The following is a 128,084-nucleotide window of genomic DNA, read 5'->3' as shown; positions in this document are numbered from 1 at the left end:
ATTTTTAACTTTGCAGGTCATACAGTCTCTGGTAGCAACTACTCAGCTTGGCTCTTTTAGCAGGGAAGAAGCTGTAGACAATATCTAATGGAAGGAGTGAGGCTGGGTTTGGTCTACAGATCATACTGTGCCCACCCCTGTTCTAGTGAGAAAGCAGAGGTTAGAAGACCAGCAAAAGCAGCTCCAGGTGCCTTTTAGGGACCCTGATACCACTTGTTTCCTTTCCTCTGTTTTATAATAGGGACTTCAAGTAACTCCAGTTTAGATGGGACAGCAGATGTTCAAAGATAAGTCCAAGGACAGAGAATGGAGATAATTTTCAAGCTCAGAAACTATCATTTCAGATCTCCAATCTTGACTGATGCCCCAGCTTACAAAATAATCCTTAGTGATAACAACTGACAGCAGCCTAGTTTACAGGAAGGTGTAACTGAGCCTGAGTTTTTACCTGCCTTGTATCTGCCTCACTTCATACAACAAGATGTCTTAAAGCACAACATCAGTTCCTACCTATAAACCAGTGGTATTTGAGGGCCCAGCTCCAAACATCCATGTTGGTTTCCTCAGCTGACTCAGAAGCTCTTAGAAACATAATAATATGGTCAATAGGGTTGATAAATTTTTAAATTTGGGCTTTTGGGCAAAGGTGTCAGGGAAGAACCAGGAAGTCCCCATTTATTTTTAGTCCCCCTTTTGGAGAAGCGCTCCCTTTTTTGGAGTACCCAGTGGTATTCACTATAAAGACATGAGCTTTGAGAACTACAGAATGCTAAGCAATTATACAACTTTACACTTTTTGTTATTTTAATTGTTGTTACTCTCTGAAATTCTGAACTAATTAGTTTCCTACTTCTATTACTACTTATGTATTTACTTATTTGAACACTCCCCCTAGAAGTAACTAATTTCCATCTCTGCCACCACTCTTGCTCCCATAAGGATCCCACCTCACAGTACTAGGGCTCTGATATCCACACTTTCCTCTCCCTGCTCAGGCTCTTACTCTCAACACCAGTCCACCTTCCTTCATGGATGCCCTCCTCACCCCTTCTAGGCTCTTCCACCCCACTCAGGGCCATCAGGTCTCCCCCTCAGCCCCACGTGGACATCTACCCTGCTCTACCCCTACAAATGATTTGCTCAGGAAAGGAAGGAAATAGAAAAGGAATAGGAAGAGTAACTAAAGACTTTTGAAAAGCCAAACCTGAAAATTTTAGGAAGAAAACGTTAGACATTGTCTTCATCACATTGGGATGAGAAAAGTTTTCTTGAACAATAATGTTTGTTGTTAACACTTAACTGAGCACCAACGGTGTGCCAAGCACTGTTTGACACACTTGACATGTTTAATCATGTAATCCTTACAACTACCTAATAAGCAAGAACTGTGATTATCTCCATTTTACAAATGAACAAACAGAGGCCCAGAGAGGTTAACTTCACCTAAATTGAACAGTAGTTGTGGGGCTGGGATTTAAAACCCACAGAGTCCTGCTCCACTGCCCATACTTTTTTTTTTAATTTTAATTGATCGTTATTGGAGTATAATTGCTTCACAATACTGTGTTAGTTTCTGTTGTACAACAAAGTGAATCAGCCATATGCATACATATACCCCATATCCCCTCCCTCTTTAGCCTCCCTCCCACCCTCTCTATCGCACCCCTCTAGGTCATCAAAAAGCACTGAGCACCAAGCTGATCTCCCTGTGCTATGCTGCTGCTTCTCACTAGCTATTTTACATTCAGTAGTGTATATATGTCGATGCTGCTCTCACTTTACCCCAGCTTCCCCCTTCCTCACCACGTCCTCAAGTCTATTCTCTATATCTGTGTCCACTGCCCATATCCTTAATCACTATTCCATACAGCCTCTCAGAAGACACACAACAACTGAGGAACAAAGATGGCGGAGTAGAAGGATGTGCTCTCACTCCCTCTCGTGAGAACACCAGAATCACAACTAGCTGCTAGACAGTCATCGACAGGAAGACACTGGAACTCACCAAAAAAGATACCCCACATCCAAAGACAAAGGAGAAGCCACAATGAGACGGTAGGAGGGGTGCAATCACAGTAAAATCAAATCCTGTAGCTGCTGGGTGTGTGACTCACAGACTGGAGAACACTTATACCACAGAAGTCCACCCACTGGAGTGAAGGTTCTCAGCCCCACGTCAGGCTTCCCAACCTGGGGGTACAGCAACGGGAGGAGGAATTCCTAGAGAATCAGACTTTGAAGGCTACTGAAGTTTGATTGCAGGACTTCCACAGGACTGGGGAAAACAGAGACTCCACTCTTGGAGGGCACACACAAAGTAGTGTGTGCATTGGGACCCAGGGGAAGGAGTAGTGACCCCAGGGGAGACTGAACCAGACCTACTTGCTAGTGTTGGAAGGTCTTCTGCAGAGGCAGGGGGTGGCTGTGGCTCACCGTGGGGACAAGGGCACTGGCAGCAGAAGTTCTGGGAAGTACTCCTTGGTGTGAGCCCTCCCAGAGTCTGCCATTAGTCCCACCGAAGAGCCCAGGTAGGCTCCAGTTTTGGGTTGCCTCAGGCCAAACAACCAACAGGGAGGGAACCCAGCCACCCATCAGCAGTCAAGAGGATTAAAGTTTTACTGAGCTCTGCCCACCAGAGCAACAGCCAGCTCTACCCACCACCAGTCCCTCCCATCAGGAAACTTGCACAAGCCTCTTAGATAGCCTTATCCACCAGAGGGCAGACAGCAGAAGCAAGAAGAACTACAATCCTGCAGCCTGTGGAACAAAAACCACATTCACAGAAAGATAGACAAGATGAAAAGACAGAGGGCTATGTACCAGATGAAGGAACAAGATAAAACCCCAGAAAAACAACTAAATGAAGTGGATATAGGCAATCTTCCAGAAAAAGCATTCAGAATAATGATAGTGAAAATGATTCAGGACCTTGGAAAAAGAATGGAGGCAAAGATCAAGAAGATACAAGAAATATTTAACAAAGACCTAGAAGAATTAACAAACAAACAGAGATGAACAAAAAAATAACTGAAATGAAAACTACACTAGAAGGAATCAATAGCAGAATAACTGAGGCAGAAGAACAGATAAGTGACCTGGAAGACAGAATGGTGGAATTCACTGCTGCGGAACAGAATAAAGAAAAAAGAATGAAAAGAAATGAAGACAGCCTAAGAGACCTCTGGGACAACATTAAACGCAACAACATTCACATTATAGGGGTCCCAGAAGGAGAAGAGAGAGAGAAAACACCTGAGAAAATATTTGAAGAGATTATAGTCGAAAACTTCCCTAACATGGGAAAGGAAATAGCCATCCAAGTCCAGGAAGTGCAGCAAGTCCCATACAGGATAAACCCAAGGAGAAACATGCCGAGACACATAGTAATCAAATTGGCAAAAATTAAAGACAAAGAAAAATTATTGAAAGCAGCAAGGGAAAAATGAAAAATAAGATACAAGGGAACTCCCATAAGGTTAACAGCTGATTTCTCAGCAGAAACTCTGCAAGCCAGAAGGGAGTGGCATGGTATACTTAAAGTGATGAAAGGGAAGAACCTACAACCAAGATTACTCTACCCGGCAAGGATCTCATTCAGATTCGATGGAGAAATCAAAAGCTTTACAGACAAGCAAAAGCTAAGAGAATTCAGCACCACCAAACCAGCTTTACAACAAATGCTAAAGGAACTTCTCTAAGTGGAAACACAAGAGAAGAAAAGGACCTACAAAAGCAAACCCAAAACAATTAAGAAAATGGTCATAGGAACATACATATCGATAATTACCTTAAACATAAATGGATTAAATGCTCCAACCAAAAGACACAGACTGGCTGAATGGATACAAAAACAAGACCCATTTATATGCTGTCTACAAGAGACCCACTTCAGACCTAGGGACACATACAGACTGAAAGTGAGGGGATGGAAAAAGATATTCCATGCAAATGGAAATCAAAAGAAAGCTGGAGTAGTAAAACTCATATCAGATAAAATACTTTAAAATAAAGAATGTTACAAGAGACAAGGAAGGACACTACATAATATTAAGGGATCAATCCAAGAAGAAGATATAACAATTATAAATATATATGCACCCAACATCAGAGCACCTCAATACATAAGGCAATTGCTAGCAGCTATAAAAGGGGAAATCGACAGTGACACAATAATAGTGAGAGACTTTTAACAACTCGCTTACACCAATGGACAGATCATCCAAAATGAAAATAAATAAGGAAACAGAAGCTTTAAATGACATGATAGACCAGATAGATTTAATTGATATTTATAGGACATTCCACCCCAAAACAGCAGATTACACTTTCTTCTCAAGTGCGCACAGAACATTCTCCAGGATAGATCACATCTTGGGTCACAAATAAAGGCTCAGTAAATTTAAGAAAATTGAAATCATATCAAGCATCTTTTCTGACCACAATGCTATGAGATTAGAAATGAATTACAGGGGAAAAAAATGTAAAAAACACAAACACATGGAGGCTAAACAATACATTACTAAATAACCAAGAGATCACTGAAGAAATCAAAGAGGAAATCAAAAAATCCCTAGAGACAAATGACAATGAAAACACGACGATCCAAAACCTATGGGATGCAGCAAAAGCAGTTCTAAGAGGGAAGTTTATAGCTATACCTCAAGAAACAAGAAGAATCTCAAATAAACAATCTAACCTTACACCTAAAGGAACAAGAGAAAGAAGAACAAACAAAACCCAAAGTTAGCAGAAGGAAAGAAATCATAAATATCAGAGCAGAAATAAATGAAATAGAAACAAAGAAAACAATAGCAAAGATCAATAAAACTAAATGCTGGTTCTTTGAGAAGATAAACAAAATTGATAAACCATTAGCCAGACTCATCAAGAAAAAGAGGGACAGGACTCAAATCAATAAAATTAGAAATGAAAAAGGAGAAGTTACAACAGACACCGCAGAAATACAAAGCATCCTAAGAGACTACTGCAAGCAACTCTATGCCAATAAAATGGACAACCTGGAAGAAATGGACAAATTCTTAGAAAAGCATAACCTTCCAAGACTGAACCAGGAAGAAATGAAAATATGAACAGACCAATCACAAGTAATGAAATTGAAACTGTGATGAAAAATCTTCCAACAAAGAAAAGTCCAGGACCAGATGGCTTCACAGGTGAATTCTATCAAACATTTAGAAAAGAGCTAACACCGATCCTTCTCAAACTCTTCCAAAAAATTGAGGAAGAAGGAACACTCCCAAACTCATTCTATGCGGCCACCATCACCCATCACAACCAGACAAAGATACTACAAAAAAAGAAAATTACAGACCAATATCACTGATGAATATAGATGCAACAATCCTCAACAAAATACTAGCAAACAGAATCCAACAACACATTAGAAGGATCATACACCATGATCAGGTGGGATTTATCCCAGGGATGCAAGGATTCTTCAATATATGCAAATCAATCAGTATGATACACCATATTAACAAATTGAAGAACAAAAACCATGTGATCATCTCAACAGAGGCAGAAAAAGCTTTTGACAAAATTCAACACCCATTTATGATAAAAACTCTCCAGAAAGTGGGCAGAGAGGGAACCTACCTCAACATAATAAAGGCCATGTACAACAAACCCACAGCAAACATCATTCTCAATGGTGAAAAACTGAAAGCATTTCCTCTAAGATCAGGAAGAAGACAAGGATGTCCACTCTCACCACTATTATTCAACATAGTTTTGGAAGTCCTAGCCACGGCAATCAGAGAAGAAAAAGAAATAAAAGGAATCCAAATAGGAAAAGAAGAAGTAAAACTGTCACTGTTTGCAGATGACATGATACTATACATAGAGAATCCTAAAGATGCCACCAGAAAACTACTAGAGCTAAGCAATGAATTTGGTAAAGTTGCAGGAACCTAGAAAAATGGTACAGGTGAACCGGTTTGCAGGGCAGAAGTTGAGACACAGATGTAGAGAACAAACGTATGGACACCAAGGGGGGGAAAGCGGCGGGGGGTGGGGGTGGTGATGTGATGAGTTGGGCGATTGGGATTGACATGTATACACTGATGTGTATAAAATTGATGACTAATAAGAACCTGCTGTATAAAAATATAAATTAAATTTAAAAAAGAAGAAGACACACAACAAGACAAACACATATGTGCACGTGCGCACACACACACATACCACAGGGGAAAGAATAATTAACTTGAATACATTAAAATGAAAAACTTCCATAAAACAAAACACACTCTAAAAAATAAAGACGGACCCTAAAGAGAAATTATTTTTCAATACACAGAAGGAACAGAAGGTTAGTATCCAGATATAAAGAACTCCTATGATGCAGTAAGATAAGACAAACACCCAAAAGAAAAGTGAGCAAAGAATATGATAGGCACATCACAGAAGAGGAACTCAGACAGTCACTAAACATACGAAAAGATGCTTAACCTCACTAATAGTCAAGGAAATGAAAATCCAAATAAAAAGTAATTTCACAGCAGCAAAAACACAGCAACACATGGGTGTTTCTGCCCCAGGAAGCCCATTAGTGACGCAACACCCAAGGTTTTTATTTTGTCACATAAGCACTTTCCAACTAGCAGGTTCCAAAATTCCAGACTCCCAGAGGGAAAGCAGGTGCTCTGCATAAACAACAGTGTTGCACAGTTGAGGCACAGGTAACCACCCTTATCTGTTAAAGAACAGTGAGAACACTCCAGAAATCTGAGTTCGCAGGCACCAGCCAAGGGCCAACCTAGCAGGCAGGCCCTTCTAGAATGCAGCAGCTTCAGGTCTGCTATGGCAGCCCTTTTCTGCAGAGTGTACATGGATATGATCATTTTGAACAGCAGTTTGGAAGCATCTAATGAAGTTGAAGACACGCATGTCCACTGGCCCAACAGTCTCCTCCTAGGCCTATTCTGTATTAGTGCATGTGGAGACACGGTCAGGTGTACTCTTTGTAGCCTTGTTTCTAAGAGCAGAATATCAAAAATCAATCTGGATATTAATCAACCAAAGAATTGATAAATGAATTATGTCCAATTCATGCTATTGATGTCCTGAAGCAGTGGAAAGGAACTAATTAAAAGTATGTATTTCAAAATTGATAAATCTCAAAACTTAATGGTTAGAAAAAATATCTAATGGCAGCAGGATAGAAAAAGCAAGGCCTTCCTGGCTACTCAGTCTAAAAGTTCAACTGCCCATCCCCATCCTGACATCATACCCCCTTCTCTGCTTTTTCTTATATCCTTAGCAATTATCACTATCAAACATTCTATATGTTTTTACTTTCTCTTCTTGCTTATTGTCTCTCTGCTCCTCTAGAATACAAACTCCATGAGGGCAGGAATTTTTGTTTAGTCTCTTACTTTTTCTGGTTGTTACTAACCAAACCGTTTTTTATTTTTAATTCTTGACATTACAGAACTAAACTGAATTTAACATTCTGCTCTTACCTTTCTTATCAACAAACATAAATAAAATCCATGATCCAAAAAACCAAAAAAAAAAACTAAAAACAGAGAAAAGCTGATAAAATAAGCTAAATATGAATCCCAGCATTAACAACTGAACAGAGAATGTGATTTTTAAATTCCTGGGGAAGATAAAGTTGTGTAGAAACTGAACACTTAGAAATAATTTAAAACCTGGAAATCACTGGCCAGAAATTACACAGCTGGATTGTGAGAATACAGCATAAAGGGGTTATGAGTGAACCTACACCATTCTAGCTGCACCTCATGCCTTCTCAGAGGATAGCCTGGCATTGATTAGATTCCAGGCCAGACTAATACTGGCAACAGAACCAGTGACAGTAATCTACCTTCCAGGAGAGCCTTCCACTGGGTTGGCAGTTCTGATCTAGGCCCTGGACATCTGGCAGATGTCATTAATGTTGGTGCCTTGGTGCCTGACTATGCAGCCAATTAAGCTATTTGGAATGGTGAGTTCATGGGTAGTTTGACTAAATGCATCCAAACTTGCCCAATAGCCTTGATCTCTGGAAGGCTGGAGTCAATTCTGGTAAATCCAGTCTCACCGTGCATCACGGCAAAGGGAGAATGTTGTCTTGCCACCGGGTTCAGCTTAGCCAGATGGAGTGGAGAAATGGTGTGTTGTCCTTGGATTGAGTAGGCATTTAGAGGTGGTCCCTTCAGGTCATAGATGGTGTGGGGTAGCCTGCAGCATCTCTGCACCAAACTTGGCCACCCTCACAGATGACTAGAGAGCTATCTGGCATGGGCTGGTACAAAATGGTCTTGACTCTCCATTCTGGGGACTGGGAGAGCATCTCCAGCATGCCTAGGCAGATCTGCTTGGTACACCCGGTGACAGACTGCAGCACACCAGCAATGGTGACGGCCTGCTCGGTGGACTTGGCCAGCATTTCCCCCACCCCCAGTGCCGAAAACAGTGTCTGGCCATAGTAGCTACTCAGTAAGTATTTGTTGAATTAATGAATGAATAGGGTATGCTGCTATTTTTATAAAATTTAAAACATGTGAAAGTACTAAAAATTATTTATAGATACATATATAAGCAGTGAAAAATGCTATGCTTGAGGAATATGAACACCAAGTTTAGGACATGATCGCTGCTAGGTGGGAGGGAGGGGAATGAGATTCAGGAAGAGACACAAAGGAGCCTCAACTATATGTGTAATTTTCAAATTTCTTAAAAATATCTGAAGCAAGCATGGTAACATATTAAGAGTTGACAAAACTAAGGGGTGGATACATAGATAGTTGTAAGATTACTCTCTCTATTTGTTGTAGGCTGGAAACAATTCATTTAAAAACTATCGTATCCAGAGCTAATATATGACACCAGCACCCGCTACCCCCTGACAACACCACCACCATCAGAGGCCACCCCAGGAATATTCACAGCAGCGTGTGGAGGACTCTTCTGAATGATAACTGCTCCACTTCTCTCACCCCTCTGCTGAATTGGAAGATGCCAGATATTGAACCTTACTCACCTTTGCATCCCATTTCTCCTGTGATCTTTCGTGATTGTCTTACTATAAAATGGATTTTCAGTTAATATTGAATAGGGTAGAATGAAAATGCTAATTTGGGAAATGGCAGGCAGAACTGGCTACATAATTTTGCGGGCCCAGTGAAAAATGAAAGCTTATTAAAAAATTATTTAGAATTTCAAATGGCAATAGCCGGGCATTAAACCAAGCACAAGCGCACAGGCCTCCCACCCATGAATCCAGCCCCGAGGGCAGGCTTTGAACACAGAACTCGTAAAGTATCTTAATGATTTAAAAGAATAGGCTATGGGGAGGCTGCTAGCTATGCACTACATCCATTCACTTCTTCTTCCACAATAACAGAGCGGTGACTTGGTGCCAAGTTGCCCAGGTAGAGACAGCATTACTCAAGCCTTGTGGCACATGTGGCCTGGTCACTATGCTCTCTTTAGCAGAATGGAGTGGAAGTGACAGGTGTGACATCGGACCAGGAGGGCCCCTCCATGCTCTTTCCCCAACTCTGCTGACTGGAACTTGCTTTTGTGGTAACCATGGAAACAAGCTTAAGGATTCAGGATGGCAGAGCCACAAGATGGAAAGACTCTGGGCCCTGAGTGTGTGTGTGGAGCAGAGCTGTCTAGCAGTGCAGCCCACTGCCCCCTACCATTAGGTGCCTCAAATTAGTCTGTATCTTGGTTACATTACAGCAGCCTAGCTTGGTTGACTTAGGTGGTGTGATACAAATATCATTTTGATTCACCCAACAGCTAAAAATAGGCTGTTCTAGACAAATCCAATGCTGTAGCGGTCCCCTAGGCCCTGCGCACTGGCAGCAACAGGCCTTGGCCCAGCCCCAAGGGAAGAGCCTGGCTTAGAGTGGAAGTAATACATACGTTCCCTCCAAAAAACTCAAGCAGCTGCTTAGAATGTTAAAGTTCCTTAACAGAGAAAGCCTGTAAATCCCTGCATAGAAGAATAGATGTCCTCAAAATTCCCCAAAACCCTTCCTGCAAACCTGGGACGGGCTGCCAAGAGCTCTGTGGCAGCTCCTCGCTGACCATTCAGAGCCTTTCTCTAGAGACACAGTAGGCGATTGCCGGCCCTGCAAACCAGCCGGGCTGTGTCAGATGGACCAGGGGAAGAGACTGTTTATCAAGCAGGATTGAAACGCCATAGTCATCTAGTTCCCAGCAAGGCTATGAACAGCTCCCAAGGCATGTTAGACCCCAGATCCAACCAGCTACTCACTGGATAACATCCAGGGGTCAAGGATCAGATATTACATAACATAGCGGGTAGCCCAGAGCGCGCGCGCGCACGCACACACACACACACACACACACACACACACACACACACACACCTTTCTTTGGCAACAGGCCTTGGCTTTCACAATCACATTCTACTTGAATTTGCTCAGGAGTTTGTTTTTTTTTTAATAGCTACAATTAGTGAATGCCCATGCCTGCTATTCCTATTTTGATGAAAAATGAGACAGCTATCTGACGGTGCTCAAGCAGAGGGAAGCTAGGGTATCTGACCCTGGACTTGCAAAAAGAAATTTGGCATTTGCCAGTGGATACAGCTGTGCCGTTGAGAAGATATTTTCAATAATTAGTGTTTTCAACAATATTTAGCATGTCCCCAAGACACTCCTGGACCCTTCATTAGAGTCTTCATTCAAAATTTAAGGAACTCACCCAAGGCCAGAGGGAAACTCAATGTCAGAGATAGATCAGGCTCAAGTCTTGATGACCCCAGTCCTGTCTTCAGCCCACGTTCATACCTCCCTCCCTTTTAATTAAAAAAAGTACCAGAGCAACAGACCAGTATCAAGCAAAGGCCCAAAATTGCATGTATATACTTGTCAGACCCTCTTCTCAAAAGCACAGTACATCTACAATGACCAACAAAGGGCACTGCAGAGCTTAAAACACTAGGAGAAACAAACTCTGGGATTGGAACAGCAAGGTTGGATGGAGAAGGGGTTGAAATGATGATGAAACAGAGTACAGGGGACTGGGGGGTGAGGGTGGCCACCTGGAGGCAGGCACACGCCCAAGGTCATGCACACAGCCAAGCTGGGAGGACCAAGGCCCAGGACAGAGGCTGGAGAACACAGAAACAATTTGCCTCTCTGATACTCCCCAGAAGCATGGTTCCATGGGAAATCTGGTGAACAAACATTGTTTCATTCAACCTTTTGATGAGGTGAAAAGAATGGCAGGTACTGGCCAAACTGGAAATAAAAAGACAAAAGGATTTAAGAAAGCTAAAGAAGGATGAGTGGTGAGACATTTGGAATAAACACTCCAGTGCTGACACTCCCCGGGGCTCTGGGAAGAGACTCAGTTAATCCAGGGAGGCCAAACAGGAGCTTCCTGTCAAGCCAAGGTTGAAAAAAAAAGTGTGCAGAGGTGAAACAGGCAGCAGTGTTTAGGGACCTGCATCTTGTATCAGAGACACCTGCTGTAAAGCGGCCCACAGCTTTCAGAGTGTTACTGAAGTTTCAAACATGCAGACTCAGAGGCTCACCATTGCATGAGATGACTTCACTGGGGGGACAGGGCAGTTGATGAAAATGTCACCATTTACGGTTGGCCAGAGCAGGAAGAGGGATGGTGGCCTTCTCCAAAACCACAAAAGCCGTGGTCAGTGCCAGAGGCAGAGACAGAACAAGGAGGCTTGCTTCCTTTCTCTGCTCTTGGCCACATGAAGATACAGTGAGAAGTCAGGAGTCTGTGACCCAGAAAAGCATCCTCACCAGAACTCTCCTGTGCTGACACCCTGACCTCAGAGTTCCAGACTCCAGAACTGTGAGAAATAAATTTCTGCTGTTTATTTTTAAAGGGAGAAAGAGGGGGGAGGCTGGTAAGAATTTTATCAGGGGTTCCTGGCCATCCTGTCCAGATGCCCATCCTCCCCTAGATGTCATGTTCCCATGAACATGTGCCCAGGGCCCACAGCTACCTTCAGCTGACTGCCCAAAACAAGGCCTTTGTTATAAAACCCCATCATGGAGGCCTGGCGTGCTATCCCAAGGGCTCCTGGAGAGAAGTGCTGGCCTGCCTTTTCCAAACTCTTCACCATTCTTGGCCCACTTTTTACCCAGCTCCTGACTCTCGATGATAGTGGTGTTTGTGCCTCTGCAAACTGCTATCTTCAGGATTTGGTAAGGTTACTTAATGCTGGAAGCAACCACCCTCAGGACACCTGCCAGTGCTGACCCAGACCTCTGACTCCTTTCTCCTTGGAGGTCCTGACCCCCTATCTTAGCTTCAGCCCTGGGTTCCTCAACTCCCAGCAGTGGCCCACCCGTCCAACACCCCCGCCATCTAACTCCGGCCCCCTGAGTGTGATTTTGTACAGTTAGGACAGGGCCACACCATGATTGTACCTCCATTTGAAATTTGTTGCACATATAATGCCTAACAGTCTCCAGTAAAGTGTACATAATTCGTCTCATAGCCTAAGTTTATTACTTCTTTATTATTCCCATCGTTGTCTTTGAGAGATTAGAATTTAAAAACAATCACCACCGCCAATATTTGAGTTTTGTTAAGAAGATGTACTCAACCCAAATAGACCCAAGGCTTTGGTGCCTCTAACTTGAAAACTTGATTTATTCCCAACTGTTTCTGAGCCTCTACTAAGGGCCAGGGAACATAACACACGCTTGGAAACCAGGACAAGACACGGCCCCATCTCATGGAGCTCATAGTCCAATGGGAAGAAAGACAAGTACCAAACGGTTATGAGTCAGTGTGGGCACCACTAAGAGGTACCTAGAGGAGGCATGTCTAATCCAGAGAAGACAATGGCTGAGCTAATTGTTAAGAATTAAGGAGTAACGAGGGGAAGGGAAGTGGGGCTGGGAAGGAGGGTGTTCTAAGTAGTAGGAACATCATGGGGGTGAGAGGGGGACCCTAATTCTATGAGGTGCACCACTGGGGGTGCAGGGTAGGTAAGTGCTTCCAGGAGGGGTGAGAAGATAGAGACAGGCATAGCAACATCCTGGTGGGCCTTGTCCTCCAGGCTAAGCAGTTTGGACTTTATCCTGTAATATACTTTGGTTCTCCGACTTTAGTGGGGAGCTTGTTTTAACTGTGCTTCCTGAAAGCTGCACACAGAAATTCAGATTCAACCAATGAGGGAGTAGACTCAGGAATCTGCATTTTAATAACTACTCCATCGGTTGGGTGAGTTTGATGCAGAGTATGGTTGGGCAACACTTTTCCAAATACAGCTGCAGGAGACACAGAGCCATAGAGGGGTGGCATGATCAGATCTGTTTCAGAAAAATCACTCTGGCAGAAAGTACCCATACATGCTCACTCAGCAAAGCCCCCTAATCCTTTGATAATCCTCCAGTAACCTTCTGTTGCCCAGAGCCTACAAAGCTCGGAGTTGGCTCTGAAAGAGACAGTCTCCTGAGAAGAGAGGCCACTGGGAAAGTTATGCCTGCGTGCTCCTGGACTGTTGTTTGGACCTTTGTAGCCCCAAACCCGGGGCAGCAAGGGGTGCTGATTTTGAAATCATGGAAGCCTTGGGGCCCCAAGTCCACTGATGGACTTCTGGGTGGAGGACACAGGCTCTGCTGGGGGCTGAAGCCTGGATCAGATCCATGTCTAGTCTAGTCAGGCCTCCAGGAGCTCCTGACGGGACAGAACTTGTGCTCCTTTGGTTAACAAAGACCCAGGGGGATTTGGGTGCAGGCCATGTCAGCTGTTTACCCCTGAGATACCTCTTATGGCATCTCAGAGAACCGAACCCATCCTGATTAGCGTGGCCTAGTTTCTTGCAGCCAATGGTGATAAATACACTGATAAATATTTTGTGATGGCTACAACAATGACATTCCAACCAAGAGCCTGCACACTCATTTTCTGGAACTGCCAAATCAACTGAGCTGCAGTTCTGCAGAAATTGCCTTCTTATAACCTGGTGATTCTGAGCATGATAAGAATCCAGGCTGGGACTTCCCTGGCGGTCCAGTGGTTAAGACTCCACGCTTCCAATTCAGGGGGTGCGGGTTCGATCTCTGGTCAGGGAACTAAGATTCCCCATGCCGCACGGTGTGACCAAAAAATTTAAAAAAAAAAGAAATGCAGGCTGACTGATGCTGACTGACAGCACAGAAGTCTGGGTGATATTCTCCCTGGTTCACCACCCATGCCCAACCCAAGATCCAAGCCCGATGCGCCTTCAGAGCCCAGCACCTGTTCAATCTTCCCATGCCTCCTCCACAGCAAAAGTCTCATCTCTCCCAAAGTTGGACAATGCTGTGGTCCATAACATTTTGTTTCATAGTCTACCATCTCAGAGGGCAAGAACCCTGTCTTGGGCTTCTTTTTCCTGGCTCCCTGCACCAAGCAGCTACTCAGATGAGCAGGTCTGAAATGACCAAGAGGCCTCCGTGGGGGTGGGCCAGCCCTCACTCTCAGCCCCCGCCAAAGTGCTAACAGCTCAGATCTGCTGTTGCCCAGGCACCAGACCCTAGACTGGGACCTTTGTCTCCTGAACTCTCCCCAGATAATTTTTTTGGCTTATGCTTAGCAGGATTGCCCCTTTGCCAGCTGAATCCTGACTGGAATTTGGTGGGATGGAGCCTCACGGACTACCTGGCAAGACACCATTGAGGATCTAGAGAAGAAACTGGAAAAATCGTCTTATTCAGGTGCTTTAAACAGCCATTAGGAGATGATTCCATTTAAATCAGCTACAGGGGGCCTACCTCAAACATTTGGGTTTTTCTTTTTTTTTAATTTTTTAAAATTTTAATTTATTTTTGGCTACATTGGGTCTTCATTGCTGAGTGCAGGCTTTCTCTAGTTGTGGTGAGCGGGGGCTACTTTTCGTTGCGGTGCGCGGGCTTCTCATTGCGGTGGCTTCTCTTGTTGCGGAGCATGGGCTCTAGGCGCGTGGGCTTCAGTAATTGCAGTGGGCAGGCTCAATAGTTGTGGCGCACGGGCTTAGTTGCTCTACAGCATGTGGGATCTTCCTGGACCAGGGCACGAACCCGTGTCCCCTGCACTAGCAGGAGGATTCTTAACCACTGCGCCACCAGGGAAGCCCCATTTTGGCTTTTCTATGTTAACTTGTTGGTCAGTTTCTAGGCCATAAACATTTAAACATCATTTGTGTGTGTGTGTGTGTGTGTGTAATCTAATGACATTTGTGAGTATGTAGTTGATACCTTAAAAAATCTAAGAAACATCAACCTGATATTATTAATTGAAAGGTAAGTTTTGACATAGGTGTCAAAAACATTTATAATTACTGAGTTTCTAGAGAGTTGATCTTTTGTAATTAACTTTGAATACCATGATTAAAACTTGAAGAGATAGCCAACAAGGATACTATTTACTCTAAAGAACTAAAGTCATTACAATTAATTAACATGAGGAATTGAGAGGTTGGCATTAGTGAGACCAAGCCAAGTACCCATATGTCTTGGTACAGAGGCCAAGAGGTCAGGACAATCCAATGATGATTGTCTCTCTACTGCCTGTGATGTCTGGGCACAGGGGTCTGGAACTGGCCCAGCTGGTTGGCCCTGTCACTATGCATTCTGACCTGGGATAAAGATAACTAAAATCTCAAGAGAACTTTAAGATCTAGGAATTGGTTTATTTTAATTAAAACAGACTTTTAAGTAGGCTTCAAAATGATATGTTTGTGTCATTTTATAGCTATTTTGTTAAAAGTAAGGACATATATGTCAGGCACTTCCACATACATGACATTCCTTTTATGTCATTGAATTCTAGATATTATTATCCCAACTTCAAGAGGCTTAACCTGAGGCTCAGAGATTCAAGATAATATAACTGGTAAGTAGTGGAGTTGGGATTCACCCAGATCTGTCTGCCACAGTCCCCATATTGTTTCCACCACACTTTCTTTCCACCACACCGTACTTATGATGCCTTGGTTTGCTGCCTTGCCCAGAAGACACAGCTGTTTCTCTGTCTTATAGTCAAGGATTTCCCTCTGATGTAAACAAAGATTACAACAGGGCTTCCCTGGTGGTTCAGTGGTTAAGAATCCACCTGCCAATGCGGGGGACACAGGTTCAATCCCTGGTCCGGGAAGATCCCACATGCCGCTGAGCAACTAAGCCCATGCGCCACAACTACTGAGCCTGCGTGCCACAAGTACTGAAGCCCGCATGCCTAGAGCCCATGCCCTGCAACAAGAGAAGCCACTGCAATGAGAAGCCTGCGCACCGCAGTGAAGAGTAGCCCCCGCTCACTGCAACTAGAGAAAGCCCGCACGCAGCAACGAAGACCCAACGCGGCCAAAAATAAATAAATAAAATAAATTATTAAAAAAAAAAAAAGATTACAACAAAAACTCTACCTATTGGTCTTGTGTGGCCTACTGGCCTAGGATGACCCCCAGCATATTTATACAGTGCCATTAAGGCAGGTATCAAAGTCAGGGACCCCACTGCCACGCTTCCACCCTTCCCAAGTGCCCTCAGCTCAGAGACACTACTCAGAAATGCACAGAGTTTTCAGACACCATATGACATAATGAGTTTCAGGAGACCAATATTTACACACACACACACACAAACACACACACACAGCTGGTCTGCCCTTCATCTTAACAGCCATACAAAAGGCTTTGTGTGCACCTGCCTGGTCCCTCTCAGAGACTGTACTTCACATGGGTTGGGCTGAGTCCTTCCCATTCTCAAATTGTCATCTTAGGTTACAACCTCCAACTACCCAAGCTGTAACAATCATCTGACAAAGCCTATGACTCTGTAACCCACCCATGGCAAACAGAGAAGCCTGAAAGGACATAATAGGTGTGGGAGGAACATTAACAATTGTCAAGTTCCCATTACAAGCAAAAAGCTTTCAAAATAATCCTGTGAAGTATTTATTCTTATCCCTGCTTTTTAGATGAGGCCACTCAAGCTCTGGGAGATTGAATGATCTGCCAAACTCATCCAGCTAGTGAGAGGCAGAGTAGGACCTGAACCAAAGTCTGCCGCTCTAAACACCCACGTTATTTTATTTCATTCAATAGAATTTACTCTTCTTCACATAGTGATGAAGGTATCATTATGGCTACTTTACAGATGAAGAAACTGAGATTGCTTTTGAAATGAGTTTGTCCTCTGGAACACTCAACTCAAGCATTTTTCCACACTGTCTCATATAAGTATTATTAATACACAAGTCAAGACTCTTGTGATCTTAACAGAACACAAAAGAAAATAAGTTTTTTGGAGGACAAGCCCCTCACAGTGATTGCTCAATCTCTTCATAGTTCCAAGTAGACTTAAGTCTTAATACACGCCCTCATAATTTAACATCATAACCGAAATGGTAATGTCGTAGTAACCTATATTAAAGAACCATGACTTCTAAATCTAAAACTCATATCTGGGGCTTCCCTGGTGGTGCAGTGGTTGAGAGTCCGCCTGCCGCTGCAGGGGACACGGGTTCGTGCCCCGGTCCGGGAAGATCCCACATGCCGCGGAGCGACTGGGCCCATGAGCCATGGCCGCTGAGCCTGCGCGTCCGGAGCCTGTGCTCCGCAACAGGAGAGGCCACAGCAGTGAAGTGCCCGCGTACTGCAAAAGAATAAACCAAGAAACAAAACTCTTATCTGAAAATAAATGATGTGCTTAGTCCTCAGCTTCTAAGATTCTTGGCGAAGACTTTTTTGGTTGCAAATAACAGAAACAAATCTGAGTTAGCATCAATAAAGCAAGGGTTTTATTGGAAGGATGAAATCCAAGAACTAGGGGAGGACAGCTTGTAGGGAATTTAAAGACCTTCCTTTGACAGCTGAGGCAGCTTTCATGACTCAGTTCCCAACTTTGGGACTCAGGCCAAATTCTCGGAAGGAGAAGTGAATGGTTCCAACTAATCCAGTTAGTTATGGAGCAGGGTTACCTGGTAGAAACATGGCTGCCAGACTCACCCCTATGAGGGGCAGGGTTCTTAGTCACTCTTAATATTTATTCATAAAAATTATGGTTAACTCCAAACTCTAAGCACAAAATTATAATATGGACAGACCAATATGGTGGGGAAAACACCATATAAGAAGTCAGGAGACCTGATACCCATTAATTCTCTGCAGCGTCTTTGGGCAATTCCTGCATCTATAAAATGAGGTGTTGAAGTAGATGACCAAACGTCTTCTAAACCTACCCTCAGTTCTAAGTCTCTCTTGCTGGTTCGTGTAACAGTCACTTCAGTAAGACTTTAACACAGCTCTCTGAGGAATGTGCATGTTTTGATGGACCCCAGGGTTTGTTTGAAGCTTCTTCCTACAGAAACAAATGAGTACAACATCTCAAGAATGTCAACATCCAGCTCTGTAACGAGGGAAGAAAAGATAAATCTGCCAATTCTAGGTTCAGTGCTGGCCTCACGGACCCCATTTCCAAGGGGGCTTCTTCCACACCTATCTAGTGCTCTATCCGTCCTTGGATCACCTAGCAGACCACATGATTACAATGTCACATTACTGTGCTGGGGTTGTGGTCAGTACTTTATTTTAAGCCTGCCTCAAATTAGCTGAGAACCTGATTCAGAGTTAGTGCTGACATTACCCTTGTCTGGTGCTGACCACACAAAATTGAACACAACTCATTATGAGAAGGAATAATGAATCAAGGCAATTCGTTTCAACCATATGCTTTATTTCTTATTGCGCCCTCCATGTCCCTTCTTTTAACGATTCTATTCTGCACCAACCGCAGTACTTGGGTTTCTGTCTAAAATTAAATGAGTTCTCACCTGAAACATTTTTAAAATTGTAACACATTTGCCAACCCTACCTACCTGCACTCCAAACCCTCCTTACTCTGCTCTGCCATTTTTCCCATAGTATTTATCACCTTCCAACATATCATATAAGTTATTGTGTATATTATCCCACCAGACTCTAAGCCCCACAAGGGCAGATATCTTATTGTGGTACATATATATCTGGACTTTGCCCCTGGTTCCTGGAACAGAGCTCCTAAACCCTTGGAATTTTCTAGTGATAGGAGTGTCTTTTGTATTCATAACAAACTTCTTTCTAACCACAGTTGAATAATGCTGACGAGGTGACTAGTGGTGAGGCCCTAGATAGCTTCAGGATGGAGGCCAGTGGCCAGAGAAACCAACCATGTGTTGAGAGTGTTGGAATTTTCAGCCCCACTCAGGAGGGGAGAAGGGCTGAAATTTGAATTCACTTACAATGGTCAATGATTTAATCAATTGTGCCTGTGTAATGAAACCCCACATAAAAACCCTAAACAGCAGGTTCAGGGAGCTTCCAGTTCATTGAACAAAACCACAGGCCTGGAGCATGGTGCACCCTGACTCCACCAGGACAGAAGCTCCTGCACTTGAAGCCCTTCTGGATCTCGTCTTATGTACCTCTTCATCTGGCTGTACATTTTTATCCTTAATCCATGGTCATCAGTGTAAATTCCTGAGTTACGTGTGTCACTCTAGCAAATTATCAGATCTGAGGGGAGGGAGGGTGTCACGGAAACCTCAGTTTTGTAGTCAGCCAGGCAGAAGTGCGGGTACCCTGGGGGCCCCATTTTTGGCTGGCGTCTGAAGTTGGGCAATCTTATGGAACTGAGCTCTTAACCTATGGAGTATACGATAACTGTAAGCAGTTAATGTCAGAATTGAAGTGAACTGTTGAATACCCAGTTGGTGTTGGAGAAGCAGAGAATTGGTTGTTGTTGGAAAAATAACACACTTATTCTCCCAGAAAAGTGCCTGGCGCATAGCAGGCACTCACCTAATATTTGCTGAATGAGTAAATGGATGGATGTCATCTGACACAGGACTGCCATTAAATTTCTCCTGTTTTGACCGTCATCTTCTTGGGAATCCCCATTCCTTCCTAATGGATTTCTAACAATTCAACAAATAAATATTCTGAGGTCCCAGCACATGCCAGGCACTGAGGCCCCATCATTAATGAAGTTAACCTAGGTAAGGTAACAAGGATGCCACTTGATGCCGTGGGTCTTAGAACAATTCAAGAACTCATGGTTTTTTGCCCACCCCACCAGCATGGAGCTAGGCCTTGTGGACAGGAGAGGTCTGGCCCTCTCTGAAACTCAGTCGTCATGGGCCACAGTGATTCTTCAGTTTGCCCTCAAATGCAACAAAAAGCAGCCCTGAACATATTCCTCTCAACCTCTGAAGCCTGGATTAAAATCACACGGGAAAGACTGGCTCTAAAGACACCAGGTTTGAGAGTCATTCTCAGCAGGAAGCAGATGGAACTCCAAGCTGGCCAAGAACACAATCCTCTGTGTTTTCAGCAAACAAGGTTCCCCCACACAGGGCATCCAAGAGCCAGCTGAGATGCTCCCTCCATCTCTTCTCTTAGCTTTTAGCCTCTACACCCAAATCTATGGGGAATTTTAAAGAAATTCCACTCAACACATGACATTCACAAAAACAAATTCCAGATAGTTGAACTTAAATATACAATTCCTACATTACCACAAAAGAATATTATTGTAATCTTGGGGCAGAACAGTCCTTAGTAAGCAGAACAGAAAACACAGAGGTTACAAAGGAAAAATTAGATGGATTTAATTAAATAAATTTGGAAACTTCTTAAGAACAAAGAACAAGACTAACAATGTTAAATATAAACTTACAGCCACTATGGAGAACAGTATGGAGGTTCCTTAAAAAACTACAGATAGAACTACCATATGACCCAGCAATCCCACTACTGGGCATATACCCTGAGAAAACCATAATTGAAAAAGAGTCATGTACCAAAATGTTCATTGCAGCTCTATTTACAATAGCCAGGAGATGGAAACAACCCAAGTGTCCATCATCGGATGAATGGATAAAGAAGATGTGGCACATATATACAATGGAATATTATTCAGCCATAAAAAGAAACGAAATTGAGTTATTTGTAGTGAGGTGGATGGACCTAGAGTCTGTCATACAGAGTGAAGTAAGTCAGAAAGAGAAAGACAAATACCGTATGCTAACACATATATATGGAATTTAAGAAAAAAAATGTCATGAAGAGCCTAGGGGTAAGACAGGAATAAAGATACAGACCTACTAGAGAGTGGACTTGAGGATATGGGGAGGGGGAAGGGTGAGCTGTGACAGGGCGAGAGAGTGGCATGGACATATATACACTACCAAACGTAAAATAGATAGCTAGTGGGAAGCAGCCGCATAGCACAGGGAGATCTGCTCGGTGCTTTGTGATCGCCTGGAGGAGTGGGATAGGGAGGGTGGGAGGAGGGAGACACAAGAGGGAAGAGATATGGGAACATATGTATATGTATAACTGATTCATTTTGTTGTAAAGCAGAAACTAACACACCATTGTAAAGCAATTGTACTCCAATAAAGACGTTAAAAAAAAAAAGCATGACACAAACTTTTGAGTCATAATGTAATCAAAATAGATATAAAATTCTATGAAAATTATTTTTTAAAAAGCTAGGTTAAGTTTCTAGTTTTCTTTTGTTATTTTAGTTTTACAGTTTCTAAAATAAACTCTGCCATTGATAATTTTCCTCAAAAAAATATATAAACTGATACAAATATTTTAATATAAATCAATAAGAAGGTTAATAGTGATAATGTATACAGAGCTTCTACACATTAATATAAACTCTTTGAAGATAAAGGACAGGAGGGAAGAGACTTTTGTTTGTGAGGGTGGGCAGAGGCAGAAAAAACAGAAAAGAGCAATGAGAGGGAAGAGCATCTCCCCTTCCACTTGACCCCCAGACTGAATTTGAGGCCCCTGCAAGAGGTTTTAGCAGAGAAGCTGATGGGACCATTCGGTAGAGATGTCTTGAGACTGAGGATATAAGCAGAGCAGCCTTGGGGCCCCCAGTGACAAAGGGTGGCTGGCACACAGTGAGCAGGTGGCCCTTTCCCCAGCTCTGCCTGAAACTCAACATCCCAACTCTGCCGAACAAGAATTGGTAACTTTGAGGTGCAGGCGCTGGAGGGATCGCCCTCCCCACTTGCCCCTGCTCCCGCAGGCTCCTCACGGTGTACCCCCGCACCAAGGCCTACTTCAAGGCCCTGGGCAGCCACCCTGACAAGGTGCAGCTGCTGAGCCACGGACCACGCATGCTGGAGGCGGTGGGCATGACCATGCAGCATGTGGACAACCTGCACACGGGCTACGCTTGGACCCCACCAACTTCCCACTGCTGTCCAGTGTCCGATCTTGTTGCAGGGCAAGTTCACAGCGGAGATACTGACGGAGTGGGATAAGTTCCTGATGGGCCTGGCGGTGGTGCTGAGGAGAAGTTCCAGGCCTCGCGGGTATAGGTCTGCACATGTCAATAAACAGGCCTCAAAAGGCTGGGCAAAGTTTAAAAAAAAAAAAAAAAAGAATTGGAGACAGCACCCATGGCATGGACTTTGGTGTTTGGCGTCTGTTAACTTTTCCAAGCTTCCGTGAGCAGCAGACACACAAGAAGCGGGAAAAAGGGAAACGGAGAGGTTGCCTTATGGAGACACAACCAACAGACAGGTTTACCGACACAGTTGAGGCACCCTTCTGGTGACTTCCAGAAAGAACTGGAGGACATTTTGAGGGGCCCGAGAGCCTTGTTTCACTTGGGATATTGCAGCAGAAAATGTCTGGGCGTACATATACATGCATTTCTTTTAAAGTCTGGCGGGATAATGGTTTTCTTGGGGAAATGGGATTATGAGAGGAGAGAGGAAATTCCACCTTCTATTGTATACATTTCCAGGATGTTTAGTGTTTTATAAGGAACATATATTACTTTCATGATAGTAACGTACAAAAAGATAGCCCCATTGAGAAAAACAAAAACAAAAAATACCCAGAATATGGCATTTGGCTTTCAAGGATGGAGCTCTGCTCTGCAGCGTGGCTGGTGACAGTTTGAGCCCACAATTAGTCACCTAGTGTATGTTGTGACCTGTGACAGGGAATAAAGCACAGGGCAGTGGGACGCACGAGAGCTACCCTGGCCTCAGTGTCTGGAACTAAACCACGTCCAAGGGCAAAAGCTGGTTTGGTGGCCAGCGTGGGGTGTCAGGGCTAGTGATTATCCCCGGCATAGAGGCCCTGACTTGTTCTGCCTTGAGATCTCTTAGAAGAACACATCCTTTTGTGGGCAGTCAACTCAGGGTTCAAAGAGTTTCTCTCTCACACGTGCTAGGTTGCAAGTGAGAGATGGAACTGAGGTCTCACCATCTGCTGCCCTCATGAAAATGTCCAACGTCTTCATTGTGATTCACAAGGCCTGGGCCCTGCCTTCCTCTCCAGCCTCATCTATCTCCTCTTCCAGCTTGTGTTCCTGGCACTGAACCAGGTATGGCCCCCACACGGTCTCCTCTTTCTCACCTGGAACCCCTCCCCTGCCCCTTCCCTCACTCTTCCATTCCCAGCTGCATTGTTATCCCCTGCAGAGAGTCCTCCCTGAGCCCTCACTGGGTGAGATACCATCAGTTCTACTCCGGACACCCTGGGTCATGCTCTGAAACATCACCACTCTGTAGAATGGTCGCCTGACTACATGTCCGCGGCCCCCAGCTAACTGGCAGCTTTTTGTCTGGCAAGGTGAGAGTATTATCACAATGGCCTCCAGTTCTGGGCTTGAGGCTCCATAAATATTTGCTGAACAGGAAACCTGCTGGCCTGGACTCACCCTTCAGGCATCCTCATGTGAGGCACCCCTGCATGTTGACTGACTCACCTGTATGCTCCTCACGGCTCATGAGGGAAGGATGGTGGCAAAAGTCCAGGAAATAACTGCACTTACTAAAGTGTCTCTTCTCCAGAAACTTCAACACAAAAAGAGAGTTAAATGCTCACAGACATAACTGGGGCTGCAGACCTCCCACACAAAGTTCTCAGTGTGTCAGTTTACCAGGAACAAGTAGGAGTCACAAAGCCTGGCAGGGCAGAGGAAAGCACAGGGGACTGGAATTCTAACTGGGACTCCACCCCGAACCTCTGTGATTGTGGGCAAATCCCCTCACCTCTCAGGCCTGTCTGCCCTGAGGCCTGTGGAGTAAAGGCTGGGTCAGATGCTCCCTAAGCCCTGTGGGGAGGTAGGAGAAGAGCCGACCAATCTGAAAAGCACATCCACTGGGCTCCACCCAACATTGACCTCAGCCCTGGATACAGCCCAGTTCAAATCCTCCTGCCTTATACAAGCTCTCCTCACAGCAGACATTCAGTCTGGGTCACAGGGCAAGAACCTCACCAAGGCCCTTGCAGTTGGTGCTTTTTACAAACAAGCAAATCTAGATTGGACTGGCACCTTTCCTTTGAGGGGAAGGATACAGGCCTCCTCCCACCCCATTTCCCAGGGTACAGGTTTTACTCGGACCTTATTTCTCCAAGACCAAGCAATCACTGGCCCCGTAGTGCTGGGCTCTGTCACCAGCCTGAGCCTCCCTCCCTGCGGCAACTCTGGAGGCAAATCCGCACCCCCTTTCCAAGCTGCTGGAGTTGGGAGGCTACTGACCATGTTACAAGGTAGAGGGGAACACGTCTATTGCCACGGACTTCACTGAGCTGGGGGGACAGGAGAGAGTCTGTTGATATTTTTCCTCTATTCTGCGAAATGCACAGGCTTGGGCATCAGTCAGACCTGGGCTCAGGTGTCCGTTCTGCCTCTTTCTAATGATTTGACATTGGGCCAGCTTGGTTTCGAATCTGCAGGGTGGGGACAGAATGCCCACCTCGAAGGCTTACCTTGCAGGGTTGTTACGAGGATTGAATGAAACGACATCTGTCAAACACACAGCACAGGACCTGTCTGGTTGCTTAGCGAATGTCAGCAACTGTTAACAGCCTGGAAGTGTCTGGCAAGAGCAGTGGGGCTTGTGTTTTTAAAAGAATTTCCCCATGAGTCATGATGGTTCAAATCCTGAACCCACAGCCCGGAAGTCAGGCCTTTTCATGCCACCCCACTCACTGCCCCATAGTTCCAGCTACTTTAGATTAAACAACCGAGAACTGTAAAAATGAAAATCCTCAGGCAAAGACTACCCTGTTCCTGACCCCAGCGGCAGACCCAAACCCCAGGAATCCCCACAGCTCAGATCTGCTGTCCCTTTCTGCCCGGGCAGCACAGCCCTGAGATCAGGATGCCCAGATTCAAGTTACTGACTTTGAGGCTGCAGTGCCTCTACCCCAGTGAGCTTTTGCTTACTTATAGTGAGACCTTCGGAATGGTTACTTTTTAATCTCCTAAAAGATCCCTGCGGCCTGCTTTGTAGAGGAATAAGTACCAGGAAGTTGGGAGCACTTTCAGGGTGCGTGATAACAGGTGGCACCTGGAACTGAGAGGCGGGTGTCCAGGTACCTCTGCCAGCCCTGGGGCAATAAACCGTTTTGTTCTGTTTGGGTTGGCTTCAGTTTCTTTTTTAACGAAACCAAACCAAAGGATCAAGATGAGACAGGCAATAGGGTTAATAAAGACTAATGCCCCAGATGTAAGTTAGCTTCCTCAGCCAGATTCTCCCCGAGTTGATTAATAAATAAGCCAGTGATTAAGCTGCTCTAGCACATTTGATTCTGTAGCCCAGAAGGGATCCTTCACAGTAGGAGGGACTTAGACACTAGATTAGTAGCTTCAGTCCCTGTTCAACTTCCCTGTGCCTGTGTCTGCTGTATGTGGTGGGTGAGAAGACCATCTCCACCCACAGGTCACTTCTGAGACACCACCAGGACCAGAGAGGACCCAGAGACAAAGGAAGGCTTCTCGGGTCCTACTGGACAGGATTGACCCATGAGGGGGTGGTATGTGCCTGGCACCATATCTCTTCAGTTAATCCTCATAATAACCCCGTACTACAGGAACTGTTATTAGTGTAAAGGCTCAGAGAGGTTAAGTGCCTCAAAAAACTGGCAGCAGCAGGTCTTAAGCCCCATTTCCTGATGTGGGAGGGTATCATATAATACTGGCTTTACCATTTTACTACCAACGACAAACGTAGGATTTCCAAAAATTGGCAGATTAGTGAGCCATGGAGTTACTTGGGAAACCTCAGTGGAAAGGGGGAAGGATCTGGAGGGGTTCCTGGGGAAGGGGAAGAGGCCAGGCACCCACATGCTCGGAAGGAGTCCGGCATCCTCGGGAAGCGGAGGCAAGACCAAACACAGACTTTGTTAAGGCCAAATTTTCTCACATCCCTGCTGTAATGTATCTAATCTCTAATTAAAACCTACCAGAACACGTACAAATGAGTGCTGTTAAAACCCCTGTTAATTTTAGCAGCTAGCACTCAGGATGAGAGAGCTGCGGGCAGGGAGGGATGCATCCTTCCACGCCTTCCCTAAGCCAGCCTCTGCTGACGTCCTGTTCCCTCCAAGTGCCTAGGGCTCTGCGAACAGTGAAGGGTCACAACAGCCCCCTCCACACAAGTTCTTTAGGCTCAGAATCCTTTTAAAAAGAAAATTGCTTTTTCTTTGTGCTTTGGAAATTGTGCTGTGCAGATGGTTCCTGCAAGTTTAATTTTTTTGCTGTTTAACATTGAGAGAAAATATTGTTTGTTTTTAATAGATTTCTACAAATCAAATACATAATATTTCTCTTAAAATTGAGGTCATCTGGGTGACTAGTTCAAGATTCAGAACAAAACACATTCCAGGTTGTTCTGACATAACCAGAAAGGGCAGTCACTGCCTGGTGGAGACCCGGCTCCCTGTGGGAGAATGTTGAGCCCACATGGTCAGTCCCCAACTCCCAGACAGCATGAGTCTCTGTCCTCATCAGGCCCTCAGCCCTGGGTCTATACCTTTCCTGAACTCTCTGCCCCGACCCCATGTTATAGCTCTCTGTGACCAGGCCACCATGCAGGAAGTGTCTGGAGGTGAGGGTCATGCTTCATCCACTCTTCCAACAAGTGCGCCTTAATACCTTCTACGTGCCAAGCAAATTGCTGGGCCCTGGGATACACCTGCAAGCAAGACTGTCCTGGCATCATGCTTAGGAGTATAGGCTCTGGAGCTGCACTGCCTGGATTGGAATCCCAGCTCTGCTGCATGCTAGCTATGTAGCCCTGGACAAGTCACTTAGCCCCTGTGTGTCTTAGTTTCCCGGTGTATACAATGGTGATGATAACAGTACCCACCTTATAGCAATGAGAGGATTAAGTGAATTCACATATCTTTAAGTGTGTTTATGGTTAGTACCCAGTAAGTCTTACATATAAGTTAGTATTACAGACTATAATGATAATGAAACAGACTGCTACAATAAAATACAAGTGCTCTCTATATCAAGGCTAAGTACAAGATGTCTTCGGAGGACACAAGAGGGATCCGTAAACCCAGACTCAGGAGGGCTTCCCGAAAGATACCACCCTTTGAACAGCGACTTAAAGCATCAGTTAATCATAGTAAGGGGATATGAGGACAGGGAGGAGAGTGTTCCAGATTGAGTGACAGCATGTGGAGAGGTGTGGAGGCAAAAGTCCATGCTTTCTGGGTGAGTTTGCTTCATTTTAAAAGATAAAACACACAGTAAGTCAGTCACTGAGTAACCGTTACTACAGAGTTTGTAACGTGCCTTCTATCCATTGAACCATTAATGTACCAACCGCAGGGAATTTGGGTTCAGATCTCAAAGAACAAGTCTGAACTCAAGGCATTTTTGAAGGTTATACCAACAAGGTCACAAGGGCTCACAAGTTCCCTTTTTATTTTCAATAGGAAACAAACATTTATGACTCTCAAAATTTTAGGTTAATTGAATACTTTCTTGAATGATTTCTGGTCCGTAGGCTCCCAAGAGAAGACATAGTACAGCCTTTGTTTTTACTCCTCACGTTACCTCCAACACACTTTCCACAAGGTAGGTATCCAGCAAATGCCTTTTTTTCTTTTATACTTTAATGTATTGAATTTTAGTTTGCATCTCAACTTGTTTTTAACAAGTGCTTTTTTAAACGGCGGATGTTAAAATGAATTCTGCCAATGCCCAACGGTTCTCTTTCCACCCAGCTCACAGGAAGGCAAGTTTGGGCCTGCCTCTGATCTCTTAGAGCAGAAAGCTAATCTCCAAGGTGACCTCACCGCAGAGTTGTGTCTTATAGTCAACTAGCAAATCTCAGCATGAACTGAGAACAAAGGTTGGAAAGACAATAAAAATATAAACAAGCCAGGGCTGTACAAGTCCAGTCAGTTCAGAGAACCAGCTGGACCTATGGTTAGTTTTCAACTTTAAGAAAACTAAAAGGAGAGAAATCTTCCTGGACAATAATAGTCCTTTTCAGAAGACCAGTACAGCCTTTTTCTTATTAGTAAATGAGGAAGTATGGTGCCTAAGATAATACAAGCAGGAAAGGGATTTTAAAATTCATCTAAGCCAGGGATTTTCAAACAGGTTTTGACTGAGGAACATCTTGTTCAAACTAAATATTACCAAAAGGTATGAACAAATAAAAACACACCAAGATGGAGCCGCTGTGCTTGAAGGTGGGATCCAGGCCCCAATTCCAGCTGTTGCCCCCTACCCCTGAGCACTTCTAAAACCACTCATTGTGGTCTAACTACACGGGCCCTACCATTGTGCAGAAGGAAGACCTGAGGCTGAGAGAAAACATACTTGTCCAAGGTCACACAGAAGCACCAGGATGAGTCCTTAGGTCTGCTTAATCCAAATTCAGTGACGCTTCCATTGCACCAAGCAGAGGGTAGGGAAAATATGCTTCCTAATGCAGAGGGTGGCTAATGGGAAGGAGATGGAGCACAGGAGGAGAAGTACTGCCCTGTCCAGTGCACACAGGGACAGAGCAGAGCAAAGTCATGTAGTGGCTACTAGCTGTTTGGGGGCCACAAGGTGCCTACTTAAATGAGAAGACAGCATATCCCATCTTCCTCCTGGATCACCAGCCTGCGATGATTTATTTGCATGGTCAAGTCAACAGACATTAAAGCATCTGCTGTCAGGTGCTGGGAAGCCCGCTGGCTACAGCAGTACAAAAACGAATAAGTCACTCTGTCATCCCAGGTGCTCATGGTCTGGTACAGAAAACAGACTGGAAACCCTAACGAGAGAGAGTATGAGACTGCAGTTGTGGACCTGTGGGGTAGCTACACAAGTAGAGGGAAAGGAAGAGAAGAGATCAATTCACTGGGAGAACCAAAGATGGCCCAGCAGAAAAGACACCCATGCCGGCTTTCGAAGGTTGAGTTTGTCTGCAGGTGGACAGGTGAGGAGAGGCATCTGGTTCAGAGAAAACAGAAACAGGTTGCAAACAGTGGCAAAGATGCTCATTTGCAGTTTAGAAAGATCATCGAGGTGGCACTGTGGAAATTCAAGCACGAAGAGGCTTCTGCATGGTTGAACTAGGGGACTAAGAGTAGGAATGGAAGACAACGGTGGTTTTCAGGAGGAAAGTCAGCGAAAGGAATGGGAGTGCTGAAAAGGACAGGAGGGTTCCCCTGGCTCGCCTGGTTCCCGAGAACTGCTGGAGGGTGGTGCCACCACAGGAGATAAAGATCTTCAGAAGGAAAATAAAGAGCTAGCTTCGGGCTTCCCTGGTGGTGCAGTGATTGAGAGTCCGCCTGCCGATGCAGGGGACACGGGTTCGTGCCCCGGTCCGGGAAGATCCCACATGCTGCAGAGCGGCTGGGCCCGTGAGCCATGGCCGCTGGGCCTGCGTGTCCGGAGCCTGTGCTCCACAACGGGAGAGGCCACAACAGTGAGAGGGCCGCGTACCACCAAAAAAAAAAAAAAAAAAAAGAGCCAGCTTCAGCTGTCAAGAGTTCAAGGTGCTGGTGGGTCCTCCAAGTGGAGATGTCCAGCGGGGAGATGGGTGTAGGGGTCTGATGGTGCACTACAGCACAGGCTGGGTTCATGCCTCAGCTTTAACTTCTAAAGGAAAAAGCATCACCTATTTCCCCTATGTGCAGCAGAGCTTGTTTTAGCCCTCTACTCTGAGGGCTTTTAATAAGTAGAATTTACTGAACTTTTGTGTTGGGTGTTTCCTAAGCTATCTAGTAGAATCCAAACCCTATCAGCTTTTACCACAAGTGAGCTGGGGAGTGCAGCCACACCCCAGAGAAACTGGCTTCCTCTGTTACATCTGAATTAGGAAGCAAATTTATTTTAAGTAATAATAAAAATACACAACACTGAAAAATAAAGCATATGTCCAATTTAGCTTTGTCCCATCCATTCTTTTATGGAATAAAACTATCACCATTTTGCAAGGAAGAAAAGAAAAATATGAAGAAGGTAAATGTACAGTTCCCAAGCCAGGGAACCCTGTAGTTACTCAGAATTGAATTAGGTACATGGTTAGCATTCAATCAATATGTCTTCACCAAGTAACTTACAATACTGAGACACAACACTCAAAACCATGGGAGATATTAAAAACAGAAAAAGCCTAAGAAATAGAACATCAGCTCCAGGAGCTGATAATTAATTGTCTGGATAAGCAAGTACCAAAATGAGAATGTAAGGACAGATGGAACAAATGTCAGTAAAAATGGAATGTCACAGAAGTTCAGAGGTAGGAAATAGAAGTTTAACCAGAGTAATGAAGAAACATTTCATGGAGGAGAAGTGCCATCTAAACTCAGTGTTAAAGGATGAGCCGGGTTTGGACAAGCAAATAAAGGAGAAGGCAGCTAGGATGGAGGGAGAGAATGGACTGAAGGTGTGACATGGGTACCACCAAGTGTTTCAAGACTAGAGAAGAGACAATTCTGATTGGCGCAGAGGGTCCACACGTGGGAGTGACCTAAGCAGGATTGGAGGGGGTCTGAGGGCCCTAACCCCAGTTGGACTTTATCATGGAGGTCATGGGCAATCCCGGAATGGACTCTGAACAGAAAAGGACATGGGGCATCGGAGAGGTGGGAGTAGGGGATAACCAGGCAGACAGCTAACCGATCACAACCCAGGGGAGGGCACCATGAGGGCACGAGAGGAGCAGAGCAGGACAGAGGTGAGGGTGGCTGTGTGAGGAAGAGAGTGTGTGAGGTAAGCCTTGAAGCAACCTTGGGATGTTGTGATGGAAGAACAAAGTCATGGAGGCTGGAAAATGTGGGCCATATGAGGAAAAGCACAATGTCCAGCTGCCTTCAGCCTAGGGCGTGACTAGGAAGTCAAAGGTGTGAGGGAAAAGGCAGACTGGAACCAGAGGCGCTGGTCTGTAGAGAATTGGACTTTGTCCTAAGAGCAGTGAGAGTCCCTGGAAGGGGTTGATAAGGGGACTTACTGGAACAGAAGCTGTGTGTGAGGAGCGCTGGGTGACGATAACTTCACTGCTTAACAGTCGGCAAGATGCACAGCATTTCGGTTGGTAGTCAGCATGGTCAGGACGGATCGGGGAGAGCTACTGAGGCTCGGCAGACAGGTGGAAGGAGCCGGGCACACAGCAGGGCCGACCTCAGCAGGAATGTGGGCCCTGGGAAGGATAGGAAAGAGGGACATCTGGAGGCCTGACCTGAAAGTCTGGACGTGTTATGGGAGAGGCGGCTTGGAACAAACATCCTCACAGCCCTTCTGCTGCTATGAACTGTGAACTGTGCCAAAATAACGTTTATCTCAATGATACATCTAAACTTTCCAAGTATAAAGATCCAACCCACCCCTGGCTACTTTTTTTTTTTTTTTTTGGCAGTACGCGGGCCTCTCACTGCTGTGGCCTCTCCCGTTGTGGAGCACAGGCTCCGGACGCGCAGGCTCAGTGGCCATGGCTCACGGGCCCAGCCGCTCCGCGGCATGTGGGATCTTCTCGGACCGGGGCACGAACCCGTGTGCCCTGCATCGGCAGGCGGACTCTCAACCACTGCGCCACCAGGGAAGCCCCCACCCCTGGCTATTTTTTAAATCCTCTCTACACACATGCTTGAAAGGTACTCTGAGTACAGTAAGAACTAAAAACGCTCATAAATTTTGAGACTTATCATCTTTATAGAAAAAGTAAGTAACACATGTTGATCCAGCTTAAAGAATTATTATAAGGTGAATCCCTGTGTAATCTCCTCCAGGTCAGGAGATAAATGTGGCAGCACCCCAGAAGCCAGCTGTGTGCACCTCCCAATTCACAACCCCACCATCACTCTCAGAAGTAACCCCTCTCCTAAACTTTGTGACTACCAGTTCCATCCTTTACTTTCAACTTTTCACATCTACGTATGCATCCTCAACTGGATGGGATAGCATAGTCTCATCAATGTAAATTGCATCATGAGATTAAAATAAATAAAATTTTAAAGCATGATGATGTGCTACTGGATAGACTACAAATCAATGGAAGAGGATTGAAAGACTAGAACCAGATCCAGTCTATAGTAATCAAGACACGATGGTAGTTGCATAAAACCAGACCCAGTCTATAGTAATCAAAACACTATGGTACTGGCATAAAACCAGACCCATAGACCAATGGCATAGAGCAGAGAGTCCAGAAATAAGCCCACACATAAATGATCAGTTAATTTACAACAAAGGAGCCAAGAATATATAAAGGGGAAAGGACAGTCTTCAATAAATGGTCTTGGGAAAACAGGACAGTCACCTGTAAAACAATGAAATGGGACCACTCTCTTACACACACACAAACATTAACTCAAAATGGTTTAAAGACTTGAAAGTAAGACCTGAAACCATAAAACTCCTAGAAGTAAACATAGGGAGTAAGTCTATTGATATCAGTCTTAGAGATGAGTTTTTGGATCTGAGTCCAATAACAAAGGCAACAAGAGAAAAAAATCAACAACTGGGACTACATCAAACTAAAAGTCTTCACAGCAAAGGAAAGCATCAATAAAATGAAGGCAGCCTACTGAATGGGAGAAAATATTTGCAAATCACATATTTAATAAGGGGTTGATATCCAAAATATATAAAGAACTCAACCAAAAATAGCAAAATTGCAAAAAATCCAATTTAAAATGGTCAGAAGTACAAGAGGGTTTCCTTTTCTCCACACCCTCTCCAGCATTTATTGTTTGTAGATTTTTTGATGATGGCCGTTCTGACCGGTGTATGTAAATTGATACAGCCACTATGGAGAACAGTATGGAGCTTCCGTAAAAAACTAAAAATAGAACTACCATATGACCCAGCAATCCTACTACTGGGCATATACCCTGAGAAAACCATAATTCAAAAAGAGTCATGTACCAAAATGTTCATTGCAGCTCTATTTACAATAGCCAGGACATGGAAGCAACCTAAGTGTCCATCGACAGATGAATGGATAAAGAAGATGTGGCACATATATACAGTGGAATATTACTCAGCCATAAAAAGAAACAAAATTATTTGTACTCTTATGTGTAGTGAGGTGGATGGACCTAGAGACGGCCATACAAAGTGAAGTAAGTCAAAAAGAGAAAAACAAATACCACATGCTAACACATATATACGGAATCTAAAAAAAAGAAAAAATGGTTCTGAAGGGGCAGGACAAGAATAAAGACACAGACGTCGAGAATGGACTTGGGGACACGGGGAGGGGGAAGGGTAAGCTGGGACGACGTGAGAGAGTGGCATGGACATATATACACTACCAAATGTAAAATAGATAGCTAGTGGGAAGCAGCCGCATAGCATAGGGAGATCAGCTCGGTGCTTTGTGACCACCTAGAGGGGTGGGATAGTGAGGGCGGGAGGGAGACGTAAGAGGGAGGAGATATGGGAACATATGTATATGTATAGCTGATTCACTTTGTTATACAGCAGAAACTAACACACCATTGTAAAGCAATTATACTCCAAAAAAGATGTTTAAAAAAATAAATAAATAAAGTGTTAATTCCTGCCTGGGAAAAAAACCCAAAAAACAATAAAATGGGCAGAAGTTCTGAATAGACATTTTTCCAGAGGAGACACACAGATGGCCAACAGGCACATGAAAAGATACTCAACATCACTAATCAGCAGGGAAATGTAAATCAAAACCATCATGAGATATCACCTCCCACCTGTTAGAATGACTATTATCAAAAAGACTAGAAATAACAAGTGTTGGCAAGGATGTGAAAAAAAGGGAATACTTGTGTACTGTTAGTGAGAATGTAATTGGTGCAGCCACTATGGAAGACAGTATGAAATTTCCTCAAAAAATTATAAACAGAACTACCGTATGATCTAGCATTTCCACTCCTGGGTATTTATCCAAAGAAAACAAAAACACTAACTCAAAAAGATATATGCACCCCTCTGCTCATTGCAACATTATTCACCATACCCAAGATATGAAAGCAACCTAAGTGTCCATCAATGGATGAATAGATAAAGAAAATGTGGTATATACAATGGAATATTTTTCAGTCATAAAAAAAAGAATGAAATTCTGGCACGGTAACAACATGAATGGACCTGAAGGGTATTATGTAAGTGAAATAAGATAGACAAAGAACGGCAAATACCATATAATCTAATTATATGTGGAATCTGGAAAGAACAAAACAAAACAAAACCCATTCTCACGGACAGAGCATGTTGCCAGAGGCAGGGGGTGAAGAGTGAGTGAAATGGGGGAAGGGGGTTAAAAGATACAAGCTTCCAGTTAAAGAATAAATAAGTCATGCAGATGTAATGTACAGCATGGTGACTATAGTTAATAATAATGTATTACATGTTTGAAAGTTGCTAAAAGAGTAGATCTTAAAAGTCCTCACTGAAAAATAATTATAACTACGTATGGTGACAGACGTTAACTAGACTTAGACTTGTAATGATCATTTCAAAATATATACAAATATTGAATCATTTTGTTGTACACCTGAAACTAATATAGTTTCAATTCTGTCTCAATTTTAGAAAACCAGACCCAAGTATGTGTATGAATTAGGTGATACCTATTTCATATCCTTTATCAAAATAAATTACAAACGGAATAAATATTTAGTGTAAAAACCAGAGCAATAAAAGTACTAGAAGAAAACAGAGGGAGATATTTATGTTACCTTGAAAGCCCTTTCTAAGCATAATACCAAAGGCTGAGGCCATAAAGGAAAAGAATGCCAGATTTGTCTATTAAAAAATAAATAAATAAAAAGTTTCAGTAAGTCAATAAACACAGTAACCAAAACTAAAAAGAAAACTCCAAAAGGGGAAATTATATGTGACATCATACTAACAAAGTAATTATGTCCATAGTTCTCACAAATCAGTAAGAAAATAAAGCAATGGAAAAGCGGCTAGTGTGATCTCTCAGTTAGCTATTGCCACAAGAAATAATAAATAATAAAGAGGCCCAGAATTCAATGGTGTAAAGTAATACTTATTCTCACTTATGACAGGCAGGTCAACTAAGGTCTTTTGAGCATTGGGCTCAGTACAGGCAGGGTCCAGGCTGTTCCATGTGTTTCTCATGCTCCCAGCAGCAGGCTGGCCAGGGCATGTTCTCCTTGCAGCGATGGCAAAAGACCAACAAACACTCCCCACCACCCAAGCACATTTTAGACCCTTAGTCACATATCTTCTGCCAACATTTTATTAGCAAGTCACATGGCAAAGCCTAATCTTAATCGGTCGTGTAAATGAACTCCACTGCTAGTGGGAGTGAGGGTAATCAATATTTGATGATGGAAAGTGCTATAGACTGAATGCTTGTGCCCCCCCCCCCCCGCAAATTCATATGACAAAATCTAATCCCCAGTGTGTTGGTCTTAGGAGGTGGGGCTTTGGGGCAGCGATTAGGTCATGAGGGCTCTGCCTTTATGAGAGACCCCAGAGAGCTCTCTTGCCCCTCTGCGATGTTAGAACACAGGGAGAAGAGAGTGTCTACAACTAGGAAGCAGCTCCTCACCAGACAATAAATCTGCTGGCACCTTGATCTTGGACTTCCCAGCTTCCAGAACTGTGAGAAATAAATGTATGCTGTTTGTAAGCCGCCTAGTCTGTGGTGACTAACTATAGCAGTCCACATGGTCTGAGACAGCAGGTATCAACAGGCTACTGGAAGAACATGGACAAATGACCAATTAGCATGTGAAAGAAAGTGCAGCGTTATAAATATGGAAAATGCAAGTTTTAAAAATATATATATCATTTGTGGCCTATCAGATTGGTAATTACAAATTGACAACATCTGGTGTTGGTGATAATGATTAGAAGCAGGCCCTTCAGTACTTTGTTCCGAAGACTGTAAATTGGTATCACCTTTTAGATGGTGATTTGACAACATTTATAATATGTATTCATATGACCTGCAATCTTAGAAAACTATTCTACAGACTTACCAGGGTGACAGCCTAACAATGAGTCACAAGAATATTCAATATAAAGTAACTTGTAATAGCAAAGAACTAGAAATAGTCCTAAGCCCAACAATAGGGATGTTAACAGGACATAGAATTACATGAGAAAAGCAGTATTTGAGACTATTTTTAAATTGGAGATAATAAAAGAAATGCTACTAACCAGTGTTGTGAGGAATTTATATAGTAACTTTTATGTTATGCATTATTTGTTAACATAAAAATATTTACAATATAGTAAATATAAATAGATTATAAAACAATTCAAACAGTATGATCATGTTTTGTTTTAAAAATAAATCTATATAAATATGGAAAAAAATCGAGACAGTGATACATCATAGTACAATGTGATTTTTGGATGGTAGGATTATGGATTTTATTCTCTTTTTTCTTTGTGTGTTTTAATCTTTCTATAATAAATAGGTATTAATTTTGTCATAAGATAAATGCAAGTTTAAAAATGTTAATCATGCTTTGAGATAGTTTTAATAACATGGAGGAATGTTTGCTATGATGTTCAGTTGGAAAATAAAGGAAGATACACAGTCGAGACAGTATAAGAGTCATGTAAAAAGTATGTATTTGAGAAAACAAAGTAGATGTGTTTGAGTAGTATACATGATTTTCCTTCTTTCTACTTTTCTGCATATTACAAATGTTCTGCAATAAAATTACATTCTTTTTATAATGAAAAGTATATATATTTTTTGATGAAAAAATATTTTTTAAAGAGAAATTCTGGGCAAAATAATTTTGGATTCCTTAACAAATTGAATTGTCTCTGTCAAAGAAAATACATATACAAGACCAATGGTTCTCAAATTGCAATGACTCTAGAGATCCCTGGAAGACTTGTTTAAAAGGGCAGATTTCCAGTCCCCATCCCCCAAACCAAGATAATCCGCCTGGCTGTACACAGCTGCCAGTCTTTGATTCCTACTATACAATTGTATCTGACAACCCCAAATAGTATAATATGAATATCTCAACTCAGTCTCTTCTAATATGGACAAATTTCTCATTATATCTCTAAGTATTATAATACAGTTCCTTATTTTATCTCTGAATTTCAACCCTTATGATAATAAGCATTTAAAACTTTGCTTTCCCAGTTGCCAGTTATTCAGAAAAGTTCTTTTTGGCCAATGGGCCAGTTGTTGGGCAACAGCATCGTCCAGTTCAATTCCTTCACTTCACAAATGAGGCTCTGGCCCCAGAGAAAGTTCACAGTTTACTCAAGTCCTCTCCGCTGCTGACAGCCTGAGCCCCTGCCCCTGCTCCCCTGCTCCCTGGGGTCCTGATTCCCCAGCAGCCCAGGGTTTTCTCCACCCCCTGCAGTTTCCCAATGGTAGTTTGTCATTTCATGGCAAACATGCTCATCGTGGGATGGAGGCATCATCAGGAACAGTTAAGGCAGAATCTAGGTTTCCACATTTCACTGCGCACTGATGCTTAGACTTGCTGTTAACGTCCACCAGTCCCCAAACCAACAAGCCACGATTTAATGAAAGCCCAAAATGGGCTCAACGCTAGTCAGATTTTAAATATAACTTGTACAGAATTAGCAAGTATTAACAAGTTTCAAAGACATTTAAAGGTAATTTCTTTCATCATCTAGTATTTCCTCAGGAATTTTGGATGACTCTTTGAAGAAGGGGGCCAACATACCATAGAGCATATGAAATAATAAATAGAAATAACTAAAACTAGAAACCAATAAGTACAGTTTCTTTGCCAGAAACTCTTAGACTCCTTGTCCTAATAGTCTTGTATTTTCTAAGAAAATCATGCAAAAAAAAGTAGTTTATTTCCACGATAGCTAACATTTACTGAGGCTAGACATTATGCTCAGAATTTTATATATATTTCTCTCATTAACATAGCAACTGTATGAGTTGGGTGCTAGGATTACCCCCATTTTATAGATGAGAAAACCGAGGCTTCAAGGAAATAAAAGACTTACCCAAACACATGCTTCTGGCAAGTATTGGAGCCAAGGTTTGAACTAAGGTTGTCTGACGCAATGTTCCTGCTCTCCCAGCCATTCTAGTACATGCTTCTCTGGCTAGTATCATCTGTCATTCATCTATCTATCCATGAATATAACCCTCAAAAATGCACATCAGAATTGAGTTTTTCCCTATTTTTAATCTTTCTAGAACTCTGCTATTATATTTTCATATAATAATTTTAAAATATGTGTATCATACTTATGGGTGTGGTTTTGTGGGTATAATTGCAAACTAAAGTTAGTGCTTTGCTCAAAATGGATTAAAGACCTAAATGTAAGGCCAGAAACTATCAAATTCTTAGAGGAAAACATAGGCAGAACACTCTATGACATAAACCACAGCAAGATCCTTTGTGACCCACCTCCTAGAGAAATGGAAATAAAAACAAAAATAAACAAATGGGACCTAATGAAACTTCAAAGCTTTTGCACAGCAAAGGAAACCATAAACAAGACCAAAAGACAACCCTCAGAATGGGAGAAAATATTTGCAAATGAAGCAACTGACAAAGGATTCATCTCCAAAATTTACAAGCAGCTCATGCAGCTCAATAACAAAAAAACAAACAACCCAATCCAAAAATGGGCAGAAGACCTAAATAGACATTTCTCCAAAGAAGATATACAGATTGCCAACAAACACATGAAAGAATGCTCAACATCATTAATCATTAGAGAAATGTAAATCAAAACTACAGTGAGGTAGCATCTCACATCGGTCAGAATGGCCATCATCAAACAATCTAGAAACAATAAATGCTGGAGAGGGTGTGGAGAAAATGGAACACTCTTGCACTGCTGGTGGGAATGTGAATTGGTACAGCCACTATGGAGAACAGTATGGAGGTTCCTTAAAAAACTACAAAGAGAACTACCATATGACCCAGCAATCCCACTACTGGGCATATACCCTGAGAAAACCATAATTCAAAAAGAGTCATGTACCAAAATGTTCATTGCAGCTCTATTTACAATAGCCAGGAGATGGAAACAACTTAAGTGTCCATCATCAGATGAATGGATAAAGAAGATGTGGCACATATATACAATGGAATATTACTCAGCCATAAAAAGAAACGAAATCGAGTTATTTGTAGTGAGGTGGATGGACCTAGAGTCTGTCATACAGAGTGAAGTAAGTCAGAAAGAGAAAGACAAATACCGTATGCTAACACATACATATGGAATCTAAGAAAAAAAAATGTCATGAGGAACCTAGGGGTAAGACGGGAATAAAGACACAGACCTACTAGGGAATGGACTTGAGGATATGGGGAGGGGGAAGGGTAAGCTGTGACAAAGTGAGAGAGTGGCATGGACATATATACACTACCAAATGTAAAACAGATAGCTAGTGGGAAGCAGCCGCATAGCACAGGGAGATCAGCTCGGTGCCTGGAGGGCTGGGATAGGGAGGGTGGGAGGGAGGGAGATGCAAGAGGGAGGAGATATGGGAACATATGTATATGTATAACTGATTCACTTTGTTATAAAGCAGAAACTAACACACCATTGTAAAGCAATTGTACTCCAATAAAGATGTAAAAAAAAAAAATTTTTAAAAAGGCCAGTGTTGAGACTCGCACTAATTACAAAAAAAAAATAAATAAATAAAGTTAGTGCTTTGCCCAAATGTGTAAACACTTGTAATCAATGTATACTTAAAAATTATAAAGTGATATTTGTTTGCCAGAGATGAGAAAAAAAATTTATATTACATTTTCAACGTAGTAGTACATTTTTTTCGTAGTAGTAACACATTTTAAATTTGATTATAAGAACAGAAATGGTATCAGTCAGCGTTCAATTGCAATAAACAGAAACCACTCTGTTTAAGCAGAAGATATTTAATTCAGGAAGTTAGGTGCTTACAAAATTGAAGGTTGGACAAACAAGCTCTGGACCGGGTCTCTAGGAATGACACAGTGACACTGCTCAGCTGTCTCTCCAGGAGAGCTAGCTGCTCCTGAGTCACAATAAGAAGGATGAGCAATCAGGAGGTTGCCATGGAATCGTCATCACTGTGATCCAGGGATCAGAAAGTGGCTCTAACTGCCTCCCTGACATCCTGACCCCAGCAAAGCTGGGTATAGGACATCAGACCATGGCTGCAGCAAAATTCAACAGCTGACAATGCAGGAAGATGCCCTCCGTCGCACTTCCACCTTTGAAATCCAAAACTAGTACATGGAATTTATGTAATATAATTTGTACCTAGAATAAGAGCTTGCAAGTGATTCTGAGAATTAATTACAGTGTTGTGCTTGCAGTCTATGTCATACAGGAAGGCACCCCAGGAGGAATTTGAGGATTACATGGCAATTTAAGATTTTCACCACAAAGCACATTATCAAATAACATAGCACTGAATTCCTTTAGCTGTGAGGCACTGTGGTCTGTGTCCCACTGGCAAACCACCAACTCAGTAATTGGATGGCAGCCTCCAGTGCTTTATGAAGAGGTATGCAATGTTATCTAATATACTCCATTGGAATTGCTACAGAAACAGGAACCAAGAGAGAAGAAACTTGGCTTGTGGATTTTTTTAACTGTCTACATCACCTCTTGCTAAAAGCTTGTTTGTCTCAAGAGGTTATATACTGTCAATAGATATGTGAGAGCTGCCTTGATTAAACATGTTGTAAGACCAAAAAAAAAATAACAAGAATCAGCAACATTCTTGTCTGAGTGTTAACAGAGACTAGAAAATAATTCAGTATAATAACACGGGGAACATGCTTATGATACAATATTAATTTTAAAAGGATGCAAAATTATATAGAGTATGATCACAATATATCATAAAACAACAAAAATCTTACTAGTAATCAAGGAATAATGAGATACCACTTATTACCCATCAGATTGGCAAATATTGAAAAGACTGATAATATCCAGTGTTAGAAATTATGGGAGGAAATGAGTAGTCTTATGCAATTTACATTTGAGTGTAAATTGATTCAGTGGTAGCTGTTAAAGTAGAAAATAAGCACACCCTTCAGGACAGCAATACAACACTTAGTTATCTATGCAAGAAAAATGTTCCCCCATGTATAAAGAGGCAAGTACTAAGGATGCTTATGGCCACCTTGTTTATTCTAGTAAAAACCTGAAAACAACCTACCTGGGCATCAATACTGAAAATAAATAAATTATAGTATATTCATTCATATAATAGAATACAAGGTTTTTAAAATATAGATGAAGTAGAAATCTATGTACTGACCTACATACATATATATGTGTATATATAATTATTCAATAAATTATATACATGTATATATAATTAAATTTAAAATAAATTGCATAAAATAATAGTGTATTCACATTTATGTTAAACACACAAAAAACACATATATAACTAACATTTATTGAACATGATTCAGGCACTATTCTAGAGCTTTATTGGCTTTGACTTATTTAATTCTCAAAACACAGCCATGAGCAATGTACTATAATTGTACCCATTTTACAGATGAAGAAACCAAGATACAGAATGTTAAGTTACTTGGCCAAGGTCAAATAGCTGCTAAGTGGTAGAACTGAGATTCCAACCCAGGCAGTCTGGCTCCAGAGTTCATGCCTTGAAAGAAAGAGATAGGAAACGAAACCAAACTTAGTTCTGAATGACTCCAAAGACCAGAATTTCATTTAGTCCTCATTTTTAGATAACATCATGTCTGGATTTTCCAGAAGATGGTTGGTCATTTTACCAGGGTGGTCTGTGGGTGCTGTGCCCTACTCACGGTGAAATACTGGAATTTCAGGAGCCTGCTGCCCATAATTCTTGCCAAGTTGTCTGGTATCAGGAGAATGGGTCCAACCTGCTTTGTGAAGGTGAGCGAGGCCTACCTGAAAACCAGAGAGACTCTCAGGAAAGTGTTGCCTTCTGACCTTCTGAAAAATAACTCTACACAACCTCATTAAAAATCTGCTCACTCTCCTTGGTAGAAGTAACTTGACCCTAGATCTCCTCTTCCCAGTAATGGAAAAACGTAACAGTTGAAGCTATAATGGTACAACTCAAGTGCACAATACCTGGGCATAGAAATGAACAGATTATAGGCATTGTTATAAAGATTGTCAATCTCCCATACACTCCATCACAATATCCTTTCATTTTCTTCATAGCCTTAAATATTATTTGAAATCATTTTAAAGTTTTATTTTATACATCTTATGTACTAAAACTAAGGAACATCTCTATCTTGAAGAGCCAGTCCAAATCCCTTAGAAAAGTTCGTAGATGACACATTAGATATTGAATAAGATTTCCTGAATGATTGAATAAATCAAGTTATGCCATTTATTTTCCAGGGATGTTGTGATCCTGTGCATGATAAGGCCTGTGAATGACTGATTCTACTTCCCTTTTTCTATCAGGCATAACCCATTTGAAATCACCCACCTGCCTGCTCTCTTAGAAAGGACCGTTTTCCCCTCCTTTGCCTAGACTCTCCAGCAGCGTTATGGGACAGGGGGTAGTGAGGCCAGGGTTGGAGAATGGGAAAGAGGGGATTGCTTTGGGCCCTTTCTTTCCCTTAGGTTCCAGCTGCTACAGTAATAGTTTAGCAGTGGCAGAATGAGGATGATTTATCCGGATGATTGTGACCTCAGAGAATAACCAATATGTGGACACTCATCCCAGCTCTGAAACAAATCATCAGAAATAACACTCATTCATTCATTTATTCATTCAACAAATATTTACTGAGCACATACCACGTGCCAGGCACTTGATCTGTACTATCAGGAATACTGTCTATATGAACGAATAGATCACTCCTTTGGATACATCCTATAATCCACAATCTGATAAGTAATAGATAATTATCATAAAGTGACTGCACACACACCTGAAAACTGGATGTGATAAATGAGGGGCAGAGAGTGTTAGGATTTCATCACTTTTTCCGTGCTCTTATTGATATGGAAAAATAACATTAAAGGCTAATTGCTACGTTTTGGCTCTCTGACTTTTCTCCATGCCTTATTTTCTACTTTGTTTGCTTTAAGCAAATCTCATCGGTTTTTCTAACCCCACCATGGTAACCTGATTTCTCTCCTTTCCACTAACTAGGGCAAAATGAAGGCACATCTATTCCGTTTCAATGCATCGTCACAGCCTCCATTCACTGTGGGCCAGGTTCCCACTAACCTATGTTTAGGTGACTACCAGAGTCTTCACACTGGTCTCTTGACATTGAATCACTCCCACTACCATTTTACATACCACTTGTAGACGTAATATTTGTGCCCCTTCTTCGTAGTAACAACCACAGCAGAATTTTACATCTACTTGTAAGTATATGACTAAAGTCGGCCTCCTCTACTGGACTGTAAATTACGTGGGGACAGGGATAGAGTCACACTTTGCTCACCCTAAATTTGTAGTGCCTAGTCCAGCACATGACAAATATTATAATAGACACGTAAGAAATATCTATTGAGTAAATTAATATTATTTTAAATATAGATTCTTTTTTTCTTATTTATTTCTTGGAGTCAAGACTCTGCTTTACTCAAGGTCAAAGTCTTCTTAAACTAAACCCAAAAGCCCCCGCTTGCTGCTAATGGTCTTCCATTAACCACACTCTCATTCCCTTCACCTTTAAGGGGTACTTCTGCTCAAGCTAGGCACCTCCCTTTCCTATCTTCAAAAAAATGCTGTGGGTGTTTCCACTCCTCTGCACTTGCTCATGTTCTTTCTATTCCAAACCACTGGTCTGTTCTTCCAAATTGTGTGACAAATAGTGACCGTTGTATTATTTCCAAACAATTTGGGTTTCAAAAATATCCTAGAGAAATGCTTTTAAAAACCTTCACCTCCAGAGTGGCCATGAGCCAGTTAGTGACTCCTGGATGTGGTAACACTAATTTTAAAAATTAAAACAAAATTTGAGAATTTAAATCAATTTTACCTGATTAAGCATAAAATGTACCTACCAAGTAGTCCCATAATAAGGTGAAATAAAATTTACTTTTCAAATTTTGTTTGTTCTTATATAGACTATGAATGAAAATGTGATCACTTCCTACAACAATTTATTTACGAGAGCATTTTTTGCTGTTTTAATCTAAACACAGCTCGTGAGCCTCTGTTGGGCTTCCAACAACACATTATAATTTTTAAAAGTGTTCTGTGATCAAACATGGTGAGGAAACTCTCGCATGTAGTGCAGTTTATTTCAAGCTAAGCAAGGAGAGTGGTTTTTAAAGGAGAGCGTGGACAGTAGTATCAGGTCCTGGAAAGGTCAAGGAGAATGAAAAAAGGGCAGCCAATGTTAGTGACTCTTCGTATTTACAGGCATTTGCAGAAGAATTTTTAAGTATCTAAAACCAAAATGCATACTGAACATTTTTTCCTCTTCCATAGACAGGGGTAAAAAAGACTCATTCAAAATAACTATATAGTAAAATTATTCTGATTTTGCAGTCCCTGTTTTTGTCACCGAATAAATTTAGACGATTAAGCTTTTTTCTCCCAAAGCTATGATGTCATGGCAAGGGTATCATTAAGTATAATATATTGTAAAATAAAGCTGTACAAGCACAAAAAGCATATTAAACCATGCACATACACACTCAAGAATTAAAATTACCTCAATAACTACACTTTATGTAGCATAAAGTAAATTGTAGCATGGAAAGGTAAGGAGTTTGAAGATGGAGGATCTAGGTTTTGATTGAGTCCCCAACACTCAGTACTACCTGAGATTTTCAACAAATTACCTATCTGAGTTGCTGTAAAGAGTAAAGGAGTTCACACATGTAAATTTTTTTTTTTTTTTTTTTTTTTTTTTTTGGCGGTGCCCTGCAGCTTTCGGGATCTCAGTTCCTCCACCAGGGATGGAAACTGGGCCCTCCCGCAGTGAAAGCAAGAGTCCTAACCAGTGGACCGCCAGGGAATTCCCCTAAAAATGTAAATTTTAAAAACATGACGTGATGCTGCTGTGAATTACATCATGAATTTGCCAGTGTTGTGAGAACTGGATTGTAAGCTGGAAAGATCAGAGGCGTTAGTTCTAAGCGCTCTCACCTACTGAACATTTACTACGAGCCAAGTACTGTACTAAGGGCTTTCATAAGTTCCCTCATTAGTTCTTCACACCTACCCAATGTAGTAGATATTGTATTAGGTGGAACCATGGGAACTAGATATTTCTGTAGATCAAAAATAGTTATCAGCAATGTCATGTAGTTTAAACTATCATCTGCTGAGACTGGGAGAAAGTGAAACACAGAGACTAAGTGACTTGTCTAAGTTAAAATAACCAGTACCTGGCAAAGTCTGATTTGCAAGCCATACGGGTTTATGTCAGTGACCAGTGTGCTATATAAATCGCCAGCAAGGAGGTAAGTTCACTAGATTAGGAGGCATAACCTCTAAGCTTTATTCAAGTATTATTTGCATGGTACTAGAGAATACGAAAAAAGTCAAGAAATGCTGCCACAGGAAATGCAGCCTAAGAATCAAATGTTTACATTAATTAAAATAGCCCATGTTTGTTCCTGCTTCTGGGATTACCCTTATTTTCAATGAATTCTTACCTTCATTCAGCCTACAAATATTTACTCAAGATCAGGCTCAATTTCTAACCTCTTACACCCCTCCTCTAATTCTTACTAACTGGAATTCATCTCTTTTTAATAGCATTTTGCGTTTTAGTATATCTGATTACTCTCAACAAAAGCAAATATTTGTTGAGGAATACTCAATAAATGTTAAATTTGAGGTTCATACCAAGTCTACTACATATGAAATTTAATAGGAGTAAAGAATCACAACCACCTGTAAGGGAATGGGTTATATCTTCCCTGATCTCACCGGTTTAAGTGTTCTCTTTAATCTGAACTCATCTGGAATCTACGATATTCTTATATTATTATTCATTGTTTCATACGCTTAGGCCTTGTATCTGTAACTGGAGTTTAAGCTTCTCAAGGGCAGAGATTGTCTTATTGTTTGATTTCACACACTGGCCAGCAAATAGTGTGAATCAACAGACCTTTAATTAACGGACTTGAAGAAAAATGAGCACTTTGGGGGAAAGCCCTTGAGAAAGGAAATGAACCAGTAAGTGGGCAGCAAAGCAAAGTTGAAGGAGAAGGGAGCCCTTGTACATTAAGGCTCGCTTCTGAGAACTGAAACCGGCTGGTATTTCAATGCCTCAGTAACTTCCCTTTTTTTAAATTAAATTTCTTTATTTTTGGCTGCGTTGGGTCTTCATTGCAGCGCGCGGGCTTTCTCTAGTTGCGGCGAGCGGGGGCTACTCTTCGTTGCGGAGCACGGGCTCTAGGCGCGCGGGCTTCAGTGGTTGTGGTTCGCAGGCTCTAGAGCACAGGCTCAGTGGCTGTGGCGCCCCGCTTGGTTGCTCCACGGCATGTGACATCTTCCCTGACCAGGGCTCGAACCTGTTTATTCCTGCTTGGTAAGCGGATTCTTAACCACTGCACCACCAAGGAAGCCCCTAATTTATCTTTTTAAAGAGATATCTAGGAGTATAACCAGCGTGACTGCCGGTCGGCTGGGAGGTGAGACCTCGAGCACAGTCTGAGGTATTAGGTGGAGGTGGCGCGCCGCCCTCTGACCGACAGGGGGAGCCCTGCCAAGCGTCGGGCCCCAGGCAGCCGGCCCCGCCCCGCCCCGCGCGCCCCCAGCTCTCTGCTCTCTCCGCACTGCGCCAGCCCTCCGCCTGGCGCCACGCCGGCCACAGGCCGAGGGCTAATCACCCGCGGGCCGACGCCCCCGCAGCCTCGTCGCTCCGCAGCCTCGTCGCTGCGCCCCCCCCGCCCTGCCGCGGGACGGGTAACTGTTACGAAGCACTTTCTCCGCCGCGATTTCTGCTTAGTCATTGTCTTCCAGGAAACGACTCTTCAGTTGGGAGTCAACTCTCCCGCGGCGGCCGCAGTAGCAGGAGCCGCAGCCACCAGCGCGTCCTTCCCGGGCCGCCGCTCCGCCGCCGCCCTGCCGCCTCCCGGCCTCCCTCGGGCCCGAGCGCAGGCCGGGGTCCCGCCGCGCGGGGCGAGCAGCCTCGCGCTCTGCTCTCCGGCCTCGGGCGCCGCGTCCTACGGGGGGCCTCCTTCCCCGCCTGCTGCCCCGTCGCCGCCGGGCCAGGTCCGTCAGCTGCTGCCATGGGCACCGACAGCCGCGCGGCCGGGGCGCTCCTGGCGCGGGCCAGCACCCTGCACCTGCAGACGGGGAACCTGCTGAACTGGGGCCGCCTGCGGAAGAAGTGCCCGTCCACGCACAGCGAGGAGGTGAGGGTGGCGTGCGTGCCGGCGGAGGCGCAGGGCTCCCGGGTAGGCCGCGCGGGCCGGACCGGGCGGCTCCGAGAGGCGGGGAGGCGCTGGGAGGTGAGGGCGGGTGGTCGGGCTCCTGGCGCGCAGTAGTCGCGGGAGAGGCGCGCACCTGGGCTCCGCCCGCCGGAGGAGGCTGGGTCGGCTGTCGGCGCGATGTCGCATCCGAACCTACTGTTGGGGGCACAGCGTCTTTAAAATTTCGGCAGGTGCATCTTCACACCCAGTGCCGCCTCTGTCAGTGCTCTTGATTGTAACTTTAGTAGGAATCAGAATCCTTACCATATTGTGTCCAGGATGCAGCTCAGTTTGTCTCTCTTGTTTTTTTTTAAACTACCCTCACTTGTGCTATTTCTCCCAAAGATAAATACTTCTGTGTTTTATACTACACCTTTAATTTCTCCAGGGCTGATGGTTCAATACAGCATTTTGCACGTAAATAATATAGGGTGAAATTTTCTCTCTCTTATCTCACTCAACACATGCTAAAGTAGTCGTTTTCAGTTTGTCTGCAAACCCAGTAAAAAAAAAATGCATTTTGTCTTGGCAGTCCAATTCATGTTTTACACACACACACACACACAAACACACGAGTTTCATGAAAAGATTTTAACTCTTACTATATACTGTGTATTCTGATTTTTTCTCTTTAATTTTTAAAAACTTGACTTCTTAATGCAGTAATGAGTCACACTCCACAGTTTAAGAAACATCGTTCAAAAGATGAATTGTGATTTGTGTATATTACTTTGGGTGCTGCGTAAGAGGGACTCAAAACTAAAGAAACTTGAAAACGTTTGAGAAAACTTGAAGATATGATAGCATATGTAGAGAAAACATGACAGCTTGATTAGAATAGAGAGGCATGTTTTGTTTCTATGTAAAGAAGAGCTTTGTAGCAACCAGAGCTCTAAATTGGGATACACTACTTGAAACAGTTTAACCTCATTGAATAAAGAAACTGAATAAATCACTCATTATTGAGAAAATTTGCACATTGGGTAGAGAGAGATCATTAAATTTCCTAAAAGGTCTTTTCTAGTCTAATGTTTGGTTGTTTTTTTTTTTAATTATTCTATGATCTCTGCCCAGATTTTTTGTTTCACTAGAATTTTATGAAATCAAATCTTGTTTTTAAAATGGGCCATTATAGGACTATTTTGACCAGTTATTTGTTATTAGGGTATTTGATCATGTAGCATTTTTTAAACTCTTATACAACCCCAGATCTAATGATACACTAAATTATCATGACACTCATCTTCCATGATACTATGTGATGTGTGTATAATAAGAATGAAGAGAGCAGAGAACAAAAAAGGACAAGGTTAATATTCAGTCATATAGATAACATGTAAAAGATTAAAAATCACTAGGTTTGTGATATAGTCAGTGAATTTATCATATTATTGTAACATTGGGCTGTTCCATGATTTGTCCTGACAGAAGGGGGCAAACACTCTGAAAATATAATGAATTGAGAAATTCATCAGAAAAGCCTTATGCAAATTAATCATCCTTCCAGAGGAGAATTTCTAAAAATTCTCCCATGATTTGAGCCATCGCACTCCTGATAGAATTCTTAACTTCTAGTTGGTCCTGCTGCCTTAATTTTTCAAAGAATATTGACTTGTAATTCTGTCTAGAATGATTATCAACTTATTTTTATCTACTGCTTAAATTTGATTACAAATATACCTTTCATAAAGATATAGACCCTGTAAATTGGATTCATGTGGGTTATTGTGGCTAGCACATGAATTGCTGTTGTAGACTATAAATCTTAAATAGGTGACTCTGAGCTCTTAAATTGATAAGCCAGTTGTCCATTGTAATTACCTGTACTGAGATATAAGCAATAAAGTGCTTGTGTCAGTTTTTATCATAAGCAATCATAGATCAGATAGTGAGTTCAGAAGTTTAATCTCTGTTGTTGGTATTAGGAAAGTGCTTTTGCAATTCAGGGCTGTACTTCTAGTTACTTATTTATTTTTTCATTGATTGTCCACAGAATGCAAAGCACTGTGCCCTTGGTATTTATAAGGCAGTGATTTCAAACTGCTAGTGTTGGCCCATTTGTGTTATCAGTTCAGTGAGTCATGGAGAAGCGTATTTTTTTTCTAACTCATAATAGAAGCCCTCAGAGTATCTGGCATGTAGTAAGCATAAAGATTGCTTTATGAATTTTTGTTGTTGCATGTATGTAGGTCCTTACTCACTGTGTTAGTGTATGTCTTATTATTTTGGACCACTATTAAATAAGTTGGAAATACACTGTCATAAGAGATAAAAGATAAGTAGACACTTTAATGAATTAACAAAATACTATAATGTTAGTGTAATAAAATTGTTTGTTTATATAAGAAAACATTGAAGACAGATCGAAGGTCTACCTAACTGTTAGGAAATGACTTAAGGACTGACTTTATGCAAGTTGACTTCTGCAAGATACGGATATAGTGGTTTCTAGACTTTAGAGTACATTTTGATTACTTGGATGCTTGTTATGATGAAAGCTCTGCTGCCCTTAGAAAGTGATTCAGGAGGTCTAGGCTGCAGCTCAGGAATTTGAACTTTTAATAAACACCACAGGTGAGTCTAATGTAGGAATTTCTTTGGCCACACTTAGAGAATCATTTGTTTGCCTTTGAGGAGTATAGCATAGTGGTTGGTTAATGTTAATTCTAGTCAGGTTACCTGGGCTTGAAGTTCCTCCATTTATAAACCTTATTCTTGAAAAATTTTTTATGTTTCTTTATGAATGCTTTTACATCTCAGAAGTTTACTTAAATTTTCATTGATACAAAAATACCTTTTAACTAATTAGATTACTGCTTTAGGTCAAGAACATTTGAGAATTAAGAGTAGGATAAAAAGCGGGTCTAAATCAATCTTTGTTAAAGGAAGTAAAAACCTTATAGAATTAAAATTTTTGTATGGTATTTCCTATTGATATGTTCCTTTTCCTAAACAGACTAATGCAGTCTTATTGTAGAAGTACAGAAAAGTGTACTTTTGTATACTTTTGTACTGTATGATTAACAGTTTCATACAGTGCAAAAGTACACTTTTGTACTGTATGATTAAAAGTACACTTTTGTACTGTATGATTAACAGTTTCAAAATGCTTTTCTTTTGCAGCTTCGAGATTGTATCCGGAAGACCTTGAATGAGTGGAGTTCCCAAATTAGCACAGATTTGGTCAGGGTGAGTGAACTGTGAATGAAGAAATCATGTAATAAGTAGGAAATTAACTTCCTCAGGTTTGATAGGGAAGTCAAACAGGCAATTAGCATGAAACTTATTGTGGTTGATTTGCTGAGGTGGGAGTCTGACCCAGTAGGCTTAAGCATGAAAGAGAAAATCTGACTCTAGTCAACTCTTCAACTAGACAAGCTACTAAGAGTCCCACCACAGTTTTCTCAAAATGCGTTTTGTTCCAGTTTATATTTGGTCTAGTAGAGGAATGACTATCAAACAATTTGGGTTACTAGATTGCTTTGATAGACTATAACCCAAAATATAGCCACTAAAAATAATTTTTTAAGTATCAGTTTCTTACGAAACAGTAAAGAACTGTGTTTCATTGAATGTCAGTATGTGGCCATTATCATAAATGTTAATATACAAAACACCTGTCTGTAAACCACTCTTTGGAATCCAACTTAGCCAAAGGCTTGTAACAGATTACATAGACTACTTAAAAAGTATGGAAGAGGACATATGCTGAAAATAATTGTTTCCTTGAGCATACTGCAAGTTTGTAACTCTGTGGCTGCTAGGCAGACATTAATTAATGTCTTCTATCTGTCTCTGTTTTTCTGAAGTGACCATTCATCTGTGCATGACTTGTAAATAGTTAATATGTGCCAGGCATTGTAATATGATCAAGAATCATGGGAAAATCCTCACCGTTTACTTTGTTTTAATCTTGTAAATGTGAGTTAGTATGTTTCTGATTTATGTGTACTAATATTTTATCATTAACTACTCATTTTTATGCATTGGAATCGCCTTTACTTTTTTCCATTGCATTCAGAAAAATATATATTTTGGCTTAAAATGTTTGTGATTGATATACAGGAAGTGTTTTAACATGTCAGTATCCAGAAGGAAAATATTATTTACTTTTCATTTTCATTGGTTTCTTTTCTGAGTAAAAGTGTTTACTGTGTTAGTGGTTCTAACTCCTCACATACTGCCCAATCTGCTTGTTTGTTTATTCGTTTGTTTTTGATCAGACATCCCTCTGAGTATCTCATCAAAATGAGACACTTTTTCTCAGAAAATGGACACACACACACACACACACACACAGCACTTTACCTTTATTTCAGGGCTTTACAAACGTTATGAAGCCCATCTAGGCCTCAGGTAAAGAACTCTATTGTTTTATGGGTTCTCTGCTTCTAAAGAGTGTTATGGACAATAGAAAATATATAGCTAATCAGAAACACTAATTTTATATTTATTGTAAATATCATGTGTTTATTATAGGAGTTTCCAGATGTCTTGGAATGTACTGTATCTCATGCAGTAGAAAAGATAAATCCCGATGAAAGAGAAGAAATGAAAGTTTCTGGTAAAGTCCAGCCTTTACAGTTCATTTTGTTATACAGTGGATGATAGTGAGGTTTTGTCAAGCATGGGACTAAACCTTTCCTTACTTCTGGTAATGAGTAACTCAATCACTAAGTGTGGGAAATACAGAGATTTTTTATAACATAATTTTAAAGTCAGCTTTAAAAAGGGAGTTATAGGAAGTCACTCTTGGCTACTTCAATGGAGTCAGAATAGAACTTCACCTCTTCATGATGTTCTCATTAATTTATTTGTAGGACATCAGAGCAGTAGGAAGAGTAAGGTGTAGGAAATGGAAAGAATAAAGGGAAGACTTAAGAGCATTGCCCACCTAAAGCCAGCATAAGCCCTCCCTTCCTGGTGTGATACTGCTAAGCAATGGCTGAGGTTGCCTGGGAGCAGAGAAAGAAGTCTTGGCAACAAGTTGCATGAAGAGAAATCAAATACATACTCTACCCATTCAACAAAGGTGAAGTGACTCCTACTTTCCAGAGATAATGCTAAGGTCAAGGAATTAAGATGTTCTTGTCCTCAGCCTACAGTCAGCATAACATAGTCATTAAATGCTTGAGCTTAACTAAATTGAAATTCCTGGATGTGCAGATTACTGACTGATATAATCTGGGGCTAACAAATGATTTAACCTCTCTGAGCTCAGTTTCCTCATCTATAAAATGGGGATACACCTGTTTCACAGGCTTCTTTGTAAGTTAGATGAAATAACAAAAGAAGCACTTAGCATGGTGCTTGGCACAGGTAAGTGCCAGGTAGCTGTTATTTATTACCATTTGTGGTTGTGTTGTGGTGGTTGTTATTTTATTATTACTCTTATTAGGATGAACATGTAAGATGAGATAGGGCATTGTTTTTTGACTCTAATAATAATAACTACCATTTATTGAATCTTGCTTTATACCAGGCACTGTACTTGACACTTTATGCTTATATTTCTTCATATAATTTTCAAAACAATTCTGCAGGGTAGGTTTATTATCCCCATTGCACAAGTGACATTAAATAACTTGAAAGTTGGGCTTCCCTGGTGGCGCAGTGGTTCAGAGTCCGCCTGCCGATGCAGGGGACACGGGTTCGTGCCCTGATCCGGGAAGATCCCACATGCCGCGGAGGGGCTGGGCCTGTGAGCCATGGCCGCTGGGCCTGCGCGTCTGGAGCCTGTGCTCCGCAACGGGAGAGGCCACAACAGTGGGAGGCCCGCGTACCACAAAAAAATAAATAAATAAATAATAACTTGAAAGTTGTTATACAGCAAGTAAGTGGTTGAACCAGGAATCCATCCAGGTATGCCTGACTACAAAACCCATTTCTTTCTGTTAATTTCACATTATTATTTGTGTTGGAAAGGACATCAGAGCAACATTTCTCTGTGGTTGATTGCAGTTCATCATGGTGTAGATCCATCTTGGAGCTCTTACAAGTTGTCCTCAGTTCCTGGAAGGCTTGAGGTTTTTGATAAGTATCAAGAGCTTTCCTCTCTTCACCTACCTAAAAATGCCTCATCTTTCAGAGAGAGACCATTTCAAATGGCACAAATTCATGGCCAGAGGGATAGTGATGGGGAGGGTGTTCACAGAGTATAATTACAGGAGCTAAGGCTGGAGCAAAGTGGTGAAGATTGACTCTCACCTGGTGAGGAAGTTGTGATGGCTTTTAAATAGAGAAGTAACATGAGGAAAGCAATGTTTTAGGAAGATTATCTAGCAGTAGAAAGGAAATGACAAATGTAAGAAATGTTGTACAAGGAAAATTTGTTGTATATGTTGAATGCCAGGCACTTTACATAAGGGTGTTTCATTAACCCTGTTTTCTCTCCATTCCCCTTTCTGATTTTCCTCTTTATTTTCCTATTACTCCACCTATTTGTTGAGTAAATTTAGATTTTTGAACAGTGAGTTTACATAAAGTAAATATATACATATAAAGCTGAGTTGAAATCAAGCCAAAGCCTCAATTTCATAAATATGAAAAACTACTCAACTTTCCTGGTAAGCAAAGAAATGCCAGTTAATGTGGTTCTGGGCAGGTATATTTTGTACCTATCAAATTAGCAAATATATATATATATTTGTTTTGTTTTGTTTTGTTTAATAGCATGCTATATTGTTAGGAGAGCAACTCCTAACTTTTAGTGCTCTGGTAACTGGTACAAATCTTTTATAAAATAGTAGGTAAATAAAATAGAACAGGACTCACAAAAAACAGATCATATTCTTTGACTCATAATCACATTTCTGATGGTTTGTCCTTGGGAAATGCTTCAGGCATAAAGTTGAAAAAAAAGTTAGCATAGATGTTTATTTCAGTAACAAAAAACTGGAACTAATCTAAAAGTCCAAAAAGTAGGAAATCATTCAGTAAATTATACCCTATCAAAATTACATAATAATGTTCACCATTAAAAATGAGTGTGTAAAATTATTCATTAAAAATACAAAGTACAGGGAATTCCCTGGCGACTCTGCTTTTACTGCTGAGGGTCCAATCCGTGGTTGGCAAACTAAGATCCGACAAGCCATGAGGCCAAAAAAAAAAGAAAGAAAAGAAAAATCCAGAGTACATAAAACTCTAAACAGTAATTGCTTTTGGTGATGAGACTATTGGTAGAGTTTTTTTTGTTTGTTTGTTTGGGTTTTTTTCCCCCCTACTCCTATAGGTTTTCCTCATTTCTAGAGTGAATACATTACTGTTATGATTTTTTAAAAAATTAAGATAATACTGCATAGAGATGTAAAAATATTTGTTACATAAGGGTAAACCAAGTATGTGGAAGTAGGAAATATATACTCTGCTTTATATGACCAAGAACTTGAAGGTAATGTCGTCTAAAAATGAAAATGATTGTATTCAATATTAGGAGGGTAGGATTGTGGAGTGTTTGTTTGTTTTTGGTTTTTGGGGTGTTTTTTTCAGTTTTCTTCTCATTATAAGCAATTCTAATTTAGGCTTTATATAGACTTTAGTTTATTGGAGAAAATAATATGCTCCATTAATGTTTAATTCATAAAAATATACATTTTTAATAAGTTTCTATATTTATCTGCCCTGCCTTCTAATAAAGGGGAAATTAATATTTGCTTTTTTGTTTTGACAATCAGATTATTGTTGGCAACTAGCATATAATTTTAAAATTACAGTGGAAATATACTTTTAGGTCTTAAAATGAAAACTATAAAACAATGCAACTAGGAAAGGAAAAAATTCATTCAGGATTATCTGTCATCGTAGTATTTTAGCAGTATTACTACTATGTAGTAGAATGTTACTCAAATATAGTAATCTGTTTTGTTTTCTTTGTCACCCAGCAAAACTGTTCATTGTAGGATCAAACTCTTCATCATCAACTAGAAATGCAGTTGACATGGGTAAGCAAAATTTCAACTTTATTTTCATGTGGACTTTAAATTAGTGTAGGTGTATAAGTTATATCTTGTGTTCAGGTCCAGGTAAAAAAGAAAATGAGCTCATTGCAATTTTATCTTTTAAAGTTCCAGCCTAATATGTTAAGGCTTCTGTAGAATCACATCAACTTACGTAAGGTCATATTTTGATATATAAAAGGAATGTAAAAGATGTAACATAATTAAATGCTAACTATATGTTTAGAGATAGAAATTCTCCTTAATCATATTCTTAGCTCTTTTAGTACTACAGGTGAAATATCAAAAGAATAACCACAACAGAAACAAGCATTTTTGTCTATTTTCAGCACTTGGTTAGGTAACTATGGCATTATAGTTACTCAGTGTTTTTTATTTTAAAATATTCTTCCAGTATTTATATACATTGAACAGTTAACTAAATAACTCTTTAATATAACCATGGAGTGAACAATAATCATTAAAAATAAACTCTTAAAATTATTTTTATAAAAATCAAGAGATTATCTACATCTATAAACATAGATTAATATATAGGTTAAGACCATAAATTCAGTCTTTCACTCAGAGTCTCAAGCTTATTCTTTGCTCTGACTACCAGTTGTAGACTATTAGGTCAGAAGCTACCAAAAAGTCCTGGGGCCTAGGAAACAAGGAGGCCTGTTCCTCAGAAAGAGGAACCTGTAGTAGTTGTGAGTTTCCCCAGGAATGAGGCAGGTCAAAGAAACCCACATATCTGCCACATAGACCAAGTAGATGAATGGGCACTTTATACTTTTTAAAAAGATGGAAATGTTCTAAATGACAGGTGAATTATGAAACCTAATGAAATAATCTGTTATGTAGAATACTAGTGAACTATATGGACAGAATTCAGTGGGGTACTTAAAGGACATTAGAAGCAACTTGTTTTTATTATGTAACAAACATTTATCCTCTTTGTGTTTTCCTTCACATCAGCCTGTTCAGTCCTTGGAGTTGCACAGCTGGATTCTGTGATCATTGCTTCACCTCCTATTGAAGATGGAGTTAATCTTTCCTTGGAGCATTTGCAGCCTTACTGGGAAGAATTACAAAACTTAGTCCACAGCAAAAAGATCGTTGCTATAGGTACCTCTGATCTGGACAAAACCCAGTTGGAACAGCTGTATCAGTGGGCACAGGTAAAAGACGTCTAGATCACGAGCACTCCAGGAGGAGCCTGTCTTTTACAGTCTTTGCTGCATCCCATTAAACATCATGCACATAGTGGACACCACTGTGGGGTGACTGTTCCAGATATGGCAGTTTTGAAGCAGGCTTTGACAATAACACTAGAAATTGTGTGTTGGAGCATTCATAGCCAAATGAATTAAGGCTCTTTCCTTCAGTTTTAATTATGTGATAAAAATATTATGTTTTCCTTTAGGTTTTATTAGTCCATGGTTCTTATTTCCTAAGTGAGAGAATATCATATATAACAAATATTTTGCTCTGTTATTTAAAGATATATAAGACCTTCTGTTCACAGAACTTGATGTGGAAATGGAGTCATAAATCAATCACTGCCACTCTCTAGCCTAATAACCTATAAAATGATTAGGGAACTTGCTTACAAGTAGTTTACTCTCTGTATTTTTCTTTATTCCTTTGCATTTATAATCCCCAGCCTTTTCATTTTCTTATGGGCAGGAAGACCCTAGAGAAAAGTTGCCCTTTGTCCCTTTGGCTTGGTGATAGCCAGAATGTGGCTAAGATCCTGTTGGAGAGACTTAGATGATCTGAAATGTATCTATAAATTAACTAGAGCATCTATTAGAAATTACCTGATTCTTCTCTTTTTCAAATGTCTGACTAATAACCATATTGTATACTTCAACATTAAACATACTTATCATTTGTATTTGATCCTCTATCTTTAAGACGTATTTCCTTTGTAGGTGGAACCATACCACTTAGAATCGTGTTAGTTTCCAAGGCAGATGTATTAGATGGCAGGTTCGAGCATGAGACTTTTTTAATAGTGTAGTAATATATTGGCTTTTTCCCCCTTGTAGAGCTATTTTTCCTTCCTCTGTTACCACTGAGTCAGAACAGCATACATTAATAAATATATACATGTAAAAGTATTTTATAAACTTTAAGTACTGTAGAATGTGATATTTCATATGTTCTAAAATTGAATCCTTTTATTGCTTTCTACTTTTTGTAGTACTTAATTTAGTGGAGATGTCATTTTTTTTTTTTCTCCACTTCTAGGTAAAACCAAATAGTAACCAAGTTAATCTTGCCTCCTGCTGTGTGATGCCACCCGATTTGACTGCATTTGCTAAACAATTTGACATACAGCTCTTGACTCATAATGATCCAAAAGGTAAGACTGAGATTTTCATTTATAGAGATTGATCATGAGCTTTTATCTTATAAGAAGCTACTTGTTAAAATTTAATTTTTAATTGTGTACAGTGATAAAGGTACAATGCTGTCACCTAGAGCTATTCTTAATAGTTAGTTCAAAACATATATGCCTTTATTTTAGTTTCAGAAAGCTTTAATTTTGTCTTTGTACCAATGGGAAAAGAAGTGAAGGGGTCATTTCCTGAACATCCAGTCTGCTGAGGTTTATAAATATTAAACCACAGAAAAGATCTTGTAAGATATTCTAAATAGTGTCACATATAATATTGTCTAGTATAGCAAAGATTGCACCAAAGGGCCACTTAATTAAAAAGGATAAATATCTGGAAAAAGAAGCAGATAAAATTCAGTTTGAAACTTAAGCATCTTAGGATAGTTATTTGACTAGATATTTTATTAATCATTAATATCAAGACATATGCTTGATGTTAATCAGAAACATTTGATTAATGAGAATGACTTGTCTGCCTTTTGTAGAATAATTTTTATCAACATTTTACAAGATAACTTGGAAAGCTGGGAAGATAATATTTTACACTTTATTAGCAGTCTGCTCCATTTTTGTTTTTTCACACTTTCTTAGGGAGCAAAGGTAAATATACTAAGCATATTTTACTTACTAAATATACAGGCTCTATGAAACAGTATTTTTGGTATAGTTAAGTGAGAGATATCTTGTGAAAGTTTTAAATTTCCATGACATTTTTGTAGAAGTTCTAGTTTAATAAAAAATTGGAGGCAATTATATTTTATAGGTGATTCCTGGAGAAAAACATTCAGTTTTTACTTTCATTTCTAAAAAGACGGCATTATATAGGTGGTTTGATTCAGTTTATTTTTAGGATGCTTATGGATAACCTCTTAAGACTTTATACCTTATTAGCAGTCTGCCTCAGCCTCTTTTTTTTTTTTTACTGTTTTGTAGGAAGTGGAGGAGGAGTTTTGATATTCTTTCTCAAATGCTAGGCATCATGCTAAATGTCTCAGAGAGATTATCTGTAATCCTTACAGCAACTGAAACTAGACACTTTATGGATGAAGAAATAGAGCCTTAGAGTTTAAGAAACTACCCAAGGTCACCCAGCTGGCATAGGGCAAAGTTTGAACTTAGATCTAGGTCCTGGCTGAATTTGGAGCCTTTTCCCCACCATACTGTACTGTCTCTCTGACTTGAAACATTAGTATTGTAGTATTTCAGACTGAAACTGTACTTTCTTATCGGTTTCCATTTAAGTCGTACCAGAATAGGACATAGGGACTTTTCCCCTCCAGCAGAGCTTTCACACATGAGTAATTAGATTCACTTTTTTAAAAAAGGTCATTTTAGTGAAAATCAAAGAATTGCTCTGCTGATTTGTTCTAAAATATAAACCATTGAAATTTTAATTTTCTATACGTTGGCAAATAATATACCATTTTTCTGTTTACTCGTGGGGACTCTTCCAACTGTAATTGTTACCAACAGCTGATGGGTGGTCCTGTACCCCCTTCCACCTCCACCTGAAAAACATTCTATCCTTTTTCCAGTAGGAAAGGAAATAGGAAAAGACTAAGGTGTCTAGTATTTTATTTCCACGTTATCTAAATGTGGGCATGTGGATTATGTGCTAATACATCATTGTTATGGAAAAATATATTGCACATGTATATGAAAAGAGAGATTTAATCCTTTGGGGGGAAGAATGTTTTTGTTTTACTGGTGTAATTTGACATTTGGCTGTCTTTTTAATTTTAATTCTAAACGCTTTAATTAGAATTTATAGTTTGATCCTGCATATACTATAGATGGATCTTCAGACAATTTGATCTGTAATGAAGCAATTCTCTTAAAAGTTTTGTCATGTTTACTGATTCTAAAGAGTTAACATAGTTGAATTAAAAGTATGTGGCTGGGGCTTCCCTGGTGGCGCAGTGGTTGAGAGTCCGCCTGCCGATGCAGGGGACGCGGGTTCGTGCCCCAGTCCGGGAAGATCCCACATGCCGTGGAGCGGCTGGGCCCGTGAGCCATGGCCGCTGAGCCTGCTCGTCCGGAGCCTGTGCTCTGTAACAGGAGAGGCCACAACGGTGAGAGGCCCGCGTACCGTGAAAAAAAAAAAAAAAAAAAAAGTATGTAGCTAATGAATAGCATAGTTCTCAGACTTTGTGTCAGATTTATTTTTTAAGCAATCAAGTTGTAAAACATTTAACTCTGCTTGTCATCTAAAATAGAATCTTGTTTATAAGTCACCTAAAGGCCTTCCTCTGTTCTAAAATTACCCTTTTTCTTCAGAAAGGTTTATTTTCCATTATTCTTTGTCCTAGAAGTTGTGGTAACAGTTTAACTACGGTCAGGGTAAAATTGTGAAGTAGGTGATTCTGACTTTGGAACTTTCCCATTTTTATTTGCCTTCCTCCTCTCACCATTCCCATTAAATCTAATCTATATTATGCCACATTCCCTCAGGGTTAGACAGTCTGGTAAACAAATCCACGTTAATGTTACTTTTCCAAGAGCTATTTGCATTTCATTTATTAAAACTACCATTCACTAGCTGTGTGACCTTGGGCAAGTTATCTAATCTCTCTGTGTCAGTTTCCCCCTGTGAAGGGAAATAATATTACCTATCTCTTGGGTTAACATGTGGATTAAAAGAGTTAATAAAGTACTCTGAAAAGTGACTGGCACATGACAATAGCTAATATTTACTGAGAGTTTACTATTGATGTTATTCAAATATCACGGCATTTCATTTTAGGGCATGTTCTTCGGCATTCCCAAATCATATTGTATAGATGGTCACCTAATCCTTATCTATAGGGTTGGTTCAGACCCCAGTGGAATCTTTCCATATTGACTGATTCATTCAAAAGACATTTGAGCACCTACTATGTGCCAGGCATTGTTCTAAGTACTAGAAATACAGCACCAAGTCAAAAATCTCAACCCTCATGGAAATTATATTCTGATGGGATGAGACACAAATTAAGATAAATGCTGAATGTGATAAATGGTGGTGTATGCTATGGGGAAAAGTTGGCTGAGGGAGGAAAGAGTGCCCAGGTTAGGGGTTGTTGTTTTATATAGGATGGTTGGGGAGGCCTCTCTGCTAGGGTACATTAATCAGAGACCTGCAAGAAGGGAGAGAGCCATGTGGGTATCTGGAAGAAGAGTGCTCAGGGAAGAGGGAGCAGCTGATTCAAAGGCTCCAAGGTGGGAATATGTTTGAGGATTTCAGGATACAGCTGTGAGGCCAGTGTGGCTGGAGAAGAGCAAGTGAGGAGGGGAGTGGCAGGTCAGAGCAATGGTAGAGGGTTTAGATATAATGTGGAATATTATAAATGTGGAATTAGAAAATAATAATTTCATCAAGGAGATGCTGATTAAAAGATAACCACTGGGAAAGATGTTTTAAATGATTGCTGGTGCCAGTGAGGATATGGTAAGATTGGCATTCCAATATTATCTATTAAGTGTAAAGTACAGTCTTTCTGGAAAGCAGCTGGCAATATACTATGTATCAAGCCTTCAGAAAATGTACTTTGACCTTGTCGTTCCATAGCCAGGCATGCATTTTAAGGATGTTCATTAAGTATTATTTTTATTAGCAAAATACTAGGAAAAACCTAATTTTTTGACTAACAATAAGAAAGTGTATAAATTATATCTATAAAATGTAATATTGGGAGAATTATTAAAAATGTTTTCACAGAATATTTAATTACATGCTTTCACAGAATATCTAATTACATGGGAAAATATTCATAATATAAGTGAAAAAAATAAGCAAATTAAGCTATAACTACAGTATGATTTCTAGTTTTTAAGATATGGCTAGATACATACATATATACAGAAATATATACAGAAAAATAGTTGGATGGAAATACATGGCAATGGAAATGGTCCATCTTTGGTTGTTAGGATTATGGGTAACTTCTTTTCCTTCCTTGTACTTTCCTGTATTGTCCCTGGCTGTACATTAGAATCACCTAGAGATCTTCAGAAATTACAGATATCCAGGCTCCACTCACCAGAAATTATGAATTAACCTGGCTGGGTTACAAGTATAGATACTTTCTAAAGAACTGTCTGGGTCTTTCTGATATTCTGGTTCAGATTCATAGCACACATTAAGGATAAGTATAATTTATATTCAGTTTTGAGGTGTTTCTTTTGTTGTATTTAAATGCTTACCTACATAGTAAAGTGCTTTTGTTTTCAAGTTTAACAGTTTGGGTTTTTATTTGTTGTTTGTTTGTTTTAAGAACTGCTTTCTGAAGCAAGTTTCCAAGAAGCACTTCAGGAAAGCATCCCTGACATTCAAGCACATGAGTGGGTGCCACTGTGGCTACTGCGATATTCAGTCATTGTTAAAAGTAGAGGAATTATCAAATCAAAAGGCTACATCTTACAAGCTAAAAGAAAGGGTTTTTAACTACGATTTAGGATCATAACCTACTGACCTGTATTTTCCTTGAATATAAGATAAAATTGAGATGTGTAAAAATCTAATTACTGCCTGTAAATGTGTCATTGAGGCAGATATTCTTTATATTTGACAATATGTTATCTGTCAAGTTTGAATACTTCTCTTGCTTCCATATCAGTTCACTCACATGAACCACTATATTGTTTTCATTAAACTATTGTTTTCTAATTGAAATTGTCTATAATGAAGATACTTGCAATATATTTTTCCTTTATTTTTATGACAGTAGAAATCAAGAAAATTTGTTGTTAGATATATTTTGGCCTAGGCATCAGGGTAATATATATACATATTTTTTATTTCTAAAAATTTCATTAATTGCTTCTTACTCTACAGTATAACTAAGCAATTTAATTACAGTTGTTAAAACAAATACTGGAAGATATTTTTCCTGTCATTGATAAGATGATTATATCTCAGAGTAACTGGAATAGCTGGGATCTACTAGTAATGTAAATAAAAGTCCTTTCTTCAATATGTGAATGGAAGCTTAAATTTTTTTATTTGCCCTTGCTTGCAGTTTACCTGTAATGATTTAACCTGTATTCTTGTGCCATATTTGCTCTTGCTGTTATTACAAAGACAAACCAAAGTAAATATGTAAAGGAGACTAGGAGCTTTGAAATTATTGTTTGGGGGTTTTATAAAAGCAACTATTGTTACCTCCAGATTCTTTTTACTTCTCGATCTGTCCTTAATATTTTGCTACTCATTCAAAAATATTCAATAAGTACTGAGCACTTACCATGTGCTGGGCACTGTGGGTTCTGGAGAGAGGAGGGAGCACAGGGATTAAGAATCAGTTGAGTAAAATATGCAATATTTGTTCCCCACTAGTAACTGACTACAAGGGACTAAAAGCCAAAAAAGGGGTGAAAAAAATCTTTAATTCAGGATCATGTTGTCTATTTAGATAACTTTGAGACATGGTCTTAACTGTTTAAAATCAAAACAATATAACCCAAACTTTAAAACTAAAAGAGACTGTAGATCATTTAGTATAATTCCTTATTAGTTTAAGAACCAGAAAATAGCAAATAAATAAGCTGTGACCTCTTTGGCATATACTATAGGTCTTTGTAATTCTATAAATTTGTATCTGTAACCCAAATAGTTTGAAAAATTCTTTAAAAATCTCTTGTATCTCAATTAATACTTTTAAACCATGTATATTAATACATGGTTTATAAAACTAAGATAATTATATATATATATACACACACACATACATAACATACACACACACATACATGTAACTAATGTATAAAACTAATTTTGCCCAAGTTTTTTCAACTTAGGGAAAAGATCTGTGGTTCCATATTCAAAATAAATACACTAAAAATTGATAAATAAACAAATAAGACTCTTTTCCTGTTCTAAGTAATGTTTTGTGGTTTACTAGTTGGATAATTTGATCATTAGAATTGCAATGTGAAATCAGCTGATTTACCTGCTAAAACTTTAGACTTTGAGCTTCCTAAAGCCTTATGTATAGCCTTTATATTAATTGTATGTAATGTTATTAAATGTATATAGTTAACTTTTTAATTTGGAAATGTACAACATTTTTTCATGTAATGTAAGTCTTTAAACAAATGCTCATTTTAATTTAAGCCTATACAGTGAATTGGCCAAGATATTTTAAGAGGGCACTTTAATATCACATTTATTATTTTTTAAAACCCTGGACTTACAAAAATGGATTGTTTGAAAGGTCATTCTGAAAATAGAAAAAAACGTATGTTGCTAATACATCCAGACTTCAGCAGGAGCTTTTTGTGTGTTTTTTCCCCAACTCTTGACAAAGTAGCAAGATTATAGATTCATTTTGTGAAGGGGATCATGTGTGGCTTTTTTTTAATGAATTTTTTGTTTGTTTCGCTTCTATACCTTTAATTTCTGTTATTTAATAACCTTTTCTTTAAAAAACTGATTTTTTTAAAGGCTTTATCTTCTCTAAGCTGATATTCACTTCTTTTTTTGGTGAACTATCAGAATATAGTGAATGCTTTTCAAGTATTTAGGGACTTAATGTTTAAAAAGCCATAAAATAGAGTGATAATACTACCAAATAATTGCTCAAAGCTGAAATCTAAGTTAACAATAGTGTATATAACAGATATGTTTTCTGGGGAGATGTGTATCCAGTGACCCAAGGTATAAGTTTTTTTCCAGTAAATATGACAAGAAGCTTCAGCTTGTTATTACATGTCCAAAATACACTGGAGCCTTACTTTATAACACAATGTACTGTAACTTGGAATTTTTTCTGTGATGAGTCTGTTTTGAATTCTTGTCTAAGAAACCGTAGTCAACAGAAGGACCAAGGTGTCTTACAAAATATGTTCACACGGTGTACATTATGAAGACCACATTGTGCCAGTATGATAATAGAGAATTAATTTAGGAATAGCCAGTGCTAGAACTTGAATCACAAATAATAGCTTATAATTTTTCCATTCATGGGAAAGATCATTTTAGACAGCTGTGTGAAGTGGAAAATGAAGTTATTCTATTTTGAATGAATGATTCAGACTTCCCTACCAGAGCCAAGTAGTAACTGAAATAGGATCTTGATTTTCAGTGATAAAGGTCTAAGTCTTAATTATGTTTCTTTTTAGAGCAGATTTTCTTTCTAACTTTTCCACCCAGATTCAATATTTGGGAATGTAAGCAGTTGATATATATATTGTGTGTATATATATATAGTATATTGGCTGACAATTCATCTTTCTGCCAAATGTACATTTAATTTGAAGTTTTAATGAGAATTTAGTCCATTTGTGTTTTCATACTCAAATATACCAACTTACGATTCCACATCTATGTTTTTCAAAGTTCCTAACATACCAGAACTTGTACCTGCCATTTTCCCATAAAGTTGGTGGCAGGATATGTCAGTTTTATTTTTTTTAAATATGTACTATAATTTTTATTAATTTTTTTTATAGTTTTCAGAGTTAGAAATATACTTAGGAGGGGAAAATGTTTTGATTCGATAATTCTACTTTTATGTGTCTTTAGTAGTGTATTCTAAAACGAAGGCAAAATATAAAGCATTATTAAATGATTATAAATTTTTAATTTACCTATTTATGAATTTAAATTGTGAGTTGTATATTTTTTAATTGAGTTGTTTTAATAGTTGTAAGCATCTTGGAACATTATATTGGTTTTGAACTATTTAAACTCAAACTGAGTATGGTTTGAAAATAAATTATGAAAAATAATGAAATACCAAGCCATAACGTTATTCATACATTCATTCAACAAAGATGTATTGAATTCTTGCTATGTACCAGGCAGTGTGCAAGGTGTTGGCAGACAGAAACAGATGAAAACAGCCCTATCTTCAAGGAGCAGATAAGTATATTTTGGGGGCAAGAGAGATCTGTACATGAACAAGAGCAATAAAGGGCTGCATCTGTTAATGACAGAAGCAGTGAAAAGGGAGTGGGGTCATGTGGAAGGAGTGGGACTGCTGGGAAGCAGGATAAGGACGAGAAAGGCTCCCCTGCAGGAACTAGCCTCAGAGTAGGATCGTAAGATGGGGTGGGGGTATGCCTGGTTTGTAAATACACTGATATTGAATAATGAACAGTTTATATGTAAACTTCAGAAATTCTGTGAAAACACTTTCTTCAAGAGCTTGTTCTTGCCAGATAGAAAGGAATGGCTTCTAGTAAGACAAGAGTAGGTAAGGTTTGAAAAGTCACATTTTGTAAAAGAGAGACAGAAACTTGCCCCAGTCCCCTAAATATATTAGGATATAGCTTATGTGGTTTCACTACCAGAAAAGTCAAACAAAACCTTAATATGTATCCCTCAGCAATGAATAAATGTATAAAATGTCATACAAGATTTCGGTCTGTGTTTTGGTCCATTATTTTAAGAAGGTTCATGTTTTACAATAAGCATTATTTATTTGGACTCAGCTCTGTTTCCTCTGTTCTTTGCTCACTGTTGATTCTTGCCCCCTACTCCATTTACATTTACTTTTTTCTTAAGTATATCCTTAGTAATTCTTTCACTGAAGGTCTTTGGGCAGTAAACCTCCTAGGTCTTGTTTGTCTGAAAATATCTTTATTTTATTAACAGTCTTAAATCATCATTTGACATTATAGAACTCTAAGTTTCCAAACACTTGCCCTCAGCATCTTGAAGATAACATTCTATTGATTTCCAGCATTTATACTCTTGCTCATGAAAACCTGGATTTTCTTCCCTAGAAATAATCTGTTTTTCCCTCTGGTCACGTTTTTTTCATTTGAAGTATTCTATTCATTTTTATGTGTATGAAATTAGAATAAAGAAAGAAAATGAAAACGGGCTTCTGAGTTTTCTGATAACACCAAAAAAGTAATCATAAAGGAAAATATCAATAGCCAGATTTAATCAAAATTAAAATGTTCTGTTCTTCAAAATATACTTAAGAAAACAGTGTATTTTGAAAATGGGAAAATGTGAGCCACAGACTGGGATGAAATACTTGTAATAAATATTTCTCATGAAAAATAAATTGGACATAATCAAATTTTTTAAATTGCACTTCAAAAACATCATCAAGATAAACCATAATGGAAAAGAATGGAAAAAGAATGTATATATATATTTATATATATAACTGAATCACTTTGCTGTGCAGTAGAAATTAATACAACACTGTAAATCAACTATACTTCAATAAAATAAATTTTTTAAAAAACTTCAGAAACACTATCGAGGAAGTCAAAAGGCAACCCATAAAATAGGATAACATATTTGAAAATCATATATCTGATAAGAATCTTGTATCTGGAATGTGTAAAGAACTCTTACAGCTTAAGACAACCCAATAAAAAGTAGGCAAAATGTTAGAGCATATTTTTCTCCAAAGAAGACACGAATAGTCAATAAGAATATACAACATGTTCAACATCATTAGTCATCAGGGAAATGCCAATTAAAACCACAATGAAATATCACTAAAATAGCTAAAATTTTAAAAAACTGTCCGTACCAAGTGCAGCAAGGATGTGGAGGAAGCAACTCTCATAGTGCTGTTGGGACTGCAAAATGGTATTAATACAATCACTTGGGATTTCTTACAAAATTAAACGTACATGTACCATGTGACCCAGCAATTCCACTTCTAGGTATTTACTCAAGAGAAATCATATATCTGAAATAGCCATATATGAATGTTTATAGCACTTTCTTCATAATAGCTGAAAACTGGAAACAACCCACATGTTTATCAACAGTTGAATGGATAGTTGAAGTATAATCAGCAATAAAAAATAACTACTGGTATACAAAATAACATGGATGAGTCTCAAATACAGTGAGTAAAAGAAGCTGGACATGAAAATACATAATTTCCTTTACATGAAGTTTTTAGAACAGACAAAATTAATACTGACTGTAGTATCTGTTGCTGCATCTGGGTACCTCAAGGTTTCTCAAAACGTTGCAGTCAGGGTCATCTGGGACTCCAGTCTCTCCTGTGCGCTTGATTGAGGTTGGTCTGCTTCCAAGCTCGCTCGTGAGGTGGTTGGCTGGACTCAGTTCCTCTCTGGCTGTAAGCCAGAGGCCTCCCTCACTTCCTTGCCACATGGCCCTCCCCGTAGGGCAGCTCATAACAAGCACAGAATGAACAAGTGAGAAATCGCAAAATGGAAGCCAGCTCTTTTTGTAACCTAATCTTGAAAGTGACACCCATCACTTTTGTTACATTCTTTTCATTATAAGTCACTAGGTCTAGCCCATACTCAAGGGTATGAAGACCAGAGGATAGGATCATTGGAGACCATCTTACCCGTCAAACTTAATTTAAAAGTAATGTTTTGTATGTAATAATGCAAAATGTACTTTTAGAAGGCTTATGCACTAAAACGCTCATCTTTTGGTTAATGCCTAAAATTCCAGAGAGAGATTCAACCCTATAATTTAAGAGTTTTAGTTAGTAAAATATAGACAGTCATGGGAGAGTTTCCCTTTGGGCCTGTGTAATAATTACTGTGTTTTTATACTGTATTTTCCCCAAATCCACTTTGGGTAAAGAAGAGAGCAAGTAAAGAAAGTAGAGATAGGGAAACATGGCAGACCCGGTAAGCTCGCATAAAACAAAAACAATACTTTGCAGTTTTGCCCCTGATCAGCAGACCAGCTCAGTCTTCTTATATTATGAATATGTACTAACATTTTAATCTTAGTATTTAATGTTTGTTTCTTGAACTTTTTAGATTGTAAATATTTGGGAGTGTTTTTTTGGTTTGTTTCGTTTTAAAGGGGCCATGCTTGTAAGTGAACAATACACACTGGTGTTCTAATACTCTCCCAATTTTCTACACCCACACCTGTGATCTTAATTTCTATTTTCATGCATTTGCTCATGTTAAAGTTGTCATATATATTAAATGAGTTAATGTATGTAAAGCACTTAGTACCCAGCATACAGTAAGTGCTCTACTATTACTATGATTGATGCTGTTGTCTCCAACACCCACCTCCAGTTGCTTCATCTTCCTTCCTCTACACCACTCCACATCCTCTTCAGATTTAGCCCATCTTCTGTTCTTTCTTTTACCTACTCTCATTGCTACTTGCCCCTACTAAAACTCCTTCTTTTTGCTCCTTACCACATTCCCCATGACAGTCAATCTAAACTTTTTTCATCTGAGCAGATGAATCACCTTCTTACAGAGATTGTTATCTACCTCAAATCCCCTCCTTTTCTTCCCCCTTTAATTTCCCTGCATTTATAGTCTCCTCTCTGCTTCATTTATCAACTCTTCCCTCTTGCCTCAAAGGAAGGAGCATTCTTTTGTGGCTAACTCCTCCATTTCCATTTTTTAATTCCATTCTTTAGTTGGGATTAGGCTTGCTGCAAAACACAGAAAACCCCCAAATAACTGGTTTAAAAAGAGGTGTTTTTCTCAGGTGAAACAGCTCCAAAATTAGGCTATTTAGAACTGATACAGCAGTTCCACAACTTGTCAGAAACTCAATTTTTTTCTTTGCTACTGCTCTGCCATCCTTAAAGCATGGCCCTCATCTTCATGGCACAAGATTGCTGCTTGAAAACCAGGGAACACAACTTTCCACAGAGTGAAATGAAGTTAAAGAAGGCAAGGAGGACCTCCTCTCTTTTAAGATGTCCCTAGAGAACTACACAACACTTAATTGATCCGTAATTAGTCCAAACCTAGCTGTATCTGGCTGCAAGAGGAACTATGAAAGGAGCTATGTAGCTGAATGGCAGTTTGCCCACTGAAAATTCTGTACTTTGTGACTTTAAGAAAAAAAAATTGGTTTTCTGTTCTAAAGTAAGGGAGATTTGATGAGCCGCTCATTCTCATCTCCAACGACTGTTTACTTACTTCCTCAATCCCTTTCCATTACCCTCAAACATATCCTAGCTCTCCACCCTTTATCCTAAAAGAAAAATCAAAGTGTCTCTTGATTCTAGTCATTCTCTTCCTTTCACTGCAAAAAAATTTTTTTTAATCTCTCTCCTTTACAATTTAACATTTCTTCTATTCTGCTTATTCCCAATTTCTACTCACCATTGCACCTTTAAATTATATAGCTTCCTAACTAGCCTCCGAATTCCTGGGCATTTAACATATACATCTTTTACCCGAATCACGTCTTTAAATTTTATTTTATATTTAACTTCACAAGTAATACAAGAGTATATGATTTTTTTAAGGTATTATAAATAATGCAAACGTCTCCTTCGGCCATACCCATGGCTGCATTAAGACCTCTGCTGAACAAATGAGAGGATGGACGTAGTAGAGCAGATGATGCTATTTTCTTTTGAATTTTATTTTTTTTATACAGCAGGTTCTTATTAGTCATCCATTTTATACACATCAGTGTATACATGTCAATCCCAATCACCCAATTCATCACACCATCACCACCACCACCACCACCACCACCACCCCGCTGCTTTCCCCCGGTGGTGTCCATACGTTTGTTCTCTACATCTGTCAATTTCTGCCCTGCAAACCGGTTCATCTGTACCATTTTTCTAGGTTCCACATATATGCATTAATGTACGATGTTTTTCTTTTTCTGACTTACTTCACTCTGTATGACAGTCTCTAGATCCATCCACATCTCAACAAATGACCCAATTTCGTTCCTTTCTATGGCTGAGTAATATTCCATTGTATATAGTTCCACATCTTCCTTATCCATTCGTCTGTCCATGGGCATTTAGATTGCTTCCATGACCTGCCTATTGTAAATAGTGCTGCAATGAACACTGAGGTGCATGTGTCTTTTTGAATTATGGTTTTCTCTGGGTATGTGCTCAGTAGTGGGATTGCTGGGTCATATGGTAATTCTATTTTTAGTTTTTTAAGGAACCTCCATACTGTTCTCCATAGTGGCTGTATCAATTTACATTCCCACAGATGATGCTATTTTCCAATTCGTTCGTGTGTAACGGGGACGAGGGCCCTAGGCCACGCCGGGACGGTCTCTCCCTGCACAAGGCTGCTGGGTCTTCTACCGCACTGCCGTGAACGCTAATACCCGTCTCCCTCCGGCTCCCGGGGTGAGACAGCCTTGGCCTAGGTCGGAGGGGCGGAGGCGGTACGAGTTCTCGAGTTCCGGGATTCTCGCGTTCCGGGATTCTCGCGGGAAAACGCGAGTGTGGCGCTTCTCTGACGCACTTCCGGAGCGCGGTGGGGCTGCCGCGGCGGCTGCAAGCCTGGAGGATGGTGGTTACTAGGTCCGCGCGGCCTCAGGCCGGGATCCAAACCACGTCAGTTGAAAGCTCCCAGCAGAAGGTAGGAGATCTCAAGACTCCCTCATTTCTTCTTGCTGGTTCGCAGGACGGTGCTCAGGGAGGTGGGTGGCGCTGGGGTCCCGCGGAGCCTGGGGAGGAGCGGCAGAAAAGCCGGAACTGGCAGCGCGCAGCTGTGTACCAGGCTCCGCGCTAAGCCTGTAGCTTCCTCCTCAGACCTCACTAGGGTCTTTTAACGTGATGCTTGGCAGGGAATAGAGAGATTAGGTAACTTATTTTGCGGTAGTTCAGCTCCGTAATGCCGATGCACAGCTCAGGCCTTTTAATCTTACTGCTAACACCGTGCTAAGGAGGATTAATTTCGGCCACCAAGCGTGAGCCTCATTAGCTGGATTGGATGGAGAAAGCACCATTTTCACGTGGGAAGACTGGCTGTGCCCCGACAGCACCTCCTTCTGGCGTGGGGAGGGCTGTGGTGACGCCAGCTAGTAATTCAGTGGCGTTAGTCGTCCGCTTCCTTTGATATTGCAATGAAGGGAAGGGAGCATTAATTCGCTTAGGTATGAAAACGTAAGCACCGCGACCGATTCCATCTTTCGTCTTTTCCTATATGTTATGTCGGAATGTAGGTCCACCTAGCATATGTGACTTTGAGTGGAGAAAATTTTCTTTTTCAATTATTTGTTTTGTTCCCTAAAGTCAGATCCAGGACTTAGGTGACGCTAGTGAGGCAGGGCCTGCAAATGCAGTCAGATCCAGTATTTAAGTATTGATTTTTTTTTAAATTGTGGGTGGTGATGGTTGTTGTTATTGTTTTGCATTAATCTTGTTTACTGAGTTTTTTAGTGCTCTCTTAAAATTTGCTTCTGAGGGGAGTGCCTCATTCACTTTGCTCTTGTCCCATCCCTACCTAAATCACAGTGTATTTTCACTGGCTTGTAGAATTCTGCTGCCTCAAGAATTCACGCACATCCAAAAGGCCAGAAGGAATCTCCATCTGATGACCCAAGTATTGCTGAGTCACAGACCAGTAGGGAACAAAGTCCAGCTCCTAAAACCAGGAAGAGGAAGAGCGGAACTACAGGTTCATTACCAGGAATGAACAAACCTTCTACTGATGGAGAGATCTCTGAAGCAGAGTCAAACTGTTCTTCTGTGTCTGAGGCCCAGGATCCCATTTTAAGAGTAACTAGGAGAAGGCAGATCTTAGTTGCAGGCACCCCAGTTTCCAGTGTAAGGAAAAGGCTGAAAATAACTCGAGTAAGTGAGTCTCATACTGAAGAAGAAGTCTCTGAAGCAGAATCACATATTTCAGGTATTTCTAGAATTGTGCATCCCACAGAAATAACAACAAGAACCAGGAGAAGTAAGGCTAAATCCCAAACCGATCCAAACCAAGAATCCCATGTGGAAGCTAATTCTGATGCTGAGTCATCATGCTCAGACATTTCTTCATTTTCTGGAATTGCAACTAGGAGAACAACAAGGAGTATGCAAAGGAAATTACAGGCACAAACTGAGGAGAATGATACTAAGATTGTACCAGGAAATGAAAAGCAAATCATAAATACACCTGTGAATTTAGAGGATTCAGATACTAGACGAACTTCTCGTTTGCTAGCAAGATCGCTTTCTCAGATAAATAAGCCAAATATCTCTAATAATGAAACTTATGATGACCCTGATAATGACTCCTTTGGAAATTCAGGAAAAAAACTAATAGTGCAAAAACACCAAAGTTTTAATATAAGAGAGGAAAAACAAGACAACGTTTCACCTCTCAAAGAAATAACAAAGCAGAATTGTAAGAGCTTAGAGGAAGAAGCCAAAGGAATAATAGAGGCAGGAAAAGAAATTAATGAGAAAAATTCTCAGTTGAAGAGTCTTTCTGAACTTCAGGACACTAGCCTTCAGCAGTTAGTTTCGCAAAGGCATTCAACCCCTGAAAGTAACAAAACTGCCTCAGCATCCTCAAACCTGAACTGTGAGGCTGTAATGAAATCGTTAGCTCAAACATTTGCAGTTGTGGAAGTGGACAGATGGAATGAAGAGAGAAACAGCAGCATAAAAACAAGTGACTGGATAGAGCTTGGTGATGGTGGTGATAGTGATGAAGAAGAAGAGTGCACAGTTATAGGTGTTGGCGAAGACATGAGCAAAGAAAGGGATGTAGATTTTGAGTGTGATACCAAGCTGTGTGAAGTTGAGCCCAGCACATCTCAGGATAAAGATGATTCTGTTTTATTAGTTCTCAGCAGTGATGAAAGCCAGCAGTCTGAAAACAGTGAGAATGAAGAGGACACTGTGTGTTTCATTGAAAATAGTGGTCAAAAAGAGTCATTAAATGGAGACTCAGAAAATACATCACCTGACAATGCATTGTTTGTAATTGACACAACTCCTCGATTGAGTGCTGATAAAAATTTTTGCTTGGATGAAGAAGACAAGGCAAGTGAGGTTGCCACTGAGGAAGAGGAGGAGGAGGAAGAAAGTGAAGAAGAACCATCAGACAGTGACAGAAGTAAAGATAATGAGTTTAGTGATGAAGACAACTTACTAAATAGCACAAAATCTAAACTGTAAGTTTTATCTTTATTTTTTAAAGTAAGTTTTTGATACATGTTTGAAGTGGCTAATTTACCATAAAAGTATTAGTCATAGAAATTGAAAAAATTATTACTTTGGGTTCTTTATGGAAGAGCTTTTTTATCCAGCATTTCCCTTGTTTATGTGGGTATCTTTGTTAGTCATATTTTTCCCACCAATGAGAGCTAAAAGTACTCCGTTTGGTGGTACATTAAAAATCATCTGGGGCTTCCCTGGTGGCACAGTGGTTGAGAGTCCGCCTGCCGATGCGGGGGACACGGGTTCGTGCCCCGGTCCGGGAAGATCCCACATGCCGCGGAGTGGCTGGGCCCGTGAGCCATGGCCGCTGAGCCTGCGCGTCTGGAGCCTGTGCTCCGCAACGGGAGAGGCCACAACAGTGAGAGGCCCCCATACCACACACACACACACAAAATCATCTGTTAAGGTTTTCTTGCACGATTATTAAGAGCAACATATAAAAGGGAAGGGAGGTAACTTGGTTTTTTCCACATGTTGATTGTAGAGAAATTGAAAAATAGAGGAAAACCTGAGAAAAACAATAACCTATAATCCCATCTATCACCCATTGAAAAGCACTCTTTGGGGGCTATTTCTTTAGTTTCTTTTTTGTTTGTTTTTCAAATTTGTTTTTCCTAGGCACAGGCCCTTGGTGGCAGTGTATCCACTGGAAATACAGGTATCCTTGGTAAGGAACTATCCATTAACATGCCTAGTCTTCACTGTAAACCAGTGAAATCGCTGAGGCTAGTCTCAGGTGTACTTATTTTTTAAATGCCACACCTCCTCCCCAGGATAACTGTAATGTACACTCAGGGTTGAGAATCACTGCCAAGGCACTACAATTGAATGATTTCACTTTCCAGTAGAGGTTGATTATCAAAACTTTTAACTGCTCAGTTTTTATGAATAATTAGGAAAGAAACTGACTGTAAGTCCAAGTGTACTTGTTTATAAAAAGGACTCTTCAGTAATATAAAGTAGAAAATTTTATTACATAAATATAGCAGGAGCCCAAGCCAACTGCAGAAGATTGATTTGGTGGATCCAGGGTTTGACAGTTATACTTTTTTTAAATCTCCAGTGGAAAGTACGAATGCTCATTGTTTAAAACTCACTGATTTAGAGGCACTACTAAATGCCCTTAAATTACCCAGAAAAACATTCCAAATTTGGATCACTTAGAAGTTCGGAGTAGAAGACTCTGTCTTTCTCATTGGCTTTGGAGATGGAAGTATGTGGACGTATATTAACTCACTACGTATATGTGAAGTTGAGCAAATTGCCAGATGTATTTCCTCCTCTTTTCTGTAATTCTTTCTTTATAAAATCCCTTTATGAAGTCTGTTGTCATGTAATATGGCCTTAATCCTCTTCTAAGAAAAACTAGGGAATAAATTTTGATGTGCTTCCAAAAGGCTTAATTCATTATTCATCCCATAATTTTCTTCTAAATAAAAATACAGCCTCAATTGTTTCCATTTTGAATTACTAAATGATCTAAAGATCATTTCTTAATCACTTAAAAGTGATCATTTCTCTTTCAGTCTGAAGTTGACTAGCAGCAGCATAGATCCTGGTCTGAGTATTAAGCAGCTGGGTGGTTTGTATATTAATGTCAGTGCAGACAAGCTACAGTTGAACAAGAGAACCCTAACACAGATCAAGGAGAAAAAGAAAAATGAGGTAAGTTGCACAAAGCATCCCATTGGTTTTCATAGAACTAACCAGTCACTTCTAGAAATGATTAGTCCTTGGTAAGAGACTAATTTTCCTACAGTGCAACCACATTAGCCTACTGTGCTTCTTTTTTCCCTCTTTCCAGGACAATCATTTCTTCTTTTTTATTATAAAGTCCCAGCTATAGAAGATGAGGCTTGAAAACTAGAGTGATATAGGATCAGTGTTACTCTTCTTGCAATCACCAGTTATGATCCCAAGGGTTGTGTTTTTTCTTTTCTTGCTATACTTTTAGTTCTTAACTGCTTTGGACTGTGTTGAAAATCTGAAAGCTGCGAGTGCCCACTAACCCCACCAGGAAAAAAAGCACATGTGCGCATAGACATAAAATTGTACATATTTTTTCAGAAAGAAATTACAGGTTAGGTATCCTCATCCAAACCCTCAGTTTCAGCTGTCACCTTGAATGACTTCCAAATCTTTAGTATCAGTATTTTCTAGCCTTGCAGCCTACCCAGGTCTTTAAATCCAGGTGCCTATTGTTTGTTCATTCAGATGTGCTCAGGCACTTGACTTCACTAATTGCCCTTCTCTTCCCTATCTAAACCAGTTCCTCCTTTTGCAAGGGAAAATCTGTTTCCCTTTTGCACTCAACAACTAAGCCTAGGGGACGGTGCTTGTTACATACTTTCTACTCTGCCCCCTCCTTTCCACCCCACTGTCACTGACTAGTGACATCTGTTGTGTTTTTCATCTAGACTATTGTAGTGGCCTCCTTACTCTTCTTCAAGCCATCCTCCATGGTCTTGCTAGATTTCTTTTTCTAAAAATACAAATCGGACCATGATATGCTGTTTAAGTCCTGTAGTAGTTCCTCAGAGCATTCAAGGTGCCTCTGTTCCTCTAGCTCTGACTGTCCACCTGCTGTGTTCTTACCATTGAAAATTACTATAGTTCCCTGAACACACCCTGGTCCTTCCCCCTACCTCCAATGCAGAGATTATAAATCACAACCTTTAGGAAGCATTCTTTGACCCTAGTCCTTCCCCCTACCTCCTCTCTGCTTCTGCAACACCCAGTATAGATCTAAGTGATTATTGATCATGTGGTATTCATTGTTTTTTTTACTGTCTTTTATTTCTGGACTGGATAATTCTTTGTTGTGGGAAAATGTCCTGTGCCTTGTAGGATATTTTTTAGCAGCATCCCTGGCCGCTACCCCATAGGTGCCAGTAGCATCCATCTCTACCAGTGCACCATCCCCCCACCTCAAAATGTCTTCAAATATTGCCAGTTGCTCTCAGTTGAGAACCAGTCTAAATCCTACTATAGTACTTGACACACAACCAGTTCTTAATAATCTATTAAATAAATGTCATGCTCTCTTCTCTGATAGGAAAGTCTAGACTGCTACTGTGCTACCCAGCAACTTCTAGTCCTGAACCTGAATTGAGGATTTCTGAATTGATAATTGACTTCTAAATTGATAATTTCAAATGTTATTGACCAAATTAATATTTGCTGTATTCCTGTGAACTGTTTTGAGGGTTAAGGAGCAGCTGTCTTTAGTTCTTATACTGGGGAAATGACTAATAACCCTCAGGTTCCTTTTAGTCACATACACAGTATTAAGACAGTATTTAATAACCCTAGGCAAGTAACAAGAAATGCAGAAGACATTTAGGAAAAGATAAACAGATCTGACCACTTAAAATTTTAAAACTTAGGCAAATAAAAACACCTTAAAGACAAGTAAAAGACCACAGGTTAATACCAAGATACAAAATACATTTCTACAAATTAATAAGAACACAACGCTATATAAAAATGAAAATAACCCCCCCCCAAAATACAGGCATACCCCAGAAGAAGACTTATATTACAATACATAGCTAATAAATACACAAAAAGTTGATCAACAGCAAAGGGAAACATTCATGAAGTACCACTGACAAAACACAAAAGGATAATCTCCTGTGTTGGCTATGTAAAGAAAATGGTAGTGATTAACTCTTGGTAGGAGTTTATACTACTTGGATGCAAGGCAATTTAGTAGTCCCTATGAAAATTTAAATGACACATTTTGGAATCTGTTTTACAGAAATAATCACAAGTGTGCAGAGATGGTGTTTACAATGTTTCATGGAAAATGTAATGGAGACTTACTAAACTAAATATCAAGAAGAAAAATTGTGCATAACAGCTGTTAAAAAGAATGAAGTTGATCTTTGTATGAATTGACATTGAAAGAGCATCTTTAATATATTGTTGGGTTGCCAAAAGCAGATTTGCTCGATGGCATAATTTCATTGGTATACCATAAAAAGCATATGTTGTTTAATCAAAATCTATACTGCTGTTTCTTATCAGTAGTCTAGCTGGTCTCCTCAGTTCACAGAAAGCTGTTTTACCAGCATCGAAGAACTTATTAAAGCCTAGTCAGGTTTTTTTCCAGGGAGTTCAAGAACTCTATGGCATTGTTCCTGTTGTCTTTCGTTTCCAGTTGGTTGGTGCAGGTGGCTGGTTGCAAACCAATGAAATGCAAGTGGACACATTAACGTGTATCTGGTGTGTGCAGACTCAGATTAGAAGAAGAAATTTGAGATGAATATTGATTTTATAGATTGCCTAAACCCTTCAGTTTGTCTTCTAAAGCATTTTTATTTTGATATAATTTACAAATTTAAGGACAGGAGAAGCTTTGCAGTAGTATGTTTGTCCATATAGAAGGTTAATATATCTGGAGTAGTCTTCAGTGTGGGAGATGTTTCCTTTATAAGGCAATAATGTTGAAACAATAATGACATTCTGACATTTTAAAACCAGTTTAATATTTTTGCAGCTTTTGCAGAAAGCCGTCATTACTCCTGATTTTGAAAAAAACTACTGTGTCCCACCATATAGTGAATCAAAGTATAAACTTCAGAAAAAACGCAGAGTGAGTACAGTGACTCATTATTTAGAATGTTTAATGTGTTTGACTATATATGTTCAGTTTATCTAACATGGCTGTACAATTAAAATATATACGTTTCCAAAGAAAATTGTTACAGATATCTAAGAGCCCGTAAAATATGGTTCCATAAACAACGTTTCTTATAGATTTTCACAAAGTGAAAGCTCTTTTTTACCATCCTTAAAAACAGTGGCAGCCAGCATATGAGGTCACCGTCCACACCACACCTCTTGGCTTATGGGTACTGTTCACAGAAGGCCGGGAGCTCCGTTGTGGGCTTTTGTAGGGAACTGAATGTAACCATTAAAAACACTGGCCTATTTAGTCTGCCAACTGAAAGCACAGAAGGTATTTTCTTTAGTAAAATACAGGGGACTACTTCCATTTCAACTAATAAGGATAAAGAAATTATTGAGAGAGCTTAAGAGGAAATTTGAGGATGGTGCTCCAGTAGTCACTAATATGACCAGAGCACCCTGGCACATGGTAAACACTCCAATATTTGTTGCGTGAATGAACAAAAAATGAAATTAAGCAAGTAACTTGCTAGGAGTTTTCAAAAAATAGCAAGTTTTTGAATTTTAGAAATAATAGAAATTTCTGGACTTGCTGGAGTGAGTAACTTTCTGAGACAACTCGGTGACTCAGTAAAAGTGTTAATGTTTATGTAAAAGCTCCAGAAGTAAAAATGTTTTTTATACATTACATCTTGTGTAGGGTATTCTAGACAATGAAAATTGAAGCTGTGGGTTACTCTCCCAACAAGTCAGCAGTTCTTACTAAGATACAAAGTAAATTTTAAGGAGCCCTCATTTAAGAAACTGACAGTGCTGTGCCTGATTTATCAGAGAAATCACTTTTTGTGATCTAATCATTTTATGAAAGGTGAATCTGGAGATAATATATACATTCCTGTAAAGTAACCTTATTTGTTTTTCATGAAATTGTCTTTATAATTTTAGGGGGAGTGAGGTATAGTTTATACACTGCTTATTAAAATTAGAATTTTCTAATTGTTTCTGAAATTTGAATTTCAGCAAGAGCGACAAAAAACAGCAGGTGATGGCTGGTTTGGTATGAAAGCTCCAGAACTGACAGATGAATTGAAAAATGATCTCAAAGCACTGAAGATGAGAGCTAGCATGGACCCAAAAAGGTTTTACAAGAAAAATGATAGAGACGGCTTCCCCAAGTACTTCCAGGTATGAAGCAAACAGAATAATGGTAGTGATGTTCTGAGGATTTTAGTGGAAAGCACTATAGCGATTTGTTTACTCTTAAATGAATAATTACAGAGCACATCTGCTTGGGCCGTATAATAATGGCCAGAACCCAATTCAGACAGCCACCAGCTTGTAATGGCTTTCCATATAGAAAGATGGTGTTCCAGACGGTAACTAGGTTTCCAAACGGTAACTAGTTTTTCATAATTTCTTCTCTAAAAATTATGAAACTTACAAGATGGGTGTACCATATATGAGTATTATTAGCCTAAGAACAAGACTCCTTGCAGGATGGGGCAGGAAAGAGGGACTCATGTACACCAAACTCTTTTTTTTTTCAAGGTTCTTTATTCTGAAAACAAGATAAAAGTTGGTTTCCAAAGTGTTTTCAGATGAAAGTCCAATTGATTCACCCTCTGGTAGCTCTCAAGTTCATTTCGTTCTTCTTGGCTACCTTTCTTGTCACTCATGGATTACTGTAATAGTCCTTTGCCTCCAGGTCTGCTCTCCCTTTTGGTCCATCCTCTACATTGTAGGCAGTCATCTTTCCTTTAAAAAATAGCAATCTGTTTCATGACACACCTCTGCTCGGTGATAATCAAGATATTCAATGGTACCTTCAGTGATTCTTATAACCTATAGGATAGAGTCTATATCTATACCCTTTAATGTAGCCCTTCACCATGTGCACCCAGACCAGCTCACTACCCCTTTTTTGGTCACATGGTCTCCTCTTAAGCTCCAGCACACTCAGCTACTCAGTCTTCTCAGGATATGCACAGACTGGTCTAGTCATTCTGACTTTACAAGTGTTTGGCTCTGCCATGTTTGCTTGGTGAAATTTTACCCATACAAATCCAAGCTAAAATGTCATCCTTTGTAAAACCTTCTTTACCTCCATTTGGTAGAATTCGCCATTTAGTTTTCAGAGCATCTAGAGTGTTTTGTTCAGCATAATATTAGGTTATGCTTTAATTTTTTAGTTGTGTACCTTCGGATCTTCCTTGAGACTCTGGGGGCTTCCCTGGTGGTGCAGTGGTTAAGAATCTGCCTGCCAGTGCAGGGGACATGGGTTTAAGCCCTGGGCTGGGAAAATCCCACATGCCACCGACCAACTCAGCCTGTGCGCCACAACTACTGAGCCTGTGCTATAGAGCCCGCGAGCCACAACTACTGAAGCCCGCGCACCTAGAGCCTGTGCTCTGCAACAAGAGAAGCCACTGCAGTGAGAAGCCTGTGCGCTGCAACGAAGAGTAGTCCCCACTCGCCACAACTAGAGAAAGCCCACAAGCAGCAACGAAGACCCAATGCAGCCAAAAAAAATAAATTAATTTTAAAAATTATTTTAAAATTAAATTAAATAAATAAATAAAATTTTTTAGAAAGATTCTGGCCCCCTCACTGGCAGGGACCAGATATTCTTTGTCTTTGTTTCCCTAACACCTAGCACAGTGCCTGGCACATAGTAGACATTGTAAATTTTACTTGGTTGAACATACGAACAGATGCAGAGTGGTCAGTAAGAAGGTTCTAAGTTGGCAGCAATTATGATAACATAGGAGATCAAATAGGTATATAGTAGAATGTATGTGTCAATTTCGTTAAATTGGAAAACTAAAACAAAAGACTATCTGTCCCACTTTTCCTCCTCTATTTAGACTATTCATCAAGAATTTACTGTCTAGCACTTATATAAAAGGAATTTTGGTTTTACTGTAAACTCTAATGAAGAAATGTCATTAGTAGGACCCAGTGCAGATTGAGTAAGTGATTTTTTTCTTTAAGAAACGGCAAAACTAATTTTAATATTGGTAAATTGTAAGCTGTGTTTTCCATTACTTTCTATAAATATACTTTGTTAGAGCTACCCTGAGATACAAAAGATACTTGGCCTTCAGGTATTGCATGACTTATTTCAATCAATCATTCATAGATTGGAACCATTGTTGACAATCCAGCTGACTTCTACCATTCACGAGTTCCCAGGAAACAAAGGAAGAGAACTATTGTGGAGGAACTGCTGGCCGATTCTGAGTTCAGAAGGTAAAGGAATTTATGTTTCACTTCATAATATGTGTGCTTTCCCTTAGAATATGCATAAACTTTAAATTCAAGACAATTTTTAAATGCTTTAGCACAGTTTCTCAACAGCAGCACTATTATATTTTTTGGATGGAATAATTATCAGGGGGGACTGTCCTGTACATTGTAGGATCTTTAACAGCCTCCCTGGTGTCTATCCACTAGATGCCAGTAGTGCACTCCCCTCCCCCCCAATTCATGACACTCAAAAATGTCTTCAAGCAGTTTCAAGTGGCCCCTGTGGGGCATAAGCATTCCCAATTTAGAACCACTGCTTTAGAGGGAAGCATGAAAGTATTTGGCTGACTAGAGGAGAATGAGCCCACAAAGGAGACTGGGAAAGAATAGCCAGGGAGGCATGAAGAAAACCAGGAGAGCACAGTGTCATAGAAGTCAAGGAAAGGGACTTCCCTGGTGGCGCAGTGCTTAAGAATCCGCCTGCCAGTGCAGGGGACACGGGTTCGATCCCTGGTCTGGGAAGATCCCACATGCCGCGGAGCAACTAAGCCTGTGCGCCACAACTACTACACATGGCACAACTACTGAAGCCTGCACACCACAACAAAGAGCAGCCCCTGCTCGCCACAACTAGAGAAAGCCTGCGCGCAGCAACGAAGACCCAACGCAGCCAAATAAATAAATAAATTGGTGGGGGGGAGTCAAGGAAAGAGAACGTTACGGGCGGGTATAAGCTGGAGGGAGTGGCTAACAGTAATAAGTGCTGCTGAGAGCTCAGTTGAGGTAAGAACTAAAAACTCTGGATTTAGTACATGGAGGTCACAGTAACCTTGGCAGAAGGAGTTTTCAGGGGAGTGACGGGGAGGAAAGCAGACTGTAAGGTACTTGAGAGTGAGCTGAAGAAATAAGGGAGAAATCTTTGAAGAAGTTTGGTTGTGAGCAAGATGAGAGAGTCACAGCTAGTGAATGGAGTTGGTTTTTTTTTCCTGAGATGGGGCAATTTGAGTATGTTTAAATGTCCTTGAAGTAGGTATGTGTATAGTATAGATTTAAAAGCATACCTCATATAGAAACCTCTGCCGGACTTCTAGATTCATTTAGTAGCAAAAGTGAAAATGTTTATCAAGGTTTTTTAAACTGGTGTAATATATAGACATGGAAAACAAGTTTGAGTGTCACGTAAACTATTTAATGAGTCTGGTTTATGGTGAAATTTTTAGAAACAAGCAATGCTCTTTTCTCACTTCTCTCTCTTTGGAAATCTCATCCCCACAGAGTTTGTATTAATCTATATACTGTTGACTTTCAAATGTGTATGTCTAGTCTAGTTGTCTCCTGAGTCCAGAGCCCGTAACCAGCTACTGCCTCAGGAATATCTAATGGGTATCTCACAGGCCCCTCTAAGAGCTAACTTGGGGTCTACTGACCTCATCCTCCCTGTACATTCTGGTCCTCTCCCAGTGTTCTGTATCTCATGACCAAACGGCATCACCCTCTGTCCATTAGGGCAAGTCCTAATACCTCTTCTCCCTTCAGTCCCATGTTCAAACTGTCAGAGTCCCTCCCATTTTCCTATCTCTCAAGCGTGTCTGTTTCCTTCCCCACAGAGGTGTGTGGTACAAGGTGATTGAGTCTTTGCTTATTTAAAATTGACCTATATTTTGTAATCTTCATGATGGCAGTCTCAGAAATTACAGCGTGGGTCTCTAGTGGCTGAAAGTTTTCAAAAGTCTTTCTCTACCGTTGCCGTTTTTTTCTTACTAGACTGCAAGCTCTGAGGGTAGGGACTACTATGGCTGGCTGGTTCACTGCTCTGTCCGCAACACTTAGTATGGCTTCTTACACATGGTGGAACTTAGTGCAGATGTGATGAATAGATAGTGAAAATACAAAATAAAAAAAAAATGAAATTTAGAAGTGCCTCCCCGCTGCCGCCACCCCTCTCCCCACCAAAAGGTTACATTAACTTCTAATGTTTGGTGTGTCATACTTTAGAACTTAAAGGTTTGGTTTTTCTTTTTAGATATAACCGAAGGAAGTACTCAGAGATTATGGCTGAAAAGGCAGCAAATGCAGCAGGAAAGAAGTTTCGAAAGAAGAAGAAGTTTCGCAATTAAGATTCACCAAGCAAATCACAAAATTTTACATCTCCCCTTTATTTATTACTAAAGATATTTTGAAAACTGACAACAACCATCACACAAATTAACATAGCCTGGCCCTATTTATATATAGGGATTTCTCTTTGGAAAAAGTTGATTTTAGAGAGGATTAATCACATGCCCCTTGGGATAAAAATAGGGGTGTCTACAAAGGATCCACTCATGCTTAGACCCTTTGAGGAGGAAAAAAAGGAAAATAACCTCAGTCATTTAACATTTTTGTAAAGTTTTCAACATTTGGTTATTTAAAGAAAATTTAAAACATTTAAAAAATATAAAGTTTGCTAACATTCAAAAATTTTAAAGTAATATGATCAAACATACGTGAGCAATATTGTAATTATTATGTAGAGATGTGTGTGTAGGGGGGAGATGGTGCCCTTTTGTCAGTTGCACATTCAAGTCCAGAAAATTGGTGAAGCTGGGATACAGAGATCTTGTTGCCAGTATGACAGTCACAGTTGAAACCAAAGAAATGTTAAAAGTGTTCTTGGGGCTTCCCTGGTGGCGCAGTGGTTGAGAGTCTGCCTGCCGATGCAGGGGACATGGGTTCGTGCCCTGATCCAGGAAGATCCCACATGCCGCGGAGCGGCTGGGCCCGTGAGCCATGGCCGCTAAGCCTGCGCATCTGGAGCCTGTGCTCTGCAACGGGAGAGGCCACAACAGTGAGAGGCCTGTGTACCGCAAAAAAAAAAAAAAAAAGTGTTCTTGGAGCATGTGTATGTTAGTATGTGACCAAAGAACTAAATGAAGCTATAAAAAGAACTTAAAAGATAGACTACTTGGAAAGTCTGGGTTAAAGGTAGAAGCAGGAGAGCTATTTTCCTTCTTAGCAACTGAAACAGGAGGAAAGATAGATTTTCTCCAGATTCAATGTTGCGTTCCAGTGAAATAGTATTAATATAATTTTAATTTGGCCAGGAGGTAAAGTGGCCCAGCCTATCTCATCTCCAGTGGCAGAAATATGCATCCTGGCTAAAGCAACTCACGACACCCAAGGAGTGTTGGTCATTTCTGTTCATGCTTCCTGGTGGGTTATTGTTTCCTTCATGTCGTTATTCACGGGACGTCTGTTTTGTAGCATACTGCTTTCTTGGGATTTCAGTAAATAAGAAATCTATTTTGTGTTTACTGCTTGGGATCATAAGCAGCCTAGTAATAAAACAATGACATTCATAGGTGGAGTTAGTGAAACATCTCTATCTGTTCTCTTTTATAGAAAAGCTTTTATTCCAAGAATATTAAGTTTTGCCTTCTGGGTAAAATAAGGACCTGCTATGAGAGAATTAAATATAAAAACAAGAAATAATTTACCCTTTACACATTCTTCCAGAAGGAGACATTGTTAGTAGAACGTTTCTTCAGCTCACGCTACTATGCTATAAGAACAGTCAAAGCTGTCAATCCTTTTGTATGGTGTTTCTCGGCGCAATTGAGGACTTACGCGGTTTTTTCTCAGGCTCAAGGTGTGTGTCAACTTTATTCATAACTTTCATGCTGGTTTCTGACTAATGAATGCTAGAATAGGTTGAATTATGTGATACTTCAAAACTGCAGTTATGACAAATATTTGGTACATTATAGTGCATTTTACAGGGAAAGCAAGATTGGAGAACTAATCCTTCCCACACAGAGCAGCATTAGAGCTCTGGATTGGAAAGCAGTGATGAGGACCGAGAACTGAACCTAAGCGCCAAGTTCAGCTCTCACTAACCCACCTTAGAGGTGCTCTCAGTACGTGTTTTGAGTACAGTTGACTCTTGAACAACACGGGGGTTAGGGGCACTGAACCCCATGCAGCTGAAAGTCAGAAACCTTAACAGTAGGCCCTCTGTATCCACAGTTTTGCATCTGAGAACCAACTGTTCAACTGCTTGCAGATCATGTAATATCAATACTTTAGTATGGATTTATTGGAAAAAAAATCTTATGTATAGTGGACCTGCCCAGTTCAAGCCTGTGTTGTTCAAGGATCAAATGTATTATAGTTACATTTTAACACGCTCCTTTTTTGTTTCCATTGATTCTTTTTTTTTTTATCTTATATGTATTTTTGTAAGCCACATAAAGTAACTTGGAACAAAGTAGAGAGTTATCAACGAATGTAAAATACCTTATTCAGTGAAATAAATGCTTCAGCTAAAAGTCATTTAAAGTGATCTCTATTAACATTTACTTTAAGGAATTAAAACTGGGAAGATGCATAGTAGCTTCATCTCAAATGTGCTCTTCACAAATTTATTTTAAATCTTCAAAACTGAGTATCAAAATATGGGCTTCCCTGATGGCGCAGTGGTTGAGAGTCCGCCTGCCGATGCAGGGGACGCGGGTTCATGCCCTGGTCTGGGAAGATCCCACATGCCGTGGAGCGGCTGGGCCCGTGAGCCATGGCCGCTGGGCCTGCGCGTCCGGAGCCTGTGCTCCGCAACGGGAGAGACCACAACCCTGAGAGGCCCGCGTACCGCAAAAAAAAAAAAAAAATATATATATATATATATATATAACTAGGTAAAGGTCAGAACGAAGTCTCTTAGTGCTCCCAGCCTTCTACAAAAGTCTGTACTTGAATAATGTATGTATTTGTCTTGTTTTTTTAAGCAAAGCAACTGTTGAGAAAAAGTTTTAGTGACTTTGGCTTCTGTCACTAAACTCAGTCCACTTACTGGAACTATTTTAAGGCTTAATGACTATCAGAAGTACATTGACTTCTCAACTGAAAAGCATTGTAAAGCGTACAAAGTGCTGATGTAGTGTGCTAATGAAAGGAGGGCCTTCAGAATACCTTACGGTCTTGAAAGATTTCTGAAGTGCTTTTAAGACAGCTTATTAAAAAAAAAAAAAGCCTACAAAGCTAGTTTTTTTTTTATTTTCTAAAGTGAGGAAATTAGGGAAAGGAAAATGAAGATGGAAGAAGTTAGAAAACTAACAGTTGATGAAGGCAAGCTCTGAGCTTCCTGGCATCTAACACAAAAATCAGCTCTGTGTTCAGTGTTCTGCCATAATATAAAAACAAAACAGCTGCTTTAGAGAAACACCATTATACCTATTTTTAAGACCTGAAGAAGTGTTGCATGGGTCTCATAACAAGGATGTCAGACTACAGGCCATGCTTGGCTGTCCAGAGGATAAATGGCAGGGTTTTAAAAGGAAGAAAGACTGTATAGAAACGTTTAATGAAACTTTGAGCAACTGGGATAAATTCAAGGGGTCCCACTCTCAGAAATAGCAAATTATAAGAAAACATCACATGAAAAAAATTTTCAGTACCACTTCTGGAATATGTGCAGATGCTCATTCAGTTCAATCCCTCAAGCAATGACAACTACTGTTCAGAATAACTACCTACAACATCTTACTGAAAGCGTTCAGTTAGTATTGAAACAAAATGATTTATGAACTCCCCAAGCATCTGACTAGAATGTACAATTCAGGTCTCATTGTTACACAACTTAAGTGAAGAATGAATGCTTTCAATTTCTAATAGCTTCCCAGAAGCAGGGTCAGTAGCATGACCTTCAATTAAATGTCTTAAGCAGATCAGTGTTTTATCAAAGAACTGGAATGTCTCAAACTATGAAATGTGAATTTTTAGATGACAGTGGAGGAGGTTCTGAAAGGGAAATGGTCATCAATAAATACTGAACACCAACTGTGAAAAAGGCAAAACTATTTTAGGTTCAGGTGATGGGTGGTGGATGATGTATGTTCATTCCAATTATCGCTGCATAGAATTGCCCCAAGACTCAGTGATTCAGAACAACCACTGTTTTATTGTATCTCATGATTCAGTGGGTCAGGGCTTAGCTAGGTGATTTTTGCTCTACATGGTATTGAATGAGGTCGCTCAGTGGTATTCAGTGGGCTGCTGAGCAGATCTGGAAGGCCTAAGACATTCCCTGACATGCCTGACACCTTGTAATATTTTCTTTTAAAAGCATGATGACAATTGAAATTTATCTTCAGTTTAATGGTAGTATAGCATAGAAATTGCTATAAAGCCAAAACATGACCCACACACTTTGGCACTGCATAGTGTTTAGGAAGTCCTGCTCTTCCCCACCTGCCTCCTTCCTAGTCACCCCTCCTGAGGGAAGAGGAGTTGCTAACCAGATTGAAGTGAGCCCAGGATACTCACTGAGCTGTAGTTTTACAAATGAACAAAGTTGCTGTATTAACAGGTCAGAAACGATCTGCAGTCAGTCACTTTTGCCCTATTAGAGGGCAGGCCTCTCATCCTCTCTTCCAAACGAGGTGGGAAATTAGACTTGGGGCCTTCTTGAGCCAGGCTTTCTCTGTGAATGGCAGGGGATGATAGGAACATGTCATTCAATCTCGGCTTACCTGAGAAATCCTGCGGTCGGGGCTGCTCCTCTAAAGCTGTTCCATGAGTGGTATACTCTCTTTTCCATTGGCTCATCTTCCTTATGATTACAACCTCCTTGGCAGAATTGCAAAGCAGGAACTGGTAGGTTTCAGGCACCAAAATCTGACCTCAAACCCCATGCAATGTATTGAAGTTCTGAGGTTTTGTTCATTAAGGGAAGAAAAATGAAATATGGATATGAAAACTATGGTTAGATTTAGTCCAATTACCATATGAATTTTAGCTCTCATATGCAGTGAGGGATACTATAAATGACTTTGAGCGGTGTTCCTCAACCTTTTTAAATGGTAGGAAAGAAATATGTGCACGCAGTCATCTATATGAAAAAAAATTTATGTGAAGTTTTGTTCAGCCCCACCCTCCTACATCTACTCCACCCCCATAACCCAGGGAAGTTCACAGGAGTAGTGTACTAAAGAGAACAAAAACAAGGTACACATTGTAGTTAAAAGTTTTCTATATCTTGGTATTATCAGGAAGACCTATTTTTTCCCATTTTTATATATGTGTACACACACACACCAAAATGGCTGGCTATGAGACAATGATAACAGGTCATGGCTTAATTCTGTAATGTGAAGCTCATCAAAACCTTGGCCGATTTATCTATAACATCTGCCCTTCTAGCCAAATCTGCCACTTTACCCACCTTCAACTGTCAGCTGCCCTCACCTGCCAGGAGGGAGTGGATGTCAAATAAAGTGAGATGAAAAGATACACAACTGGCTCAGTGCCTCTACCTGTGCTTTGGTGACTGCTGGATGAATCACAACTTAAACGCTTTTCACGTATTTTACCTGACTGTAGTCCTTTAGGGTTGACTCTTGGTTTTTCCTTTAGTGAAAATCATTATCCTGATTTAGCCGAAGGCATTTGAATCAAGATGAGCCTGCATTTCCTTCAAGCTCAATCTCATCGATTCCAGTTACCCTCAATTCCACTCCACCTCAGTCAGTCACCATCATGGACTTACTTGAAACTGCCAAGATACTGAACTCTGACTACCCCAATCTGTTATCCTGTTAGCCTTCCCTCCAGTTCCCTCTAACCCAACCTTGAATGCGCTTTGGAATTGTTCGAGGTGGCTCCGAAAGTACTGATGCCTGGGCCCCACCTCCAAAGACTGTAAACTCATGATCTCAAGTATTTCAGCCCCTCTCATTCTCCCAATCCTCCACTCCCATTAGGATACATTTTCCTCCCTAATCAATCTGGATCCGTTGGTCAGACATGTCTTTGTATGTGCCACTAGTCTTGTTGTTCTTTCTTTTTCTGATACTCTCACCTGCCACTCCCAGCCAAGGAAACGCCCACTTTTCCTTCTGTGACCTCACCTGTCTAGAGAAACGATTCCTCCATGCATCCAGCTGCTATATTCAATAGCTTTTCCCTCTGTCTTCATCTCTTCTGGCAAGGAAATGTTATTTGACACTCCTGACTTTCCTTCTTGAAGCTCCAGCTTCCCTTTGCTCCTGCGGGAAGATGAACTTTCAGCTTCTCCTATCCCTTTATTCTTTTTCCCTTCACTGGTTTTCTTACTCTGCCCACTGCTCGTTGGTCCCCCATAATGCCTACCCTCTTAGCTTCTTCCGCTATACTGTCTAACTTGAATGTCTCATCCTCCCTCTCCTTCTGCATTGCTCTCACCTCTCCGCGGAAGGCTCCAAAGTCTCCATCCTTACACTTCTACACCCCTGCTCCAGATGCACAGTTCCTGTTCTATGTGATACGCCCATACATGTATCGTGACGTCATCTCAAACTCAACATATCCAGAACCAGATACATCATCTTTCTGAGATGAATAAGTGCTTAGCACCGTGCCTAGCACGTGACAGGTACTCAAAGGGAAGCTACTATTCCCTGTTCTCCATCTTCCCCATTGGGGAAGCCTTCCTAAAACAGTTTTAATGATGCCTTTTTGCTTTTTTACCTTCTATGGCCTACCTCTTCCTAACAAAAGATGAGGAAACCCCTACATTCAAGATCTGACATTCAAGACTAAAATGACACCACCAGGGGTTTATATTCATCACTCCCCGCTCATGCTCCAAACTTCATTTGTGCTGGTCATCTGCCTATTTCTCTCACTGCTCTGCTCTCGACTACAGGAAATGACATTTCCCAGATGCCAAATGACTTTGCAGTGAGACACTGACCTAAGACAAGGGGAGGAGAAGCAAGAAGTCAGGGTATTTCTCTCCCTCTCTGCCTTGGGTTAGGTTGCAGCTCTGCCATCTCCCACCTCCCACCAGGCAACCTCCCACCATTGGATACCCCAGGATTCTGGGTTCTGGGAACACCGTCTCCTCTCATTATCCCCCTGGCACTAGGGGTGATAGAGGTTTCCTACTATTGCAATATCTGGGTTGCCTACACTTTCATCACCTGTGTGACAATTCCCCATATTAAATTCTCTAAAGTGATGTGTCTTTCTGCCTAGACCCGACAGATTTCAGCCAAACCAAACTAGTTGATATTGAGTGGTCAGTCAACATATACCAAGTGCTGTGCATGCCAGCTACTGTGCTGGATACAGTGAGTTTTCACCTTTTATCTTTGTTCATACGGGTAACTCCACCTAAAATATTTTCCTTGCCTCCAACTCACCTAACAAAATACTACTGACCTTTCAAGCCCGTTCAGAAACCAGTAGTTTGAGCATCTACTCTGTGCAAGGCAATGTGCCAGGTGCTGGCGGTGCCCAGGGAAGGAATGAGACCATCCCAGGCATCACTGAGCTGACACTCTACATTTCTTCATAAAATATTTTTTCAGATTTTTCCCCACCGATATGTACATTCTTGAAATTTCCATTTGTGCTTATTTTTACTTTGTTTTTAATAAACACTATATAGCACTTACTTAAGTGCCAGGCACTGTTCTAAGGACTTTCAACTTACTTTATGTAACCATTATGTATGTATGTACATATGAAACATATTACATACATATGTAACAATTTAGGTTACCTTTAGGTAAACCTAAGAGGTAGGTGCTACTATTAACCTCATCATTTTATGAATGAAGAAACCGAGGCACAGAAAGGTTAAGTAACCTGCCTCATGTCACAGAGCTAGTACGTGTAACTGTCACACTTTCATTTTAGCCTTGCACTATAGCTATCTGCATACCTATTTCAGCATCAACAGCAGAAACTGCGTTTTTTCCCCTTTCTTTTACAGTTACAGAACACATGGTTTTTAGCTGGGACTGTGTCCACCTTGGGGGAAAAAAAAAAGCTAAGATTCCCACCTTTCCATGGGATGTGAGTGAATGTGGTATGTGCAACTTCTGGGAGGTGTCCTTCAAAGAGGGTGAGCTTGGAATGGGGCTCTGTCCCTTTATCTTCTCCCCACTAACTAGTATGCTGACCTGATGGCAGGGGCAGGAGCAATCATCTTGGACCATGAGGTGGAACCTGCATGTTGAAGATGGAAGAATAAGGAGCCTGGGTCTCATGATCAAGCAGCTGCCATTCCCCGGACTTTCACATGAGAAAGAAACCTCTATCTTGGACTTCCCTGGTGGCGCAGTGGTTAGGAATCGGCCTGCCAGTGCAGGGTACAAGGATTCGAGCCCTGGTCCAGGAAGATCCCACATGCCGCAGAGCAACTAAGCTCACGTGCCACAACTACTGAAGCCCGCGCACCTAGAGCCCGTGCTCTGCAATGAGAAGCCACCGCAATGAGAAGCCCGCGCACCACAACGAAGAGTAGCCCCTGCCTGCTGCAACTAGAGAAAGCCCGCACACAGCAACAAAGAACCAATGCAGCTGAAAATAAATAAATTTATTAAAAAAAAAAAAAAGAAACCTCTAGCTTGCCAAATCCACTGTTACTTTGGTTTCCTGTCACTCATAGCAAAACCAACCCTAATTAATGGAATCACCAATCCATGGCCCCCTGTCCCTCACTAGGACGAAAAGTTGAGTAAGAAAATGCACTCTTACTCAACTTTGTATTTCTTTCCAATATGGTTCCTTGCACAAAGCCAGTACTCAAAGAGAAAAAAAAAAAAAAAAAAAAAAAAAAAAATATATATATATATATATATATATATATATATAGAATAGAATAGAAGGTGGATGAAGTTGTAGAATATTTTAAAAATGCTGATGGATGTACAAAGCCCAAGAGGAAGCTGGAATGAAACCACCCCTAGCCGCTGGTCTTTAGAGTCTGTACTGGGTACAGGTGGCACAGGATGGGAATGTCTCCACCTTTGGGGCAGCTCCCACTTTGTGACTACCTTCCTGGAATCCTGGGTGTGTGAGGTATAGCAGTGAAAGAGGGCACAAAGGAAATAGGTCCTCAAACATGAACACCTATGGGCTTCCCTGGTGGCGCAGTGGTTGAGAGTCCGCCTGCCGATGCAGGGGACGTGGGTTCGTGCCCCGGTCCGGGAGGATCCCACGTGCCGCGGAGCGGCTGGGCCCGTGAGCCATGGCCGCTGAGCCTGCGCATCCGGAGCCTGTGCTGCGCAACGGGAGAGGCCACAGCAGTGAGAGGCCCGCGTACCGCAAAAAAAAAAAAAAAAAGAAAAAAAAAAACATGAACACCTATGATTTTCCCTTCTCCACCTTCATGCTTTTTCCTCTGCCCTCTTCCTACTTGCCTCAGAAGAGCAGGCACTTTTCCATCATGCCGAGGCTAATCCTTCACCTTACCCCCATAACATCTTCGCACCCTAACTTCCTCATCCATAAAATAGAGATAATTCATACTTCTTAGGATTGGAGGGATAATTAAATGGCAAGGGTTAAATAAAGTTGCTGGCATAAAGCAGGTGTTTACAAAAACGTGAGATGTCTTCCTTTTCCTCTTGACTCCGTTCTCCTGAAGAGGAAACTTGCTCCATCAGTTCTTGAAGATAATGCTTTCTTCTCCTGGTTTTCTTCCTACCTCTCTAGCTACCCTTTTTGTTCTCTTTGAAGAACTCATTCTTTGCCTATCCTTCAACTGTCTGTGCTCTGGGTTTCTGTCTTCAACCTTCATCTCTCCTTACTCGATCTATACTCTCCTTGCACAATCTCACCTGTGTCCAGAGCTTAAAGTGCCATCTGTAGGTGAATAAATTTTAAATCTCAAGCCTAGATCAGTCTCCTCAGCTGCAGACCTTCTTTTCCTTTCCTCTCTCCCTACATATTTACTTTCCTTTAGTTCTTTCATTCAATAAATATTTATTGAGAGCTTGCCATGTCCTCGGCATTGAATATCAACCGCCAACCGTACATCTTCTCCAGGATGTTCCACAGAGACCTCAGGCTCAACACATAGAAATAGGAACTTAGTTTTCCCCAAAACCCACTTCTCTCTCCTTCTGTCTCCTTTGTGACTGTTTCAGCATCCACTCATTTGCCCTAATTAGAAATGGGAGTCTTTTCTGACTGTTCCCTTTCTCTCCTCTATATATCCCTTAATTCATCAAGTCCCATCAATTTGGACTCCTTTAATCTCTCTCCAATTTGTGTACTTATCACACTCCCCAAACACCTCCCTAGTTCCAGCCCTCATAATTTTCTTACCTAGATGATCTTAACTGCCCTGAACTGGTTGTAGAGCTTCCTGTCTTGTGCTATTCCAGCCTGGAAGCCACAATGTGGACAGAGGGCTGATACAGAACACACATCCAAACCCACAGCTAACATCATACTCAATGATAAAAAGCTGAAAGCATTCCCTCTAAGATCAGTAACAAGACAAGGATGCTCACTCTCGCCACTTTTATTCAACATAGTTTTGGAAGTCCTAGACAAGCGATCAGAGAAAAAAAGGAAATAAAAGGAATCCAAATTGGAAAGGAAGAAGTAAAATTGTCACTGTTTGCAGATGACATGATACTATACATAGAGAATCCTAAAGGTGCCACCAGAAAATGACTAGAGCTCATCAATGAATTCAGTAAAGTTGCAGGATACACAATTAATATACAGAAACCTGCTGCATTTCTATACACTAACAACGAAGTATCAGAATGAAGAATTAAGGAAACAATCCCATTTACCATCACATCAAAAAGAATAAGAGGGACTTCCCTGGTGGTCCAGTGGTAAAGAATCTGCCTTCCAATGCAGGGGACACGGGTTCAATCCGTGGTTGGGGAACTAAGATCCCACATGCTGTGGGGCAACTATGCCCACGTGCTACAACTACTGAGCTCATGCGCCTCAACTAGAGAGCCCGTGTGCCACAAACTTCAGAGCTCATGCACTCTGGAGCCCACATGCCACAACTACAGAAGACAAAACCCGCACACCACAACTAGAGAGAAGCCCACGCACTGCAATGAAGAGCCTGCATGCTGCAGCAAAAGATCCTGCATGCCTTGACAAAGATCCTGCATGCCACAACTAAGACCCGACACAGCCATAAAAATTTAAAAAAAATTTTAAAAAAAGAATAAGATGCCTAGGTATCTGTTTTGTAAATAAGTTCATTTGTATCTTTTTTTTTTTTTGCAGTACGCGCGCCTCTCACCGTTGTGGCCTCTCCCATCGCGGAGCACAGGCTCCAGATGCGCAGGCCCAGCGTCCATGGCTCACAGGCCCAGCCGCTCTGCGGCATGTGGGATCTTCCCAGATTGGGGCACAAACCCGTGTCCCCTGCATCAGTAGGCGGACTCTCAACAACTGCGCCACCAGGGAAGCCCCATTTGTATCATTTTTTAAGATTCCACATATAAGTGATATCTAAGGAGTCAAACCTATCTAAGGAGTCAAAAGACCTGCACTCCGAAAACTATAAGACACTGATGAAAGAAATTGAAGACCACACAAACAGCTGGAAAGATATACCATGTTCTTGGATTGGAAGAATCAATACTGTTAAAATGGCCATACTACCCAAGGCAATCTACAGACTCAACACAATCCCAAATTACCAATGGTATTTTTCACAGACCTGGAACAAAAAAATTTTTAATTTGTAGGAAACACAAAAGACTCCAAAAATAATAATAGCCAAAATAATCCCGAGAAAGAACAGAGCTGGAGGAATCATGCGCCCTGACTTCAGACTATACTACAAAGCTACAGTCATCAAAACAGTATGATACTGGCACAGAAACAGACACCTAGATCAACAGAACAGGATAGAAAGCCCAGAAATAAACCCACACACTATGGTCAAAATTAATCTATGACAAAGCAGTCAAGAATAATCTATGAAGAAAAGACAGTCTCTTCAATAAATGGTGCTGGGAAAAAGGGGACAGCTACATGTTTAAGAATGAAATTAGAGTATTCTCTAACACCATATAAAAAATAAACTCAAAATGGATTAAAGACCTAAATGTAAGACTGGATACTATAAAACTCCTAGAGGAAAACATAGGAAGGACATAACTCTTTGACATAAATCGCAGCAATATTTTTTTGGACTTGTTTCCTAGAGTAATGGAAATAAAAACAAAAATAAACAAATGGGGCAAAATTAAACTTAAAAGGTTTTGCACACCAAAGGAAACCATAGACAAAACAAAAAGACAACTTACGGACTGGGAGAAGATATTTGCAAACGACGCTACCAACAAGGGATTAACTTCCAGAATATACAAACAGCTCATACAGCTTAATATCTAAAAAACAACCCAATAAAAAAAATGGGCAGAAGACCTAAACAGACATTTCTCCAAAGAGGACATACAGAGGGCCAACAGTCACATGAAAAGATGCTCAACATCACTAATTATTAGTGAAATGCAAATCAAAACTACAATGAGGTATCACCTCACACCAGTCATTACGGCCATCATTAAAAAGTCTACAAATAATAAATGCTGGAGAGGGTGTGGAGAAAAAGGAACCCTCCTACACTGTTAGCAGGAATGTAAATTGGCGCAGCCACTATGGAGAACAGTATGGAGGTTCTTTAAAAAACTAAAAATAGAGTTACCATATGATCCAGCAATCCCATTCCTGGGCATATATTTGGAGAAAACTCTAACTCAAAAAGATACATGCACCCCGATGTTCACAGCAGCATTATTTATAATAGCCAAGACATGGACACAATCTAAATGTCCACCAACAGAAGAATGGGTAAAGAAGATGTGGGGGGGGGGTGTTATGTATAGAATTTTAAAAATATATTTATTTTTTAATTTATTTTGGCTGTGCCAGGTCTTAGCTGTGGCACGTGGGATCTTCATTGTGGCATGTGGGATCTTTTAGTTGTGGCATGCAGGCTTTTTAGTTGTGGCATGCGGGCTTCTTAGCTGTGGCATGTGGACTTCTTAGTTGCAGCATGCATGCAGGATCTAGTTCCCTGACCAGGGATCGAACCCAGGCCACCTGCATTGGGAGTGTGGAGTCTTATCCACTGGACCACCAAGGAATATTATATATTATATTAATATTATATATTCCATATATATATAATGGAATATTACTCAGCCATAAAAAAATAATGCCATTTGCAGCAACATGGATGGACCTAGAGATTACCATACTAAGTGAAGTCAGAGAAAGACAAATATCATATGATATCACTTATATGTGGAATCTTAAAAATGATACAAATGAACTTATTTACAAAACAGAAATAGACTCACAACTAAAGAAAACAAACTTATGGTTACCAAAGGGGAAAGGGGGGGAGGGAAATTTGGGATTAATCGACAGAGACTACTATATATGAAATAGATAAACAACAAGGACCTGCTGTATAGCACAGGGAACTATACTCAGTATCTTGTAATAACCTATATTGGAAAATAATCTGAAAAAGAATGCATATGTATATGTATAACTGAATCAATTTGCCAGACACCTGACACATGGTAACTCAACTATACTTCTATAAGAAAAATTTAAAAGGAAAAAGGTGGGGCGTCCCTGGTGGCGCAGTGGTTGAGAATCTGCCTGCTAATGCAGGGGACACGGGTTCAAGCCCTGGTCTGGGAGGATCCCATATGCCGCGGGGCAACTAGGCCCGTGAGCCACAATTACTGAGCCTGCACATCTGGAGCCTGTGCTCCGCAACAAGAGAGGCTGCGATAGTGAGAGGCCCGCACACCGCGATGAAGAGTGGCCCCCACTTGCCACAACTAGAGAAAGCCCTTGCACAGAAACGAAGACCCAACACAGCAAAAATAAATTAATAAACTCCTACCCCCAACATCTAAAAAAAAAAAAAAAAAACTTTAAAAAAGAAAAAAGCTAGGCAATGGTTTCCTATTGCCTTTAGGGTGAAGTCCACACTCCTTAACATGGTGTACAAGACCTTCAGGACATGGTCCCTGCTGGAATCACCTTGTAAAGAGATATCTTGTTTACATATTTCTCTATGCTTAGTAGGAGGAGCTCCTAAAGGGTGTATTTATGGCTGAGATCCAGCACGGAGCAGAACATAAGGAGTTAATAAATGTTTGTTAAATCAAATTCAGAAAATCTTTAATGGATAAGCAGTATCAGGGCTGACTACTGGAAAGTGAACTTAAGAACAGGCACCAAATGCTTTTTATTCCTTCCTCATTAGCTTAGGAATTTTTTTGCTCTATCTTTTTAAAATTAACTTATTACAAGGATAAGATAGGCTTATTATGAAAACGACTCAAACATTACAAACAGGCAATCAGTAAAAAGACCCCCACCCTTCATACCACTGTCCCTCCTGCCCCAGCACTGTTAACCGTTCATATATCCTTCCAGAAATTTTCTCTGCACACACAGTCATGCTAATATACATTATTACTATTATTATTATTAGCATTACTTAACATAAAAAGAATATTAAGTACTCATTTACGTATCAATTTTTTTCATATAATCTTGGTTATTTTTCCATAGCAGTATATATGGATCTTCCTCATTTTTTAAACGTCTGCGTTGTATTCAATTCAATTACAAGGCTCTACCTTACTTTCTTCAAACAGTTCTTTATTGATGGACATGTAGGTTATTTCCAGCTTGAGGCCATTCTATTAAAAAAAATTTTTTGTTTTTACCCACCGTGCAGGGATCTTGTAGGACCTTAGTTCCCTGACCAGGGATCAAACCCGGGCCCTTGGCAGTGAAAGCGTGGAGTCCCAACCACTGGATTGCCAGGGAATTCCGGAGGCCATTTTAAACAATGCTGCATTTACAGAAGAAAATTAAATGTAAATCTCACCAACAACATACCCTACATGTTATGAAACAGCTGAAAGATGGTTTCTAGTTGTAGTTTCAATCCATGTCTTGTTATGAATGAAGGTGAGCATCTTTTTATACATACAATAATTTGTATTTCTTTTTTGTAATTTATCTGTTCTTGAGTTTGGTCATTTTTCTATTGCATCGTTGGTCGTTTTCTTACTGGTTTGTAGGAGTTATTTATATTTTAAGGAAACCAGCCCTTTTTTTGTGATATGTATTGTAATTATTCTTTCCCAGTTTTTTTGATTTTGTTTACGGTACCTTATTTTTTGTCTTAGAGAAATTCATATATTTGTATTTATCAATTTTTTAAATGCTTCTAGGTTTGGGGTTATATTGCACTCAGTTTATTAAATAACTTCATCACGTTTTATTTTAGTGCTTTTCCTGGTTTTATTTTTATACCTGTATTTTCTTCATCCAGAATATACTTTTGTAAAAGGAGTGAAGTGGGAATTTTGTCCCAGAACCACTGATAATGAACATTCTTCCTCTTCTACACTAATTTGAAATGTCACTTTTATCATTGTTAGTGAGAGTAAAATGGATACAATCTCTATGAGAGCAACTTGGCAGTATCTATCAGAGAATGCACAAATAAACCTTTGACACAGCAATTCAACTTCCTAGGAATCTATTCTACAGATACGTTTGCACTTGTGTACAGTGATGTAAGAATAAGGATGTTCACTGAAACATTGTTTGTAACAGGAAAATACTGGACACTTAAACGACCAACTATTGGGGACTATTAAATCATTAGGTACAATGGAACAAGGCAGCTCTATTGTATTAATAAGTGAACTAGCAAGCATAATATACTACCAATCGTAATGCTATGTCACCTATATCAGTAACATCAACAAACATAAAGAAAGAGAATAGATATAGAAATGCTGACATGTGCATAAAATAAATCTGAAAATACTTCCAAGAAACCATTTTCACTGATGGCTTATAGAGGATTGAAAGGCTGGGATACAGGAAGAACAAGGATGTTTACTCTTCCCTGTACCTTTTTTGACAATTTTGGATTTTGTATTTTTTGCATGAATTGTTTGTTACAATGAGTTTTTAAAATTTCATTCATTCATTCATTCGCCTTTAGCGAGGTGGAACCCTAACCTCGTGCAAAGCTATGAACTGTCAGGAGAAGAAGTACAAGATAGTCATCCCTGCCTAGAGCAGCTGACAAGCAGAGTGGACCTCGGGTCTCTTTGCACCGGAATCGTGGAGGACGGGAGAGGGCGTTCTTATTCGAAAGTCAGATTCCTGGGTCCCACCTTGATCGACTGAATGAGAGGGACGCCCAGAAATCTGCATTTCTGACAGGATCCCACTGGGGATTCAAGTACATGTCAATTCGTAAGCCTTCTGGGCTGGAGGGACAGCTCACTGTGTGGGCGCGTTTCCTCGTCCTTTGCTCACCCCTCCCTAGCAGCCACGCGCGCGCTCCTGGCGAGGGGCGTACCCCCGGGACCTGGGGGCAGGTCTCCCAAAACACCCTAGACCCGGGCCTCCCCCGCGTTCTGCTCAGGCTGAAACCGCGAGGCTTTGCTTCGCCGCCGCCCAGGCCGCTCTTCCCAGTTCCCGGATCCGGCTCCGGAGTCTGCAGGGCCCAGGCCCAGAGCCACTGAGCCAGGGAAGCAGGGGAAAGGAGAGACCAGAGGTGCGAGCAGCTAGAGGTGAAAGAGCTGCAGAAGCCGAAGGCAGTGGGCAGATGATGCGAGGCCAGTTCAACCCTTCAGGAAAATGAAAGAAATGTCAAGTGTAGAAAATAAATTACGTACTGGGGGAAAAACTGCGACTCCGCCGGGACTCGAACCCGGAACCTTTGAATGCCTTCAGCCTCTAGAAGTCCAATGCGCTATCCATTGCGCCACGGAGCCACCTGTTGGACTCTCTGCGCATCTGCTCTGTTAAGCCAGAGGCGACGGCCCCGCGCCCTTGCCACCGCCCCCTTAGCCGTCGGTCTGTATCGCAGAGGCCAGGACACTGACAGACACCGGCCGCAAGCACCCGTCCTCACCCGGAGACCACCTCTTAACGAAACCGGCGAGTCTTGCAAGCGAAGGGCGGGCGCGAGTCCGCCGGGTGCCGGCTGGTGCGTCTGAGGACAGCCGCAGCCCCGTCTCCGGCCCGCCCTGGGCACCGCCGTACCTGGCCGCGCAAGACAAATCACGCCCGCGCTCTTCCTCCCCAGCTCCCTTCCTGCCTGATCGCCCCCGCCTACCCGCTCTCCCGCGGCCGGTTCCGCCCGGCCTGGCCCCGCCCCGGCGATGCAGGCCCCAGGCTCGCCGTTGAGCCGTTAAGCCGGGCCGGTGACGCCGGGCACTTACGTCGCACCTTTTAGCGGCCGATCCCGAGCGGCGACACCTTGGACTTTGAGGCGTAGGCAGCGGCCCCTCCCGGGTCCCGGGCTCTTTCTTGGCCGCCCGCGGCCGGGATCCGCCGCGGCAAGCGCGGGTCGCGGCGACGTCTGTGTGAGTGCCTGTGCGTGTTTATTTGCGCGGGGTTCGGTAAAACGGTGTTTGGGTTGCATTTCGCTCCCCACAGACCCAGAGCCGAATTTCTGAGGTATCCGGGCTCTGGTGGACTGAGGGGGGCGACGCGCCCCGCGCTGCAGCATCCTCCGATAGCTCATCCCAGCTCCGGCAACTGCCTCCGCGGGCGCCGCGCAGCAGCGGAGCCCGCGCGCCCGGAGCACGAGGCTGCGTGGGCGGCGCCGGTGAAGGGCCTGCGCGCGTGGGAGCGCCGGGAGCATGCGTGAGCGGGCGTGTGCGGTCGGGGGGCGCGCGCCCGAGAGTGGCCGCGTGGCTTTCCGGAGGCAGCCGGCATCCGAAGGAGGCGGCGCAGCCGGAGTCCGGACGAGCTCCCCGCTGCTCGAAAGGGCGCGGTCGCCACGAATCAGAGGGTCGGTCTGAGGGGGTATTTTTCAGTGCTCCTGTAATTCGCATCAGTAAGACCCCGAAGCCACTTGAAAGAGACGATGTAAGTAAAATCGCGTGGCTGCCTTGCAAACGCCTATGCATACAAAACTCTTGGTCCCCGCTCCAATCGGCTTGCGGTTTTCTGAGCCCCGCCTACATAGAAATTGCGGAGCTGCTGCTGTGACCTGTGGTCCACTCCATTCCACGCTGCCCAGCTACATCAGGCATCAAAGCAAAGCAGTCTCCGTCCGTGTTCTAAAGAGGGAAGGGAGCTCCCAGGAAGGGTCTAGTGGAGTCGGGATCTGTACATTCTTATTTAACTTCACCCCACAACAATGCTATGAGCCAGATACTATCGTCCTCTTTATAAGGAAGGGAAACTGCAGCTAAAGGAGTTTGAATAACTTGTGTAGGGACACCTCCCTGGTGTGTCAAGAACTTTGAGGAATCTGCATTAGCCAGTGTCAACATGATCGTGTCGGTTCTCAGAACCCCAGTTCTCCCAGGAACGAAGCAGGTGGGCCCAGATGGATGCTTGCACACAAAATGGGTGGCATTATAGAAGAGGAATGCGGAGCTTGGGGGACCTACCAGTTTGTAGCAAGCAGTAAGCAAGCCTGCTCTTTGTCCCACAGAAGGACATTCCCTCATCCCTCAAGGTTGCTCACTGCAAACACAACTCTGAAGAATGGCCCAAATGAGCAGGATCTTACATTCTTAGCACACTCAGCAAGAATGTGCAAGGATGCTAAGGGCCCACGTTCATTGCCTCTCCAAACAGTGGCAGAGCCCTGATTGATGCCAGGCATGTCTCTTTCATTCTACCATAATACATAAAGTTCCTTGACAGTAAGCATTTTATGTAAAACATTGTTATGCCCCCTTTAAGATGAATGAAATAAAACAAATATCCTCACATGCAGGAAGGAGGAATTCCGACATACACCAAATTAACCCTTAAAATAGAAAATGACTTCAAATTGTATTGGTTTAAACAAAGCTTTTTTGAACTCTGAAATGTGTCAGGCACTAGTGGCATCTCAGAGTCTTCACTGGTCCTTGGAATTGCACATGGCTGAACAGGGGAGGAGTGATACTTAATGCTTCCTTGGAATACCATACAAAGGAATTCTCCTGAGGGCATTGGAGCCAAATCTCAAATGATGAGTCATTGATATGATTAAGTAACAATTCAGACTCATATATAAAAGTTCTGGGAAGGGGGAATTGAGAAAGAAATCACATGCTAAGGAAAGATGCGTGTGTCCTTAATTCCACTTAATAAATCAAACAAAGAATTTTTAGATATTTGATTCCTTTCACTAGTTGAGATCAAAACGCCTTGTCTGTGTCATGGAAAACATTACCAAGATATGGGGTTAGCAGACAGTGTGAGAAAACCAGGCTTGTGTGACCAACGCTGTGAGCAATCAAAGTGTACTTTTTACGCCTTACAATTAGAAGCCTGGGAAAGCCATGGCAGAACAAACTCTCTGTGTGTTCTCTGACAATTAATAAGTGGTTTGTAATGAGTCTGACTTTAGAGGCAGCAATGGTAGTATGTAAAAGGAATAAAAATGTGTATTTAGTTACCATCTAAGGAGAAAGATCCAGTAGGTTTTCTCTTCCCCTTTCCTAAATCTAAGAGCTGAATTTTCTCAGGCAGTGCATGCTGTGAACAGCTGCCATCACACAACCTGAACCAAGAATTCCTGCAGGAAAAAAACACAAAAACAAAAAACAACACCTCTTCCTTTCTACCGACAGAGGGAACCAAAGCATGAACTATAACCGCCTGTGAGTGGGCTGATCGCTGCAGTTTCCAATATGAGTTCCCTAAATTAAGCGCTACTTCATCTTGCTGTTTTAAAGTTCAAATCCATTATACGCCTCTGGGAGTCTGCAATAACATTTTTCATGTTTGTACAGAAGGATTATTTTTAAATTTCTATGTTCTATTTGCAGAGCTTGGAAGCAGCTTCAGCCTTCCCCAGAAGCTCTAGAAATCTACTGTATTTCTATATATTTTTTATTTCTATATATTTCTATAATATTTTCACTTGCTTTGCTTTGCTCTAGAGGGAGAAGGTCGTTGGAGTACCAGTTTAATTCAATTCAATGAGTATTTAGGGAGGATACATTTGGGCCTACTGTGGGAGATAAAAGTGGAAGTTTAAGACACAATCCCTACCTTCAAGGATACTTCAGATTCCTTGGAAGAAATACCTGTGAATATGAAACAATAAGCAAAATAATGCAAGATGACATATGAAAAAGTGTCAAAATGTGATTGGGCATCCTTACCAGTAAAACATTGTTTAGTTTGCATTTCCAAGTAATAAGTATATAATAAATACTATACTAATTATCTTTTTAGAAAGAAATTTTTAAAGGATGAGATTTTTTTTAACATCTTTATTGGAGTATAATTGCTTTACAATGTTGTGTTAGCTTCTGTTGTAGACCAAAGTGAATCAGCTATACATATACATATATCCCCATATCCCTTCCCTCTTGCATCTCCCTCCCACCCTCCCTATCTCACCCCTCTAGGTGGTCACAAAGCACCAACCTGATCTCCCTGCGTGCTATGCGGCTGCTAAAGGATGAGATTTTTAAAAATCAAAGACTCTTGAGAGTAGAGGTTAGGAGCATAGGCTGTGGAGTCAGACTCCTGGTGTTCACATCTTGGTTCTGCCTCTAATTGTAAGGCATGATCTTTAACTTTTCTGAGCCTTCTTTTCCTCATCCAAAAAATCCTAAAGTTGTTACGATAGGAGTTAATCCTTGCAAGGGTTTCTGTTCTGGCACATGGTAAGTGTGTAGCAACTGTTTGTTGTTATTATTAGCAAGCAACTCTCAATAAAGAAATCTCACATCCTGCAGGAACAAACCAAAGTTCAGATATAGCATCAGTTAAGTTTGTTGCAACCCAAGAAACATTCTCCGCCTCCTTACCCAACTCCTACTCAGCTATAGACATCACATCTACATAATGTACCAAACAGACCGCTGAGCTTCTCAGACTGAAAACATCTACCTCCAGCTTCATGGTTCCCTCACGGTTCTCCCCCCAGAACCTTGGGTGGATTCTTATTTTCATGTGTCCAACCGCGTGGTTTCCCAAAACAAGGGGAAAACAATCTTTCCCTGAAGGATTTGTGAAGACTCTTCTCTTGCCAGACAAAATCTGCTCATAACATTTGAATGATGGCTTTTTTCATCCTAAAAATCTTAGCGCTGAGTTTCAGCCAGGCCAATAACTAAACTAGGTGGCAAGATGGGAATAGGCAAAGGGAAAAAAAAAAAAGTGCCAGGATGAAGAAATTTCGATATTAACACAGAAAAGAGGGACAAATGGGTCCTGAAGAAAGTACAGCTGGGGTGAGGGGGTTGAAGTGTCAGGAGGTTGGGCAAGTCGGATTGAGGCCACATGTGGCAAAGGGGCTGGGGCAAGCTTGATTCAGGATGAGGCACGTGGATTTCATGCAACAGCCAATGGGGAGCTACAGTTTCTTTTGGCATGAGAATGGCTGTGTTTTAGAATGGTTCAGGTAGGGGGGGGTGATATACAGGCTGGATGGAATGAAGCCCGAGGGTCGGGGAGACTGTTACATCTCATTGGATTTGTGCTTGGTCTTACGACTTCACCTCTTCAACAAGCAGTGATTGAGGGTCTAGTTGACAAATCCATACAAAAGAAAAAGACATGTGCCTGGCCTACTGCCTAGTAGAAATGATGACACAGGTACACAGACAACTGCGGTGCAAGGTAAAAAGGTGTCCAAGTGAGACAGGCACAGTGGTTTGGGACTTCAGGGAGAGAGACTGAGATTACATCCTGAGAGGGCGAAGCAGGGAGGAAGACTGCATTTGGAAAAAGCTACCTAACCTAGGGCCAACTTGCATGCAAGGAATTCCAGGTAAGGGTTAGCACACAGACTGGAGGGATGGAAGAAGAAGAAAAGACAGGGCTGGGGAAATGGTAGCGGCTAAGCAGTCCAGTGCACCGTGTCTAAAAGGCTGCAGCTAACTTGGCCTTGGTTGCAGAGGCACTGGTGGAGAAGGTCACTGGGGTTCAGGGCACTGGTCACAAAGTCAGGTTTGGATCAGTTCCGGTTCTGTGCCATCAGCCCATTCACAAGAGGACAAGAATCACAGCTGAGGATAAATGGAACATGATCCAGTCCCCAAAGGGAAGGGTTTGAGAAGAGGTGGTTGAAAGTCTCGGACCAGTAGGCTGGTATTCAGAGAAGGGGGTCTACTCACAAAGGGAAACTAAGGCAGAAGCAGGTGTCCGAGGCAGGCAGCACCAATGATTCCAGACCTCGTGGCTGGTTGACTAGGGCTGCTGAACAGGCTTCCAAGCCTGGAAGAGCTCAGGTAGGATATAGGACCATCCTGTAGGTGGCAGTCACTACCTGCTGTCGAGACGGCTAGACAAAGGCCAAACCTGGCCTGACCTGGATCTTCAAAGATGCACAGCCTTTGAGCCGGCAGAAAGCTCATTTATGCATTTAAGCACTGAGCACAGTTAAATGCCAGGGTCTCTGCTGGTCTCTGGGGACACTGTGGTGAGGAAGACAAATGCGTTCCTTGCTCCCATGTACCCTGCAATCTTGAGCAAAGACAGGAGAGCGTGGATAGGTACATGGAAGTGAGCTTGACCTGCCAAGAGGTAACAGCTGAGAGAGTCAGTGGGAAAAAGATCCCGAAGGACTTTGAATGCAAGGCTATGGGGACCTGAAATTGATCAGCCCATGTCACCTCCTCCACGAGCTTTCCCAGACCACCTTCTTCAGCCTGGTCTGCTGGTGGGGAGGGGCTCCTCTTCTGGGTTCCCAAAGCACCTTGGGAGTCATATAATTTTCTATCTGTTTTCTGTATCCTCTCCGAGACTATAAGCATCTTGGGGGGAAGGAACATGCCTTCTTGTGGATAGATTACAGCAAGCGCCTTTAAATATTGGTTGAGTAAATGGATGAGTCCTGTAGGCAATCAGGAAGCTACTGGACCACGTGCCTAGCTTGTCCTTTTTTTTTTTTGGCTGTGCCACGTGACTTATGGGACCTTAGTTCCCCAACTGGGGATCAAACCCAGGCCCACAGCAGTGAAAGCGTGGAGTCCTAACCACTGGACCACCAGGGAATTCCCTAGCTTGTCTTTTTTAACCAGAAGTTCTAGAAAGCTAAATATCCTTGCTTTCTAATTTAGGCAATTCTCCCCAAGGCTTAGCACCATGTCCTGTACAGAGTGGGCAGTCCAGAAATGTTGCCTGAATGATCTTGTGGGAGTAGAAGTTGATCTTTGGTGTCTTAATTCTGCTTTCAATTACCCAGTTTGTGGGAGTAGGTCTTGAATTCCATCCACTCAGACCCACTTCTCTTCCTTCCAAGTTCTCGCCAAACAAAGGCATTTCCCCACTCCTGGCCCACAATGGATAACCATCTGTTAAAACTTAACTAATCTTAAGTCTTTAGCCGTTGAGAGTAATCATGAAGTAATAACGCATAGTGCCAGACGCTATACTGAGTTCTCCGCGAATACATGAATGTGCTCCATCCTTCTCTTGACCCCCTGAGGGAGCAGAGTCATTGCCCCTGTCCCTGGATGGGAAGGCGAGCCACAGAGAATGAAGCAGGATGGGTCCAGGTACCTGCCCCAAGTCCCCAGTTACCCTGCACTGCAGCTGCTTCTCCCAGGAAAGGGATCAGGAGGGAACCAGCAAGCAACTGGGAACAAGTTTGTTAGACCAGTGTCCTGCAACTCTGCCACCCACTAGAATCCTGATGCCCAGGATGCACCTGAGACCCATTAAGCAGCCTTTCTGGGGGTGGGGCCCTGGCATCATTATTTGTTTAACCATCCAAGGTGATTCTCGTAAGCAAGCAAGTTTGAGAACAAGTGCTTTCTGCCCTTCCTGCTAAAATGCCGACCATGGCCCAGGAGCTTCAGCATCCCCTGGGAGCCGGTTAGACATGCAGGACCTCAGGCCCCACCCCGGCCCTGCTGAAGCCAAATCTGCGTTTTAATAGATGTCCCAGGTGATTTATTTGCATTAAAGTTTCAGAAGCACTGGTTTGGGGCTTAGGTATTCAAACCCTTATTAATCCACTTGTTTTCTGTTATTAGCATTAAGTCCTTAAGCATTAAGTCCTTAATAAGCAGATCTCAAAACTCCATCAGAAAGCTCTGAATCAGGGCTTCCCTGGTTGCGCAGTGGTTGAGAGTCTGCCTGCCGATGCAGGCGACGCGGGTTCATGCCCCGGTCCGGGAGGATCCCACATGCCGCGGAGCAGCTGGGCCTGTGAGCCGTGGCCGCTGAGCCTGCGCGTCCGGAGCCTGTGCTCCGCAACGGGAGAGGCCACGACAGTGAGAGGCCCCCATACCGCAAAAAAAAAAAAAAAAAAAAAAAAAAAAAAAAGCTCTGAATCAATCTGAGTTATTGGCCAAAAAAATGACCTCAGAGGAAACTATGCCCTCTTACTTCCCACTGTGCGGGGAACTGGGGAAGAAAAGGTCTATTGCTAGTGATGTCCCACAGAACCTCAGTCGAGTCCACTCCAGAACAGGCAGCAGAATCAGGCTGTCCTCCTCCGTCTGAGATAGACTCAAGGACACAGGTAGACCACACCTGGGCTCCCAAGGTGACTGATAAAATCCTCCAGCCAGAGGTGTTCAAGCTTTCAGGGCTTCAACTGTTTCTCCATGGCATGACTGTGTCATAGCTCCACAAATGACACCAACAATCCTTTGTCCCAATGGAGGTCTTGTGTGTCATCAACTTTCTGACTTTAACTAGAAACACTGTCCAATTTTTAGTTCTTTCGTTTATTTGCCATAATTTTAGAATGCCATTTGCTTCCCCTCGTCTCTACCAAGTTCTTGAAACTGCTTCACAAGGTATGTAAGAATACGATTTTTGCAGGCAGTGGTAGTTTTCAAACCCTCATCTACTCCTCATCCTATGATCGTATAATCTCACCATTAAACCTGAGGCCAGTATCAGAACAGCCTGGTTCGCCTCTGTAGGTCAGTGGGGGGAGGAGGAGAAAGTCTCAGAGAGGCATGACTGTGTGGGGCAGCATGGTTTAGAGGGACTTGAAGGCAGTTGTATGACCCTGGGAAATTACTTGACCTCTCTGAACCTATTTTCACAGCTCTGAGATGGAGAAAATCATTTCTGTTTCACAGGATTGTCGTGAGAATTAACTGAGCTGCTGACATACACTGACTGACGGTAAGGGGTATAATAGTTACCTGTGGCTGCATTAGCTAATTATCCCAGACCTTAGCAGCTTGAAACCACAGAAATGTATTATTGCACAGTTTCTGTGGGTCAGGGAGCCGATTAGCTGAGTGGTTTACACTCAGGGTCTCTCTTGAAGCTGTTTGGGGCTATGATTACCTAAAGGTTTGACTGGGGAAGGAGGATCTGCTTCCAAGATGACTCACTCATATGGCTGTTGGCAGGAGGGCTCAGTTCCTCACCACAGCCCTCTCCACAGGGCTGCATCCCCCAGAGTGAATGATCTAAGAGAGAAGTGGAAGCCACATGTCTTTTATGACCTAGCCGCAGAAGTCACATACCATCACTTCTGTGTTCTATTGGTCACACAGATCAACTCTAATGCGATGTGGGAGGGGACTACACAAGGGTGTGAATAACAGGAGGTGGGTCCATCTGGGAGGCTGGCTTCCACAGCATCTTTAATGTTACTTTCTGCCCCCTCTTAATATGGCAGACATACTCTCCCTCCTCCACTCCAATCAACAAATATTCTGAAAAGGAAGATAGTTGAAGTGATTCAGTTTTGCTCTTCTCACACTAAGTTACTTTGACTGAGTTGGAAGCTTCCATCCTCATATCAGGTTTACAGTCATGACTCAGAAATTTGGGACCAGACTCAGAATTTATCCCAGTTCTTCTGAAGGACATGGAGATCCACTGGAATGGTCCTTGTTTTACTGTTCTTTGGTCCTTGTCCACTTTCCCCTTGAAAGAATCCACTCTGTGCATTTTGTTATATCTTCAAGGTGTCAGGTAGACAGGCTCAGGCAGTATCAAATATGCTGACTGAAATTCCCCTCCTTGTTCTGGAATATCTGCCCTTGAATACAAAGGGTTTACTTTCGGATCCCTGACAATTTGGTTGTATATATGTGACCCCACCATTATACAAATGAATTCACATTTGAATTCATTTGAAGGGCTAGTTAATATCAAGTTCTCCAACACTAGCAATGTGAAGATGTAAAGAAATAAAGAGAGGGTCCAGCCCTTCCTGTCTCTTTCTCTGAGTTATCCTCCTTGGCGGCCAAGGATTTGTCACTTTTCAGCCTGTGGTAAACAATAATGATAGGGTATTGTCACAGCAGATTCCGTGCTGGAGCCTTGAAATGACTCATGCAAGTGTTGAATGAACTGATGGATGGATGGATGGATAGATGAATAGATGGATGAATTCTTCAGGCTAAAATATGACCATGGGTGTATGACCCATATACCTAGCTGGTAGTGCCTCCAGTGAGGGCCAGGGTCCCTTCCCATTGGTCAGACCTCCACTCTGCTGGGCTGGTACCCACACTGTATGGGTCATTGCAGACAGTACCTAGTCTGGGAGAACGTGGCTCCACGTTGCAAACTGGGTGACAAAGAAATGTTTAGAACCCACTTGATATGGCTTACTCATAGGACTGGCTAGAGACTGATTGGCTGGGAATCTGGAAGGAGCAGGACCTGATAGAGCTGCAACAAATGGATCTTGGAGCAGGTATCAATCAGAATTCAAAGTAGATCAGACTGAGAATGGATGAATATGGCTCTTGAGTAAATCTGGAGGTGAAAGCTGGGAGCAACAAAGGGGTGCAACAGGAAGAGAGACCAGGAGCAAGGGCTGGGTGCACAGAGGCTCACGGAAGTCGAGGGGAGTGCAAAAGGAGCAGGAGGGAGGAAGGTTATCAGTGAAGTTCCGCTGGAAGTGACAGAAAGCCCAAAACAAGAGAGATTTAAACTTCATTCTGTTTTAGGTAACAAAGTTTGGAAGTGAGCCCTCCCTAGCTGATAGAGCAATTTCAGGATCATCAAGGATCCAGGTTTTTTCAATCTTGTTACTTCACCGTCCTCAACATGTGGCTTCCACTGCATGAACAAAGATAGCAGCTCAGATTCCAGCCTTTATGTCCACACTCCAGTCAGTAGTATAGAGGGAGAAGCAAGATGAGCACACCCCCTCCCTTTAGGGCAGGGTTTCTCAATCTTGGTACTACTGGCATTTGGGGTCAGATAATTCATTGTTGTAGGGTCTGTCCTGTTTAGCAGCATCCCTGGCCTCTACTTACCCGATGCCGGTGTAAATTCCTCCTTCCCAAGTGTGACAGACAAAAATGTCCCCGGACATTGCCCAGTGTCCCCTGGAGAGCAAAGTCTATCCAGATAGAGAACCACTGCTTTTAACTGACTTCTTGAGGCTGCATCTGATCCCTCTGCTTACATACCACTGATCAGAACTTAGTAAGAGAGGCAACTTTTAGCCACAAGGAGCTGGGAAATGTAATCTTTATTTCAGGCAGCAATGTGCCAGCTAAAACCCAGGAGTTTTATTGCTAGAAAGAAAGGGAGAAGTATAGGGAGATTATGCAAGTGCAAGGGCTTAGCCAAACTTTGGCTGTTTCGTTCCAGATCCTAACGCCTAGCTACTGGTTAGGGATGGAACAACGTCCCTAAGTAGGAGGATCTGTGGTCATATCTTCAGCCAATGGCATCTTAGATCTATGGGATGGAAACTCTCCTCCCAGAGGCTGAGCCTTCAGCTGAGAAAGATGAACACTGGGTTCTCACTCATTGCCTTCCAACACGGCACCTGAACTCAGGTTATGAGTATGTTACAAGGCGTAGAACTCCAAGTTGCCCTTGACTGTGGAGACCTGCTCTTTGTTTTAATTCCCATGGGACAGCCCAAATGTAGTTTCCTCCCCCCTGTTCTTCTATTTTCCTTCTCTCTTTTCCTCCTTTCTTCCCTGAGATGTTCTTATAAGAGGACTGGATGTAGGACCAGGAGACCTGAGACCTAGCTTCTTTCTGCCACTGACTTAGGGTGAGTCACTCAACTTCTCTGGCATCAGTGTCTGTAAAATTAGGAGCTGACCAGATGATCGCTTGAGTCCCCCCTCGCTCTAAAATTGCAGGCTCTCCGAGGTCCACAAGACTGCGGGGAGAAGCAGAGAGAGCCCTTCTCTGAGTGGCATCAAGACAGCCCCTGGCTGGGTTTCTGTCTGCCAGACTTCCCTGCTGTGTGAAGTCCCAGCCTGGCAGATGTCACTGATCTCCCCCATGGGCTCCAGATAGGCCTGCTTTGGATGAATGGCACTCTTGTCTTGCTAAATTTCACCAACTCAAGTCAGGCTATATGTGCTCACTACAAACCCGTCCTTGTGCCAGTCAGATGGATGTGATGCCTCCTGGCTCCCAGCTGAAGGTTGAAATGGCCCTGTGGTGGCACAGCTGGCCTCAAGGGGTGGTTTTGTTTCATTTTTCAGATCCTTATGTCCTGTTAAATTCTGTTTCTCTAGTTAAAGTGTTTTCATTTCTTTATTTTTTCAATAAACATTTCTTGAGCACCTGTGATTCCCAGGGGCCCCAGGAATACAAAAACAAATAAGTCACAGGCCCTCCCTTTCTGGAGCTGGCCCGGAACATGGCCTTGCTGGTGTTCCACAGTCTTGTCCTACCTGACTCTCCAGCCTATCTCCCTCCACCATCTACATGGCTCTGCTTGGGCTCCTCCCACCTGAAACACTGTCTCTTTCCCCGTGTGGATTTTGCACACGCACATGCTCAGTCCGAACTGGGGCCCCGCCCCTGCCACACACACACACACACACACACACACTCATTCACACACACACTCATATACATTCAATCACACACATAGTCACACACACTCATGCACATGCACTCATACACACACACTCCTACCCATACACACTCACACACAGACATACACACACACTCACACACACACATACCCCTCTCTCCCTGGCCAGGCCTTCCTCATTCTGCAGGTTTCAGCAAATGTTCCATCTTTAGGGAGACCTTCCCTGACTGTCCTGCTCCCAACCCCAGACTAAAGTATACCCCCTCTTATATATTCCCATAGCACCCTGACTTTCCTTTTCAAAACATTCACCATCATCCTCCTGAAGTCTTCTTCTCCCTCACTGGACTGTGACCTCCCTGGCGGCACTGGGGGGCCAGGTCTCTCTCAATCATTGCTGGCACACAGTAGGCCCTCAATAAATGACACATGAATGAATACATGCATGAATGAAGTCATGAAAGGGAGAGACATACAGACAATACAGACAGGAATGTGACAAAGGCTGATAGAGTAGAAAGAGCCCCTGGCTGCAGGGATGGGGAAGGAACGGGTGGGAAGGCCTCAAGGGAAACTTTACGTGGTCTTGAAGGAGGAGGAATAAGAAAGGTGAAGAGGAGAGGAAAGAGCAGCCCAGGTAGAAGAAACTGCAAGAGTGAAGACACGGGGCAGGGTCTCTGACATTCCCAGGGCCTGGGGAGACGGTCAGCAGGGCAGACACAGGGAAGCTGTGGGCTCCCAGCCCCGGGCCCGCTTCTCCCTTCCGCTCCGTCTCTCCTCTCCTGCCCTCCACCCACCCCGGACACCTTGCTTAAGAGCTTTCAGAACCTCTGGCTCTGTAGTTCTTAAGAAGGCAGGGAGGTCCAGAGAACAGGATTCTGCCTCCTCTTCCTCTTTCCTTTCCTTCTTCCCTCCCGAGGTCCCTGCCTCCCTCCCTCCCTTCCTTCCATCCTTTACCAAATTCAACTCATATTTACCAAGCTCCTTTTATGTGTCAAAAGTTGGAGAGAGAATTTTCTTCTCATTCTCTTTGAAAGCTTTGAAAAATGAATCCAGCCAGAAACCAGAAGCGGTTCCACTGGGCTGGAACTGTGGTTGGGGAAGCAGAGGAGGGCTGGCATGCAGGGAAACAAGGCAGAAACAGGCTCTTGGCTGGGTCCCGAAGCAGGCACAGATTAGAGGGGCCAGGCTGGCGGAGCTGCCAGCATGGAAATGGGGCGAAGAGAGAGCAGAATAAGGTCCAAAGCTTTGGCCCTGAGGTGGCAGGAGACCGAGCTCAGGATAGAGAAAAGGGCATCTTGAATCCCCGCTGGGAGGGGCAGGCAGAGAATGCAGAAAGGCAGGGAGTGTGACCTTGTTTGCTTTCCGCAAAAGAAATATTACTGTCTCCTGCCAGGATGACCTCTGGTTCTCTCTCTGGAGAGACTTTAAACTTTTAAATGCCTTGGTTGCTTTGCTCCACCAGGGAGGAGCTTAATCCTGCAAAATTCATTTCTTCCCTGTGGGTAGGAGGGAGCATTTGCCCATGGAGGCTGCTACCTAGCTCCTAAAAGCAAAGCAGAGTGGGGCAGGCTGAGTTCTGAAGGGCTGGGCTGCCCAGGGCCAGTGCACTGGAGGCTGACGTGTGCCCGGGCAGCTGCCAGCTGTGGAGGAGGCTCAGAGGTGACAGCCTTGGAAATGACTGTGGCTCTGAGGTTGGCGTGGGGACACAGGTGTGGCACTCAGTTATTTTATCTTGTATCACTGAGTGGGGTGTCGTGTGTATTGGCTCCCTGACTTGACCTTGGGTGTTCAGCTAATGTCATCCACGTAAATGTCACCCAGGGAATCCATTCCAGAGCTGACTAAACGCGCTGAGGCATCTCAGTCAATGCTTCTGAGTTTTGATGGATTGCCTGAGAGCTGAGGAAGGGTATGGCTTGGAACAAAAGCCAGGTGTGCAGTTCACAGCCAAGCCTGACAAAGCTGCCTCTCTCACAGAACCCTTCTCAGGACGACAGAGTCCTCCCTCTAGGGCCACCTGGGCGTGCAGAGCCAAGTGCCCCGAAGGACGCTTTCCACTGGATTAAGTGCCTGTTTTGGATGAGACAGAAGGAATGAGGAAGAGGAGAGGCCCTAGCAGGCAGCTTTGGGCTTAGAGAGGGCATGAAAAAATGTCATCTGAGGAATGGGGAGAGGGGACAGAGAGGTTAGTGGGACAGGAAACCTGGAAGGAATAAAGGCAGGAAAGGGAGTGGGAGGGAAAGAGGGCCACAAAGAAAGGAGGAGGAGCCCGCCAGGAGGATGCAGGAGAACAAAGAGGAGAGGGATGGTGCCTCTAAGTGCCCGGGCCAGAGCGAGGGAGGCCCCAGTGGGAGAAAAGAGCTGCCAGGTTCCCGGTCAGTGTTTCTCGACACCCAGAGTCATCATTTGAGGCCCGGAGGGTCTCACGCTCTGAGCCTACGCATTGTAGGGTCCAGCCCAGCCCGGCCCTCTCCGACGGATGGCCCTGCGCAGGGCAAAGGATGGGCCCCGTAGCTGAGGCAGGGAGCCTTGCTCCTGGCCCCGACCTGTGCGCACACCTGCCTCACGTCACTTCACGGAGGCGTAGCGGCACTGGGGCTTCTGAGGGCAAAGGTGGAGAGAAGTTATTTCTGTCCTACTGTTTTGTTCTTTGGGAGTCCTAAACATCCGGCGGGGCGGGTCCTCCGGTAGCGCAGGGCACGGCAGGCAGGGGGTCTGTAGGAGGAAGTGGGTGGGGTTGGGCAGGCTGCGTGGGCGGGGCCTGAGGTGAGGCCCAGGCTTCATTTGTTCATTCAGCAAACATGCGTCAAGTGTCTACTAACAACAGAGCAAACAAGCCAGAGTCCCTATCACTTGGACTCTAGTTTACGTTCCAGGTGACGTTATAGTCTGGGTGATACACAAGTGAACAAGACGACACTTTTTCAGGGATGTTAAACGAACAGTTTGGTTTTGTTGTTCGTCTTCACTGCTCAACCAGACTGAGGCTGCTTGGGACAGGGTCGTCTCAACTCTGATGGCAACGGGACCCAGCAGAAACACAATCAGTATTTTTGTGTGTCAATGCCAACTTGATGTGGCACAACATTTCTTGCATTTTTTTCCCCCAGCATTTCCGTCTCCAGAAGGAGAGTCAGCTACCTCCTAACTGGTATTCCTTCCACCAACGTGTTCCCTAATTCACCTTCCTACACTCCCAAGAGGAACCTTTATAACATGCTAATGTCATCATGTGATCCCCTGCTTAAAAGTGTTGATGACCAATTGTTAGGATGCCTTTGACTCCTAAGAAAAGGAAAGCCCTGACTCAGCTGCATAGCCAAAAAGACCCTTATCATCTCAACCAACAAGGACTCTGGGGAAGGTGGTGCCCGACAGGCGGATTCAGTGGTTCCGTGACCAGGAGCCCAAGTCCTTCCCTTCCTTCTGCTCTGCCATTCCCAGGCTGGATTCCTTCAGGGATGCACAATGCTTACTACGTCCAGACACCACAGCACTTCCTCCTGGGTGTCTACCATGGGGAGGAAAGCTTTCCCGGGGCCCCCACCAGACTCGCCCTCAGGACTCGTGGACCAGGATTGAGTGAGTCCTCCTCCTGAGTCGCTGGCAAGGGGATGGCATCTTCATGGTTGCCTCTGAGAGCACAGGGCCGTGTTGGGGCTAGATTTCCTGGTCAAAAGAGGGGTTCTGTTTATCAAGGAGGCACCGTGGTGGCTGACTGATGGTTGGGCAACCTCAGTGCCTGTCCCAGATGACTTCCTCCCACTTTCAGGAAAAAACTCGACTCAGAAGCAGGGCATCAAAGGCCCATCATGAGTGAGGCCCTGCCTTCTCCTCTGGACTTACCTTTGCTCAGAACCTCCACTGCCTTTCTCCAGCCGCATCAGAGCATCACAATGACCCGGACCCTCTTTGTTCTCTAAGGCCTCAGTGCCTTTGCCCACACTCACTGGCCCCTCCCGTCTTGTTCTCCCAGACAACTCTTCCTCCGTTACCACCCTGCTCAAGCACACAAATTCCCAAAGCCTTCCTCAGCCCCCGCCTCCAGGTTGAGTTAGTTAGAAGCTGCTCCTTTGCAGGCGGCTTGGTTTTAGCCAACAGGACCAGTCTCCGAAAGCAGGCAAGATATTTAAACTCTCTGAGGACTCTGACTGGTTCTTCTTCTATAAATGGGCATAAGGATGGTAACAAGTGGGTCTAGTAATAGTATATACCTCTTTGGGTTATTGTGAAGATTATCAGGTATGTAAAGTGCTCAGCACAGTAGCCAGCACATCAGAAGTGCTCAGTAAATGCCAATTTTTGGTACTTGGTACTAGTTATTATTGGGTCCCTCATGGAGGGGTGTCTGTCTGATAGATGTGCCAGAATATGATTCTGAGATATTTGATCACTTTTCCAAAGGCCCTAACATTTCACCACACAGTCGCTGCATCAAGATGGGCCTGGAGTCTTTGGGGTGGTGGTCTTCTGTTCAGGCAGACAGCGTGGTGGGCACTGCAGATGTTTCTGAGGCCTCCTTTATCACCATGCTGACTCTCTCTGCATCCTGAGGACTGTCTCTCAAGAGAAATTCAAGGCACCCGCCCACCCATGATTTCACAGAGCTGTTTCCTGGCCCTGCCCTTCTCGATTATCTCCTAGATGAGATCAGAGGAGGCTCTGCTCCTGGCCCCTGCAGGAGACCTCTCCTCTCATCCCTGAACTTCAAAGGATTCTAACGTAGAAAGATCTATGGGGGAGTCTCAGAGGAGGATGGCAGAGTCACCCCGTCCAGACCCCTCAGTGTTGGAGAAAAATCTCAAAGATGAATTGAAGATTCAGTCAGGCCATCAGTACTCGTACTGATTTCTGCAGAAATTGAGGCCCTGCTGGATTCTGAGATCTCTAGTGTCATCTTCAGATGTGTATGTGTGTGTGTGTGTGTGTGTGTGTGTGTGTGTTTTCTAGGTTTGGAGTTGACTCTTGAAAGACCTAGTGAAGTCACAATGTTTGTGGTGGGTGTAAAGATACTCACACAGTGTTTGTGGAGGGGCAGGAAGTAATTTAAAAGACGAACTTCTCAGCTTCTGCCTGAATTTCCTTTATAAATTGCAAAGGTCCATTATTTAATGCATGTTATATTTTAGGATTCAAATTTTAATCCACTCTTGAGTAGTCAGCTTATTCCTACAAAAAACCCACAAAAAACAAAAAACCACACACAGAAAAGAGGAAGCAACCCATGTCCAAATATTTTAACAGTAACAGAGTGGGAGGTGACCCGGGAAGGTGCCCCCTGCCCCAAACTGTCTTTGCCTGTGACTTGAGCCCTTGCCCATTAGAGAGTCCTCCTTAAGGCTAACACATTGGTCTTGACTAAAAATCTGTTGCTGTCTCCTAAGTATGAATTGGTTAGCAAAATTGTGCAACATGGACCATGCAAGGAGGATATAATTAAAACAATGATTTGATTGGTTCTTTTCTTTTTAAAAATTATTTTAACAAACATCTAATCAGTACTTTTCTGTTTACAAAAACCCCTCAAGTATGTTGATAACACCTAATATCTAACAATTATTCAGTACTTACTATGTACCAAACATTATTTTAAGTCCTTACATTCCTTTGTTCATTTAATCATCACAGAATCCTAAGTGTCTGTTCCAGTGTCACCTTACCATGTCATTTAAAACCACAGTGCCTCACCTTACTCCATTTTATTCCCCATCCACAGCCCTTATCACTTTCTGACACACTATATGTTTACTTCATTACTTGTCTGTGTCTCTCCACTAGAATGTTAGCTTCCTAATGGTAAGAATTTGTTTTATGCCCAGCACTCAGAACAATGCTCAGCATATAATAGGCCCTCAATAAATAGTTGATGAATGATTGATAGTACTATTATCCCCATTTCACAGATGAGGAAACTGGGGCCCCAAGTGGTTAAGTAGCTTGCTCAGATCATAGCTAGGAAGTGGCAGAAATGGGATACAAAGCCAGGCAACTTGGCTCTGAAGACATATAACTACAACAACAGACTGTTAGCCCAAGTACAGCATGACTAGCAAAGGGCAGGCCTGAATTGGGGGTAGTGTATGGAAGATCAAAGTATTCAGCTGGAAGGTAGGAAGGAAAAGAAGGCCCTGAGTGGGAGGTCGTAGGCACTGAAGATTAACATCAGCTCTCTGACACTTGTGCTAAGAGTGCTGGTATCAACCTGGTATGAATATAATCACACAGAAACCAACAGATATCTACTGAACCCCTTTTGTGTGCAAAGTACTGAACTAGGGGTTAAGAGAAATATCACAAAGTTTAAAGGAGACACTTGGCACTCAAGGAGCTTATAATCTAATTGTGGAGACAAAGCAGTAGCACATGAAAAATTAAATAGTGAAGTCAATATTATTAAGGATATCATAAAGTGGCACATGGTTAACAGACAAACCAGGGGCTCAAAGAACAAGTGCTTCACCCTAAAGGAGGGGGGAGTCTCTGAGACCTGGTGTGGATGGGGAAGCTTCATGGAGGGGACAAGGCTTCACTGGTCCTGGCAGAGCAGGAGAGCTGGGGAGGTGACCAAGGAGGATGAGGAAGCAGGAGGAGAAGGGTGGGACAGAAGAACTCCTCGAGCAGAAAGTGCTATGAAGCAAAGTGCTGCAGAGGTGCTGGGCTGGGACTTGCAGGGTAAAAGGAGCTGGTTAGCTGCAGAAGAGACCCTGGACTTGGAAGTGGTAGAGGATGGAGCTGAAGGGTGGAGTAGAGTCAAGTTGTGGAGGACTTTGAAAGCCAGAATGAAAAATGTAACATAGAGGTTATGGATAGATGTCCATCTTGAATTGGGAAGCAACCCAGAGACAGAGAAGGAAAATAGAAGGAGAGTAAAAATGGGCATCCTGCCAGAAAGGGTGTAGAGGCACCAAGGAAAGCCTAAGGAACGTAATAGCTCTGGGCACAGGCTTTAGACTCAGCCTGAGTCCAAATTCCACTCCTGCCACTTCTGAGTCATGTGAAAGGCCAAGCCATTCAACCTTTCTTGAGACTTATTTCCTTGACTATAAAATGAAAAAACAACGACAACAACAAAGCATTTCATTAGGTAGCTGTGAAGTTAATCTAATAAGATAATATGATAACATATGTAAAGCACTTAGCACAATGTAAGTGGTAGCTTTCAAAAGCCATGGAGGAGATCCACTAGGGATGCTTGGCTGTCAGTTCCAAGAACCAGAAAGCAAGGCGAGACCATGCTGGCCTCCCCTGGGGTGACCCCTTTCAGCTTCTGCTTTGATGCCCTGGCACTCATGGCTTCCCTCACATATGTAAGTGCACACTCATATATAAAGCTAAGTAAAACTCCTGCAGAAACAGGACAGGAAACTGAAGAGATATCATAAAGTCTCAGCAGGGATTCCTGTTACCAGGATAGTGTTGGTTTAACAGGATGTGGAGGGACCAGGGAAACAGATGGCTGAGAAGTAAATGTTATGGAACAATACAGGAAGGTATTGCCCTCCTAGGCTCAGGACAGACAAACTAGTTCTATTATTATAGCTGCTGCTTCTTCATCGTCCTTTTTTTCCCCTATGTACTGTTTGCTCTCCTGCCCCTGAAGGCAGTTTCAGGACTTCAGCAAAATACAACTTAGTACCAGTTTTAATAATTATAGCTAAGATAGTTTAGGGGATTTTGTTTTGTTCTGTCTTCACTTTTGGGGCTGCATTCCTGAATATTTCAGCCTTAGCTACGATGGTTGTTTTGACATTGTCAGTCAAGAACTCAATGGGAAACAGCTTAAATGCCTTCAATATTACCATCAGGGGCTTCCCTGGTGGCGCAGTGGTTGAGAAACTGCCTGCCGATGCAGGGGACACGGGTTCGTGCCCCGGTTCGGGAAGATCCCACATGCCGCGGAGCGGCTAGGCCCGTGAGCCATGGCCGCTGAGCCTGCGCGTCCGGAGGCTGTGCTCCGCAACGGGAGAGGCCACAGCAGTGAGAGGCCCGTGTAACGCAAAAGAATAAATAAATAAATAAATATAAATAAATAAATAAATAAATATTACCATCAATTGCTTAATTTTTAAATAGAGTTAATTTCTAAAGTATTTTATTAATTACTCACCAATTAAAGCAAAGCTAGAAATTGCAGCTTCATTTCAAAGTATTGCTTGGGGGATACAGTCATGAGAAAACATAAACTATTCTCCTGCCAATTATGCTACAATAATAGAATAAACTATGTCACGGTGGGCTTCCACTGCAGCTAATTCTTTAATGTGCTAAGTGCCAGGTGTGGCACTATGTTCTGGACGTACAGTGGTGAACAAGAGAGCATAGTCCTTACCCTCATGGAATTCTCTAGTAAACTTTCACAAAGAGCATTCAGCCCTTTGGATAGCAGGCTGACCTAATTATTCACCCACTTGTTCTTTGAGAAATTGTGATGAATTTGTGAATGCACCATTCACATTCTTCCCCAGCATCCTTTGTGTATTGAATGCACACATGAATGAGGAAGCAGGCAGGTGTGAATCAGACCAATGTACACCCAGCACAGGCTCTGACCTTGCCGCTTAATCTGCACTCTGTTCTAATCCTCTCCTAACCAGCTGGAGACAAGCTCCCTAATAAACTGCTGTAAAATTACATTCTAAAGTGACTCCTTATTCATGTTTCTGACCCAAACATGTTTCCTATACATCTGTTGGTGTATAGGGCATCTCTACACAAATGGTACATGGCCCTTCCCATGTTTTATTTCATTTTCCGCTCAAAAGAAGCCTGTGAGGCAGATGAGTTAGGCAATGGTATCACATGGATGAGAAGTGACTTCCTCCAGTCTTATAGATGACGGGAACCTGGGCAGGCTGGCTGTTCATTCCAGGCCAGGGCTGCCCCCAGCCCCAGACCAGTGCCTTCCACACTGACCTCCCACAATAATCTGGGCTCTAGCTTTACAAAGTGAAGTGCACCTGTCTGTGTGATGTTCCTCTCTCTGAGAAGGTGCAGAACTCCATTTGTTAAGTCACTGATTCTCAAGAATCCCAAGATCCCCCAAATGAAGACCCCACGGATGCTCCAGAGAATGGCTCAGGTTCACTACTACAGATGCCTCTGCTCCAAGAGTAAATTCCAGTAAGAAAAGAAACAGCTAGTTAATTTCATGCTGAGAAATATTTCTCTCCTCTCCTTCTTGATCTACTTATTTCTCATAATTCTCCTTCTCTGAGCGTCTCCTTTGGGCCTGCAAAATGAATCTCCCTGGTGTCCTGGGAGAGCACTCAGAAACTATTATATAAAGCCATAAAGGGGAGGCTCTGAGCCACGTGAGAGACACTAACTGTGGCTGAGTCACGTGGGACGGGAAAAGCCCGCCTGGGAAGGCACAGGGATCTCATTTATGATGTAATTGCTGCTCTGCTTGTTTCCATCACTCAAAAAACTATAAGCTCTGTGGGGCAAGTGTGCATCCTTCTCTCCATGTAGCTCCAGTTCAGAGACTGGTGTATAGTTGGTGATCAATAAATATTTATTGAACATAGGAAAGAAGGCAAGAAGGCACCTAAACTTCTCAGAAGTACGCAAAGAAAATGTGGAGACAGAGCTAAGGTCTGGGTAAGAACGGAGTTTGCACAAGTCCTGGGGTTAACGCAGGTGAAACCGCCAGGGCTAAATGTGCTGAAGACACAGGTGTTCCTGGGTTTTGTGTGGGTTGGAGGGCACAGGCGGAAGGGGAGGGCTCGGTCCCACCAGCCTGGGAGCAGCGGTGTAGCAGCAACCCCAGCGGATGCAGGTGTAACGACTGGGGCACAGACCAGCGGTGACCCCCAGTTGGACCCCCAGGGCAGAAACACTGAGGGCCAGACCTACCCGTGTTCCTTCACAGCACGACTTATGGGAACCTGTTGTTCATGGAAGCCTCAGGTAAGGCGGCAGCTCTGCCATGGCAGCCACAGATGGGGCACCAACTGGAGGCTTTGCAAGTAGCGACGTCAGTTCTGAAGGGTGGATTTGGTACTCGGGGACCTCAGGGCTGGGCCTGTGCAGGAGTTGTAGCAGCCGGTTACAGACATTAGCTTAAAACACCCTTGACCAATTTTGCAGAACCCTTTCACACTCAACTACCCTGTAAGGGAAGCATGGCTGTCATCTTCTTTTTACAGATGAGGAAATCGAGGTTCAATAAGGTTGAATAGCTTTCCCAAGGTCTCACAAGCAATAAGGGGACAAGGTCTGTGCTTCAGGGCTTCTGGCCTCTTCTCAACCACAGCCGCAGAGGCACGGCAGCTGCAATGTTGAAAATGGCCAGCAGAGGGCAGCCTTCACAAAGAGGCTGTCTATTGCCCCTAGGGAGATCAAAGCTACCATCACTGCTATTGGGACAGACCCACATCATGGATCCCCTAAGATACACTGAGAAGGATATAACATCATCTCCGGTGATTTTCCTCCCCCCCAAAAGCGTATCTAAATCTAAACATGAAACACCAGATAAACTTAAATTCAGGGACAGACTACCAAATAACTGGCTAGTGCCCTTAAATGTCAAGGTCAAGAAAGAAAGGCTGGGCTTCCCTGGTGGTGGTGCAGTGGTTGAGAGTCCGCCTGCCGATGCTGGGGACACGGGTTCGTGCCCCGGTCCGGGAAGATCCCACATGCCGCGAAGCGGCTGGGCCCGTGAGCCATGGCCGCTGAGCCTGCGCGTCCGGAGCCTGTGCTCCGCAACGGGAGAGGCCACAGCAGTGAGAAGCCCGCGTACTGAAAACACAAAACAAAAAAACAAAAAAAAAAAAAAAGAAAGAAAGAAAGGCTAAGGAACTGTTCCAAATTAAAGAGACTAAATAGACATGACAACTAAATGCAATACATGGTTGATCTTTTATGGGATTCCGGGCTGGGAAAAAGTAATAGATGGAAAGGACATTACTGGGACAATTGATGAAATTTGATTTGGACTGTAGTTTAGATAATAGTATTCTATCAATGTTAATTTCCCTAAAGTTGATCATTGTACTGTGTTTATATAGAAGAATGTCCTTGTTCTTAGAAATATTTAGGAGTAAAGGAGCACAAGTCTCTAACTTGCTTTCAAATATTGGATTGGCCATAAAGTTTTTTGGGTTTTTCCATAAGAAGCTACAGAAAAGCCCGAACAGAATTTTTGGCCAACCCATAGTTAAGAAAAAACACAACCCATAGTTAAGAAAATAACACAATATAAGAAATGGAGCAAAACGTAAGTGATAAGTGAATCTGGGTAAAAGGTATATGGAATTTCTATTTATACAATACTTAACTTTGAAATTATATCCATATAAAAAGTTAACAACAACAAAAAAGAGATTGTCCTAGTTCTCTAGGGTTTGGGCCTTATGGTAGCCACACGTGATTCCAGGCAGAGAGAGCTCCTTCATTGGGGTTGGAGTGGGGGGAGGATCGAGGGGCCTTTTCTCAGTGAAAGTGGCTTTAGCCACTGTGAAGCCCTGAGTTTGCCCTGGGCTGGGCAGAGCAGCTGCATACAAAGCTTACCTGATAATAGAACTGCCTGACCTCGAAGATGACCTTTGCAGCCAATGTTCTGAGAAGTGAATGTAATTCACACCTATGCAGGGAGGAAGAACAGTGGACCCAGCTGAATGCAGAATGGAGCTGCAGGCCTACATCTCAGTAGAGGCTGGGTACACAGGGAGTATTCAGGGCCTGTGAAATACAGAAAAAGAGCATAATTTGGGGTGGATGGAACCACCACCTAGAGCCCTGCTGAGGTGATCCTTCTAATGGGTAAGACTGCTAGAATCTGAGTGAGCAGAGACAAGTATTAACAATAAAATGATACAGTGAGGAGCAGCCATTAAAAGCACATCGAGTAGAAAAAGTCCATGGGAATGAGGGCTCCCTCCTCGACCCACCCCAGAATTCTGATTCGTTTCTGCCTGGAATTGGGATTGAGAATTTCCATTTCTAATGGGCCGCAGGGTGCTGCCTGCACCGCATTCTGGGTTGCAGTGACGTAGCGGGTGATTGTGTCCTGTCCACCTCGGAGGAGTCACAGCTGTGAGAGACACATGAGAGCCTCAGGCAAAGTATTCCAAGAGGTCCGAAGCGACTGAGGTCGCCTCTGGCCGGGCAATGGGGATTATGCAGACACAGTAACGTGGATGAAATGCCACAGAAACCGGGTTTCAGAGGCAATGGGGTGGAAGAGGGCCTTCTAGGGAGAAGGAACTGCACAGGAGCAAAGACCAGTCCTGTCCAGTTCATCATTTGGGTTCCCTGGAGAATAAAGGGCCCAATGGCAGTGTGAGGTGGGGAGGCTAAGAGCCAGGTCAAGAATTTGAACCATGTTTGGAGCCAATGTGGAGGCAGGGATTTCAAAAGATTGACCAGGCAGAGATATAGAGGGCAGACTAGGGGGAGGCTAGAGGCAGGGAAACCAGACAGGAGGTCCCAGCTATAGGCTCCATGAGAGATAAGGGCACAGCAGTGAGTGTGGAAAACAAGGGGGGTTAAGCATTACAGCTAAGTTGGGGGATGGAGTTACACAAAGAATCCACTTGTTCTCTTAAGCTTTGGGTCTAGAGTTACCACTGAAATTGATTTGAAGCATTCAAGGTTACAAAGTTGTTTTTTTTTTTTAACAACCTGCTAAATACATATAAAGACAGGGAGAATTGAACATTAAGTGCGAGCTTCTATGTGAACATCTTCAATAGTCTTCCAGGCAGGAAGTGGGCAGATGGAGACAGTTATGTGCTGATAAATATTTAACAACAAGCTGGGAGTGGAGGAGAGCCCTGATTGGTGGCATCTGTCCATTTCCATGCTGTAAAATCCTCCCACGATGTCTGATTTCAAGCTACCGATACGATGTCAACCAGCTTGCACAATTCCGGAAACTCCACTTGGCTCTGGGAGGTGGTATGGGCGGGCTCCAGCACACTTCTGAATGGAGGCCGGTGCCAGGGGATACCTGGAGCCACTAAGGCAAGAGGTGGGTGAGTCGCTACTCAGCACCGGTCCAAGGACACAGCGAGAAGCCCAGGGCACTGATGGCTTTGAGCAGCTAGCATGTAGCTCTTCCCAAAGAGTGGCAAGTGGGAGAGGTGGGGCTTCCTCCAGGGCCCCCAGTGCCAAGAGGATCAATTCATATGATAGAGGAGAAGGGTAAAGGAAAGAGTCTTATACTAAGAGGAAGCAGAGCCAGTTACGAGTCTGCTACTTAGCCGCCCTGTCTGTGCTTAACTGCCCCAAGCCTCAGTCTTTTGCCTTTAAAATGAGGATGGTATTAACCATGTCCCCAGCAGAATGCAGAGCCCAGAAGCATTCAACACATGTCAGAGCTTCTCCCTTCCCTCCCCTTCTCTCCTTTCCCATGCTAAAGCATTCCACGTGTCCCCCCTCCTCACCTTGAGTTTACGCTGGCCCAGGCCCTGTCTCTGCCCAGCAGGACCCATCCTTATCCCCTCAGGACTGCCCCACACACTCGGGGTAGAGCCTGGGAGCCGTGTTTGTCAGTCAGTTGCAGAGAGAGGGGCAGAGGGAAGGAAGCTGCTTGTGATCCTGTGGGCTTTCTCCACCCTGCTTTGGTCCCTGACGAGCTGCATAGCCTGCCCTTGGATTTCAGTATTTTTCTGATAATTTTTTCCTTTGGCTTGAAATTGAGATTCTGTTACCTGTAACCCAGAGACCTGAGAAACCCTAATTATCTTTCTTTTAAAAATCTGGTGTAGACAAAAGACTGGGAATCAGGTCTGGATTTTGACTTTGGGCAAGTGACGTAACCTCCTGGGTCTTGGTTTCTCATCTATACACTGAACAGATGAACGAAATGAAAGGAGTGAATTTCAGCTCTCGTGTACAGCTCTATTCAATGTATCTTTATCTGAATATGGGGTATGTTATAGTGAAATGCCTACTCTGTTTCATTATTCACAAGTGAGTTTGTTTTGAAGACCAGAGATCTTCATATCTGGACATCCCTTAGTATCTCCCTAGCTAAGATAATCTGGGCACAAGAGATGGGTGAGAGAGCTCAGCTGGCTCAGATACATGGTTGTAGAGGGTCATGGAGCTTGGGGAAGTTGGTGGAAGGCCGCTGACTGCTGGTGCTGCCATGGAGAAGGCTGCTTTTATAGGTAGGCAAGGACCTTATAAATGCATTTTCAAATCAGGCATGACCCCCTCAGAGATAGTTTGCCTGTGCCCCAGGAGAAACTTAAGAGATTATTTTTTTAAAGTTATTTTTTAAAATTATGGGTAAAAAACTAATTAGTATGGAAGATATAGATATGTATACATTATAAAGAGTTTCCTTTATACCCCTCTTTTTCATGCCGTTATGTTCTACACAGTCTTATAAACTACTTATCGCCGAAATTCCTCATTAAAGATTTTAATTAGTAATGTATGCAAATGATTTAAGATCAAATAATACCAGAGACCTTATAATGAAAAACAAGTCACCTGCCCCACCCTTCCCTCCCCACCCACAATCCTGCTCCCCTGAGACAAATTCTAAGCATTTCTTTTTTTGGGGGGATGCGTTGGGTCTTCCTTGCTGCGTGCGGGCTTTCTCTAGTTGCGGCGAGTGGGAGCTACTCATTACGGTGGTTTCCCTTGTTGCGGAGCACAGGCTCTAGGCGCGCGGGCTGCAGCAGTTGCAGTCCGTGGGCTCAGTAGTTGCGGCTCGCAGGCTCAGTAGTTGTGGCTCGTGGGATCTAGAGCGCAGGCTCAGTAGTTGTGGCACATGGGCTTAGTTGCTCCATAGCATGTGGGATCTTCCCGGACCAGGGCTCGAGCCCATGTCCCTGGCATTGGCAGGTGGATTCTTAACCACTGCGCCACCAGGGAAGTCCAAGCGTTTCTACTTAGAATTCATTTGGGGGTTACCTCCCTATTTCTAAAGAAGAAGCTATTTATTTATTTAGCAAATTCAGTGCTTTCTATTATTTCCTTCTGTAATAGATGAGGCATCAGTTCATTTCTATCCTGCTCCAATCTCCTCGACCGACTCTTCTAAATATAGTTAGATGACTATTTTCAGAGCTTAACCTCAGGTCCCCTCTTCAACTTCAAAGAACACAATTAAGGCCCCATTTCCCACTCCATCAACTATAGATAGCATCTCTTTACTCTTCACTTCATAAGGTAAGGACAGCACTCCCTCCTTTCCTTCCTCCACCTCCCCACCTCTGTCAGCCTGTTCCATACTTTACATTTTGTTCTGACAACTTTGTTCTTGTTTACGTTTGTCTAAGGTTGATTCTAAGAGTAGAATTCCAGAAAATAGTGTTTATTTTATTTTTCTGATGTAAACATAGTTCACAGCAGATCAAAGTAGTGAACTAGGACCACATTTCTTTATGGGACCAATGTCCCGACTCAACAGAGAATGTTTCTGGAACAAATTTATTTTCTTTTTTTTACATTCCACCCATTTCCTTTATCTTAGCCTCATATCATGTTTTCCGAGCTTTCGATCATGCTATTTTTCTATTGATTCTATTTCTCTCCTTTTTACCTCCTCCCTAAAAACAAAACAAAACAAAACAAGAAGCCTCTCCCTGCAGTTCCCTGTCTTCCTGCCCTTGTTTTCTCTGGGTCTGCAGCACAGTTGCCATTATTGCAGTTTCCCTTCGCTGCTTTCAGTGATCAGAGTCACTCTTTTCAAGACCCTGATATCTTCCTCTTTCTTAGTTTACACTCTCATTTTGCTGGAATATGTCCTTGGGTCACTCCCGAGGATAAACTATACAGAGGTGAAATTTACAGTAATTTCCTACTGCAAATGCCTTAATTCTGCTTTTTCACTTGATTAATAAATTGGCTGTGTATAAAATTCCAGGTCAAACATCATATCTCTCAAAGTAGAATCTGGTTTTTTCTCTCCGGAATCTTGTAGTATCGGCTTTTTATTCTTGTTTTTGTTTTTTGTTTTTTTGGTACACGGGCCTGTCACTGTTGTGGCCTCTCCCGCTGCGG

At 42.1% G+C, this 128,084-nt stretch overlaps 3 protein-coding genes, 1 non-coding gene and 1 pseudogene across 8 annotated transcripts; 2 read left to right on the top strand and 3 right to left on the bottom strand.

The window, feature by feature from the left end:
* Window positions 1–7,767: 7,767 nt before the first annotated feature.
* Window positions 7,768–12,100, bottom strand: LOC113624285 (poly(rC)-binding protein 1-like; annotated as a pseudogene).
* A 34,830-nt stretch (window positions 12,101–46,930) lies between these two features.
* Window positions 46,931–66,240, top strand: GCLM (glutamate-cysteine ligase modifier subunit). 3 transcript variants are annotated; one of them, XM_027114377.1, is made up of 7 exons: window positions 46,931–47,498; window positions 50,679–50,744; window positions 52,035–52,119; window positions 55,439–55,498; window positions 56,474–56,676; window positions 57,752–57,866; window positions 58,836–59,894. In XM_027114377.1, the coding sequence occupies exons 1-7, from the start codon at window positions 47,373–47,375 to the stop codon at window positions 58,874–58,876; spliced, it is 696 nt and encodes a 231-aa protein (XP_026970178.1). In that variant the 5' UTR covers window positions 46,931–47,372; the 3' UTR covers window positions 58,877–59,894. The 3 variants fall into 3 exon arrangements, with proteins under 3 accessions (XP_026970178.1, XP_026970177.1, XP_026970176.1); XM_027114376.1 differs by lacking the exon at window positions 58,836–59,894 and adding an exon at window positions 65,682–66,240 and having other exon boundaries at window positions 46,937–47,498; XM_027114375.1 differs by lacking the exon at window positions 58,836–59,894 and adding an exon at window positions 62,156–65,609 and having other exon boundaries at window positions 46,938–47,498.
* Window positions 66,241–70,708: 4,468 nt separating this feature from the next.
* DNTTIP2 (deoxynucleotidyltransferase terminal interacting protein 2) lies at window positions 70,709–84,247 on the top strand. Of its 3 annotated transcripts, none has more exons than XM_027114370.1 (7): window positions 70,714–71,165; window positions 72,065–73,701; window positions 75,274–75,412; window positions 78,249–78,344; window positions 79,400–79,564; window positions 81,519–81,628; window positions 83,649–83,987. In XM_027114370.1, exons 1-7 carry the CDS (start codon window positions 71,094–71,096, stop codon window positions 83,740–83,742), a joined length of 2,313 nt encoding a protein of 770 aa, XP_026970171.1. In that variant the 5' UTR covers window positions 70,714–71,093; the 3' UTR covers window positions 83,743–83,987. The 3 variants fall into 3 exon arrangements, with proteins under 3 accessions (XP_026970172.1, XP_026970171.1, XP_026970174.1); XM_027114373.1 differs by having other exon boundaries at window positions 71,057–71,165; window positions 72,044–73,701; window positions 83,649–84,247; XM_027114371.1 differs by lacking the exons at window positions 81,519–81,628; window positions 83,649–83,987 and adding an exon at window positions 79,658–79,921 and having other exon boundaries at window positions 70,709–71,165.
* Window positions 79,925–101,231, bottom strand: LOC113624496 (uncharacterized). The gene is made up of 4 exons (XM_027114374.1): window positions 100,648–101,231; window positions 89,506–89,643; window positions 87,923–88,079; window positions 79,925–80,134 (listed from the first exon to the last, which is right to left on the bottom strand). The coding sequence occupies exons 1-3, from the start codon at window positions 101,070–101,072 to the stop codon at window positions 87,959–87,961; spliced, it is 684 nt and encodes a 227-aa protein (XP_026970175.1). The 5' UTR covers window positions 101,073–101,231; the 3' UTR covers window positions 79,925–80,134; window positions 87,923–87,958.
* Window positions 100,113–100,197, bottom strand: TRNAR-UCU (transfer RNA arginine (anticodon UCU)). Its single transcript is given in 2 exon segments — window positions 100,113–100,148; window positions 100,161–100,197. It is a non-coding gene; the product is annotated as a tRNA-Arg (tRNA).
* Window positions 101,232–128,084: the final 26,853 nt, after the last annotated feature.

The sequence above is a fragment of the Aethalodelphis obliquidens genome, unplaced genomic scaffold, assembly GCF_003676395.1.
Source record: "Aethalodelphis obliquidens isolate GAN/ISIS:26980383/991018 unplaced genomic scaffold, ASM367639v1 scaffold13, whole genome shotgun sequence".
In the NCBI taxonomy this organism is placed as follows: domain Eukaryota; kingdom Metazoa; phylum Chordata; class Mammalia; order Artiodactyla; family Delphinidae; genus Aethalodelphis; species Aethalodelphis obliquidens.
The sequence above is the reverse complement of the archived record's forward strand: the minus strand, read 5'-3'. Positions and strand labels throughout refer to the sequence as shown.

What these genes read in the sequence shown, in the direction of transcription:
- DNTTIP2 (XM_027114370.1), top strand. Translation starts at nt 71,094, where the DNA reads ATGGTGGTTACTAGGTCCGCGCGGCCTCAGGCCGGGATCCAAACCACG. An exon ending in TTGAAAGCTCCCAGCAGAAG is followed by an intron (nt 71,166 to 72,064) that starts GTAGGAGATCTC and finishes ACTGGCTTGTAG; the next exon opens with AATTCTGCTGCCTCAAGAAT. An exon ending in GCCGATTCTGAGTTCAGAAG is followed by an intron (nt 81,629 to 83,648) that starts GTAAAGGAATTT and finishes TTTTCTTTTTAG; the next exon opens with ATATAACCGAAGGAAGTACT.
- LOC113624496 (XM_027114374.1), bottom strand. Translation starts at nt 101,072, where the DNA reads ATGCTCCCGGCGCTCCCACGCGCGCAGGCCCTTCACCGGCGCCGCCCA. An exon ending in CGGCCGCTAAAAGGTGCGAC is followed by an intron (nt 89,644 to 100,647) that starts GTAAGTGCCCGG and finishes ATCTTCCCGCAG; the next exon opens with GAGCAAAGGGAAGCTGGAGC. An exon ending in GGAATCGTTTCTCTAGACAG is followed by an intron (nt 88,080 to 89,505) that starts GTGAGGTCACAG and finishes TGCCATTCACAG; the next exon opens with AGAAAGCCTGGCTCAAGAAG.
- GCLM (XM_027114375.1), top strand. Translation starts at nt 47,373, where the DNA reads ATGGGCACCGACAGCCGCGCGGCCGGGGCGCTCCTGGCGCGGGCCAGC. An exon ending in AGCTGTATCAGTGGGCACAG is followed by an intron (nt 56,677 to 57,751) that starts GTAAAAGACGTC and finishes CTCCACTTCTAG; the next exon opens with GTAAAACCAAATAGTAACCA. An exon ending in GACTCATAATGATCCAAAAG is followed by an intron (nt 57,867 to 62,155) that starts GTAAGACTGAGA and finishes GTTTGTTTTAAG; the next exon opens with AACTGCTTTCTGAAGCAAGT.